This window comes from Myodes glareolus, chromosome 8, assembly GCF_982192425.1.
Source record: "Myodes glareolus chromosome 8, mMyoGla1.1, whole genome shotgun sequence".
NCBI lineage: Eukaryota > Metazoa > Chordata > Mammalia > Rodentia > Cricetidae > Myodes > Myodes glareolus.
This window is the reverse complement of record NC_142033.1, coordinates 109,584,594-109,727,490: the sequence shown is the minus strand read 5'-3', so window position 1 is coordinate 109,727,490 and position 142,897 is coordinate 109,584,594. Positions and strand designations below refer to the sequence as shown.

At 42.2% G+C, this 142,897-nt stretch overlaps 4 protein-coding genes and 1 long non-coding RNA gene across 12 annotated transcripts; 4 read left to right on the top strand and 1 right to left on the bottom strand.

Annotated features, from left to right (window-relative positions):
• Window positions 1–21,848: 21,848 nt before the first annotated feature.
• On the top strand, window positions 21,849–33,482 carry Kank3 (KN motif and ankyrin repeat domains 3). 5 transcript variants are annotated; one of them, XM_085692388.2, is made up of 13 exons: window positions 21,854–21,920; window positions 26,820–26,880; window positions 27,012–27,107; window positions 27,798–27,857; window positions 28,606–29,859; window positions 29,948–30,047; window positions 30,161–30,352; window positions 30,444–30,528; window positions 30,919–31,135; window positions 32,178–32,323; window positions 32,405–32,605; window positions 32,686–32,781; window positions 33,253–33,482. In XM_085692388.2, the coding sequence occupies exons 4-13, from the start codon at window positions 27,824–27,826 to the stop codon at window positions 33,280–33,282; spliced, it is 2,355 nt and encodes a 784-aa protein (XP_085548514.2). In that variant the 5' UTR covers window positions 21,854–21,920; window positions 26,820–26,880; window positions 27,012–27,107; window positions 27,798–27,823; the 3' UTR covers window positions 33,283–33,482. The 5 variants fall into 5 exon arrangements, with proteins under 5 accessions (XP_048286027.3, XP_085548515.2, XP_085548514.2 ...); XM_085692389.2 differs by lacking the exon at window positions 26,820–26,880 and having other exon boundaries at window positions 21,853–21,920; XM_085692390.2 differs by lacking the exons at window positions 21,854–21,920; window positions 26,820–26,880 and adding an exon at window positions 22,419–22,552.
• A 188-nt stretch (window positions 33,483–33,670) lies between these two features.
• Window positions 33,671–35,156, bottom strand: Rps28 (ribosomal protein S28). Its single transcript, XM_048430075.3, has 4 exons — window positions 35,012–35,156; window positions 34,873–34,920; window positions 33,835–33,976; window positions 33,671–33,745 (listed from the first exon to the last, which is right to left on the bottom strand). The coding sequence occupies exons 1-3, from the start codon at window positions 35,048–35,050 to the stop codon at window positions 33,854–33,856; spliced, it is 210 nt and encodes a 69-aa protein (XP_048286032.1). The 5' UTR covers window positions 35,051–35,156; the 3' UTR covers window positions 33,671–33,745; window positions 33,835–33,853.
• Ndufa7 (NADH:ubiquinone oxidoreductase subunit A7) lies at window positions 35,123–46,362 on the top strand. Its single transcript, XM_048430074.3, has 4 exons — window positions 35,123–35,258; window positions 36,398–36,447; window positions 40,362–40,511; window positions 46,151–46,362. Exons 1-4 carry the CDS (start codon window positions 35,208–35,210, stop codon window positions 46,239–46,241), a joined length of 342 nt encoding a protein of 113 aa, XP_048286031.3. The 5' UTR covers window positions 35,123–35,207; the 3' UTR covers window positions 46,242–46,362.
• Window positions 46,363–49,286: 2,924 nt separating this feature from the next.
• On the top strand, window positions 49,287–54,629 carry Cd320 (CD320 molecule). The gene is made up of 5 exons (XM_048430093.3): window positions 49,287–49,469; window positions 52,080–52,205; window positions 53,364–53,597; window positions 53,877–54,038; window positions 54,169–54,629. Exons 1-5 carry the CDS (start codon window positions 49,343–49,345, stop codon window positions 54,309–54,311), a joined length of 792 nt encoding a protein of 263 aa, XP_048286050.3. The 5' UTR covers window positions 49,287–49,342; the 3' UTR covers window positions 54,312–54,629.
• Window positions 54,630–58,079: 3,450 nt separating this feature from the next.
• LOC125397642 (uncharacterized) lies at window positions 58,080–137,114 on the top strand. Of its 4 annotated transcripts, none has more exons than XR_015738644.1 (4): window positions 58,080–58,309; window positions 120,376–120,559; window positions 121,038–121,163; window positions 130,362–137,114. It is a non-coding gene; the product is annotated as an uncharacterized LOC125397642 (long non-coding RNA). The 4 variants fall into 4 exon arrangements; XR_015738642.1 differs by having other exon boundaries at window positions 58,081–58,309; window positions 121,067–121,163; XR_015738643.1 differs by having other exon boundaries at window positions 58,081–58,309; window positions 134,420–137,114.
• The last annotated feature ends 5,783 nt before the right edge of the window (window positions 137,115–142,897 follow it).

Genomic DNA, 142,897 nt, shown 5'->3' with positions numbered 1-142,897 from the left:
GCCTGTAGCTTCAAACCCAGGGGATTGGATACCCAGTTCCGGCCTCTGAAGACACCTGCATGCCTGTACACATATCTATAATAAATGTAATTAATTTAGTTAAATTAATGTTAATTAACATGTAACTAAAAATAAATCTTAAAGCCGGACATGGTAACACATGCCTTTAATCCCACCACGTGGGAGGCAAAGGCAGGCAGAGGCAGGCAGATCTCTGTGAGGTCAAGTCTAGCCTAGTCTACATAGTGAGTTCTCAGAAAGCCAGAGTTACACGCCGAGTAACATTCTGTCTCAAAACAAACAGAAATCTTAAAACAAATTACAAATTCAAAACAATAAAATACTTACACATAGTCACACATGAAAAAATCCCTATATGTGTTTATGTTTCCCTACACACGTACATAGAGATAACTATATACATATGTATATATACATTACTAATATACTCATATATATGTACTGCACACATATTATATGGAAAGAGCTATATGTACAAAGAAATACACAACACAGGCTGTACAAGTACTCACAAAATACAAAGAGAAATGGATATGGCCTGGTGGTATGTGCTTTCACCCCTGTGCCCCCTCTCCCAGTCATACAGTTATGCCGTACAGGCGGCACACTTGTTCTAAAGCACTTGAAGGTATGTCACACAAAGAATGTCTGCCTTCTGCCCTTTGGCCTTTGCTGAGAACAGGACCGTTCTTAAGATGATTATCCTACGGTCAGCAGATGCAGGGAGCGTAACCCTGACCTAGTCCTGCTATCTAATCTACGGTCCATATTCCATTTCACCCATGGTCCAATCACGTCCTTGCCACTGTGAGTTTGCGCTGTGAGTTTTGTCCCCTGGGGAGCCCATCCTCCAAAGCACGAGTTCAGATGTTTGGTCATGCCCTTTGTGCCTCCATTGCCCTTTCAGGGTTGCCGGTTTTGGCAGATGCACACCAGTTATTTGGAGAACATCTGTTGCTGTACATATTTTTGATGGCTCTTCCCTTGCATGTTTCCGTGATTAATTTTTGGAAATGATACCACATCCTTCTCAGTGGCTGACATTAGGAGGTGTATGATGGCCCTTTGCTCCTATCGACACCATTAAAGATGAACCTTTTATTTTTTTCAATATAAAAGTTCCGTGTAAACCAGGCGGTGGTGGCGCACACCTTTAATCCCAGCACTCGGGAGGCAGAGGCAGGTGGATCTCTGTGAGTTCAAGACCAGCCTGGTCTACAAGAGTTAGTTCCAGGACAGGCTCCAAAAACTACAGAGAAACCCTGTCTTGAAACAACAACAACAAAACAACAACAACAACAACAACAAAAACCAAAAAACCCTCCAAAACCCCAACAACAACAAAAACGTAACTAGCCCACCATGGAAGGCTTCCTGGAGAAGAGACCCCCAAGACTGTTGTGTTCCTGAGCCATCAATGAAGGAACTGAGGGAAGCAGGCGAACCAGATGTTGTATAACTTTTAGCTGTGAATTGAAAAGTTTCCTCTTGAGGACTAGAGAGATGGATCGTTGGTTAAGAGCACTGACTGCTCTCCTAGAGGACCCAGGTTCAATTCCCAGCACCCACGTGGTAGTTCACAACTATCAGTAACTCCAGTTCTAGGGAACCTGACCCTGATACCCATGGCAAAACACCAATGCACATAAAACAAAAATAAATTAATGATAATAAAAAAGAATCCAATTGAAAACCAAATGAACTTTTTAAAAAGAGTTTCCTCCACTCCTGAAGTAAAATGAACCCTGAAGCTCAGGAAGTAAACAAAACTCACAAGTCTCAGGGAGCTCCCGAAATTTCTAAAATCTGTACGGCCCTGGACAAGATTCTTTGCAGAAGAGGCTGTACAACACTAGCAGTTGCTGGAGAGAGGAGTCGCCCTGAGCAGCAGAAGTGCCTGCAAGCTTTGTAGGGGCCTCTCAGCGTGTAGCCTTTGTGAACTGTCATTCACAGTAGGGCTTTCGGGTGTTGCAGCAGCCTTTGGATCACCCAGGCTCCGGTAAGCAGCCCAGTAACATCCACTAACTCAGATCTGCTGTGTACCAAAGGGTGTTCTTGAACTTCTCCCCCCCCTCGTCCGTCTCTAACGTGCTGGAATGACAGGCACGTAGCACCACTCTTGATTTAAGTGGAGCTAAGGGTGAAACGTGGAGCATGCTAGGCAAGCTTACTGCAAACTGACCTGTATCCCCAGTCTTAATCCATTTCAACCAAATCTCAGAGCAGCTCTGGTAAAGAGGAATACTTGCTTTTTTTTTTTTGTTTTTTTGTTTTTTTGTGGAGGACACAGAGAAACAACTACTGACACCACGTTCAAGAATTTAACCAGAGACCGGGAGGTGGTGGCGCACGCCTTTAATCCCAGCACTCGGGAGGCAGAGGCAGGCGGATCTCTGGGAGTTCGAGGCCAGCCTGGTTTGCAAGAGCTAGTTCCAGGACAGACTCCAAAGCCACAGAGAAACCCTGTCTTGAAAAACAAACAAACAAACAAACAAACAAAACTATCTCTTTCATTGGGCTGGAGAGGTGGCTCTCAGCGGTTAAGAGCACTGACTGCTCTTCCAGAGGACCCGGGTTCAATTCCCAGCACCCACATGGCAGCTTGCAATTGTCTGAAAATACAATTCCATGAGATCTGACACCTTCCCACCAATGCACATAAAATAAAATTAAATAAATCACACACACAAAAAACCTGTCTCTCAGAAGGGACCTTAAAAAAAATATTTTGGTTTGAAGATGTAGCTCAATTGGTAGCATGCTTGCCTGGCATGCACAAAGCCCTGGTTTTAATCCCCAGCATTTTATAAAGCCAGGCATGGTGGCATATTCCTGGAACCCAAGCAATCGGAGGGTAGAGACAGGACAAGCAGAAGTTCAGCTTACCCTTCACTACAGTGAGTTCAAGGACATTTCAGTCTTCGTGATACTGTCTTCAGAAAAGATTTCTTCTTGGAGCTGGAGAGCTGGGGCAGCAGTTAGGAGCTCTGGCTGCTTCCAGCTACTCAGATTTGGTGGGCAGGACTCACATGGCACTTCACAACCGTCTGGAACTCTAGTGCCAGGAGATCCAGCGCAGTCTGTGGTACACAGACATACATATAAAACAAATTAAAATTTAAAAAGATGCATTCATGATCACATTGAAGCTATTGCTTTATTTATTTCATGTGTATGGGTGGTTTAATTTGAATTTTTGAGATAAGATCTCACTATCTCGGGCTGGAGAGATGGCTCAGAGGTTAAGAGCACTGACTGCTCTTCCAAAGGTTCTGAGTTCAATTCCCAGCAACCACATGGTGGCTCACAACCATCTGTAATGAGGTCTGGTGCCCTCTTCTGGCCTTCAGGCATACACACAGACAGAATATTGTATACATAATAAATAAATAAATATTTTTAAAAAAGCAAGATCTCACTATCTCCCCATGTAGCCCTGGCTGACCTGAAACTTGCTAAGTAGCTCAGGCTGGCCTTGAATACACAGAGATTTGCCTGACTCTGCCTATAGAGTACTGGGAATAAAGCACACTTTATCATGTCTGTTTGGCATGGGCGTTTGCCTGCACACAAGTACGTGCACCATGTGCATGCTTTGTGATCATGCATCAAGAAGAAGGTGTCAGATCCCCTAGGACTGGAGTTAGAAATGGTTGTAAGCTGCTATGTAGCTGATGGCAATTGAACACTGGTCCTCTGGAAGAACAGTCATTGTCCTTAATCACAGAACCATCTATCCAGGACCCCCTCAAGGTTTTTTTGGTTTTTTGGTTTTTTGAGACAGGGTTTCTTTGTAGCTTTGGAGCCTGTCCTGGAACTAGCTCTTGTAGACCAGGCTGGCCTTGAACTCACAGAGATCTGCCTGCCTCTGCCTCTCAAGTGCTGGGATTAAAGGCGTGCGCCACCACCGTCCAGCCGAAGTATTTTTTATGTGTAAAGATTTTCATTTTACAGATAGGAAGAAAAATTTAAGAACAGCTTTATTGAAGCATAATATCTATGCCATAACCCGTGGGTATTTCTAGCTTAGATTTAATAAGTGTTGCTGCCCTGCACGCAGGCCTTCTGAAATCATTATCATAATTAAGGTAATAGATGAGCCTCACCCAAAAGTTTTTTTCTTGTTGCTTGGGAACCTGTTCTGCCACTATCTCCTCCCTCTCTGTACTTCAGATGATTGTCTGCTCTCTGCCTCTGTAGTTTGCACTTTCTACAATGTTCTAAAGATGAAATCAGAATATGTTCTGGCTTTGGCTTGCTTTTTTCACTCTGCATGATTATTCTGTGATTCATTCTTGTTGGGAGGTGTATCAGTATTTCACTTTTTAAAATTGCTGATACTGAAAATCAGTTTTGTTTTGTTTTTTGGGGACAGAGTTTCTCTGTGTAGCCCTAGCTGACCTGGGACTCCCTCCATAGACCAGGCTGGCCCCAAACTCAGAAGTTTGCCTGGAGTTAACTGTAACTGGATACAGGAAGGCAGTAAGTGCTCAGCAGGTGAAGCGGTTTGTCAGGTCTGTATCTCAGAGACAGTGGAGTCGGGGAGAGGGACTGAGGATGTGCTGCCAATATGTAATTCTAGCATTTAAAAGATTGGGGCTCAGCCGGGCGTGGTGGCACATGCCTTAGTCCCAGCACTTGGGAGGGAGTTCGAGGCCAGCCTGGTCTACAAGAGCGAGTTCCAGGACAGGCTCCATAGCTACAGAGAAACCCTGTCTCAGAAAACAACAACAACAACAACAAAAAAAACAATTGGGGCTTAAGCATTAAGAGTTCAAAGCCATCCTGAACTTCATGAGATTTTTGTCTCAGATTACTTTAAAAATGGGCTGGAGAGACGGCTAAGTGATCCCTAGCAGGTTTTGTTGAACTGCCAGCCCCCAAAATATGACACAGAGACTTATTGTTAATTATGAATGCTCATCTCTAGCTTAGGCTTATGTCTAACTAGCTGAGTACGCATGGAACACGTGTGTGTCATGGTACATGTGTGTGTCATGGTACACACGTGGAGGTCAATTTGCAGGAATTGGTTTTCCTCACCCAATAAGTGGGACCTGGACAATGAAGTCAGGCTTGGTGACAAGCGCCCTACACTCTGCCCTGGTTAGTGTTGTCAGCCTGGCACACTTGGGAAAGGAGACCCTCAGCTGAGGGATTGCCTAGATTGGGCTGCCTCGTTTGGGTTGTCTGGAGACATTTTCTTAATTGCTAATTGATGTGGAAGTGCCCAGTCCGCTAAGGGTGGGGCCCATCCCTAGGCAGGGCAGCATAATAGAGCCCCTGAATGGGGCTGGTGGCAGACACTTTTAATTCAAGCACTTAAAGGCAGAGGACGGTGGATCTCTGAGTTTGAGGTTAGCAAGAGCTACACAGAGAAACCCTATCTTGAAAAAAAAAAAAAAAGAAGGAAGGAAAAAAGCAAGCAGGTAAGCAACTGAGCAAGTGGGGGTGGCGAGAGGGGGGGAAGCAAGGCAGAAGCAGTGTTCCTCCATGGGATCTGCTTCAGTTCCTGCCATGGCTTGTTGAGAGGTTGTAACCTATAAGGCATATAAACCCTTTCCTATGTAAGTTACTTTTGGTAGTGCTTATCACAGCCACAAATACCAATCTAGTATGCCCTTTGAGCCATTTTGCTGGCCCACTCTTTTTGCTTGCTTGGGCTTGTTTTGTTTTGGAGACAGGTTTTCTCTGTGTAGCCCTGGCTGTCGGGGAACTCCCTTTGTGGACCAGGCTGGCCTTGAACTCACAGAGTGCTGAGATTAAAGGCACACCCCACCACCACCCCACTTTTTTTTTCTTTTGACACAGACTCTCAGTACGCATTCTAGACTAATCTCAAATTCCAGATCTTCCTGCCTCTGACTCCCAAATGCTGGAATCTCAAACAAGTCATTAACTTGTGTATATCCAATTATACCTATTCTACCTGTAGGGTAAATTCTTCAGACTGTCAGACTGGAATGCTGGGTCAAAGGAGACACATGTTTATGGCCCAGGAAGATGAGAGCAAGCCACTCTCCATAGGAAGTAGGCTATCATATGCCAACATTGTTTGATTGTTCATGTGTTTCCCCCTGCTATTGTCCACAAGTTATTTTATCAACTTTTGATCATTTGCCAATCTGATAGGTAGAAAATGACATCTCACACAGTTTTCAATTTCATCAAATGCAAATTATCTTTCCAAATACTTAATAGTCATTTCGTATGTCCTTCATACAGTTTTTTCCGTTTCCCCCCCCAAAAAGACAGAAGGGACTGGCAATGGCAATGTGGCTCAGGGGATAAAGGCTCTTGCCGCCCAGTTTGATCCTGTGACCCCCATCGTAGAAGGGAAGGACTGACTTCCACTCGTTCTCCCCTGGTGTCCACACGTGCACCACAGTGCTCTGGCTTGTTCTCTCTCTCAGGCTCACATGCACACACAAAATAAATACAATAATTTTTTAAGAAAGGTTTAATTCCCGGCTCTGGGGCACCCTGGACAGCACCCTGGACTCTAAACAACAAAAACATATTTCAAAACACTAAGTTGGAATACATAAATAATGCAAGAACTCAAGCAACTTCCCTTCGGGCAGTGGTGGCTCACGCCTTTAATCCCTGCACTTGGGAGTCAGAGGCAGGGGAATCTCTGTGAGTTTGAAGCCAGCCTGGTCTACAAGAGCTAGTTCCAGGACAGGCTCCAAAGCTACCAAAGCTACAGAGAAACCCTGTCTCAAAAACCAAAAGAAAAAAAAAAAGAAAGAAAAAAGAAAGAAAAAGAAAACAACCCCCCCAAAAAATCAGAAAACAGAAACCAAAAAAACTTCCCATTCTTTCTTTTAAAAGCATTTTTAATTTTGGTGTGTATCTGTATGTATCTCTGAGTGTCGGGAGTCCACAGGAGTCAGAGAGGTCATCAGATCACCGGTGCTGAGAACTGGGAACTCTGGTCCTCTGCATCGTGCCAAACGTTCTGAACTGTTTCTCTAGCCCAAAATAACATAATAACGTTTACACTTTTATTGTGTTTTATTTATTCATTGTGTGTGGAGGGCGGGCGCACACCCCACGGCATGTGTGTGGTAGTCAGAAGACAACCTGTAGCAATTCTCTCCTTTCACTATGTGGGTCCCTGGGTGAAAGCTAAGTGTTCAGGCCTGGTAGCAAGCATCTTCTCCCGCTGACCCATCTCACAGACCTCTACTTCAAACAAACAAACAAACAAACAAACAGGGTGTCTTATAATCCAGACTTGTCCCAGACTCACTGTTTAGCCAAGGGTGACTTTGGAGTTTTTTAATCCTCTCTGTGGGTTATTTCAGAAGTTCAGAAAATGTTTTTATGGAAGTGAAGCAAAGCTGCTGCCCGAGATTTTTAATGTGTTTCTCCTTGGAGGAAAACTTCCTGCCGGTGTTAGGCAGGTCAAAGGCTCTCGCGGTTGTAACCCAGGTTCTAGCGCCCTCTGCGGGCTCATCCATGAGCAGCCCTTGCAACACCAAGAGGAAGGACAGCTAGATGCCCGCTTCAGTCATAAGTGCCCAAGGTACTTGAACAATATACATGATTAACATGTCCAGAGACTCTGTCAAATAGTCAGGGGGTTATGTAAGTGATGAATGTTAAGTTTTCCCTCCCTTACTTTTTTTTTTCTTTTCAGACCATTTCATTGATTAATTAACAAACTGAGTATGCACGTGCGTACGGTGTGCGCGTGGCACAGTGCATGCGTAATCAGAGGACAACTTGTGGGAATCAGTTCTCACCTTCTGTTGTGTGGGTCCTGTGGATTGGACTTGGTCCTCAGGTTTGATGGTGATGTGTCTTTACCCACTGAGCCCTGTCACTGGCTCACATCTCGTCTAACTATTAATTCATCAGACATTTGTGGGTTACCTGCTCTGCATCACATTATGTTCTGAGCACTTGGGGAAAGATCTTTAATCACCACAACTACTGTTCAAGAAAGACGAGTTAGGAGAGGAGAAAACACAATCAAAGAAGATAAAGAACACACAGGATGGGGGGGGATATTAACCATTTTAAATAGAGTGGTCAGAAATGGTCTCTGTGAGAAGAGCAGGGAAGTAAGGAAGTGAAAGAGAAAGCCAAGTGGATTATTTGTGTAATAACATTCCAGAAAGAGGGAATTGCCAATGCAAAGGTCCTGAAGCAGACATGTATATGTAAGATCACTGAGTAAGCAGGAAAGAGACCCAGAGGAGTGAGTGGTAGAGAGGGAAAAAGTTACCGGGCCACATGTTTCAGTGGGTAAGGTGCTTGCCGCAAGCCTGTGGCCAGGGGCTCAATCCGTGGGCCCTGCACGGTGGAAGGGGAGAACTGACTTTGGAAGGCCCTCTGACCTTCATTTGTGTGCCCTAGCCCTTGAATCCACAAACACGCACAGACTTACACGCACTAAATTAATAAAGAAAATAAGTAAAACTTTTTAAACTATCTTTTTAAAATTTTATTTATTATGTATACGGTGTTTCGCCTTCATGCATGCCTGCAGGCCAGAAAAGGGCACCAGATTTCATTACAGATGGTTGTGAACCAACATGTGTTTGCTGGGAATCGAACTCAGGACCTCTGGAAGAGCAACCAGTGCTCTTCTGATCCAACTCAGCAGCCCAAGGACGTTTTTTTTTTAAAGAGTGGGGGTGGGGAGACAAAGCAGGAAGACAGCAGGGCAGATCCTCAAAAGTCTCTGGGAAAGGATTTGATCTTTCTGTTTGTTTTTTCAAACCAGGGTTTCTCTGTGTAGCTCTTACTCTCCTCAGATTTTGTAGACCAGGCTGCCCACAAACTCAGAGATCCACCTGCCTCTGCTTCCCCAGTACTGGGGTTAAAGGTGTGCGCCACCACACCCAGCTATGGGACACGACCTTTAATTCCTGTGTAAGTCCTGTATAGGACTCTAAGCAAAAAGCTAACAATACCCTGGCATTAAGGGCCTCCCTCTAGCTGGTCTGTGGGCTCACACATAGGACTGAAATGATGAGAGGAGATGAGGACTTCCTTAGCCCAGCCTGGACCAGGATGGAAAACACAATGGTGGTGAGACCTGGCTGGGTACTGGATATTTTGAAAATGAAGTATATACGATTTCTGTATTTATTGGAATATGAAGTTCGATAATGGTTAGGGCTCTAGCTCAGTTGGTAGTGTGCTTGCTTAGCATGCATAGAGTCCAGGGTTCCTTCTCCAGCACCAGATAACCAGATACACACACACATACACACACACACACACACACACACACACACACACACACAATCAAGATCATCTTTGGCTACGCAGTTCCAGGATGGTTTGGATTACATAAAACCTTGTCTCAAAAACAAACACTGGGGCTGGAGAGATGGCTCAGAGGTTAAGAGCACTGCCTGCTCTTCCAAAGGTCCTGAGTTCAATTCCCAGCAACCACATGGTGGCTCACAACCATCTGTAATGAGGTCTGGTGCCCTCTTCTGGCCTTCAGGCATACATGCAGACAGAATATTGTATACGTAATAAATAAATAAATATTAAAAAAAAAAAAACAAACACTGACCGGGTGGCGGTGGCACACGCCTTTAATCCCAGCACTCTGGAGGCAGAGGCAGGTGGATCTCTGTGAGTTCAAGGCTAATCTGGAATACAAAGTGACTTCCAGGACAGGCTCCAAAGCTACTCAGAGAAACCTTGTCTCAAGAAACCAAAGAACAAAGAAGCAAACAATCAAAACCCTGCGAAAACCACCATTTGAAATTTGAACAGCGAGGAGAAGGAAAGAGGAGACTTCAAGTGATCTTGTCTTGATGCTGACGGCCTGGATATCAAGGACAGGGTAGCCATTAATTGAGACATTGACCATTTTAATATTTTATTCATTTTGAGACAGGTCCTCTCTACGTAGCCCTGGAAATCCTAGACCAGGCTGGCTTTGAACGCAGAGAGCTCTCCCTGCCACTTCCTCCCGAGTGCTGGGACAAAGGCTTGTGCCACTATGACTGGCTGCCCTTTTTTTTTTTTTTAAATATCTATTTATTTATTATGTATACAATATTCTGTCTGCATGTATGCCTGAAGGCCAGAAGAGGGCACCAGACCTCATTACAGATGGTTGTGAGCCACCATGTGGTTGCTGGGAATTGAACTCAGGACCTTTGGAAGAGCAGGTAGTGCTCTTAACCTCTGAGCCATCTCACCAGCCCGACTGGCTGCCCTTTTAATATTTTAAATTAAATTGCAAAGCAACAGGCCCTCTGCCCCTTAAAACATTTTTTTTCTAGCTGGTTGTAGTGGCACACACCTTTAATCCTTGATCGCAGCACTTGGGAGGTAGAGGCAGGCGATCTCTGTCTACAGCTAGGACTCTGTGTTGAGAAGCTTTTTCTTATTTTTCTATTATATTGATTAAGTGTGTGTGTGGGGGGCACTTGCACACTATTGTAAGCATGAGGAAGTCAGAGGACACCTCTCTAGAGTCAGCTCCCTCCTTCCCCCATGTGGGTCCTGGAATTCTCCTCTGCTCTGTAGGCTTGTACAGTGAGTCTTTGTGTGCTTGCCTTCGCTCACTGAATCAGTGGCCTCCTGTTTTTCTTTTCTTTCTTTCTTTCTTTCTTTCTTTCTTTCTTTCTTCCTTCCTTCCTTCCTTCCTTCCTTTCTTTCTTTCTTTCTTTCTCTCTTTTCTTTTCTCTCCTCCCCCTCCCAAGACAGGGTTTCTCTGTAGCTTTGGAGCCTGTCCTGGAACTAGCTCTTGTAGACCAGGCTGGCCTCGAACTCACAGAGATCCGCCTGCCTCTGCCTCCCGAGTGCTGGTATTAAAGGTGTGCGCCACCACCACGCCCAGCCTTTTTTTCTTTTTGAGAAAAGATCCTTCTATAGCCCGGGATGACCTCACATTTCAGTATGTATCTGAGAGTAATATTGAACTGATCCTCTTTTGTTTTTAAATCACATTTTTAATGTGTCTGGAGAAATGGCTCAGCAATTAGGAGCACTGGCTATTCTTTCAGAAGACGTGTGTTCCATTCCCAGCACCCACAAGGTGACTCACAACCATCTGTAACTCCAGTCCCAGGGGATTCAACCCCGTTTCTCGGACTGCTTGGGCACTATGCACATACAAAGCACATGTATACATGCAGGGAAAATCCACTACATAAATTTTTTAATTACATATTTATTGATTTTGAGTGCGTGTGTGTACCTGTGTTTGTGCGTGGGGCTGTGCATGCCACAGTGCGTGTGTGGACATAAGTGAAGAACAACCTGAAGAAGTTGTCCTCTTCTCTGTTTGAGTCCTGGAGTTTGAACTCAGGTTTTTTCTCCTTGGTGAGGCATCTCACCTGCCTTCCTGCTTTTGGAGCCGAAGTTTTAATAAAGTTTGAAATGAAGGACTATTACCCCCTAGTGGTTATGTGGGGAAATAGCCCAACTCCGGTTTTTTTGTTTGTTTATTTCATATCCATATCTTTCCCAACCCAACCCCGTCAATCTTGTTATGTAACAGGCGAGACAATGACTTCTGATCCTCTGCCTCCACCACCCAAGTGCTGAGATGACACCCACATGTGTTTGAAAGCCCTAGACAATTCTTTGTAAGGTTTTTTTTTGTTTGTTGTTGTTGTATTATTATTTGTGATTAGGATCATGTGAGAAATCTTCACAAATACCACAGAAGTGTGGCTAGTTCTTGTGTTTCACTAGTGAGTGGTGATGTTTCCCTGCATGTGTGTGCACCATAAGCATGTACTGGTGTCCAAGAAGGCTGCAGAGGGCATCGGACCTCCTGGTCTGCCATGTGGGTGCTGGGCACTGGGCAGTGCTCTAACCAGCTCTCCAGCCCCGCTGGTCGCTTTCACAATAACCACCTTGTGAAAGGAGATTTCTGTTGCGATGGTAACTGATGTCAGTCTTAAGGGCTATGTAAGTGTTCCATTTCTTCTGGAATCTTCACCCACTTGCTTCACTGTGGGGTCTTTCCTGAATCAATTACTCAGAACTGGCTTTGTTGGTTGGTTGACTTATAGCTAGGTAGAATCTCTCACTCTAAAACCCCATGGCTGCGGGGAGGGAGGCTGGAGTGATGGCTCATTGGTTAAGAACACTGGCTGCTCTTCCAGAGGACCTAGGTTCAATTCCCAGCACCTACATGGCGGTTCATAAACTGCCTGTAACTCCAGTTTTAGGGTATGTGGCACCCTCACACAGACACGCATGCAGGCAAAACATAAGTGCACATGAAATAAAAATAAATAATTTGTATTTAAAAAAAAATCACGATAGTTTGGAGCTCATCATGTAGCCCAGGTTTGCTTCAAACTCATGACGAACCTCCACGAGTATTGGGATTCCGAGAATGAATGTCTGGCCAACACTATGTCTGACCAAGTGATTGCCTTTAATAGTTTGCTCAGCTCACGTCTTTCTTTCTTTCTTTCTTTCTTTCTTTCTTTCTTTCTTTCTTTCTTTCTTTCTTTCTTTCCTTCCTTCCTTCCTTCCTTCCTTCCTTCTTTTTTTCTTTCTTTTAGATAAGGTTTCTCTGTGTGACAGTCCTGGCTGTCCTGGAACTCACTTTGTAGACCAGGCTGGCCTCGAACTCACAGAGATCCTCCTGCCTCTGCCTCCCAAGTGCTAAGATTAAAAGGCTCACACTATCACCACCCAACTCATTTCCTTGTTTCTTTATTTTGTGTGTGTGTGCGTTTGCACAGGTGCAAATGTGCTGTGAGTGCGTGTGGTGATCAGAAGACAGCCCTGGATGTTGTTTCTCAGGTGTCATCTCTCTTTTTGACTCAGGGTCTTCCAGTGGCCTGAAACTTGCCAAGATGGCTGACCAGAGAGCCCCAGAGATCTCCCTGTGTCCCTTTTCCCAGTGCTGGGACTGCAACCAATTCCCACCACATCCATTTAGGAAAAAAGAGCTTTGAAGACTGGAACTCAGGTCCTGCTTCACGCTGAAACTCTTCTTCCACGTGGATTCCAGGGAGCAAACTCAAGTCCCCAGGCTTGGGAGCAAATGCACTCATCCTGAGTCATCTTGACCTTCCAGTCTTTTTCTCTTCAGCACTTACTTTTTTGTTTTGATTTGTTTGGTTTGGTTTTTTGTTTTGTTTTGTTTTGCTTTTTGTTTTGTTTTTCGAGACAAGGTTTCTCAGTAACTTTGGAGACTGTCCTGGAACTCGCTCTTGTAGACCAGGCTGGCCTTGAACTCAGAGAGATCTGCCTGCCTCTGCCTCCCGAGTGCTGAGATTAAAGGTGTGCATCACCACCACCCGGCTTCTCTTAAGCATTTACTATTAAACCTATAATAAAACTTCCATCTGAAGCCATCCTGCTGTATGTAAAATTTCATTCTTTGAATTCATGAGACAAGAACCTGGCTGCCACTCATTCAGTGGAAATTTTGTGTGACCCTGAAAGTCCATCACCCTGACTCCTGATTGAAAGCGCACATGGGGCTAGGAAGCTCCTTTCAAACTCGAGGACATCTTACTTTCCAAAATCATTAAGATACGAGAAACCCTTCTGTGCAATAACTGACCTTTGACCTTGTCAAAGCCAGGGAGGGTAGCTAGGGGGCATAGCTAGGGGGGCAGTGGGGATGTTCCTCCATCCCCATAGGTAAGAAAGGGGTAAATTCCAGAACTCTCTGGGGAAGGGAAACAGCTAAGTGTGAGCCACCTGCCTTTACCTAGGGACGGGAGGGGTGCAGGATGAACTAAAGGCTGAACTGGTGGCCATGTCCTTTGAAAGCTTCATCTGCGAGGCCTGGCAGTGGTGGCGCACGTCTTTAATCCCAGCACTTGGGAGGCAGAAGCAGGCGGATCTCTGTGAGTTCGAGTCCAATCTGGTCTATAAGAGCTAGTTCCAGGACAGGCACCAAAGCTACAGAGGAACCCTTTCTCGAAAAAACAAAAACAAAAACCAACAAACAAAAAAAAAAAAAAAAGAAAAAAAGAGAAAGAAGAAAAGAAAAAAAGAAAGCCCCATCTGCATCTGCAGCCCAGAGTCTGGGGGTGTTTATCTTGAGAGTCAGTCACAGCCCCTGTAGGCTGTTGCATTCCTGACATGGTAGAGGGTACTCCGGCATATATCTAGGAGGTCCTTGAAAGGGCAAAGGAGCCCAAGTGGCCTCCGAGAGCTTCCTGTGCACTCTGGAGTGGTCGAAGTTGGCTTCTCCTCCCCACCCCTGCCCTGCTTCTCGCTGGAGACTCTATTGTTGATCTGAGATAGCTTGGGACAGAAAAGGGTCACATTTTCTACCTGCTTCTTCAGTTCTTAAAGTTTTTAGACTTAATAATTTTATTCTGTATTTTTTCGTGCATGTATGTGTGGGCACCACATGCATGGTTGGTACTTGAAGAGGTCAAAAGAGGGTATGGGATCCTCTGGAACTAGAGTTACAGATGGTAATGAACTACCATGTGGGTGTTTGAAAGGGGAACCTGGTCCCTTACAAGAGCAGCAAGGGCTCTTAATTGTGGAGTCATCCTTTTGGTCCGCTCCTCCTCCTCCTCCTCCTCCTCCTCCTCCTCCTTCTTCTTCTTCTTCTTCTAGTTTTAAATAAGATTTATTCTCTCTCTCTCTCTCTCTCTCTCTCTCTCTCTCTCTTACTTTCTTTCTTCCTCTCCCCCCTCGCTTTGTGTGTGTGTTCACATGCGTGCATGTATGTGCATGTGGGAATGGGCATGTACTCAGCACATATATGGAGGTAAGAGAACAACCTATTATACAGCCAGTTCTTTCCTTTCACTGTGTGGGTTCTGGGGACCAAACTCAGGTCTTTCTACCCCCTGAGTCACCATCTTGTAGGCTTCTGCTCCCTCTCTCTCTCTCTCTCTCTCTCTCTCTCTCTCTCGGCCCCGTCTGTCTGTCTGTCCTGAAACTCTTACCCTTTCCCCTAAGACGTGTATTCCAGGCTGGCCTTGAACTCACTGTGTAGCCGAGGCTAACCTAGAACTCCTGATTCTCCTGCCTCCACTCTCCAACTGTTGGGATGAAAGGCATGTGCCGTCATACTAGGTTCTGGGGGGCGCTGAGGAGTAAAGCCAGGGCTCTGTGCACGTGAACCAGCACTGTACCAGTTGGGGTACATCCTTAGCTTCCCACTTTCACACAAAGTTCCTTGTTCATGTTCAGTTTCCCGATAATCAGCTCGACTGGGATCTTTCTCATTTTTACATAGTAGGGGATCAAACCCAGGACCTTATACATGACAGGCACATGCCATTCCAGCTAAACTATGTCTCTAGCCCATTTTTAAAATATTTTTCATAACTTTGTACCTAAATGCTCTACATCATTTCTACCTGCCCCTCCTAAACTCCTTTCAGACCCTCTCCCAAATTCATGGTGTTTTCTTTAATTATTGAAATGTATATAACTATGCACTCAGAATATATATATATATATTCTAATTTATAGATATATAAAACCTACTAAGTTTATTTAGCATTGTTTGTAAGTATATGTGTCCATGGCTGATTGCTTGGGATTGGACATCTTGTTTGGGAGCCCAACCCCTTGAGAAAATGGATTCCTCTCTTTCAGCATTCCTTGGCCGCTTCTAGCTCTTCATCTTGCAGTGGGGCCCCGCAGAATTTCCTCTGTCTATATTGGCATGTCAGCTGATGTCACTATGCTTGTCCTGTTCAGGCGGCCATCAGGCTGGAACTGACCTGGAAGGACTGGCTCACACAGAATCTGGAGGTAGCTGCTATAGAAGGTGGTAAGGCAGAGGAGCAACTGACTGTCCACTCATCTGTAAATGTCATGAAGACAACAATGACTGTACCGGCAGAGATATCTTGGTAAGTTTGAGGCCTGGCTGGGTCATATGAGACCCAATCACAGAACGAAGGAAACAGGTGGTGGGTGGGGGTGGAGGTGGGGGAGGAGATGGAGAGAGAGAATACATATGACAGCAAAAACAACACATGTACACATGCATACAAACAGACCGTTTAAGACAATGTGTGTTAAGTTTTACTTCTGTTGGATGGTGGTTTGAGACAAGGTCTCATGCTGTCCCAGGCTCGCCTCTAACTCCTTATGTTGCCGACGATGAATCCGATGCTGCCGTCCCAGCATCCAGCAGGTGGAGACAGAAGGGTCAGGAGCTTAAGGTCTGGGCTACAAGAGATCTTATCCCAGAAACAAAACAAGGGCAGGGTGGACAAGGCGACTTAGCAGGTTAAGGCACTAGCTTGATAGCTTGATTTTCTGAGATCAATTCCTGGAACCTACGTGCTAGAAAGAGAGAAGCAATTCCTACAAGTTGTCCTCTGACCTCCACAGGCATGCCTTGGCATGTGTGTCCTGCTTCTATTAAATAAGTGTAGAGACAAACAAATGAAACCCAATACCAATTCTAAACCTTAAAGAAACAAACAAAAATTAAACAGCAAAGCAATCAAAACCAAACATACACAAACTAAAACACCTTCAAATCACAGCACTGGCCACCTGGGGAGTGTGGGGTCCGCTGAGTTTGGGATAGCTTATCATTGAGGATGTGGCTGTAATGATAGTTGCTTTACAGCTAGGTTTCTTGGCCTGAGATGTGTATAGCAGCTTTCTTTCGGGCCACCAATCAGCTTCCAAATTACAACACAGAGGCTTCTTATTTTATTTTAGTTTTTTGGTTTTTCGAGACAGGGTTTCTCTATAGCTTTGGAGCCTGTCCTGGAACAATCTCTTGTAGACCAGGCTGGCCTCAAACTCAGAGATCCACCTGCCTCTGCTTCCTGAGTGCTGGGATTAAAGGAGTGCGCCACCACTGCCTGGAAACTTCTTATTTTTTTTAATTAAATTTTTTTCATTTATTTTACTTCTGACCACAGTTTCCCTTTCCTTCTCTCCCCTGTTCCTTCCCCCTCCTCCCCTTTGCCCCCCACCCCATTTCTGTTCAGAAAGGGGCAGGTCTCCCACGGGTGCCAAAAAGCATGGCATATCTAGTTGAGGTAGAACTAAGCTCCTGACATGGAGACTTCTTATTAATTATGAATGCCCGGCCTTATCTCATGCTTGTCCCACTAGTTCTTATAACTTAAATTAACCTGTTTCTCTTCGTCAATGTTTTGCACTTCTTACCCTTTCTTTCATTCTGTGCGTCCTACTTTGTGTCTGGCTGGCGGCTGCTGGCCCTAAACATCTCTCTCCCCATCCCTCATTCTCTTCTCATACCTTCACCCTCACCCTCTCGCCTAGATTCCTCCTCCTACTTATTCTTTCTGCCCACCAGTCCCAACTATCCCTCTACTGCCTAGCTGTTGGCTGTTCAGTTTTTTATTAGACCAATCAGGTATCTTAGGCAGGCAAGGTAAAACAGCAGAACAGCTTAGCATAATTAAAGAAATGTAGCATAAACTAATTTAACAGACCTCTACATAGCTAAAGTAATATTCCACAGCAGAAACAAATTTAACACATGTTTACATAGTTAAAGTAGCATTCCATAAAAATGGTGGCACATGTCTTTAATCCCAGCTCTTGGGAGGCAGAGGCAGGCAGGTAAGCTTGAGGCCAGCCTGGTCAATATAGCAAGTTCTAGGACAGCCAGGTATGCTATATTGTAAGATCCTGTTTCAAAACAATAATAAAAACAACAAAATATATAGCCATGCTTTTTCCATAACAGAAAACAGAAGCAAAGCTGTGGCTGGAGGGCAGAGCGACAGCAAGCGTCTTCCTTGCATCCTCCTCATCCTCAGTGTCTCTCATGAGCCAGGCACCGGCTGATTTGGCTAAGCTTGTTCCCAGGAATCCTCCTGTTTCTGCTCCCTAGTGTTTGGATTGTAAATGTGTCTCACCCAGTGCCTGGTGTGGAATCCAAATTCAGGTCCTTGTGCTTGCAGAACAAGCACTTTTTCAAGAGAACCATCTCCCAAGCCCCCACACTGTAGATTTCTTACAATCAGCATGGTTCCAGTTCTGGCTAGTTTATTCTTTGTTGTGGGAGAGCTGCCTTGTGCAATGTAGAATGTCTTTTCTGCACCTCTGGCTTCTATTCAAAAAATGGCCAAAATACACTGTGGTAGTTTGAATGAGAATGGTCCTCATAGGCCATTAGATCTGTGTGCTCAGTTTCCAGCTTGTGTACTGTCTTGGAAGGGTGCAGTGTGTGGCCTTATTGGAGGAGGTGTATCACTGTGGGAGGGGTGAGCTTTGAGGTTTCACAAGCCCTGATCAGTCCCAGTGTCTGTTTCTCTCTTCTTGCTGCCTGTGGATCAGAATAGAAAGCTCGCAGCTCCCATGCTTGCCTGTTTCCCACCATGACGATCATGGACTAACCATCTGAAACTGTAAGCAAGCCCCCAATTAAATACTTGTTTAAAATAACAAATGCCTTGGTCGTGTGCTGACTGAGGTTTCTGTCCTGCCCAGTTCCCACAGTCGTTAAGTCCCAAAGAAATCACACAGACGTCTACATTAATCATAAACTGATTGGCCCATTAGCTCAGGCTTTTTATTAACTTTTATAACTTACACTAGCCCATTATTCTTATCTGTGTTAGCCTCATGACTCAGTACCTTTTTCAGGACTGCAGAGGGAGCTTCTCTCTTTCCAGAATTCTCCTGTTCTCATTGACCCACCTCTACTTCCTGCCTGGCTACTGGCCAATCAGCGTTTATTTAAAACATAATTGACAGAATACAGACAATTGTCCCGCACCAGTCGTGGTGTCCCTTTATAACAACAGAACAGTGCCTAAGACATACACTTTTCCCCAAGTCACAACATTCAAAGCTACTTCTAGGCCCTCCCCAGCCTTAGGCAGGAGAATCATCACACATTCTCAGTCATCCTGTGCTACATAGTGAGACCAGGTCTCTAAAACAACCACAAAAAATGCTTCTTGGACTGGGCATTGGCTCATTGTGTTCTACCATTTGTGGGGCACAGGTAGAGCTTTAGACTCCCTTCCCCCTCAATTTATTTATTTATTATGTGTGCAATACTCTGTCTGCGTGTATGTCTGCAGGCCAGAAGAGGGCACTAGACCTCATTACAGATGGTTGTGAGCCACCATATGGTTGCCGGGAATTGAACTCAGGACCTTTGGAAGAGCAGGCAGGGCTCTTAACCTCTGAGCCATCTCTCCAGCCCCGGAAATAAAAGTCTTTAAATATTTCAAATTATGGGCTGGAGAGATGGCTCAGAGGTTAGGAGAACTGACTGCTGTTCCGGAGGTCCTGAGTTCAATTCCCAGCAACCACATGATGGCTCACACCCATCATGAGATCTGGTGCCCAGAACACTATATACATAAAATAAATAAATTAAAAAAAATTCAAAGTATTCCTAATTAATGGTATGGTTGAAAAGTTAAAATATCCTCCTTAGTTACACATCTGTCTTACTGATCTGGTTCTCTCTCTGTCTCTCTCATGCATCATTTCAATTTACAGTTAAACATTTTAGGTTTTGATTTTGGAGACTGAACCAGGCTTTGTACGTGTTAGACACATGCTCTACTTATTATGCAATAAAAATATTTTTACAACTCCAAAATTTCCATGGCAAACTCGGCATATTTCTTCAGCCAATCAACCAATGAAAACAGAGCAAGCATTTTATAAACGGAAAAAAAAATAGGGTTTGGGAATATAGCCAGGCATGGCGGCATGTGGTTGTAGCCTTAGGCTTGGGGTAAGAAATAGGGTGACAGAGACAGGTGGGCCTGAAGTCATTAGCCAGTCTGGATAGCCAAACTGGTGAGCTTCAGTGACAGACCCTATCTCAAAAACATAACATTGGAGAGCCCTCGAAGTTAAAGACCCGACACCATCCCCAGCTTCTACATGGACTATCACCTCCATTCACATATTCACACCACAAACATACAAAACCACACACACACACACACACACACACACACACACACACACACACACACTATTGTATATATTGTATGATATATTGTACGATCTGACTGTTATAGCTTCTGTAATTAAGAGACTGGGAAAGATCGAAGAATCATATAGCTCAGGCTGCCTTTGAACTGCTCCTCCTGTCTCCAACCTCCCCAGGGCTGGGACTGCACACTTGTACCGCCACAGACACAGCTGGCCCAGCTGGGTTAAATCTGTCAAACTGTAGTGACGCCTTGTTTCAAAAGCCGGGAGGTGGAAGCTGAAGAGTAGAAGCTAAAGGTCCTCTCTGAGAACATCAAAGTACAAAACAAGACAAAAATCTGGAAAAGTATAACACCACCACCAACAACAACAAAAAATGAAACCCAAGCCATTGTCCCAAACCTGGAGCAAACAACAACCCCATTCTCCCACCAGCTCACTTCTCGCTAACATACCCAGTTCAAAGTCCCTACAGGGAGCTTCATACTTCTTATCTCTGCCTGGCGCAGGCTCCTTTAAACGTCACTTGAAAGCTGCCTTCCAGCTTTCCACTAAATCCTAAATTCTCCACTCAAGGCAGATGAGGGCCTCGCATCTCACTTTCTCTTCCACAGAGTATCCATCACTCCTTCACATGAACCATCGTTGGAAAGGCACAGGAAAGCAGAGACCCTGCCACTAAGAGACTCATTAGCCTGGCGCACAATCAGTCAACGCTATGTTAACAGGAAACAATGTAGCTTTCACTTATAACATACTCCAAATGGGTTGGAGTTAAACGTACTTTTAAAAAGTTTTATTAATTTAGCTGGGCGGTGGTGGCGCACGCCTTTAATCCCAGCACTCGGGAGGAGGCAGAGGCAGGCAGATCTCTGGGAGTTCGAGGCCAGCCTGGTCTACAAGAGCTAGTTCCAGGACAGGCTGAAAAACCAAAAAAGAAAAAAAAAGTTTTATTAATTTACTGTGTGTATGAATGTGTGTGGATAGATGCATAACACAATGTGGAGGTCTGAAGACAACTTGTGGGAGCTGGTTCTCGCACCTTTACATGCTGAATCTCACTGGCCTTAAATATAATTAAATCTCTCTCTCTCTCTCTCTCTCTCTCTCTCTCTCTCTCTCTCTCACCTATCTATGTGTCAATCTATCAATCATGTATCTATAGGTATTTAATAAATGTCTGTTCTGCTGGGGTTGTGGCAGAGCACTTGTCTAGCATGTCTACATCTTGGGTTAAATACTCAGTACCACAGTAGGTAGGTAGGTAGGGGATGGATAGATAGATAGATGGATGGATGGATGGATGGATGGATGGATAGGATGGATGGATGGATGGATGGATGGATGGATAGATAGATAGATAGATAGATAGATAGATAGATAGATAGATAGATAGATAGATGGATGGATGGATGGATAGGATGGATAGATGGATGAATAGATAGATAGATGGATGGATGGATGGATGGATGGATGGATGGATGGATAGATGGATAGACGGATGGATAGATGGATAGATAGATAGATAGATAAATAGATAGATAAATAGATGGATAGATAGATAGTTACACATAGACTGAGCACCTGGAAGTAGTGAAAGTGGCACACTATGTGCAAAGATCCTGCGCGGGGGGGGGGGGGGGGGGGGGGGCAAGATCCAGGGTCTTAGGACTTCATATCCTTGTCGCATTTAAATTTGTCACATAAATTCCACAGAAATAGTTTGCTTAGATTTCTCCTGTAGACCCCAGTGTGCTGTGAATGAAACCCCACCTTAAGTCCTGGACCAGGCAGGATTCTGCTGTGGCTGAGGCAGCACCACCCCTCGCCACTACTCTGATCTTCGCTGATCACTACTGTAGACCCCGCCCCCTGGCGCGTTCCCACCTCCGCCCCCGCCCAGACGACCCACTCTGCCATACTATTGGGTGGTTCTGTCAAATTCGAGTTCTGGTTGGCTGAAGTGGCCATCAGTTAGGGGTGAAAAACCTTGATAACCCGGCCCGAGCTTCGAAGGGGCGGGCTCGGGTGCTGTGCGGGCGCGGCCGGGGCTGCGGATTCAGGTAAAGTCCAAACTTGCCGGGATCCCCATGGGGGTCCTAGCGGGGAAATTCAGGACACAAGTGTCCCAGGGGGGAGGGACGGGACGCGGCTCATTCAAACCCTTCTATGGGCTCTGTGCTCAGCGACGGGGTGGGCGCCCTGTCCTGTAATGGTGATTCTTCGGACACTGGGAGCCCCAGGTAGATTAAAGCCTAGCCCGGGAGGGGAGCGCTATATTGAGCAGATCGCTGCCACGTAGCCATCCAGGACCCAACGGGAGAGCTTGTGCTCACCGTAATCTCCCAGATGCCAAGGGACCCTTCGCCAGAGTTGGTTTGGGGACTTGGGACTGGCTCTTTCGGGATGTGCTTCTTGCAGGGGGGTGGAGGGGGCGGGTGATACGGAAACGGTGTTGGAGGGAGGCACGGATGGCCCCCCGGACCCATAGACAATAGTAGCGGATGGAACCGCCCAGCGGCTTTTCCTGTAGGAAACTGCCCTGTCTTTTTGAATCTGACCTGGTTGTGTTTGTTTGGGGAGGGGTGTGTGTGATAAACCAAGGATCCTTGTTCTACCATGCTCTACCCCCACCCCACGTCATGAATCTGAGAATCCCGCCAACATTAACGGGGTGCCATCATCAGAGCCTTAGGTAAGGAAGACATACCCTCTTCAGGACCTCGGGTGCGCACTGCGTGCTCTGTAGTCTCCCAACCTTCAGGTTTCCTGATAGAGCTCTGTATTCCGAAATAGCTCCAGGGGCGGGTGTGGGGGCGTGTGGCTTCAGCTCTGATGTCCTAATGAGGGGGTCTCAGGCAGGGGATCTGAATTTAGCTTTGACAACCAGGCAGTGTGGGAGAAAAGAGGGCAGCTACACGCCCCATTCCAGGAGGCATTGGCTTGTGGAGCAGTCTAGGTGGGGGCTTGCTCCACCACACTCGCTACTCCCCCAATCAAGGACCCATGCTGCGCTGACTGGTGCTTGCTGGGAGGTGAGCAGTAAGTGGCTCAGGTTCCCTGCCATTTCTGGGGAGGGGAAGGGAATCTTTCCAAAAGGGCCTATAATCGCAGTTACAGGAGAGGTCAAGGTAGGGGAATTGAAAGTTAGGTCCTGCCTGGGCGCTACAGAGTGAACTCAAGGCCTGCATGGGCAACTTAGTAAAGAGTCTTAGGGATCAGCGAGATGGATTGGCCAGTAATGGTGCTTGATGTCATCCCTAACATTCCTGAGTTGTATCCGTGGGATCTACTTGGTGGCAGGAGAGAAGTTCCTGAGTTGTATCCGTGGGATCTACTTGGTGGCAGGAGAGAAGTAACGCCACAGAATTGCCATCTAACCTCCACGCTCACTCCGTGACATTTTTGCACCCACCCACCTCCCACAAAAAATAAATAAAGTGTAATTAAAGAGAAAAGGACTGGTATTGTAGTTCAGTGGTAGAGAACTCACTTAGCATGCTTGAGCCTTAAATTTCATCCTCAGCATGGGAAGGAGGGATTGGGGGCCTGGGAGGGACAGAGAAAGGAAAAACAGGCATTCCTTTGGGTGTGGCCATGCATGCCTGAAATCCTGGCATGTGGGAGGCTGAAGCAGGAAACTTTGAAGTCGGAATGAATAGATAAATACAGGTCCCCAGCGTGGTGGTGGTGCGTGCCTGAAATCGCCAGTACTCCAGGAGCAGAGGCAGGAGAATTTCTGTTAGTTTGAGGCCATCCTGGTTTACATAGCAAGTTTCAGGTGAGCTAGCACTGTATAGTAAGATTCTGTCTTAAATAAATATATAAAATAAAATAAAATAAACAAAAAGCAAACAGGACAATATTCGACAGTGACAGGACAAGCTCTGTAAGTTCAGGGCCAGCCAAGTCCAAAACCCTAGCAACTACAGAACCCGCAAACTTCCAAAACAAGCAAACAAAACAACAAAATAAAATGGGTTGGTGAGATAACAGTTGCCTCTAAGTCTGAGTTCAGGCCTTGGTGCCCACATGGTCGAGAGCACCGACTCCCACAGCTGCTTTCCAGCCTTCATACGTGTGTTGAGGCATACATGTGCACCCCCCCCTCAAATGCAGTCAAGTGTAGTCGCTAATACAGGGATCTGAACAATTACATGGATTCAACCCTGCATGCCCATGCATGTTTTTTGGGATATAGCTTACAGCTTCACTGCTCTGCACCTCTGTTCCTCCATCTGTACAGTGGGGAGGGATTAGTGATAACATCGGGACCCGCTGGAGAAGGCGCAGGCTGATGTGCATAAACTACTTAGAAGCTGAGGGAAAAAAGAAAAGAAATGAGGCTGCGGTTCAGTTACTAGAGTGTTTGCTTAGCATGCATGAAGCCTTGTGTTCCATCTCCAGGACTGCTCAACCCAGGTGTGGTGAAGCACATTCTAGCACTCAGGAGGCAGAGGAAGGAGGGTCGAGTTCAGTCACCCTCAACAACATAGAAGTTGGAAGCCAGCCTGGGCTTCCGGAGACCCTGTCTTAAGAACCAAACCAAACCAAACCAGAACCAGTGGGGCTAGAGCAATGGTTGAGCAGTGAAGAGCTAGCACTGCTCTTGCGGTTTGATTGCTGCGTAGCATCTATGTAGCTCTCAGTTTGACTCCAGCTTCAGGGGATCTATAACTTTTGGCCCCCATGGACAAATACTCACACACGGACACACAGACAAACATTTTTAAAAGCCTTAAAAAAACACAAATTGCAAACAGTCAGCAATGATCCTATTGTTATTTACCACCCTACTAATAACCACCCAGCCTTCAGTGCAGCCTGGGCCTGGCTGTTCCTGCTGGCCTGGGTCTTAGAAATGACCTGCAGCTGTTTTTTTCTGTACTACAGCTTTAGATTTGGAAATGGCCAGGTCACTGGAGGAGGGGGCCGGCTGTACAGAATCACACTCCAGCTGTGTGAAAGGCAGTTCCAGACCCCTGAGCATTGCTCCAGGCTTTTTCCAAAAACCAGTTCTTCCCTGACAATTTCCTGAAAACAACGCCGTGAGAGGCACTGGCTGTCCTCCATGGTGACCTGCCAGCCTGCCCCTTGCAGCCGGTGTGAGGGGACAGGAAACAGCTGCTTGGGGTGAGGAGGAGGACTTCAGAGTCTCAGACTGGGGGGAGGATGGGGACAGGGGACTCAGAGAGCAAAAGGGGATGCTTGAAGTAGTGGGCAGGGGGATGTGTTAGGCATGCTGATGGCTGCTGAATAGCCATCCAGAATACTAGACGCTGAAAAGAGCGGCTGGATTCTTCGTTGGTTGGAGCAGAGGGGTGGTGAGCCAGTAGGTGGGTTGGGTCTGCCTGCTGGAAGGCTTCAAAGTCAGCATCTTGACTGGCACTACAACTAAGGGGTCCCCAGAAAGTGGACAGAGTCTAATCGTTTTTCCCCCCATAGGCAATGGACTTAATTGGTCTGCTAAATGTTTTCTTGCCTTTTTGTTTGTTTGCAAGGACAGGATTTCTTTGTGTGACCTTGGCTGTTCCGAAACTAGCTCTGTAGACCAGGATGGCCTTGAACTAAGAGAGATCTGCCTGGGCTGCTCTGTAAAACATGAACAATAATATATGTTGCAGAATTCTTTCGGGGCTAATCAGGGAGAGTATACAGTAGGCAGTCAATCTGAGCCACTTTCTGGCTCTGTGGAGGCTTTTCATAAGCATTCTCTGAAGTTCCATTATCCCATCATTCTGTGTGTGTGTGTGTGTGTGTGTGTGTGTGTGTGAGAGAGAGAGAGAGAGAGAGAGAGAGAGAGAGAGAGAGGCTTGAGCTCAGGTCCTTATGCACGCTAGACCAGTGCGTGTCTTGAAGCCACACCCCTATCCCTACCCTAAACTGGTTTTGTTTTTCGAGACTTTAGTTGTTCTGAAATTCACAGATATCCTCTTGCTCTGGCTTCTGAGTGTTGAGATTTTCTTTTCTTTCCTTCTTGTTGCTCCCTTCCTTAAAAATTTATCTTATGTCTAGGAGTGTTTGCCTGTATTTATGTATGTAGTTCATGTATGTGCTGATGCCTGATGAGGCGAGAAGAGGGCATTGCATTGACCGGAACTGGAGTTATAGGAAGTTGGGAGCTACCATGTGAGTGCTGGGAACCAAACTTGGGTCCCCTGGAAGAGTAACAATCACTCTGAACTCTTCAGCCCCTTTCTACCTTCCTTTATCCATTTTTTGGTTATATGTATAAGTACCTGAGTGTACATATGTGGACCATGAGTATATACATGTCCCAGTGGCCACTGTTGGATCCCCTGGAACTGGAACTACAGGTGCTGGGAACTCAACATGGGTCAGTTGCAAGAATAGCAAGTGCTCTGCACAGCTGAGCCATCTCTCCAACCCACTTTTCTGAGATAGAGTCTCATGTATTCCATTCTGGCTTCAAGTTCTCCGTAACTGAGGATGATCTGAACTCCTGATCCTTCCGTTTCTACCTCCTAAGTGCTCCGGTGACAGGCATGCATCACTAGCCAGTAGCCAGGGCTTCATGCATGCTAGACAAGCATTTTACCAAGTGAACTATATCTCACTCAGGATTCATTCATTCATTCATGTTTTTGGTGGTGCTGTGATCCAATTCATGTCCTTGTGCATGCTAGGCAAGTGCTATACCACGGAGCCAAATCCCTGCTTCTAGACCGTCACCTACTCACCTCCACTGTCACCTAAGAATCACACCTTCTGAACTCTCTGTCTTCTTAGGGGCTTGTGTTTCCATTATAAAGCCCCACAAGCCAAGAACGGAGCCTTGGAGCACTGTACTGGACACATTCCAGAGAGACAGGCCTTCCTCGGTTGCATCATTGAGCTATCAAGACTTAGACTTTCCATCCATCACTTATTGAAGGGGTTTGCAAGTAACCTTGCTTAAAGTTCCAATGGTTACAGTGGTTACATCTTATCATTTCTCTAAGAAAAATGTAAGAAATGAGTGTGTGTTACCGGGGACTGAACCTACTACCTGGAGAACGCCAGGTGAGCACTGGTCATTGAGCTGCATCCTTAGTTCTGTCTTCACTTTCTGAGACAACATCTGTCTAGGACATTGACTAAGTTAACCGTGTACTCGTTTTTATTTTTTATTTTTTTTTCCCCTTTAAACACAGGTCACACTATGTAGTTCTGGCTGTCCTGGAACTTACTTTGCAGACCAGGCTGGCCTCGAACTCACGAGATCCACCTGCCAAGTGCTGGGATTAAAGGTGTGCACCATTATGCTTGGTTTGTACTTGTGATCCTCTATTACCAGCTTTCTAAAGTGCTGAGATTTTAAGCCTGAAATACTTCCGTTTTTTTTTTTTTTTCGGGGTTTTTTTTTTCAAGATAAGGTTTCTCTGTAGCTTTGGTGCCTGTCCTGGAACTAGCTCTTGTAGACCAGGCTGGCCTCGAACTCACTGAGATCTGCCTGCTTCTGCCTCCTGAGTGCTGGGATCAAAGGCGTGCACCAACACCACCCGGCTAACTTCCGTTTTCTTACTTTTTTCTGCTTGATGTCTTTCTTGCTTCTGCCTTCCTAGATTTGCAACTTGGATGTTCCTCCTTTGTTCACTTCAAATTTCAGCTAAACATGGTGGCGCAGATTTGTCATCCCAGAACTTGGCTGAGGCAGGATTGTGATTCTGAGGCCAGCTTTAGCCGTATAGCAAGACCTTGTCTTAAAACAAAGCAGTAGAGCATTTGTGTAGCCAACACAAAGTCTTGGGTTCCATCAGTAGCATTAACATTTCCAAGGTTCTTGAAGGGAGGAGGAGAGAGCCTGGGAATGGGTGAGGTGGAAGAATGCTCTTGGGTCTGTTTGCTCAAAGTTTCAATGGTGTTATAGCTAACATCAGATTCAAACCAAGGGACAAGGCTGAATTTTCACCCTTACTTCTCTGGGGGACATTTTTCAGGCTGTCTGGTGGCTACTCCAGGAAACATGGCCAAGTTTGTCCTGAATCAGAACCTGCCTGGTGAGTGTACAGAATGATCCCAGATCCCCATTGGGTGCTTTTGTGTATATATGGACATAGTTATCAGTTCCCTCTTATTATTAACACTGTGGCCACAAGGCCCTTCCCAAAATCTTATTAGCCAATGTCATGACTTTATTTAAAACCCACTCATGACACGTCCCATAAATAATGCCCATCCCCATGGTGGTCTAGAGGACCCTCTGCTCCCTCCCTCTTTTCGCCATCCTGGAGTCACCTGACTTCCATCCGGCTGTCACTCTTCAGCACTCCCTCCCTTGAGTGTCTTCCATGGGCCATTTTTCTTCTTGGAATCTTCTGTCCTTGCAGCTGCTTCCTCCTTGTTATGAAGGGCTCAGTCCTCAGTCTTTTAAGTGCCTGTCACAGGAAATCTTTCCTGACATAAGCGCCAAAGTTGGCTCCTGCAGTGGTTCTGTATTTCATAGTGTATTGTCGTCTTGAAAGTCATTTGAAATGATTGTCTATTTACGGCTAACAAGAGGGCCCGGTTATTGTCTTCTTTACTATGGAATCCCAAGTTTATAAGTTTTGGCACCTAGTGGGTGCTCAATAGACATGACTGCATGCCTATCCGAGTGCAGATGTGCCTGCAAGCCTCGGGTGTACTCAATGGCAACTATACAGGTGCATCACAGGGGCAAGGGGGCAGGGAACACATTTGTTCACTCTCTTTGGGTGCTTTCCAGTTTGACCCCTCTTCCCTTTCCACGTCCTTGTTATTTCACAGACCTGGGCGGCTCTCGCCTGTACCCAGGCTCCACTGGGAGTGCTCGCAGCCCTAGCTCTCCCTACTCGGTGGAGACACCCTATGGCTTCCACCTGGACTTGGACTTCCTCAAGTATGTGGAAGAACTCGAGCGCGGTCCTGCCTCCCGCCGAGCTCCAGGCCCCCCGCACACACGCCGCCCGCAGGCCCCCCGAACTGGCCTTGCGGGGGCGCGGAGCCCAGGCGCCTGGACCTCTAGCGAATCCCTGGCCAGTGACGACGGCGGAGCGTCGGGCGCACTCTCTCCTGGGGCGTTCTCGGGGCTCCTGCTACCTCCGCTGTCGCCCCGCTCCTTCTCGCGCAATCCGCGCGTGGAGCACACGCTCCTGGAGACCAGCCGACGGCTGGAGCAGGCACAGGCACAGGCACGGGAGCACGCGCTCAGCCCGGCCCGTGCGGTCACGCGCAGCCCGCGTGGGTCGGGCCGTAGTAGCCCCGCCCCCAACCCCGCCCTTGCTTCACCCGGCCCGGCCCAGCTGCAGCTGGTGAGGGAGCAGATGGCCGTGGCCCTGCGGCGCCTGCGCGAGCTGGAGGACCAGGCACGCGCTCTGCCCGAGCTGCAGGAGCAGGTGCGCGCGCTGCGCGCCGAGAAGGCGCGGCTACTGGCCGGGCGCGAGCAGCCGGAGCAAGAAGCGGAGGCGCGCCCAGACAAGCTCTCCCAGCTGCGGCGCCTGACTGAACGTCTGGCCACCTCAGATCGCGGAGTCCGCTCCAGGGCCAGCCCCCGGGCTGACGATCCCGACGGGTTGGCTGCCAGGCGCAGCGAAGGCGCTCTGCAGGTCCTCGACCCGGTGTCTAGGACACCCGATGGGGAACCCCAGACTCGGGAGGCGGGCACCGAAGTCGTGCCCGAGACCCGAGAGGCGGATGCCCAGGCAGTACCTGAGACAGGGGAGGCTGGAGTGGAGGTGGTCCCTGACACTGTTGAGGTGGACACGTGGGTGACCGAGGAACTGCTGGGGCTACCTGAGGCTGCAGAGCGTGAGCTGGAGCTGCTCCACACCAGCTTGGAGCATCAGCGCGGGGTGAGCGAACTCTTGCGAGGTCGATTGAGGGAGCTGGAGGGGGCCTACGAGGCTGCAGTGGCCAGGCCTCAATCTCGAGAGGTGGCCACCCAGACCCAATTGGGTTGCACTGAGAAGACCACGCAGACCGAGCTCTCAGTGGAGAACCAGCCCAGACCAATGGCTGGAGACAAGGAGGTGGCCCCTGCTGGTGAGTTTCCTTTGACTCCTGGTTGAGCACTGAACTGCCAGGTCGCTGAAGTCAAACTCAGTGGTGCCCTTATGTGATTCCCTGCCAGGCATCCTCAAATCCATCATGAAGAAAAAAGACGGTACTCCAGGTGCCCAATCCAGTCAGGGACCCAAGAGTCTGCAGTTCGTTGGGGTCCTCAATGGAGAGTGAGCGCAAACCCTTTCCCAGGATAGCATTCACAGGGACACAGGCTCATCCCAGCTCTGCCCTTCTTGAATGAGTCAGCGGGCTCAGCAGATGCTTCTCATCCTGTTCCCAGGTATGAGAGCTCCTCCAGCGAGGATGCCAGTGACAGTGACAATGAAGATGGCGTTGCTGAACTCCCCAGGAGTAGCTCTTCTGGGTCAGGCGATGATAGTGGGGGATCTGACGCTGGAACTCCTGGCCCCGACAACGACCAAGACTCAGAACCTGAGGCACAGCTAGAGCCGAAGGCAGGGACAGAAGGGAGGTGAGCGTTCTTCAAGGGCCTGTATTGCAGAGACCCTCTCTTCTGGTCACCATAGCCCAGGATCCTGAGTCTAGACTGGCCTCCCTGGCAGGTGTGAACTGAGCCCGCGTTTGAGGGAGGCATGCATTGCTCTGAATCGACAGCTGATCAGGCCTCGTGGAGTTGCCAGGGATGGTGTGAGTGTGGGCCCTACCTCTCCTCCCTGACATGCTTCGTGAGAGTGCACGGTTTCCTAGAGCTCTCCGAAGAGATACTTGCCTTCTAGGACAGCTCTTACCTTTTCTTGGACTGTCCACCCACAGCCCTAAGTAAAGATCAAAGCTCTGGACCTATTCCACAAAACTTAAAGAGCAAGTGGGCACTCACTGCTACACTCACATAATCCTGTTTCCCCAGAATGTAATCTTTTTGAGTCTAGGAACCTCACTGACTGTATTTCCTTCTTGAAGAGGGTGTGGTCCAACCCTCTCTACTTAGAAAGTATGGGTTTTGCTTTGCTTGCCAAGATCACCACAGGGGTCTCACACACATCCTTCTCTGCCGCCCCCCCCCCCCCGCCCCGCCAGAACGCAGCACGCCTTGTGGCCCAGGAATGGTTTCGAGTGTCCAGCCAAAAGTGCTCTCAGGCTGAACCCGTGGCAGGGGTGCTTCGAGGGGTGAAGAGCCTGGGGCCTGAGCTGCTGGCTCATGTGGTGAACCTGGCTGATGGCAATGGAAACACAGCCCTGCATTACAGTGTATCTCACAGGAATTTGTCCATTTCCAGCCTGCTACTGGATACAGGTCAGGCAATTTGTGAAGAGGGCCAGGGTGGGTGAAGGCTAGTGTTGAGCCGCACAGGAAAATGCGGCTACATTGCTGTTCACGGGGCCAGAAGTCAACACTGGGTGTTTTCCGCTATGACTCCCTACTGTTTTCTGAAAAAACTTCCCATTGAACCTGGAGCTGTTTGTCCAGCCAATCCCACCTGTTTCCATCTCCCTAGCTTTGGGGGTTACAGACATGTGCCAGTGCTCAGCTTTATGAAGGTACTGGGGATAATTCCTTAGGTTAGAGCACATTTAGTGCTCTAACCCTCTGAACACCCAGACCTAAGTAAGGTCTTGTATGGCCCTTGGCTGGCTAAAAGACCTTTTACCTCACTTTATCTTCTTCAGCTGTCCCGAGTCAACTCCCCTACCCCCAACAATTGAAATGCTGAGATTTCAATTTGGCACCCCCTCCCTGGGTACACTGTATTCCTTAATCTCCAGGTCTGGCACTTCCTGAACTCACAAAAGGTCCACCTGTTTCTGCTAGGATTAAAGAAATGTGCCACCATGCCTGACTGCTTCCCGAGTTCTTGGGTCCCACTGTCTATTCTCACTGCTTAGGTTTCTGACTATAATAAAGCTATTCTCATCTTATTCCCCCACAGCAGCAAATACACCTGAAACTACTCTGGTTACCAGGCTGGTCTCAAACTCAGAGATCCACCTGCCTCTGCCTCCCCAGTGCTGGGATTAATGGTGTGTGCCACCACCCCTCAGCCAGGTTTTTGAGACAAGGCACAGTGTGTAGGGCTGGGACTATGTACCTCAGTCTTTGAGACTGCAGAGCTTTACCGGCTGCCAATCACACTGGCACATGTATGCAGCTGGCCAAGTGACTGGGGGGCTTAGTTTGGCTGGTAGTTTTGCCCAGCAGTCTCAGTGCTGGAGGTGGACGCCTAGGCTATATGAGATGCTCACCCAACATCTGTGATGCAGGGGACTCAACACTGCCCCATTCCCCAACCAATCAGCATTTGATGATGGGTGAAGTGACAGACCTCTCTACTTTGCAGGAGTCTGTGATGTCAATCATCAGAACAGAGCCGGCTATTCTGCACTCATGTTGGCTGCACTCACTTCTCTAGGGCAGGAGGAGGAAGACATGGCTGTGGTCAAGAGACTTTTTAGCATGGGTGATGTCAATGCCAAGGCTAGTCAGGTGCATGGAAAACTCCCACTCACAATGGTGGATAAAATGGTGTTACTTCCCACTTTCAAACCTCTTTTCCGTATTTTCCAGACTGGGCAGACAGCTCTCATGCTGGCTATCAGCCACGGCCATCAGGACATGGTAGCTGCCTTGCTGGAATGCGGGGCTGATGTCAACGTACAGGATGCTGATGGTGCCACAGCACTGATGTGTGCCAGCGAGTACGGACGCCTTGATACAGTTCAGTTGCTGTTGGCCCAGCCAGGCTGTGACCTAACCATCTTAGACAATGTGAGCCACCAGTAAGGGCCTAGAGTAGTGGTGTTGCATCCCACTGCAGACCAGGGACTTAATGTCATATTATTTCCCAGGAGGGGACAAGCGCCCTAGCCATTGCACTGGAGGCAGAACAGGATGAGGTGGCTGCACTGCTCCACGCTCACCTGACATCAAACCATGACGTTCAGGTGAGTGTGGCCCCCAAGAAACACAGATGCCAATGACATTCAGAAGCTTTTCCTAAGAACAAAGATGGAGAACCTCTGCCTGCATTATACCAGAAAGCTCCTACTATTTGATGTTTAATTAGTAAAACTGAGGTAAACACAACTTTAGGTTAGGATCACACACACACACGGGATAGCCTAGCTACCTGTTTTGGGAAAGGAGCCCTTTGCTGTACAGAGAAGGAGCTCAAGCGCCAAACCTGGAGGCTTGGCGACAACGAAGTGTGCCCGGGAGAACACACCCTATGGGTAGAGCATCGGACAGCAAGTGCTGGGTTATCCCTGGCATTTATATCTACTTACCTAGTTGGGCCCACCCCACTCTTACCCTGACGTAAAGTGGGAATGGGATGTTTCCTACTTTTACATCCTCTACCCCCCCTTTCCCCACGACTGAAACTCCTGTCTACAGACCCTCTTTCTTTGTTCTAGGGTCAGTCTCCCCCAGGCACACCCAGCTGAAGGATACAGTGACAAATGACCCAACCTCTTTTAAGCAGCTGCTACCCTATACCTGGACTGCAGGAGATACTTTCCTCTTATGTCTGAGCTTCTGAACCACAGGAGGGCACCTTGTGCAGATGCCTGAGTAATGATATAGCTCTCAACCCACTCACTTCATAAAACATCATTCCCAATAAAGCATTCCTACTGAACTTGTATTTCATGTGGTTGACAGAGTCTCCTGTCTGCAAGACACACCTATGGAAGGGGCTTTCAGAGTGCACAAAGAGCGGATGATCTGAAGACACTACCCTGAAAAACCATATTCAGAAAGATTCCAAGTTCTAGACCAGCCTAGGTACAAGAGGGGGAATAAACAAAAAACCCCTAAGTGGACAACCCAGACAAGAGTTAAAACAATACAAATGCTTTATTTAATAGTCGCAGGTCATCATGGGCCAAGTGGTGGATACTCAGGACCCTGTAAACAGACCCAAACATTAGACAGAGAACCTTTCCTGACACCTTCTAGCAAGTAGCAGTCATTCCCAAGGGTTGCCGTGTACCCACCAGCAGGAAAGCAGGAAGGTCAACGTAATCTCCGAGCCTCCCTTTCTGACTCCAATAGGGTGAGCACGTCTCCCTCTCGAACGGGACCTTTGACGTTTCGGATGATGGAGCGGCTGGTGTCATCCATAAATTCCACACGTACCTATGGACCCATTAGAAGAGTTAGGTGCTGCTACTTACTAGTGGGGTAGAAAGGTGATAAGGACCCAGAGGACGTGTAGAGCCAGAGCTTGGGATAGGCGAGATGGTTCAGCAGTCCCCAGCACCCACACAGCTGACTAATGGTCTATTTAACTCCAGATCCAGGGTAGTTTGACCCGCCCATCCCTGAATACTCGATCAAGTGGTACAGACACATAAAGTGGAAACACATCCCCCACTACCAAGAACCTGGGACAGTTGCTGAGTTAACACAGCCCCTCCCCACCTCCAGTGTTTAGGATTATGTCTTTGGGCCTGCCACTCAGACTATGTCAGGCTGGCCCAGAAATAGATACCTCAGCCTCTTCAGGAAGCTACGATGGGAATCCCGGATATAAATCAATCTTTTTTCCCCTAGGAGAGTAGTCAAGGCATCTCTAGCCCAGGACGGCCTCTCTACCATTTCTGGTTTATGTGGTGCAGGGGACCCAAGCCTTCCTTGCACGCTAGCCAAGTGCTCTACCAATCGTGCCCCAGCTTTTTGGGGGACTAGATCTCACCTATTCTGTAGCCTAAGCCTGCCTGGAACTCCTAGGGATCTTCCTGTCTTAATACCTCTGGAATTACTGGCATGGGTTATCGCTCGTTTTTAGTACGGGTGCAGTACTCAGTCTGTGGGTATTGCGTATGTTAAGCAAGTCTACTACTGAGACAATAGTTCCTGCTCACTCCATCTCTTTAAAAATAAAACCTTCAGAGACAGTCTCACTAGCGTGCCCAGGTTGGCTACTAAGCCCTATCCTCAATGATCCTAGAAGGTCTCCAAGTCCAGCAGTAAACTGAGTATTGAGGTGGGTTCCGACCCCAGGAAGTTGCCGGGTGTCCCCATGCGCTCACCTGCGTGCACTGTCCCTGCGAACCGGTCCTGCCCAGCACTTTGGTTACCTGCAGGAAATCAGAGCCAGTTAGACCGACAGACCTAGCTTTCTTCCGTCTCCTTTATCCAGGCTTCTAAACACCCGCAGTCACCTCTTACCCTAGCGAGCTTGATGGGCTGCACGCGACTCGTGTCCATGATGGCGGCGAGCAGGCGGAGAGAGGTCACGTGAACAGGGGAGCGATTTTATAACACGCTCTTGACCACGCCCCACTCCCGCTCTCGCGAGACCGCACGCGCTACCCAGCAGTCCTGGGGCAGTGTCGTCACCAGCGTCCTTCGGAGCGGAAAGAACATGGCGTCCGCTACTCGCACCATCCAGAAGCTGCGGAACTGGGCGTCTGGGGTGCGTGTTCCTGTCCGATTGGGGCCGGAAAGGATTTGGGTTCTGTGTTCCCCCGAGTCCTCTCCTGTTCCACATCTCCTTAGTTCTGTGGGGGGAGTCCGGGACTCAAGGTCCTGTTACTGGGATTCCCTTGTCCCCATACCTTGGCTCTAGATCGCCCGGCTTTAGCTTCCTGCTGCCCCTCCATTTCCGCCCGTTTCTCCCTGCCTCACTTGTCTCCCACGAACCACTCAGTCCCGGAGTTTTCTCGTCCCCGTATCATTGCTTTTGAATCTTGTGGCCGTAGCTTTTTCTTATTTTGAAAAGTCGAGGACGAGTTTATAGTTTCGGAAGAAAACGAAAAGGTCAGGGAAGCAGTAGATTTCGGCAGCTCCTGGGAGACAGGAGATTGGAGGTGGACAAAAGGCGGGGAGGTAGCTACGCCTTTTACGTTAGGGTCCAAGAAAGGAGGCATATTCCGCACTGCAGGTCAGCAAGCGACTATTTAGGTGTGTGGCTCTTCAGAGAAAGTGAGAATTCCCATAATGTTAGGGGGAACATGTTTACTATATTGACCCATATATAAAATAGATAAAAGGAGAAGGAAAAGGCTTTTTTTGTTGTTGTTTGTTTTTGTTGGGTTTCTTTTGAGACAGGGTTTCTCTAGCGTTGAAGCCTGTCCTGAAACTAGGTCTTGTCGAACAGGCTGACCTCGAACTCACAGATGCACCTAACTCTGCCTCCCGAGTGCTGGAATTAAAGGCGTGCGCCACCGCCTAGCAAGAAGGAGGCTTTTTCTTCCTTCCTTCCTTCCTTCCTTCCTTCCTTCCTTCCTTCCTTCCTTCCTTCCTTCCTTCTTTCTTTCTCTCTTTCTCTCTCTCGCTCTCTCTCTCTCTTTCTTTCAGACAGTGTTTCTCTGCAGTGCAGTTTTGGAGCCTTTCCTGGAACTAGCTCTTGTATACCAGGCTGGTCTCAAAAGGAGAAGGCATTTAAAGTATTATCTTGGAAAGATTCGGAAACTTAGCAGTAAAGTTCTGTAAGCCACTGCCCCAGCTTTCTTTTCATCTTCAGGGCCTGTATCCATACCCTGACTGGCCACCCCTGTTCACTACCCCAATCCTGGGCTTCCCAGCAGTCTGACTTCTCTCCTTTTCCCACAGCAAGACCTGCAGGCGAAGCTGCAGTTGCGCTACCAGGAGATCGCCAAGCGGTGAGCAGGCCCTGCTTGCTGCCAGCCTCACCCCCTCATCATGTCACCAAACCTAAATCTGAGGCTGGTCGTGGTGGTCCAACCTTAAACTCAGCACTCAGGAGACAGAGGCAGGCTGATTACTGTGAATTCAAGGCCTCCTAGATTTACTTGGTGAGTTCCAGGCCAGCCAGGGCTACATAGTGAGACCCTGTCTGGAAAACAAACAAGTGAAAAAACCTCAAATTTATTATTCTGAACTTTCCTTGGAGCATTGGGCAGAGATCCTTCTTGCCATGCTGTGGAAGCAGAAGTTTACTTCACTGGGTTGCCTTGAAAATAGTTAGGAGATAGATTACGTTATTTGTTGTTATCTTGGGCAGATTTGCAATCTTCATTGTGACCCTACACTTAAAGTGCTATATTCTCAAGCATTTGAGGAGAAAATGAGACCCGGGTAGGCTGTCATTGCTTTAAGTTACTTAGAGACCAGTCTTGGTTTTTGAACACATTTATATTGATGAGTCTTTGCGTGTCCTCAGACTTTGGGATGCCAGTGTAAACAAGAAAGTTCTTGGTTTGTGAGGCTGGTGGCACTCAGCCTGGTCTCAGAGTTGTCACGTAGCCCAGAGTGTGCCCTACACTCACGATCCTGCTTCTGTCTCAAGTGCGGGCGTTTCAGGCATGTACCACCACACCAGTGTGACGTGGGCTGGGGACAACTTCATGCATGCCAAACGCTTGACCAACTGGACTACCGCTTAAATTCCTTTCCTTGCCTTTTTTCCTTAAAAATAGTTTAGATTTATTTTTATATGTGTGTATGTATGTATGTGTGCTTAAGTGTTGTGCCTGCTTGAGTTTATGTGTATCATGTGTGCCTGGTACCTGTGGGGTTCAGAAGAAAGCAGGAGATCTTTTGGAACAGAGAGATGGTCGTGAGCTGCCTCGGGGAATCAAATCCTGGTTTTCTGCAAGAGCAGCGGTGCTCTACCCAATGAGCCATCTCAGTAGTCTCCTACCTTTATTTCTTATGGGGCTGTTGTCTGGGAGGGAGAAATATTGCAGGGAAGTAAATACAGGATACACAGTATTTTTTATTGATTAATTAATTTGTATTTTAATTGAGACAGGTCTTAGCCTGAGCTGGTCTCTAACTCTGATCTCCTGCCTGCCACATGCTGGGTTCACTGGGTTTGTGTGACTACGCCTGTCCAGAGGCAGGGTCTTACACTGTAGTCCTGGTTGGCTTGGAACACAGGCTCGGTGATGATGGTTCAGCAGGTACCAGGATTACAGGCCAGGAACTAACAGCGTCTCTAGGATAAGGGCGCCCTCTAGTGATTCATTTGGGTTTTGGCTTTAGACAACTGGTTCTTTTTACTTTGCTGTATACAGATGATGAAAGCTATCAGGCAAATTATAAATTTCACATATTGCTTGTCCTTTTAGAATTTTAAAATTGTCATTTTTTTTCTTTTAAAATTACTGCATTTATTTTGTGTGTAAGTCAGAGGAAAAGTGTGTGGTGTTTTTTTTTTGTTGTTGTTGTTGTTGTTGTTGTTGACAGGGTTTCTCTGCAGCTTTGGAGCCTGCCCTGGAGCTCGCTCTGTAGACCAGGCTGGCCTCGAATTTAGGTAGTCAGGCTTGGCCATTGCTTTATTTTTCTTTAAAATTTTTTTTTAAAGTATTATTTTGTGTGTGGGTGTTTTATGTGTATGTATGGCTGTGAACCACATGCATGCAATATCTTGGAAGCTAGAAGGCGTTGAGATCCCCTGGAACTGGAGTTGTGAACAGTTGTGAGCCACTGTGTGGGTGCTAGGAATTGAACCGTGGACTTCTACAAGGACAAGTGCTAACCACTGTGCATCTCTCCAACCCCCATTGTTCTCTTTAGAAGACAGGCATTAGGATGTAGCTTAGACTGTCCAGGAGCTGATTTGGCTAGGCTACTCTTGAGCTCTGGACCTTCCTCCTATTTTGGTCTTTTGAGTACTGAGATTACAGTGGTACATCCAATGTTCAGCTATATTTCTCATTTTATCTTACATTTTTTATTTTAATTTTAAGAATATTTTTGGCTGGACAGTGGTGACACACACCTTTAATTCCATCACTCAGGAGGCAGAGACAGGCAGATCTCCTGCGTTTGAGTTCAGCCTGGTCTACATAGTGAGTTCCAGGACAGCTAGGACTGTTACATAGAGAAACCCTGCCTTGAGAAACAAAAACAAAAAAATAGCAACAACAACAAAAAGTTTTGTTTTTGTGGCAGGGTTTCTATGTGTAGCCCTGGGTATCCTGGAACTTGCTTTGTAAACTAGTATGGTCTTGAAGTCAGAGATTTGCCTTACTCTGCCTCCCAAGTACTGGGATAATAGGCATACACTACCATGTCCGGCTAATCTTAGGAAATTTTTTAAAATTATTTTTTATTTTATGTGTATTGCCTGCATGTGTATACGATTTTGGATTTGTAGACAGTTGTGAGCTGCCATGTGGGTGCTGGGAATTGAACCCAGGACCTTTGGAAGAGCAGTCAGTGCTCTTAACCATTGAGCCATCTCTCCAACCCCTAATCTTAGGAAATTTTAAGCTAGATATAGTGATGTAGGCCTTTAATCCTAGGACTGAAGTGCAGATGAAGGTGGATCTCACAATTTGAGGCCAGCGGTCTTGGTCTACATAGAATTCCAGGACAGCCAGAGACTCTGTCTCAAACAAACAAACAAAAACAACAAAAACAACAATTTTTAAAAAGGTTTTATTTTATGTGTTGTTGTCCGGACATGTGTAAGGGGAAGTGCCTGTGTGCGTGCAGAGGCCAGGAGAAGGCACTGGGCTCCTGGGTTTGGAGTCACAGGCATTTGTGGGATGCTCTGCTTGTTATGTGTGTGCTGGGGTCTGCACTCTGTTCCTTATGATTGTATAGCAGTCTCCTCACCGCTGAGCCACTCTGTAGCCCTTGTATTTTGTATTTTTGAAACAGTCTCATGAAGCCCATGCTGACTTGGAACTCATGTTGTGTAGAATTACCTTTAACTGATTCTCTTGCTTCCAACTCTCAAGTACACTGACATGTTTCTTATTTAAAAAATAAAATGGCTTTCAAATTTTTAAGAGCTTAAAATTGCCAGGTAAAAATGCTGTTTGACAATATGGCCAAATAAATTAAACTCAAAGCTCTTTATGATCACCACTCTTGGTCCCAAGAAATTCCTCTCTTGTTTGAAGCTCTGTGATTCCTTTCAAGGCTTTAGCTTTCTTGTGAGCCCAGGGTTTAACCCAGGCCGGACTGAGCTTTGTCCCATGTAACCCTCCACCTCCCTCTGCGGGGAGTGTTGGCAGCAGACTACACAGTGGCAGGAAGTGCAGAGACTTGGACAGGTTCCCAGGGCAAGGTGTTCTTTGAGCAGTAAGCCTTTATCCCAGCAGGACTCTTCAAAGGGTTCCTGAGATAACAGGAAACTTACAAGGTCTATAACCTGGTCTTTGGGTATTGGGAGCTCAGGGAAGTCACTTCAATCGGGTATTCTGGGACTGTGGCTCAGTGTTATGAATTGTAATTGCTGGAAAGGGGGGTTACTCTCTTCTGATTTCCCGAGCACCTTTAGGTGGAGGAAAGGTCGCTACTAATCTTAGCTTTGTGTTGAGGTTAGGGGCATGTCTAGGACTCTGTCTTGGGAATGTCAGTAAGGGCCCTTTATAGAGACTTAGGGCTGGAGCACACTTCCTCAGCCTGGCTTAGAAGATTTTTCATATAGTTCCTGCCATTTGCTTTCTGGTCCCAGACCAAGCATATGATGTGATAGTGTACCAAGACATGCTTCTGGCCTGCAACCTTCTTTGTAGCTCCTGATTGATCTTGTAAATGAGCTATGGCAGTGAGAGCAACTGAAGGTTTGTTTCAATGCCAGCTTCTTTTTCCTCAGGACCCAGCCACCTCCTAAGCTCCCTGTGGGCCCCAGTCACAAGCTGTCTAACAATTACTACTGCACTCGTGATGGCCGGCGGGAAGTTGTGCCTCCCTCAGTCATCATGTCTTCACAGAAGGCTCTGGTGTCGGGCAAGACAGCTGAGAGGTAAGGACCCTCAACGTTCCCTTCTGCCACTACCCTTTCTTCCCCTGCCGGCGGAAAGGAGCTTTCCACAAACCCATTTTACACCTAGGTGTGGTCGGACAGGCCTGTGACCTCTGTATTCAGGAGACTGGCAAGAAAATCAGGAGTTCAGACCAGGGCTGAGAATACAGCTCACTTAGTAAGCTACTTGCCTTGTAAGTACTGAACCTGAGTTTGATCCCCAGAACTCACATTAAAATGTCAGACCTGGTAGTATGCATGTAATCCCAGTGTTGGGGAGGTGAAGACAGGAAGTTTACAAATTCCAGGTCAGTCTGGGTGTTATAGTTAGGGGCAGGTAAGATGTCTGAGTGAGTAAGATACTTGCTGCCAAACTTGATGACTTGAGATTGATCCTCAGGATCCGTGTGCTGGAAGCAGAAACTTGGTGCCTGCAAATTGTCTTCTGACTTGTACACATGTGCGCTGGCATGCCCCCAGCCCCAATAAATTAATCCAAAAATAATGATGATTAAAAAAACCTCAAAGGAACCCAAGAGAAAAAAAAACCCAACTATTTGGACCCTGTCTTCAGGTATCTTTTATTAAACGAGAATGACAGTGGTATTACATGAGGTTCATGGGAAGCCGTAGTCTGGAATGAGTTTCTGCGCTAGATCCAGCAGGCCAAGGCAGAACAGACATTTATGTGAAGCTTAGTTGTTTAACCAGCCTTCTGAGAAACCAGGTGAAAGATCACAGCCAGTTCCCTGGCAAACCAGTTTTAGCTGCCACGATAAAGAAGTCCCTTCTGGTTTAGCCTTTGTAAGGAAGGTGACTTGGAATGGACCAGTCTTTTTGTTTGGCTTCTGCTTCCTTTATCCCTTTCCTGTCTATGAAGCCAGCCTCTTCTGCTCTGTTTATCAATTTTTGTTTTGTTTTATAGAATGAGGCATGGGAGCTGACGATATTGCAGCATTTGAGAGTGCTTGTTGATCTTGAAGAGGACATAGGTAGAGTTCCCATAGCTCTACCTTTCCTTAGAAAGCTCATAGCTTTCCATAGCTTTCCATAGCAGCTCATAACTTTCCTTAACTCCGGTGTCAGGGTATCTGGTGCCCTGTTCTGGCTCTCCAGGTACCAACCATGCAAGTGGTACACATATATACACATACACATGTAGGAAAATTACCCATGCACGTAGATAGAGGCCGTGGACCACATCTTGCATCCCAGTGCTCAGCAGGCAGAGCTGGAGGACGGCTGCGAGCTGGAGGCCAGCCTGGGGTACGTTTGTGTTCTAGACCATCCAGGACTACATAGTAAGACCCTGTCTCAAACAAGCAAGCAAGCAAACAGACCAGCAGACCCAACAAAAAAAGGGCTGGAGACATGGTTTAGTAGTTAGGATTTTATAATACTCTTGCAGAGGAACAGATAGAGAGTTCTGTTCTCTGCAGCCGTGTAGATGGCTTACAACCTGTAACTCCAGTTTCAGGGGATTCAGTGCCCTCTACTGGATTCCATAAGTATATGTACTGACCTGCACCCCTCCCCACACTCCTAAAATGTTATTTTTTTAAAAAAGATGCTGAGCCCAGTTGCGGCGGTGCACGCCTTTAATCCCAGCACTCGAGAGGCAGAGGCAGGAGGCCAGCCTGGTCTACAGAGCTAGTTTCAGAACAGGCTCCAAAGCTACAGAGAAACCTGTCTGGAAAAACAAAAATGACAACAAAAAAAGGTGGTGAGGTAATGACTCAATTGGTAAAGTTCTTGCAGAACCTGGGTTTGATCCCCAGAATCGATGGGGAAAAAGACGATGATTATAAGATGTACATTTGTAATCTCAGCACTGTGGTGGCAGAAATAGGTAGACTCCTGGGTCTGCTGGCCATTGTGCCAAGGAGAGTTCCAGACCAAACAAGGGAAAGGTGGATGCTGCTTGAGGAATGACACTTGAGATTTTCCTCTGGTTTCCACATGCATGTGTGCGTGCCTGCGCGCGCCTGTGCACACACACACACACACACACACACACACACACATTGACACAGCCACACACAGAAACATGCACATACAAAATGAGATACTGATTCTGAGATCACAAAAGTTGATTAAAGATAGAATATGTGCATTATACCTTGTCTCTTGACCATAGCCTTTCCTTAATGAGCTGATGAATTAGATTTCATGCCTTACTTGATTCCTAATAACACTTGCAGAACTGAGAAATAATGCCAGCAAGGTCAACAGCCTAGTTCATACATACACTGTGAGGTCCTAGGGTACTCCCCAGCCTTTTCTCTTTATTTAAGATTTTTTTGCCTGTTGTGGTGGAGGCAGAGACAGACAGATCTCTTGAGTTTCAGGCCAGTCTGGTCTAGAGGGCAAATTCCAGAACAGCCAGGCCTGTACAGAAAAGCCCTGTCTCAAAATAAACAAAAATATTGAGATTACTTTATAAAAAAGCTATTTACTTTTATGTGTATGGATATTTTGTCTGCAAATAGGTCTTTGCATCACGTGCATGTCTGGCAACTTTAGAGGCCAAAAGAGGGGATCTGTTCCCCTGGAACTGGAATGGAATTACAGTCAGTTGTAAGCTGCCATGTGAATGGTGAAAACCAAACCCGGGTCTTCTGGAAGAACAGCCCATGCTTCAGCCTCAAGACTTATTTTTATTATTTTTAATTACATGTATGTAGTTCTGTGCATGTGAGTGCATATGCCCCAGAGACATCAGATCTCCCTGTAGAGTTTCAGGTTCTTATGAGCCACCTGTTATGTGTGTTGGGAACTGAACTTGAGTTCTCTCTGTAAGGATAGTAATCTGTATTACTGCTGAGCCATCTCTCCAGCCCTACATTAAAAAAAGAAAAAAAAAGTTTGCTGGTTATGGTGGTGCACACTTTTAATCCCAGTACTTGGGAAGCAGAGGCAGACAGAAATCTGTGAGTTCCAGGCCAGTCTGGTCTACAGAGCGAGTTCCAGGACAGACAGAGCCACACAGAGAAACCCTGTCTCAAAATCAAACAAAAAAGTTTACTTAGTGTGTGGTGCATGTATGTGTATGAGGGGGGAGAAGAGAGGAGACAGCAATAGAGCGAATGGGTGCATTCATTACAGAGTGTGTGGAAGGAAGTCAGAGCAGTTTTTGGGAGTTGGTTCTCCTTTTACTTTGTTTAGGCAAGGTTTTGTTGTTTCTCCTGCTTGCTGTGTGTGCTGTGCTGTGCACGGCTAGCTGACCCGTGAGCTGGCTCTGCCTCCCATCTCTCTGTAGGAGTGCTGGGGTTACAGATGCACACCACCATGTACATTTTTATGTGGGTCCTAGGGATCAGTTTGTCAGCCTTACACAGCAAGCCCTTTTACCCACTAAGCCATCTCCTCAGCTATCAGCCTCTTTTTTATTTTACTTTTTGAGACAGAGTTTCTTGTAGTCCAGGTTGCCTTTCTATTTACTATGTATCTGAGAACATGAAATCATAATTTCCCTACCTCCAACTCCTAAGTGCTAACAGGGCCATGCTTTCACTCTTGGTTTATATGATACTGGATAAACACTGTCGTTGTCCAGTCCACGAGGCTGGATGTCTCAACTGGTCTTCAGAATGGATCAGAATCCTGAAGTAGGCTCTAACACCAGATTTGCTAATGAGAGAGCAAGCAGGTGGAGAGAGAGCTTCCTTCTTCCTTATCCTTATATAAATTACCAGCCAAAGGTATGTTCCAGATTAAAGGTGAATTGTTCCATCTCCAAAGATCTGCATTAAAAGTTTATCTTCCCACCTCAAAGATCCAGGTTATAAGTGGGTCTTCTGTCTTCAAATGATTTAACTAAGAAAAATTCCTCACAGGTGTACCCAGTCATTTGGATTTTAGTTAATTCCAGATATAGTCAAGTTGATAAAAATTGCCATCATAGCATGAGTCTCCATGCCCAGCCTTGTGTTTATATTTTTAAGAGCTAGATAATAGTAATTATACATTGCTATTTTGCCTTGACTGTCCTTGAACTCTTGGACTCAAGAGATCTAGTTGCTTGCTTTAGACTCATTTTAAGTAACTGGTACTATAGGTTCATGCCACTTAAGCATTTCCCTCGCTCCGATATTTTTAGGTAGGTCTCTATGTAGCCCAGTCTGGTTTTAAGTATTAGGGCTGTCTGTTTACATTTCATACTCTGCTCCACGCTCAAGGACTGGCCTTGTGTCACTAGTACTGTGCCTCTGTGGTCAGAACAGTGGACAAGCATTCCGCAGTGAATGAACATGAGGACATGACTGCTCCTACGTATGGTTGAGGGGGAGGTTTTTATTGTCGATATGTAGATTCAGCCAGAGGCCTCTGGGAAGGTACAGAACTAGAGTAGACTGAGCCATGAGAGGAGAGAGAGAGGAGAAAAAAAGGGACCAGGAGAGGGAGGAGAACCCAGAGAGTGGAGCCAAAAGAGTGCTTGGCAGAAATTACGGAGTCATATAGGAAAGGAAAGGTGGGAGAAAGGAAGTGAAGCTCGGGCTGGAGAGGTTTAGGGTAGAGATGCTGAGAGGAGGCCAGGGAGCCTGGCTCCAACATGGGCTATGTTACTAGGAACCTCAGCTATTCATCCTATGTTTCTTTGGGACCTAACACACAGCCTTCTGCTCTTTAGTCTGTCCACACTGGGGTACAAGTAGGGAGGGAGATTTGAGGTATTCAAGACTGGGTTCTGGGCTGGCAGTCAGGGTAGGCTGACTGATGCTTCTTTACATGGCCCCTGCCAGCTCCCAGCTGGCATCTGAGGGATTTCATTGGGGGAGGGCAAGGTTGGGCATTCTTTGCGCTCTGGGCTCCATGTCCAGAAAGCTCAGTCGGTGTGTTAGTACCGGGGTGGGCGTGACCACCTTTACAAAGAGACTTACGGGGTAGAAAGAGCACAATCAGACAGTGCAGAGTGGAATACTCAGTTCTGTATGGGACTCAGGGAACTGTGCAGCAGGGAAGGCTGAAAGACTGAGAGCCAGTGGCCATGCAGGACACCAAAGAAACCGTGCTTAATAGACATAGCAGGGCTGACATACATATGACCTCACGGAGACTGGCAGCACGTGGCCTGCACAGGTTAAAACCAGAGGAGGTCCCAGGATGAGATGGGAAATGGACACAGCCTCCATTCTTAACCTAGAACTTGTCTCCAGTTGACAACTGCTTGCAAAGAAGAAATCAGTTTTCTCCAGTGGAGTCTCACTGGGTGTACAGACCACACTTACGGGTGGTCCCCATACACAGCCGGAGACGGCAGACACAGAACAAACTTAGTGGTATTTTTGGAGATTGTTTCAATACTTCGGGAATTTTTTTTTTTTGCTTATATATTATGGTTTTTGATTTTGTGTTTTATGTGTGTTTGTGTGTGTACCTGTGTACATGTGTTTTTCTTTTCCTTCCTTCCTTTCCTTCCTTTCATTGTTTTTCTTTATTTGCCAGCTTGTTTTATAAAGAGAAGGAAGGCATGATGGGGGAGGTGGAGAGAACCTGGGAGGAGATGAGAGAGGAAGCTGTTGTATATTGTATAGAAAAAATACATTTTCAATAAAAAAATTAAGAAAAAACCCAACAAATAAACAAAAAATATTCTTTGCAGACCCAGCTCTAACTGGAGTTTTGTTTTTTTCTTAAAGCCCAACTGTGGCAGCCACTGAGAAGAAGGCAGTGACACCCGCTCCTCCAATGAAGAGGTGGGAGCTGTCCAAGGACCAGCCATACCTGTGACACTGCCCAAGGCTACGTTGTCTGGTCCCCCAGGCCATCCGACTGCTTTTCCTCCTTGGATTTCCTCTGGAAAGAGTGTGACCTAATTTATAACAAATACATAGAGCTCACATTGTTTCCACTCTGCCTTTTCTTAGTGTTTATTGATTTGATCTGTTGTTACTGTCTGTGTAGGGTGTGTGAACACATGCCAGCAGCCTGTGTGGAGGTGGGAGGACAGCTTTGGGAATTGGTTTCTTTCTACTTTGTTGAGTCAGGGTTTTGTTTTTACCATGCTGTGTTCTTCAGGCTAGCTGGCCCCAGAGTTTCTGGGCAGTGCTGCTGTCTGTTGCTCCCACCCTGCTGTGGGAGCGGTGGGGTTACAGACTTGAGCTACTGCATGTCTTTTTTGGGTTCTGGGGGTGGAACTCAGGTGTCAGCCTTTTGAAGCTAGCACTTTTACCTGTGAGCCATCGTGCAGCCTACCTTTTTTAAGATGAGGTCTTAGTGGGTGTTATTGGTCTATGCCTATAATCTTTGTACTCAGTAAGCTAGTAGATGAATATCATTGTTGTCCTGTGGAATGACCCTGTAACTCTTAAGTAGGTCTGTAGATCCTGAAGATAGAGCTATGGAAATGTGTGAATAAAACACTTAATTGAGTGTGATGGTGCGTGAACCTAACCCCAGTACTTAGGAGGCTGAGGTAAGAGGATTGCCAGTTTGAGGCTAGCTTGGGTTATAGGTTGGGAACCTGTCTCAGACTGACAGACAGATAGTGTCACCACAAGAGAGGGGATGATAGAGTGTTGAAACTGGAGCCCTATGGCAGCTGAGAGCAAGGGGAGAGAGGTCACAGCCCTGACCAGGTGTCAGTGTAGCTGCAGGCTTCATTGTGGGTGTGGGAAAAGGACAAGCTAGATTCAGAAAGAAGATGAAAAGGGAGAGCGACAGTGGTCACAATGTCAGACCCCCCCCCCCCCCCCCCCCCCGCCCCTCTCTCTTTGTTTTTCAAGACAGTTTCCCTGCATTGCCCTGGAACTCATTAACTTTTTTTTTTTTTTTTTTTTTTTTTTTTTTTTTTTTTGAGACAGGGTCTCATGTAGCCCAAGCTGGCCTCAAGTTCTCTGTATTTGAGGATAGCCTTGGGACTTTAGAGCCTCCTGCCTCTGCCCCTTCAGTGCTAAGATTACTAGTGTGTGCCCTCACCCCTGGTTTATAGGATGCTGGGAAGGGAGGCAGGAGGTTGGTGTATGCTTGCCACATACTCTGTCACTGAGCTCCTTCTTTAGTCCCCACTTGGAACTTACCAAGTATCCCAGGTTGACTTTGAAGTTACTGATGTTCTGCCTTAGTCTTTGCTCTGAGGCTATAGGAGTTCCCGTATGGCCTCACCTCTTCATCTCTGTTTCTGCTGGTCCTTGAGTGGTTCTGGGAGGTTATCTTGGAGAGACTAAGCACTCTGTTAGGCTCATTGAGAACTGGCCGTGAACTCTAGGCAGTTTGCAAGTACATTGCGTTGTTCTGTGCAAATCCAGGATCTGCCCACAGCCCCAGATGCCTCACATGATGCTCCCCTCCTTTTCCTGGGCTGCCCTATTTATCTTCTTTGTATCCTACATCGGAACACCATTGCATATTATTTCCTCTTCCTGCAGAAATTGGTGAGACAGGGCACACCAAAAGCAGTTATTTATTTATTTTTTTTTTATTTTTGAGACAGGGTTTCTCTGTAGTTTTTGGTGCCTGTCCTGGAACTAGCTCTTGTAGACCAGGCTGGCCTCGAACTCACAGAGATCCGCCTGCCTCTGCCTCCCGAGTGCTGGGATTGAAGGCGTGCGCCACCACCGCCCAGCCCAAAAGCAATTATAACCTCTTATGTTATACAGTGGTGAGACAGGCTATCCATCTGCAAATAGAACCTTTGTGTGAAAGTCTGGACTTGAAGGCTACGTTGCCCACTGAGGGACAGAGACTTGTCCCCAGCCCTGCTGGGAGGTAGTGTCACAGATTCTGAAGGTAGAACTGTGGGAGACATAAAGTGAAGAAGAAAAAATTAAACTGCGTGTGGCTGTACAATACACATGGGACCCATGACTATTCCAGATACTTAGAAGGCCAAGGCAGGAGGCTCGCCAGTTTCAGGCCAGCCTGCATTATTCATTGAGAACCTATCAGACCAACAGAACACTACCACCACAGAAGCCATACTGGATAACAGACAATGCACCCGCTGTATGCAAGTGGGATGAGAAAACCCTCTATCCATCCCCTACTGCCCAAGGACGAGGATGGCAGAAAAGTGTCTCTTAAGTCTGAAAACTGGAGGTAATAATTGAGGTTGGGATGGAATGAATCCAAGTGGATGGGACAGCTCAGGGTGGAAGCCAGTAACTACGTTCATTGTTCATTCCATCATTCCTTTACTGCATGTGCCAGACATCAAGGGCACACCAGTCGGCAAGCCCACATTCTGAACTACCTGCAGCTGGCGTTCTAGTGGGTAATTAGACAATAAAGCGAAATAAAGTAAATTATAAAATCCAGAGGTGGCACCGAAGCAACTGGAGGAGGGCCCTGCTGGGGAGTGTCCACAGGGTGTGGCTGCCATGTTCATTAGGACCATTGGGCAGTTAAATTTGCAGTAGTTTGCGTGTGAAGTTTAGGTCAAAATTGATAAGTTCATTTACGACTCTGGAAATTCATTATTCCAAGTTGATGAGGTTATTCTTTTCTTAGTCCTGGGGATTAAACCTAGAGCCTACCGATTACTTAGGCAAGTGCTCTACCAGTCAACTATTCCCCGGTTTCTGACCTGCTTTGAGTGATTTTTATTCCAAGATAGGGTCTCCTTTAATTGCCTAGGTTGGCATTATTTTGTGATCCTCTTCCTTAGCCTGTAGAGTAGCTGGGAGTACAGATCCAGGTGTCCAAACCCATCAGACTGCTGCTGGGAAAAAGGAAGAACTTCTTGGTTACTTTGTATTGTGGTACTTACGGTTCCGGCGCGTAGGTGCCACGCCCCCCCCCCCCCCCCGCCTTTATGTGCGCGTGCGCAAGAGTCAGAGCTCATCCCTCAGACTGCGTGCGGCCGTTGCTGGAGCAGTACGGCTAGCGGTTGGATGGCGCGGGCTGGAGTGGGGCGGGCAGCGGCCCTGGGCCTGGCGCTGCGGCTACTGCTGGGTCTTGGACTAGGCCTAGAGGCCGTCCCGGCCCCGGCCCCGGCCCCGACCCAGGTCCAAGTCTCGGGTGAGTGACCCCAGTCCCTTCACCGCTTTCGCCCCGCCCCCGCGCGCTGGCATCGCCTCACTATTGGCTGTACCGCTCATCCGTCTCACACTCCTCCAGCACGCGGGATTGGATTTAGCGTGGGGAGAACCAGCCCTGATGTGTCTGCACAGGGGACCTCCACGTGGGTGTCTCCTGTCTTCTGCTATTCCGTGCCCAGCGTCCCCCTTCTCCCCTCTCTGACCCCATGTCACCTCCAAGTCGTCCTTCAGCCCGGCTTGGGCTGAAAGACTTAGGTTTCTGATTTTGTTTGACCTCTTACCACGCAGGGCTGGTCACCTGGCGCCTTCCTGCAGCAGGCATGCCTTCGTGAAGCGCTCGACCCTGAGCCTCAAGTTCTGTGGCTGTTCTTTGAGCATCCAGAGCTTCTGTTTCTCCTTCAATTTCTGCCTCAGAATAGAAGAAAGGGTCCTGGAGTGTATTTTATTGTGGTCCCCAAACGTGGTCAGGCAACTGGTCTGGGCTGGAACAGGATGTTCCGGCTATAGGACCCAGAAAAACAGGTCTTACTGTTTCAAGTGTAGTTTTCTTTAGGTTTTTATTATGTTGTTTTTTTTTTTTTTTGAGACAAAGTCCCACTTTGTAGCTCTGGCTGACCTGGAACTCACCATGTAGACCAGAGAGCCACTTGACTCTGCCTCCAGAGTGCTGGGATTAAAAGCAGGCATTGGCTGTCACTTTTGAGACAGGGTGTCACTGTGTAACAGAAGCTGGACTGCAGCCTGGGCCTCCTGCCTTAGTCTCTCCAGCACAAAGATTATAGGTGTGGGCCACTTCATCTGGCAGAGCTTTATGGGTCTATAAAGGACCACCCCTCCTCTCACTTTTGGCTGTTCTGTATCTCAAGCAGTCCTCTTGTCCCAGCTTCTCAAGAGCAGGGGTTACAGGTGAGCACCATTATGCCTGGCCTTAGTGTTCCCCTTTCACAGATGAGGAAACAGACTGGGAGGAAAAATCATGGATCATCCCGATTCTTGTCTGATAAATCGCCCACTCCAAGGAAACCCAGAAAGCCAGGGAGAGGAGGTCTGACCTGTCAGGACTGTGAGTTGTTAGGTATGGAGAGAATGCTATGCCTGAGGCAGGAAAGGAAGGTGGCCACCAGTGCTTGCCTCAGTTCTTGAGCCCCATGGTGTGTGGTGTGCGAGGGTAATCATATTTGACTGCAGGGAAAGGACGGGAGGGGTCTTGGAAGCCCCAGCCCTGTGTATGAGGTGGGAAGCTCTGAAAGGCCCCTTCTTCCTTTCTTCCTTTCTGCTGGTTCAAGTACCAGGTACCTTCACTGCCTGCCCCTCTAGATCAGCAAACAGCCCTAACCTCCTGTTCAGAGTCCAGGGAAGGCTTATAGTTCATCTCAACTCTTTGTGGACCCTCACATGACCTATTGTCCACACACTGTCAGGCGCTGGCCTGGGTAGGATCATGAGGCCATGTCTCTGACCTAGTCAACAGGAGGATGGATGTTAGTAGTTAGGGGCTTTTGTTATTTGTGGGAGGCAGAGCTTCCTGAGGTGCATGAGACACTGCCCAAGATGTGAACAGACACCTGAAGGCTTCAGGAGAATCACAGGTGTAGAGATGGAGGTCAGGAGCGGCTGGGATATAGCTCAGTGGTAGAATGTTTGCTGGCATGCAAAAAGGTCTTGATATTAATACAGAGTGGAAGAAGGGGACGAAAGAGCCGTTAGGCTGAGGCAGACACATGCAAAGGCCCCGTGATGAATTAGCCAAGTCTCTTAGATGAACTGAGGAGGAGGCCAGGATGGAGAGGGAGTGTGAAGAAGGAAGGGATTTAGATATGGTTGTGAGAGGGCCAGGGTGCCAGGGGTGCTGGGTGATAAGAGTGGGCCCTCGAGAGTACTCCGATGTTCTGTCCTAGTGAAGATCAGGTACTAGGGGTTCAGTTTAGCAGTGACATGTTTGGGTCACATAGTGTTTTAACCTGGGAAGAACTTAGGAGATGAGGCAACAGGACTTGGTGACTAGGCATGTTGTCTTGTTTTAAGGCAGGATCTTCCTGTGTGACCCTGGCTATCCTCGAACTCAGGATCCTCCTGTGTCCAAACTCCTGAGTGCTGAGATTACAGGCATACACTTCCATACCCGGCTCTTGAGCAGGTGTTCTACCCAGGGTCTCAGTCTCCCCTTTGCTAAGCAGGCGGGTTAGAACAGGTCCCACTGATCTGAATCCTGAGTCTCTTGTAGAGCATGTTGGGGAACGGCTCCTCTCTCACCTGTTTAAACATGAGTTTGGAGATCTCCTGTGTAGACTGGTCATTTGGAACCTAGCAAAGTCTCAAGGGTCAGTGAGACCAGGGTTTGAGTCCTGACTTGTCACCAGCTCTGTGTACTCATAGACGTTAGACAGACTGGAGGCTGCAGCACTGTCTACCTAGCAGCATGTGTGAACTTCCAGGGTCCAAACACCGTGTACACAGTGCTCTGCAGAGGTTGACTGCCAATATAATTTCTGAACTCTGGGACATGGCTTGTCTCCAGCTGACTGCAGCTCATATCCGTTCTCTCGGAGGGTGTTCGAGATTTGGAATCCCATTTATCTTCATCTCTCAGGCCCCAGAGCTGACTCGTGCCCGACAGACAACTTCCAGTGTATTACCAGTGGCTACTGTGTGCCCCTCACCTGGCGCTGCGATGGGGACCCAGACTGCTCTGATGGCAGTGATGAGGAGGAGTGTAGTAAGTGCCTTCCTTGGAAAGGGGTTTCAGAATGAAAGTTTGGGCTGGTGCCACTTATGGGGGTAGGGTTTATGAAACGGCTATGGTTATAGGACTGGGTGAATGGGACTGATCAAGCAGGGCAAAGTGGAGTCTACAGGTCTAGACTGTTGGGCTTTCCTTTAATCCCAGCACTCTGGAGGCAGAGGCAGGTAGATGTCTGTAAGTTTGAGGTCAGCTGTTGTTCAGAAAGTTCCAAGACAACCAGAGCTACTTAGTGAGACCTTGTCTGAAATTAAAAATGAAAACAACAACAACAACTATAAAAGAGCTGGGGTTTAAGGCGAGCGTGGAGGGAGATTGAGCAAAGAAGGGCGGAAACTGTAGGAAGACTAGATACTGCAAGGTGGGGTTGATGAGAGCAGCGGGTAGAGACTTTACATAGGGCACAGGATCAGCTGTTTATTTAGTGTGTGTCTGGCACATGTGTGTGCAGGTGTGTTTGCCAGTGTGTTGTGTGTGTGGAGGCCAGAGGTTGACATTGGGTGTCTTCCTCTGTTGCTCTCCATCTTACTCTTTGAGACCATCTTTTACTAAAATTGGGACTTCTAGTTTCAGCTGGACTGACTGGCTCGAGTACCCAGGATCCACCTGTCTCTGCCCTCTTTGCATTGTGATTAGGGATGGACCCTGATGGGTGCTGGGGTTAAACTTAGCCCACATGCTTATGCAGCGAGCATTTACCCCGAGTTATATACTCAGCCCTGGGGAAACGTTATTTTATTTTATATCTCCCTGGCTGGTCTGAAATTCTTTATGTAGACTAGGCTGGCATCAAACTCCTAAGAGATCCACCTGCTCTACCTCCTGAGCGCTGGGATTAAAGTGATGAGACACCACTCCCAGCTCAGTCAGCGTCTTTTAGAAGCTGAGATTTAGAATGAATTGTGCAACTGAAGTACTAGGCTTCCTTTGTTGTTGTTGTTGTGTGTGTAACAGGGTTTCTCTACATAGTCCTGATTGTCCTAGAATTCACTAGGTAGATTAGACTAGCCTTAGACTCAGAGACTCACCCTCCTCTGCCTCCTGTGTTCTGGGACTAAGGGTATGTGCCACCATGCCTGTTAAACTGGGCTTTCTTGCATGGATGTTTAGAACCTGATTGACTATATGTTTCAGGGATTGAGCCCTGTGCTCAGAAAGGGCAGTGCCAACCACTGGCTGCCCGTCCTTGCTCCTGTGATGACATTAGTGGTTGCCCTGCTGACTCTGACAAGAATCTTCTCAACTGCAGCCTCCAGCCCTGTCAGGAGGGCAAGCTGCGTTGCATTCTGGGTGATGTCTGTATCCCACACACATGGCGCTGTGATGGCCACCCAGACTGTCCTGACTCCAGTGATGAGCTCAGCTGTGGTATGTGCCCTGGGTCTCGGTGTATCTGTGTGGGTGGGGAGGGCTGGCAGTGACTGAAGGACATTTAGTGCCTTCGCCTGTGTGACTAGGCTGAGGATGTGCACACATGCATCCTCCCAGGACCTCATGCTTGTGGTGGAGGACAAGACATGAGGAGTAGTGCTTCCCTCCCAGCTCCACTCAGTCTTCTATCAGGATGAGTTCTAAGAGTTGGCACCCGGAACCCTTATGCACCCCACCGCTAAGCCTCTCAGCTGCTGATGCCTGGGCGTATTGCAGACACCAACACAGAAACTGTCAGGATCTCCCAGGAGGATAACACCACAGCTACCAGGACTCCTGTGACCCTGGAGAACGAGACCTCTCTCAGGAATGCAACAGTTGCCTCTGCTGGGGACCCTTCCCGAAACCCAAATGCCTATGGGGTTATTGCAGCTGCTGGTAAGATAGGCCTTCCCACGTGAGGAGCTTGGGATGATTGGAGGGGGCACACAGTAGACTGCCCACGGATTAGCGTTGATAGCTTCTTCCCTCCTTGCCCCACCTCTGACCATCTCTCTGTCCCCCACAGGGGTGTTGAGTGCCGTCCTGGTTTCTGCCACCCTCCTCATATTGTTACGACTCCGAGGTCAGGGTTACCTGTCCCCGCCAGGGCTGTTGGTGGCTGTGAAGGAGTCTCTGCTGCTGTCAGAAAGGAAAACCTCACTGATCTGAGGACACGTGGTCACCACCTGGCCCTGAGTGCAGTCAGACTGGGGGCAAAGCCACAGTGGAATACACAGACAGCTGCTGGCTTCTCGAGACCTGGGCTCTTTTGGCCACAGAGAACTTTGATTTTAAGCTCCTACAGACATGATTCTAGAGACTTGGGGTCCTCAGGTATTCCCGTTGTGTGTGGGTAGCTTGGATGGAGAATTGCCATAGCCAGGACTGAGGGCCGGCCCCAGGATGCTCCCAAGAAGTGGGGCCACCCTGGCTTAGACACTCCTGCTGCTCACATTGATGGGTGGTGATTAAAGTTTTTTCCTTCTATGCTTGCCTCTAGCCTCTTTTTCCCTTGGCCTGGGGTCTCTTCGGGATCTCCTTTTACTAAGAGGGGGCCTTCAGCCAAGAGAACATGGGGCTGTGTTCTAGACATGTCCTCTACTACCCTGCCTCCTGCGTAAGGTGGAGCTGGGTGTTGAGGAGAAGAAGAGGAGAGCCGAGGTATTCTCTCCTCATTGGGGATTCCTCTGTCATGGTTGCCTCTCCTGTGATGTGGAAGCTGGGCAATCCTGGTTTAAACTTGGCTATTCCCTGGTTTTGCATGACCACATCCGAGCACTTGGGAAGGGGAGGTAGGAGAATTAGATGTAAAATAGGCTTGATGGTCCATACCTGTAATCCTAGCTCTGGGGAGGTTAAGGTGTACAGGTGTGGAGTTCAAGGAATGTCTGGGCTACACAGGGAGGCTTTGTTTCCTCTCTTCCCCAGATTCCAGATGCTTGTGCATGAACAAACAGAAAAAAAGAAATGGAATTAACATGCAACCTGACTTCTGAATAACAAAGCATAACTCTTCTCAGACTCTTAGCTCTGACATTCCTAGTGAAATGGTGGGGACTGTTGGAGTCCACCCACTGGCAGAGGAGGTACCTCTCTGGTATATTTGGTGGCTCTTATTAACCTGAGGTCTCATGATGAGTAAGCAGGAGGACCTGAGTTCAGATCCCCAATACCTTTGTAGAAAGCTGGGTTTGCCTGTAATCTTACTGCTGAAGGTGGGTATGAAGCTAGGAGGATGCCAGAGACTTGCTGGCCAGACAGTTCACCCTGAGAGCTTGAGTTCAGTGAGAAACCCTGTTTGAAAGATAAGGGGAGGGGCTTGGGATCTGCCTCAGTGTTTAAAGCACTTGTTGCACAAGTGTGGAAACATAGTTTGGATCCCCAAATCATATAAATGATGGGTGAGTGTTGCCCTGTCTGTAATTTTAGCCTCAAGAGGCTGGGGCAGGATCCCCAGAGCAAGCAGGCTAGTAGATCCTGCCTCATTGAATATGATAGAAGAATTATCCAGGATGATTCCTGTCATCAACCTCAGATGTCCACATGCACACGCATGCATAAATGTGCATGTGTACTCCCCAGTGTGTGCCCACACACAGGCATACATGCACACTCCTCCATTCACAAACTCTTAAACCTCAGGCTTCAGTATACATGTGTATACATTTATACTTGCACATATGTGCCTGCACATACAACTATACTCACTGCCTCTGTCCCTCCGTCCCTCTCTCTCTGTCCCTCTTGAGTTACCACCCAGCCCAGCACAAGCATACAAATCTCAGTGAAAAGAACTCCTGGAGCTCTGGTGCCTGGGTGCAGAGGGAGGGAGTGGGAGTGAGTGTGAGTGGGAGTGTGCACCAGGAAGGCTGGAGGTAGGAAGGTGCAGAGGGAGGGAGTGTGCACCAGGAAGGCTGGAGGTAGGAAGGTGCAGAGGGAGGGAGTGTGAGTGTGCACCAGGAAGGCTGGAGGTAGGAAGGTGCAGAGGGAGGGAGTGCGAGTGTGCACCAGGAAGGCTGGAGGTAGGAAGGTGCAGAGGGAGGGAGTGCGAGTGTGCACCAGGAAGGCTGGAGGTAGGAAGGTGCAGAGGGAGTGCGAGTGTGCACCAGGAAGGCTGGAGGTAGGAAGGTGCAGAGGGAGGGAGTGTGAGTGTGCACCAGGAAGACTGGAGGTAGGAAGGTGCAGAGGGAGGGAGTGTGCACCAGGAAGGCTGGAGGTAGGAAGGTGCAGAGGGAGGGAGTGTGAGTGTGCACCAGGAAGGCTGAAGGTAGAAACTGCTCTGGTTCTGAGACTCTGCTCTCCTGGTCCTTTACAGGGGAAGGAGGAGGAAGCAGAGTCTAGATCTGGGTAGAGGGTTGGGACTGTGTGTTTGAAAGAGCAGATGATGCTTCAGCCAGGATGGGGTGCATTGACTGATGGTAGAGCCTCTTGGAGGGAGGTGGGGAGAGCTTTCTTTGGCCCTGTAGACTAACACTTGAGTCCCCCAGTTTTACCAACTGAGTGTTGCAGAGAGAGAGAGGGAGAGAGAGAGAGAGAAGGCCCTTTCTAGCTGGGAGAAAAGCAATTCTGTAAGTTCAGGTTTCAGGAAGGAATAATTTGAACTTCAGGCCAGCTTTGGACCACATAGTGAGATCCTATTATCACCCATCTGTCTGTCTATCTCTATCTGAAATTTAAAAAAAAAGATTATTTTTTACTTTTAGGCTAGTTAAGGGAGAAAGAATTTCTTTTTACCTTTAGCTATGCTCTGTACCTGTCAGCCACAGGTCACAGTTGGCCAGCATGGTGTCAGGGACCATGCAGGGCTATACAGTACCCTATTACCTGTGCAGACATCTGGGATCTCGAATTATCTAGAGTATCTGGGTTCTCATTGAAGCAAACCACCTGGTACTTGGTGGTTCCAAACAACCTGCTATGGTATTCATATATTTCATTTGAATAGAGTGTCACTGTGTAGTAGAGGCTAACCTTAAATTCCTGACCGATCTGGCTCACTTTCCCCAGTGTTAGGGTTACGACTGTGATCCATCACATCTGGTGTTCTGACTCACTGTGGTTTTGCAATATGTGATTGTTCCAGGTGATCTCAACTGCCATCCTCTGGGGCTAGGCTGGCTTTGTGTCCCCATGTGGGGATATCTTTTATCTGTATGTGAGAGTTGGGCCCCTTCATGTGCCTACTGAACTGAACTGTTAAGACCTTGTGTGTCAGAAGATGTAAAACAGAGGCTGTCCAGTTAGGATGTCTCACTTTGTCACAGGGTATCTTGTAATCCATGCTGGTCTTGAACACTGAACTATTGTTTATGCTTGCCTCCCTTTCCCCCGTGCTGGGATTATAGACATGTACTACCATTCCTTGATTTTTATTGCGGATGGAACCTAAGGCTTTGTGTATGCCAAGTATATGCATTGCTCATTCTTGTAATGCGGGTATTATAAATGGTGAGATTACAAGAGTGAGTTGAGGCAGAGGAATTACCTCAGGTTCCAATACAGATTACATTTTGTTTATGCAGACACTCTCCTAGAGCTACGTCTCTAGCCACATTTCCCCCCCTTTACTCTGACTGTTGTACTTAGGGGAAGGGGTGGCCCTACTTTGATACATGGGAAGGGTTTCTAGGCAACTGGAGTGCCATTCCCACCCCAGCCATAGACTTGGACATGGGGTGGGAACCTTCAGGGATGTTGTATAGACCATGCAGATGCTGATGTCTGTGTGGGCACTGCTTTGGGCATGTGGTCAGTGAAGGCTTAGTACACCTAAGTGGTGTCAGGGTAGCCAGGAAGTGCCAGGGCCTTGTGTGGGAAGATGGTGAGGCTGGGGGGGCGCAGGGAGGGCTGTTGAGTATCCTTGTCCAATCCTGACCACTTTTTCCTTCTCTCTGACAAAGAGGAAAGTTCACATAACTAAAAATTAACCACTAACTATCTCAAAGCTCACAGTCCAGTGGCCTTTGGCGTAGTCACAGTGTTGTGTGGTCTAGTTCTGAGAGACTTTCATCACCCCGAGGAAACCCCAATCCCATGGGACTTGGTGGTACATTCTCGTAGATCCCAGCAATGGGGAAGATGAGGCTGGAGAATCACAGCTATGAATTTAGCCTGGGGTTTATCTCATGTCTCCTCAACAACACAACAGCCGCCACCACCACCAAAGTGTAAGTTAAGAAATCCTGTACCGGCTTTTTGGGATCCTAGTCTGTTTGGATGCTCACCTTCCCTAGACCTGGAGGGAGGGGGGAAGGAACTTGAACTTCCCACAGGGCAGGAAAACCTGACTGCTCTTAGGACTGGAGAGGAAGGAGGAGAGGGAGTGGGGGGAGTGGTAGGGTATTGGGAGGAGGGGAGGAGGTGGAAATTTTTATAAATAAATAAATAAACAAGTAAATAAAAAAATGTTTCCAAACAAACAAACAAACAAAAAGAAATCCTGTACCCATTGGCAGTTTCTCCCCACTCCTCCCGTCCTCCCCCAAGCAGCAGCTAATCACGTTCTGTCTCCATGGATCTCCCTGATCTAGAGTTTTCACACAAATACGTGAGCCAGTTGCCCCACTTGCCCCAGGTGTTTCTCTACCTATGCCTTCCTTACGTTTATTTATTGTGCGCTTGGGTGTGTGTGAGTGTGTTTGCTTCATGCCATGCTGGCTGTGTGGAAGTCAAAGGACAGCTTGCAAGAGCTGGTTTTCCTTTTCCACTGCTTGGATCCTAAGAGTCAAGTTCAGGTTGCCAGGCTTGGAGGCCAGCTCCTTTCCCTGATGAAGCACATTTCTGGTTCTAATTTTTTTGAAAGGATTTCATGTCACAGGACAGCTTTGAATTGCTGTGGAGCTGAGGGCTCCTTAAACTCCTGATTCCTCTTGCTTCTGTCTCCTGAGTGCTGGGATTAAAGACATGCAGAACCACACCTGAAGTGATATTTTGCTTTTTGGCTTTTGCTTTCGATATAGTCACACACTGTATCTCCAAGTGGTTTGGATTCACTGTAATCTGTTCTTGGAAAGCCTGGAGTAGTCCCTTTTGCCTCAGCTTTCCAAGTTCTGGGAATATCAGAGTGAGGGGCTGCATGTGGCTGCATATTTGACATTTGTGTTTGGCCTTTTCTTGAACACAGTGTTTTCCCAGGTCATTGAGCTCCAGTGTGTGCCACTGCCTTGTTCTGTTTTATAGCTCAGCAATAGCCCATTGTGTGGGCTAGCCACCTCTTGTTTATTCATTTCCCAGTTGCTAGGCAGTGGGGCTATTTCCACTGGCTGTGTTCATCTTTACAGGTGGTAGAAGTTAAGCTGCGTAGACCACATAATATCTGAGCTGAGATCTATCATCTATATCTATATCTCTCTTTTTTGAGTATTATTCCATAGCCCGTGTGGACCTAGAATTCACTGTTTAGTCTATGCTGGCCTTGAACTCTCTCAATAGTCCTCCTTAACGCCTCAGTTCTGGGATTGTAGGCCTGTCACGGGGGTTAACTAATGTGTGTGTGCTGGATGTGTGTGCATGCAGGAATGGAGGCCAGAGGACAGCTTTGGGTGTGGTGCCATTCCTCAGATGTCCTCTCCCTTATATCTGAGATAGAGGCCTGAACTCAAGAGTCTGGGATGACAAGTGTGCTATCATGCCTGGCTTTTTTTACGTATGTTCTGAGGATGAAACTCAGGTCTGCAGGCTAATAAATACTTCAACTGAGTCGTCTTCCAGACATCTTTTAGAAACATTTATATGTATTCATGTTTTGTGTACGTGTTTGTCTGTGTACCGTATGTATGCTTGGTTCTCATGGAAGCCAGAAGGTGGCATCAGATCTCCTGGGGCTGGAGTTATAAATGGTTGTGTACTGCCACATGGGTGCTAGGAATTGAATCAAACATGGGTCTCTTCTGGAAGATCAGCTAGTGTTCTATCCCATTTTTTTTTGACTGAGTCTTTTGCTATAACCTTCACTGGCCTGGAACTTGTGATTCTCCTGCCTCAGCTTCCCAAGTGAAAGGATTTCAGGCATTTCCTATCACACTGGGGTTTGAATTTGAGTAATCCGCTCATTGACAATCTGGAAAACTGTACCCCTGTAAGGCTGGACAGAATGCTCAAAACCCACAATAAACATGGTTGGCCCACAGCCCTGTGTCTTAGGTAGAGGTCAGGTTGAGGCAGAATGTCCCTTTGACCTTGTTGCTGCAAAGTCTTCAGTAGAGTATAACCGTGAGCTCCTGATTCTCCAGTGCTGAGATTTCCGAGTGCACCTCCACACTTGGTTTATGTGGTGCTGGGGACAGGGCTCAGAACTTTGTGCATAACTGGCCAAATGCTTTTCTAGCATTTTGGTTAGTTTTAAAATTTTAAATTTTGGTTAGTTTTAAATTTTTAAAATTTTAATATTTTTTGGTTTAACAATTTAAATTAGCATAGTTTCATTTTGCCATTTCCAACAAAATGTGTTTGTTCCTGCTCAGCTCTCTCCTGTCGTCGCCCCGAGCCCTGTCTTGGCCGTCTGTCTACTGTCGCGCCACAGGCGGCCTCTGCCCTCCCTGATCTCCCATGCTTCCTTCTCCTGTTGGGATTTGTGTTCTAGTGCTGTAGCCTCTGTGCACACCGAGCCCCACTAGTGCACACATGGCCTCTGTGCACACCGAGCCCCACTAGTGCACACATGGCCTCTGTGCACACCGAGCCCCACTAATACACACATAGCCTCTGTGCACACCGAGCCCCACTAGTGCACACATAGCCTCTGTGCACACCGAGCCCCACTAGTGCACACATGGCCTCTGTGCACACCGAGCCCCACTAGTGCACACATGGCCTCTGTGCACACCGAGCCCCACTAGTGCACACATAGCCTCTGTGCACACCGAGCCCCACTAGTGCACACATGGAGAGGCTTGGTTCTGTGCCTGGCACAGGTGAATTTTGTTTTTCTGAGTTTGAGTTACTTTGCTTAATTTTGTCTGGAGTGATAGTGATTTTTCTGCACATTTCCCTATGTCCTTTTTCTTTACAGCTGAGTAAAATCTGTTGTGTGTTTCATGCTGCTGATTTATTCTTTATTATCTATTTATTTGCTTTTTGATGCAGGGTTTCACTTTATATCCCTCGTCCTGGAACTTGCTAGGTAGACCAAAGTGGCCTTGAACTCAGAGAGATCCTCGTCTTTCAGCCTCCGTAGTGCTAGGATTAAAGGCTTTTGCCTCCATGTTGCACCTTATTTTTATTGTCCTCTCCGTGGTTGATGGAATCCACGCCAGTTCCATTCCCTTGCAGCTGTGAATCCTGTCACTTTGTTAAGTTTCAAGCTTAGATTATGTTACAGTGTGTGAATTTCTGTTGAAATTCAGATGTGAGGTTGGAAGTTGAATCTTCATATATGTGTGCTGATGGCAGCCGTCTAGAAGAGAGGCAAGAATAGTTTTTCCTTGCCTAAGCAAGATGGTGGGAGCTGGAGGAGGGAGTTTAGTCTTGTGTGGATAGCAGGATAACCTTGAAACTGTGAATGATCTTGCTTTGTGTGAAATGTGAATTTAAGCTCAAAGTATAGATGTCCCACTGGAAGTCCAACTAGCATGACCCATAGTTGAGGAGAGAGTCACCTGTGGGCCATACCCATCACAACTTGGACTGTTGGTGGTGGCAGCTGCAGAGATTCTTTTCTGATGTCTTTTTGCTTGACTGTGCTGCCTATTCTGCCACAGGCAGGGGCGGGCAAATGAGGATGCTGCCAGTATTATCAGGAGAGAGTAGTGAGGGCTGTCCCCCAACTCCGTAGGAACACAGTGGAATGCAGCAGGAGGAAGCGAGACGGCACTCTTTACCCTTGACTGACTCCTCTAGGGGCCACTTTCCTTTGGGTCAGTCTGTCCACTTGGCCTATTTGACCATCCTCCTCCCCCTCAGCTTTAGGCATTTGTTGATTTAGCCCTTTTCCACCAGTTTCTGACAAGATTTTTCAGTTTTATGCTTCTTTTATTGAAGAGTAAAATGTAAGTTTTATGCAGTCATGTATCGTATAGGGACATTGTGTTCTTTTTTTCAATTAGCCAAAAATACTTTATTTTATATTTTATTTTTTAAAAACCTTTTTTATTTTACATAATGGCAATCCCAGTTTCTTCTCCCTCTCCTCCTCCAGCTCCCCCCACTTTCTCCCATCCCACCCCCATCCATTCCTCAAAGAGAATGATCCTTCACATGGAGATTCAACAAATTCTTCCACATCACTTAAGTACAAAAGTCCTCCTCCCATGTGTGTAGGCTGAGCTCATTCCCTCCACACCGAATGGGCCCCAGAAAGCCAGTTCACCACCAGCGGCTCCACAAATTTCCCAAGCCACGCAACTGTCACCCACATTCAGAGGTTTTAGGTCGATCCTATGCAGGTTCCCCAGCTGTCAGTCCAGAGTCAGTGAACACCCATTGATGTGGGTCAGCTGTTTTTATGGGTTTCCCCATCATGGTCTTGACCCCTTTGCTCATATTATCACTCCTCTCTTTCTTCTACTGGACTCCAAAAGCTTGGCCCAGTGCCGTGGATCTCTACATCTGCTTCTGTCAGTTGCTGGATGAAGGATCTAATTGTCATCTAATGATGACAATTAAGGTAGTCATCAACATGCTTACAGTGCAAGGCCAGGTCATGCACCCTTTCCACTATTGCATAGATTCTTAGCTGGAGTCATCTTTGTGAATTCCTGGGAACTTCCCTAGTGTCAGGTTTCTTACAAAGTCCATAATGGTGCCTTCTGTCAAGATACCTTTTCCCTTGGTCTCCCTCTCTGACCTTGCCCCATCTCAACTTTTCCCATCCCTCATGTTCTCCTCCCCTCCCCCTCGTCTTTTCTCCGCTCCCCTTCCACCTTCCCCCATGCTCCCAATTTATTCAGGACATCTTGTCTACTTCCCCTTCCCATGCAGATTAGACATCTTGAAATTTGTAGGCAAATCTAGAAAACATCATATTGGGTGTGGTAACCTCAGAAAGACAAATATCATATGTACTCACTCATAAGTGGCTTTTAGACATAAAGCAAAGAAAAACCTGCCTACAGCCCACAATCCCAGAGAACCTAGACAACAAAGAGGACCCTAAGAGAGACACACATGGAGCTAATCTACATGGGAAGTAGAAAAAGACAAGATCTCCTGAGTAAATTGTGAACGTGGGGACCATGGGAGAGGGTGAAAGGGTGATGCCGCAGGGCAATTGGTAATGAAAAGTCCCCAGACTATCTTAATACAAAATATACAGCTTTAATAAACAGAAGTAAGACTTACAACAGCTTACACCAGAATTCAAACGATCCATCCAGGCGCAGGAGCCAGGTGAAAGAGAGAGCTAGAAGCTCGCTTGCTAGGTTTATAAGCAGGCTTTAGCCTGAGGGCGGCACGCCTCCAAAACAGAATGTGATTGGCTGAACTCCCCTATCATCTCCCCCTTTTTTCTAAAATAAGACAGAACCAAACCAAATACAACTATATACAATAGAAGCAAATAATAAATATAAAGTTACAAACAACAAACAATGTTAAGCAAGAAACATATAACAAAAGTTCTGCTAAACATTCTATCTCAGGGAGTCTAAATAATGTAGATGGTAACTGCAACTATCTAATCTTCAACTCCATCAAAGATCTGAGAAGGGAAATAATTTTACTCAAGCAGCCCGGAAGTACAAGCGGGAAACTTACGAAATGTGCAACAAATGGAAGAGACAACTGAATACCTGGGCAATCACCCAAAGTCTCGTATGCAGTGTTGAGTTAACCAACTTTGACTAAGGCCTGATGTAACTGACATGCCATTTTTCAAAGGCAAGAAACCTTTTAGGACTCTCTCACCCTGTCTTGGCAAGATAAAGACAATTCTGCTTTTATCCATTTAGGATATTCTGTAGTTCTGTCAGTGGTTGAGGTATGGGCTTTTTCTTTGTTCAAAGGCCAGTTCTGCCAGGAAGAAGACAAGCTCCATGTGGAGTGTCTTTGGTGCTCAACGTTCTCTCGGGAGTAGAGCGGTGATGCCAGGAGCGATTGTGTCTCACAACTATAGAACTATGAGTTAGATTAAAGACCATTTTCCACAGCTCTTCAAAGAGGTTGAAGATTATACTATATATACTAAGTATGATCTCTATGCATCTAAATAACCTGATTAGCCTAAATATAAATATAATAAACATATATGACTATTTATTTCTATCTATCTAACTTGAAGACTAAGAGAATGAACAACTGTGCAATGAGTGAGGACAATGACCTCCAAATGTAAACAATGTACATAAATATCTTAATCAGAGGTAGGAATGTAAATATATGTATATATATATTAATACAAATAGAGGTAGAAGCATACATACAATATTCAATATATCAATGTACAAAAATCAACACCAATACAATTTTCTAAAAACAGTAACTCACAAATACCAATATATTATTATTCCAATCTATCCCCTCTTTTTTTTTTGATAAACACCTCTGAGCTTACAAAATACCTCCCCCATTCCCTCATCCCTATATCAACTATAAACAACCCCTAAATGGTGCTTCCAGCTCTCATGGGGGCGACGTTTCTCTTAGGGGGTCCTGTGAAAATAATTGATGGTAAAATTCCCATATAAACATTTGGTGTGAGAGAGTTGTAAATAGTCTCTGAATAAGTTGAGGAGGTCTGGCCAGAGTGTTGTCAAATATTGTGCATCATCCGGAACCATTTTGTGTAGCTGGTACCAAAAAACAGGTCTAAAAAATAGCGCTATCAACATTATGACGTCATAGTAACCAGGTGGAGTTGGTGTTGTGGGGCCCCATCTTCATCCTAGAAGCTTTAAAGATTACTGCAGGAAAATTTATTGTTTGTCATGGGAAAGTTAAACATTATCTACGAAGACATACACAGACATATATATATATATATATATATATATATATATATATATATATATATATATATATATAAATAAAGATAGAAACAGATGTGGGGAAAGACAAAGAAAATTTATCAATTATAGTTATTCTGTCCCGTATCTTGGCTCTTGACATGAGACAGAAACTCTGGGATATCTCTTATCAACAGGCTTGGAAATGAAGAGGGACTGAGCCATTGTCCAACTCCAAAACCAGCTGTACATATTTATAAATAAATGCACATTAGTACATATTAAAAAAATAGTAATACTTACCTAAACTATTTGGATTCATTATTGATCCTCTTTTGGTCGTAGGCGGTTTCTATATTCAATTATCCAGGGTCCCTTGGATCCTTTGAAAATGAGCCTTCTCCTGTGGAGACAAGAGAACCCTGCCCCCAACCTATATATTTCTCTTACCTTTGGTGTGATTATTATCCTTGTAAGTGAGTTATCATTTATCTCTTCCAAGAGGCTTCTCCTCTTCAAACCAAACCTTTATTAATTTTGATGGTATCCACAAGTTTTCCTCTCCTGTGGAAACAAGAGCAAAACCCCTTCCCCAATGCAGCACATCTCCTGGCTTCCACTGTGAGGTCAGCACATCCTTGAAATAAATTGGTTGATTTAATTCAGCAGACTTTTCCAATATCCAATGTCTTTCTGCAGCCGTTGTCCCCTTCTCATTAGCGTTGAGAAAATTCAAGGTTAATAAAGCATTATGTAACCTATTCCTGGGGGTATTTTCCACCCCTTTCTGTTTGTTCAACATATCTTTTATAGTTCGATTTGATCTTTCTATAACTGCTTGACCTGTAGGATTGAGTGGTATACCTGTAACATGCTTAATATTATAATAAGCAAAAAATCATGTCATTTTCCTAGAAACATAAGCTGGACCATTATCCGTCTTTATCTGTGTAGGTATACCCATGATGGCCATAACTTCTAATAAATGAGTGATTACTGAATCAGCTTTTTCTAAGCTTAAAGCAGTTGCCCATTGGAAACCTGAGTACATGTCAATGGTGTGATGTACATATTTTAATTTGCCAAATTCTGAAAAGTGAAACACATCCATCTGCCAAATTTCATTCCTTTTAATACCCTTTGGATTAGTCCCTGCAGGCAATGGTGTTTGGTTACAAAAAGAGCAAGTAGAGCATTTCTTTACAATCTCCTTAGCTTGTTGCCATGTAATAGAAAACTCTTTTTTCAAGCCTTTGCTATTGACATGATGTTTTTTATGAAATTCAGATGCCTGCAGCATACTACCAATTAATAATTGATCAATATCTGCATTACCTTGTGCTAGAGGACCTGGCAGACCCGTATGGGATAGGATGTGTGTTATATACATAGGGCAAAGCCTATTCCTAATCATGTCTTGTACCTGGATAAACAATGAGGTCAATTCTGTATAATCTGGTAAAAATTCAGCAGTTTCAATATGCAAGATAACTCTTTCTGCATATTGTGAGTCAGTAATTATATTAAGAGGTTCTTTAAAATCTCTAAGCACCATAAGAATGGCATATAATTCTACCTTCTGGACAGAATCATAAGGACTTTGTTCCACTTTACTCAATTCTTCTGATTTGTAACCTGCTTTCCCTGATTTATTAGCATCAGTATAAAATGTATGGGCTCCGGTTATTGGAGCATCACGGACAATTCGAGGAAGGATCCAAGAAGTTCTCTTTATAAAATTAAGTCTCTTGCTTTTTGCGTAATTGTTATTGATATCTCCCAAAAAATTAGCACAAGCTCTTTGCCATGGTTCATTGTCTTCCCACAACTTTTTTTTTTTTTTTACCTCATCAGCAGTGAAAGGCATTATAATTTCTGCTGGGTCTATACCTGCTAATTGACGAAGTCTCAATTTTCCTTTTATAATCAGTTCAGAGACTTTTTTCACATAAGTTTTTAAATTTTTACTTGGTTTGTGTGGCAAAAAGATCCATTCCAAGATAATATTGCCTCTTTGCGTCAAGATTCCTGTAGGAGAAATTCTGGAAGGCAATATAACGAGAATACAACTAAGCTTTGGATTTACCCTGTCCACATGAGCCTCCTGTAATTTTTCTTCAACCATTGTCAGTTCTTTTTCTGCTTCAGCTGTTAATTCTCTGGGACTGTTTAAGTCTTTATCACCATCCAAGGTTTTGTTTAAATGAATTATTAGATCAGGTGTTATCCCAACAGCCGGTCGTAGGCTGGAGATATCTCCTAATAATCTTTGAAAGTCATTAAGAGTTCATAACTGGTCTCTCCTGATTTGTGCCTTTTGTGTCTTAATTCTTTGTAAACCTATTTTATAACCTAAATAATTAACAGAATCTCCCCTCTGTATTTTTTCAGGAGCAATTTGCAATCCCCATTTAGGTAACACTATTTTTACTTCTTCAAACAGCCTTTCTAAGGTATCTTTGTTTTGATCAGAGATCAGGATATCCATATAATGGAATATTATGGACTTAGGAAATTGTTTGCGTATAATTTTTAATGGTTGGCTTACAAAATATTGGCACAGGGTGGGAGAGTTTAACATTCCCTGTGGGAGGACGGTCCACTGGTACCTCCTTGCAGGGTGAGAGTTATTATAAGTAGGCACTGTGAAGGCAAACTTTTCTCTATCTTTTTCTTGTAAAGGTATAGTGAAGAAGCAATCTTTCAGATCAATAACTATAAGAGGCCATCCCTTTGGTAACAGGGAGGGCAGAGGAATTCCAGATTGCAGAGGGCCCATTGGTTGAATAACCTTGTTGATAGCCCTAAGATCTGTCACCATTCTCCATCTACCAGATTTCTTCTTAACAACAAATACAGGAGAATTCCAAGGGCTGGTAGATTCTTCTATATGTCGAGCATCTAATTGCTCTTGTACCAGCTGTTCTAAAGCCTGTAACTTTTCCTCAGCTAAAGGCCACTGTTTAGTCCATATTAGTTTCTCAGTCAACCATTGTAGAGGCATGGCTGTTAGTACCTCTGAAGGGCCATCAATTATGTTGTGTTCTTGTATAGTTCTAATGGCCGGTTTCCGTCATCTGTAATATCTTGTAATATTTTCCTCAGGAATATAGGCTCTAGAAGCAGCAGGAATGTTAATTTGGGTATTTCATTGCTGCAATAGATCACGGCCCCATAAATTCACTGCAATATTGGCTACGTATGGCCTTAGTTTTCCTATTTGTCCGTCTGGACCTATATATACAATTGACCCATTTTGTGCTTTGTCTTACTCGAGATAGAGTTCCAATTCCTAGGAACTGAATATCTACCTCCTGAAGAGGCCAATGTGGATGCCAAGATTCTGGAGTAATGATACTTACATCCGCACCTGTGTCCAGTAAGCCAGTAATAAATTTGCCATTTACACACACTCTTAGCTTTGGTGTTTGTTCATTTATAGAAGTCTGCCAGAATATACATTTACTTTGTCCTCTTAGATTTCTTGATTCATTCACCACATTTAACTCATCCTTCAGGCCGTTATTGCTTTTAACAGCAGGCATGGGGCATTCTAATTTCCCTGAAGAGGCATGTTCTCTGCAGTGATCGGAAATGACTGGACCACATTTGCCATGGGGGCCTTCGAGAGGCCCCCTATTGAGTTTCCCGATGGCAACGGGTTGCCCTGTTTATCTCTTGTTGACCTACACTCATTCATCCAATGCCTGCCCTTTCCACATCTCCTACATAAACCTGAAGGCTGAGTCCTCCTATTCCTGTTATTCCTAGAAGAGGCATTATTCCTGGAATTCCATTGTCTGCAGTCCCTTTTCATGTGTCCCATTTTGCCACAATGAAAGCATTTTGTAATCTGATGTCTCCTTTTACCTTTGGAAATTGCTTCTTGCACCCATGTTTCATTGCCATAATCAAATGTATCAACATTCATTGTATGTAAAACCCATTCATCCAAAGGTGCTGATCTGATCTTTAAAGGCCCCAGGATCCTTTTGCATTCTACATTGGCATTCTCATAAGCCAAAGACTCAATTACTGTATTTCTTGCTTCTGGATCAGGTATCCCTATTTGTACAGCCTTAGTTAGTCTTTGTAAAAAGTCACTAAAGGGTTCTCTCTGACCCTGTTTTACCCTGATATATGATTCTACTCTCTGACCTGAGTCTTGAACCCTGTCCCAGGCCCTTAAAGCTGCTGTGGCTCATATGGATAAAATGTTTTCATCATAAAGAGCTTGTTCCTGAGGATCAGAGTAAAGTCCTTCACCTAGAATTTGATCTAGAGAAACCTCAATTCCTTTCGCTGATTCTTGTTGTAAAAGTCTGGCCTCTTGCTTGAATAGGCATTTGAAATGCCATAAAGGTCTGTTCTCAAGGACAGCTGACGTGAACTGGTTCCAATCTTGAGGGGTGGCCCTGCTGCTGAGAGCCCAGGATTTTAACATCTGTCTAACAAAGGATGAATGTAGTCCATAATTCACAATTGCTTGTTTAAATTCTTTCAGATCATTCATACGTATAGGCTCCCATGTATGTTCTTTAATGACCTTAGGGTTTTTGGAGCCAGTTATCTTTTCTGATGTTATTACTGGAAAGGCAGGTATAACTCTGTGTAAACTCAGAGTTTTCAGAGGTAAATGTTGCCTTTCTACCTTTTGCTCCTGTTCATCAGAATCTATGATTTCCTCAATCTTATTAAATCTGCTCACCATTGCCTTCTGTAAGTCCTGAATCTCCTGTCCAGTATTATGCTCCAGAGCCTTCATTAACGATTCTAAGGCATGGAGCTTGTCCGTCAGAGAAACCATTTCCTCCCTGGACACTATCGCCTTCATTGATAATTCTAAGGCGTGAAGCTTGTCCGTTAGAGATACCATATCCTCCTTGGACATAATCCTTATGGCATGTACTGTGCCTTCTTGTATGGAAATCCTGTCAATTAATCTATCATACCCTTTTGATAAAGTCCAATTTTCACATTCAATGGTTTTAATCCTCTCAGCTAATGTTTCAGCACTTACAGTCATGGACTTGAGGTTATGAGTCATTTTGGTTGTCCCCTCTTTGAGAACTCCAAACTCTGATCTAGTCTCCTCTTTGAAAACTCCAAACTCTTTTTTGAGGAGGTTGGTGTCAGTCTGAATTGTCCTTAAGGTTTTAATCTCTGCCCTCAGCATTGTATATTCAATCTGTAAGGACTGAATCATCCTTATAAAATATCCAAACACCAGAAAAGCGACAAGTCCCAGAAATAACCAAGTAAGAGGAATATCAGAAACCTCATGGAGGACATCCTCCATGGTGCAATTAAAAAGGCCATTGAACTTTTGGATAGTAATATTTTCTGACATGTTCAATCAAAAGAAATTGTATTTATTTATTTGTTTTCAACTGAAAAGAAAAATCTTACCTGTAATGACCCTTGCCTGCCAGTAAGCGGCGGGGGGCACACCTGAATCCATGTGGCAATGGTGCCGACCCGGAAAGCAAATTCTAAAATATATACTCTCAAATCCAGAGGTTAAATTCACAGATCAAGCACTGGGGGAAGACAGTGCCCAATGGGGGTAGCAAAAGCCAAGGAAGTTAGTTGCGCGGCCCCGCGAATGTGGTTAGGAGCTGGCTAGACCCCAGGTGCGGTGTGCTCTCAGGCCACTAGGTCTGCACCACGAGGGGGAAAAAGGTCCACGTTCGGGCGCCAGATGATGCCGCAGGGCGATTGGTAATGAAAAATCCCCAGACTTTCTTAATACAAAATATACAGCTTTAATAAACAGAAGTAAGACTTACAACAGCTTACACCAGAATTCAAACGATCCATCCAGGCGCAGGAGCCAGGCGAAAGAGAGAGCTAGCGAAGCTCGCTTGCTAGGTTTATAGGCAGGCTTTAGCCTGAGGGCGGCATGCCCCCAAAACAGAATGTGATTGGCTGAACTCCCTTATCAGAAGGGAAGGGGAGAGAAAGGGAGGGGAGAGAAGAAAAATATACAGCTCAATAAAAACAATTTAAAATAAGAATGGGCAGCAATATTTATTCTCAGGTGTGTCAAAATTTAAGTGATGTTTTTGCTTATTAAACATTAAGATAACAAATAGTAATGAAAAAGAGGAAAACTATGTGGCAAACAAATTTACTTGCTTTGAATTTCCGATATAACCAGCTTTTACAATGTAAGCTAATGCATGACTTTGATCCTATGTTATAGTGTATGAAAACAATATACATGTGTTTATTATGTCTGTTTTGATTTATAATTTGTTGAAAAGGGCAAAGGTGACCGTGTGGCACAAGTATCTATATGTTGGAAGCAAAAGGTTATAGGATAATACGTCTGTCTCTTTTGCTATGTTTCTTGTCTACATGCTCCAGGCCAGGTGAATAACAGTAAAGCTGCATGCCTGGTAAAACTGTTAAAGATGTCTGTAAATTATTCCTCTTTCCTTCTCCATGCGATGTTTTCTGGGCTGTTCAGTAAGTGCAGAGAAAACTCTTTGTTAGGACTGCAGGCAGAAACACAGCATCCAGACAGACAGCACTCGGGAAGACAGCATTCGGACTGACATAGAGTCATATTCATTAATAGATTAAAGGTAGGTCAGTAACTAAAAGGTACAGAGAGGTGGAAGACATAGACAGAGAAGTTGAGAATTCAAATGTCGGCTCAACTTTTATCAAAGTAACCCAAGAGCAAGTGCCTTATTTTCTTTTCTTAATATGGCACTGACACATTTTGGTGCCCCTGAGGCTGTCATTGCATCTAGCAGATGCTACTGTATATAAATTATGATGACAAAAATGTAGTGTGAAAGAGTAACGCTGCCCTCACTGTAGAGACACCATTTGGTCTAAGTTCGTGCTTCTTGTCCAGCAGGTCAGTGTCTGCCTAAGACTTTTTCTCCAGCGTGCTGGAACACTTTTGTTACTGTCAAAGCTTGACAGCAAGGCAGAAGATCCCTAACCACGTGTAGCTTGAATTTTCTTTGTCTTATACATGGGAGGTCTTCAGCAATAGAGTCTTACCTTCTACTTCTAGTAGAAACGAAGAGAAATGGCTTTGCCTGTATTGTTATAGGGACTTGTGTGATGTCCCTGATCAGCAACAATGGTAGATGTCCTATATCTGATCCTGAGAATTTCATTCAACAACCTGCAGTTTCTGATGGCAGCATTACCTAGCATTGCATGACAGCTCATCTGACAATTAAAATGTTATATTTATTAGTTACAAAGTTCTACATTTCTATATGGCTTTGTAGTATGTCCTTAGTTCTGGCCAAGCTTCTCCACTCCCTTTATTGTCTCAATTGATAGAACATGCATTAAGTTGCATGGATCTGTAGTCTCACCTACTTGGGAGGCTGAAGCTGGATTTTTTACTGGGAAATATATGGAGCAATGTCTCTAAAAAGGACACCAAGGAACAGGTTTGCCAGCTGTGACTTCTGAAAACTGCAGGCATAATGACGAGTATGTAAAGCTATGCCCATGGCTGCAGCAGTGGCAGTGTTGTGTAGCTGTGGCTACGTTCCAAATGGTTTAAGGCCCACTCCACAGGGGAAAGCCAATTTCTGGCACTAAAAATATGTCCAAAACTCCTAACTTGGGAAGCTCATAGGTCCCAGGAGTGAATCTACTACTCTTTGAAAATGGGCACAGTATCTGATTACTGCCTATGTTTCTCTCTCTTTACCTATAGATTAATACAACACTCAGACCTCAGAAGATGTGTTTCTTTATGTAGTAGATGGTGGTTATTGTTTAAAATCCCTGCCGGTATAAGCAAAACAAACAAGAGACTGAAGACTTTTTTAATTTTAAATTTTTATTTATTTTACATACCAACCACAGTTCCCTCCCTTTTCCTCCCATTTCCTCCACCTCCTCTCTAACTGCCCATACACTCCAGGGTCAGGCCTCCCCTGGAGAGTCAACAAAGCCTGGCATATCAAGTTGAGTCAGAACAGAACTCCTGCCTCCAGCATTAAGGCTGAGCAAGGCATGCTACCATGAGAAATGGGTTCTGAAAATCTAGCTCATGAGCTAGGAACAGATTATGGTCTGATCGCTAGGGGCCCCACAACTACACAACTGTCATCCACATGGAGAGGGCCTAGGTCAGTGCCATACAGGCTCCCTAGCTGTCTGTTTAGAGTCTGTGAGCTCCCCTGAGCTCAGGTGAGCTGTTGTGAGGGTTTCTCCATCATAATTTTGACTCACCTTGCTCATATAATCTCTCCTCCCTTCACCTGGAGTCCCTGAGGTCAGGCCAGTGCTTTGCTGTGAATCTCTGTGTCTGCTTCCATTAGTTACTGGATGAAGGTTCTATAATGCCATTTAGGGTAGTCAGTAATCTGATTATAGGAGAGTTTCTGTTGAGGCACCCTCTCTGCTATTGCTGGGAGTCTTAACTGGGGTCATCCTTGTGGATTCCTGGATGCTTCTGGCACCAGGTTTCTCTCTAACTCCATAATGCCCCCCTCTATCAAGATATCTCTTTCATTGCTCTCTCTCTTCATCCCTCCTCCAACTCAACCATTCCTGTTCCATCATATTCCCATCCCCCACCCCTCCCCTTTACTCCACACCCCCAGTTTACCAGGAGATCTCACCTGGTAATTCCTAATTCCTCTTCCCAGGGCAATGCATGCATCCCTCTTAGGGTCTTCTTTGTTGCCTAGCTTCTCAGGGGCTGTGGACTGTAGCATGGTTATCCTTTGCTTTACACCTAATATCCACTTATGAGTGAGTACATACCATGTTTGTGTTTCTAGGTCTGGGTTGCCTCACTCAGGATGAATTTTTTTTTAGTTCCACCCATTCATCTGCAAATTTCATGAGGTTATTGTTTTTTTACTGCTGAGTAATAACTTCATCGTGTAAATGTATCACATTTCTTTAACCATTCTTTGGTAGAGGGGCATCTAGGTTGTTTCTAGGTTCTGGCTATTACTAATAATGATATCAAGTTGCACAAATATCCCTTTGGCATGATTGAGCATCCTTTGGGTATATTCCTAAGACTGGTAATGACAGTTCTTGTGGTAGATTGCCTCCCAACTTTCTGAGAATCTGCAATACTGATTTTCAAAATGGCCGTGCAAGTTTGCACTCTCACCAGCAATGGAGGAGTGTTCCCCTTATACCACATCCTCTCCAACATAAACTGCCATCAGTGTTTTTGATCTTAGCCATTCTGACAGGTATAAGATTGTATCTCAGAGTCATTTTGATGACTAAGGATGCTGAACAATTCCTTAAATGTCTTTTGGCTGTTTAAGATTCTTCTGTTGACAATTAATTGCTTAGATCTGAATGCTATTTTTTAATTGGATTATCTAGATGATATGTGTTGATGTCTAGTTTTTTGCGTTTTCCTTTCTTTCTTTTTCTTTTCTTTTTTGGTTTTTTGAGACGGGGTTTCTCTGTGTAACAGTCCTAGCTGTCCTGGAACTAGCTCTTGTAGACCAGGCTGGCCTCAAGCTCATGGAGATCTGCCTGCCTCTGCCTCCCAAGTGCTGGGATTAAAGGCGTGCACCACCACTGCCTTGAGTTCTTTATATATTTTGGAGATCAGCCCTCTGTCAGAACTTGGTGAAGATATTTTCCTATGCTATAGGCTGCTGCTGTCTTACTGACAGTGAGTGTTCTTTGCCTTACAGAAGATTTTCAGTTTCAGGAGGTCCCATTTATAAGTTGTTGCTCTCAGTGTCTGTGCTACTAGTGTTATGGTAAGGAAGTGGTCTCCTGTGCAATCGTTCAAGGCTACTTCCCGCTTTCTCTTTTATCAGGTTCAGTGTAACTGGATTTGTGTTGAGGTCTTTGATCCACTTGTACTTGAGTTTTGCCCCTGGGGATAGATATAGATCTATTTGCACTCCTCTACATGTTGACATTCATTTATGACATTATGAAATGTCACCATTTGTTGAAGATGCTTTCTTTTTTCCATTGTACAATTTTGGCTTCCTTGTCAAAAATTAGGTGTTCATATGTGTGTGGAATAATATCAGGGTCTTTGGTTCGATTTCATTAATCAATGTGTCTGTTTTTATACCAATACCAAGTTGTCTGTATAACTCTAACTGTATAGTAGAGGTTGAAGTTAGGAATGGTGATGCCTCCAGATGTTCTTTTATTGTTTTAGCTATCCTGTTTTTATTTTCTTTTTCCATATGAAATTGAATATTGTTCTTTTGAGGTCTGTGAAGAATTGTGTTGGGATTTTGATGGGGACTGCATTGAATCTGTAGATTGCTTTTGGTAGGATTGTCATTTTTACTATGTTGATCCCATCCATGAGCATGGGAGATCTTTCCATTTTCTGGTATCTTCTTTAATTTCTTTCTTCAAAGACTTAAAGTTCTTGTCATACAGGCCTTTAGCTTATTTGGTTAGAGTTATCCCAAGATAATCTATATTATTTGTGGCTATTATAATGTATGATGTTTCTCTTATTTCTTTCTTAACCTTTCTTAACCTTTACCATTGGTATGAAACAGGTTAGTTGATTTTTTTATTGAGCTCTACATTTTCTCTGCTCCCCTCCCTGCCTCTCCCCTCCCCCTTCAAACCTCCCCCAAGGTCCCCATGCTCCCAATTTGCTCAGGAGATCTTGTTTTTTCCACTTTCTACTTCCCATGTAGATTAGATCTATGTAAGTCTCTCTTAGTGTCCTCATTGTTGTCTAAATTCTCTGGGATTTTGATTTGTAGACTGGTTTTCTTTGCTTTATATTTAAAAACCACCTATGAGTGAGTACATGTAATAATTGTCTTTGTCTGGGTTATCTCACTCAAAATAATGTTTTCTAGCTCCATCCATTTTCCTGAAAAATTCAAGATGTCATTAAGGAAAATTTGGTACATTTACACAATGGAGTACTGCACAGCAGAAACACTGTTTTGAATTAATCTTGTATCCTGCTACAACACTAAAGGTGTTTTCAGCTGTAGGAGCTCCCTGGTAGAATGTCTGGGGTCACGTATGTACACTATCATATTACCTGCAAATAAAAGTTTGAATTCTTCCTTTCCAATTTGTATCCCTTTGATCTCTCCTTTTGTTGTCTTATTGCTCTGACTAGCACTTTGCATACTATATAGAATATAGAGAGTGGACATCCTTGTCTTTTCCTGATTTTAGTGAAATCACTTTGAGTTTTTCTTCATTTAATTTGATGCTGACTGTCAGCTTGCTGTAAATTGCCTTTATTATGTTTAGGTATGTTCCTTGTATCCCTACTCTCTCTAAGATCTTTATCATGAAGTGGTGTTGGATTTTGTCAAAGGGTTTTTCAGCTTCTAATGGTCTTTTTTCTTTTCAGTTTGTTCATATGATGAATTACATTTACAGATTTTTGTATGTTGAACCATCCCTGCATCTCTGGGGTGAAGTCTACTTGATCATGGTAGATTTTTTTTGTTGTGTTCTTAGATTTGGTTTGTCAGTATTTTATTGAGTATTTTTGCATCAATGTTCATGAGAGAGATTGGTCTGCGATTCTTTCTTTGTTGCTTTTTTTTATGTGGTTTGGTTGTCAAAGTAACTGTAGCCTCCTAAAAATAGTTTGGCAATGTATCTGCTGTTTCTATTGTGTGGAATAATTTGATCAGTATTGTTATTAGCTCTTCTTTGAAATTCTGGTAGTATTCTGCACTGAAACCATCTGGCTCTGGGATGTTTTGGTTGGGAAACTTCTAGTGACTGCTGCTATTTCCTTAGGGGGTTATAGGTGTATTTAAATTGTTTAACTGGTCTTGATTTAATTTTGGTATGTGAAGTCTATCCAGAAAACTATCATTTTTTTAAATTTTACAGTTTTTTGGTTTTTGAAATATGACCTGATGATTCTCTGGATTTTTCTGAATTTTTCTCAATGTCTGTTTTCATATCTCTCTTTTCATTTCAGATTTTGTTAATTTGGATATTCTCTCTCTGCCTTTTGGTTAATTTGGATAAGGTGTTGTATATCTTGTTAATTTTCTCAAAGAACGAACTTCTTCTTTCATTGATTTTTTTGTATTGTTTGTTTATTTCCTGTCATGTATTCCTCCTAGGTGAGTTTGCTTTTTTTTTTTTTTTTTTTTTTTGGTCTAAACCTTTCAGATGTGAAAAGTAATCACTAGTGTGGGATTCCTTGAGAACCTCTATATCGTCCTTAGTGCTATGAACTTTCCTCTTCACACTGCTTTTATAGTATCCCACAAGCTTGAATATGTTGTGCATTCATTTTCATTGAATTCTTTATTTCTTTCTTGACCCAGTGGTGATTCAGTTGAGTGTTAATTCAGTTTCCACGAGTTTGTAGTCTGTCTGTAACTTGTGTTGTTGTTGTATTTTAACTTTAACTAACTTCCAACTTTTTTTGTATCTATTCAGATTTGCTTTGTGACCAAGTGTATGGTGAATTTTAGAGAAAGTTACATGAGGTGCTGAGAAAAAGATATATTCTTTTGTGTTTTGGTGGAATGTTCTAGAGATATCAGTTAAGTCCTTTGAGTCATAACATCTGTTAGTTCCTTATTTATCTGTTAATTTTCTCTCTGGTAGACCTATCCCTTGGTGACAGTGGAGTGTTGAAGTCTACCACTATTGATATGTAAGTTTTCATGTGTGATTTAAGCTTTAGTAACATTTCTTTTGCATATGTGCGTGCCCTTGTATTTGTGGCATAAATGTTCAGATTTGACTTGTCATCTTGATAGATTTTTTCCTGTGATGAATATGAACTGTCCATCTCCATCTCTTTTGACTAATTTTAGTTTGAAATCTATTTTGTTAGATATAAGGATAGCTACACTAGCTTTCTTCTTTGGTCCATTTGATTTGAAAATCTTTTCCCAACTCTTTACTCTGAGGTAGTCAGTCTTTAAAGTTGAGGTTTGTTTCTTATATACAGCACAAGGACAGCTCCTGTTTTTGTATCCATTCTGTTAGTTTGTGTTTTTTTCTAGACTTGAGATTATTGATAGTAAGAGATATTATTGATCAGTGATTGTTAGTTCCTACTATTTTTGGTTTTGTTGTTGGTGTTTCCCTTCTTTGGGTCTTCTTGGTGTGGGATTATCTATTGCCTGTGTTTTTGAGAGTATAACTAACTTCCTTGGGTTGGAGTTTTTCTTCTAGTACTTTGTATAGATAGGGCTGGATTTGTGGATAGGTATATTTAAACCTGGTTTGGTCATGGACTATTTGTTTTCTTTGTCTATGGTGATTGAAAACTTTGTTGAGTATAGTAGTCTGGGCTGGCATCCATGGTCTCTTTGGGTCTGCAGAATGTCTATCCAGGACCTTCTGACTTTCAGAGTTTCCATTGAGAAGTCAGGTGTAATTCTGATATGTTTGTATGTTACTTGGCCTTTTCCTTTGATGCTCTTAATATTCTTTCTTTATTCTGTATGTTTAGTGTTTTGATTATTATGTGTCCAAGTAAACTTTTTTTTGGTCTAGCAAATTTTTTGTACTTCATAGGTACAAGAAACTTTTTTCTTCTTTTTTTTGGTCCAGTCTATGTGGTGTTCTGTAATCTGCTTCTTGTATCTTCATAGGCATGTTCTTTAGTTTTGGAAAGTTTTCTTCTATGATTCTGTTGAATACGTTTTCTGACTTTTGAGCTGGACTTCTTCTCCTTCTTCTATCCCTATCATTCTTAGGTTTGATCTTTTCATGGTGTTCCAGATTTCCTGGATTTTTTATGGTATGATTTTGTGGAATTTAGAGTTTTCTCTGACTGATGAGTCTATTTCCTCTCTCATATCTTCAATGTCTGTGGCTCTTTCTTCCATTGCTTGCATTGTTGGTTATGCTTGCACTTGTAGTTCCTGTGTTTACCCAGAGTCGACAGTTCCAGAATTCCCTCAGTTTGTATTTTCTTTATTGCCTCTATTTCAGTTTTCAAGTCTTGAACTGTTTCCTTCACTTGTTTGGTTACATTTTCTCGGCTTTCTTGGCTGGATTTATTAATTCCTTCCATTTTTTATTTGTGTTTTCCTTGATTTACTTAAGGGAATTTTTCGTTTCCTCTTTAAGAGCCTATATCATCTTCATAAAGTTATTTTTATGCTTGTTTTCTTCTGCACCACCTGCATTGGGCTATTCAGGTCTTGCTATTATCAAACTACTAGGTTCTGTGGTGCCACATTGTTCTTTATGTTGTTGACTGTATTCCTTCACTGCCGTCTACCCATCTGGGTATGGGGTGCTTGTAGGTACAGGTGATGCCTTTGTTGGGTGGGTTTTTGTTCCTTTATTGTCTGCGTCCTTTGTTGTCTTTTGACCTGAATGGCTAGGGGTTCTGGTGATTGGCTGGTTGTCAGGTTGAGTAGAGTTGTCTCAGCTGAGGTTTGTGGGGGTTTGCATGCCTAGAACTAGCATGATCATCCTGTTGTTCTGGCTGGTATGGGCTTTACTTGTGCGTATGGGGTCTGTTCTTCAACTGGTATGGGTGGTGCTTGTGCCCATAGGGTCTACTGATGTTGCTGGAAAGTGCTGTTCATGGGGAGGGTCTTCTTGTGCCCATAGGGTCTGCTGATGTTGTTGGAAAGTGCTGTTCATGGGGAGGGTCTTCTTGTGCCCATAGGGTCTGCTGATGTTGCTGGAAAGTGCTGTTCATGGGGAGGGTCTTCTTGTGCCCATAGGGTCTGCTGATGTTGTTGGAAAGTGCTGTTCATGGGGAGGGTCTTCTTCCAATTGCTGCAGGTGCTGCTTGTGCCTCCACAAGACACTGGGAGCATGGGGGATGATTGGCCAGAGGTAGAATGATGGGTTGGGTCGGTTTAGGGGGCAGAGTGGGTTTTGTAGGTTACAGAGTCCAATAGGAGATTGTAGTGGTGGAGCAGCCTATCCACAGGACTCCTGCCTACTGATGGTCTGCTTGTGCTGAGGCAGGAGGGGAGGGGCATGGGAAGTGCCTCAGGGATTAGGGCCTAGGGACCAGGGTAGTCCAGCCAGAAGACCAGTCCCTCATCTCTTGCTTCAATTGGTGCACATGTTGCCTGTGCCTCTGGGGGCCTCTGATGCCATGGGGGATGGTTGGTCAGGCAGTGGATTAACAAATACAATCATGTAAAGGAGATTTTGACACAAATACAGGCAGTAAGGAGAATGACTGGCCTCGCAATAATAAGGACACTTGGTATAAGCACATAGAAGATCAGTATTGGGTCAGGGACAGTCGGTATGTGGGTAATAACACAGATGGCATTTCTCTCCGACATCTGCATTGACCAGAACCTTTGGTTGAAGATGTTTTCTATTCTTCCTTGTGTATTTAGGCCAAAATATCAAATTGCCCATAGTAGTATGGGCTTATATGTGGAGTCTCTGTGCTATTCCCTTGAGCAATGAATCTGTTGTTATTAGTATTTCATGCAGTTTCTCGTATATAGATCTGTAGTATAACCTGAAATCTGGTGAGTTAATATATCCAGCCCCCTTTTTAACATGACTTCATAATGTAACAACCAACTTTATTTGACTTGAATTTTCCAGATAATTGACTTTTCTATAAAGTTAGTGTACAACTATATAATTAAATTATCTTTTTCTGCTATAATAAATGCTAAATAAATTAAGAGATAAACTTGATAAACAATGGCATTTGTAGTATTGTCTGTCGTCTATATCAAGTGTGGTTAGTTGGAGTCAGTGACTTAATCCCTTGTGAAATTTTGTTGATGATTTCTGAAAAGAATCCCTGATTTCTTCCCCATGTGATTCTTACTGTTCAATAAAAGAAAGAGCAAAGCCCTTTGTTAGGAGCAGATGCAGACATGGGCAAGGACAGATTCACTAGACAGTCTTCAGGAAGGCACAGATTGAGGTTTATGTGACAGGAGAAGATGGAAGGCATGTGGAGAGTGAAGTAGACAGTTCATATTTGGGATTGCTCTTGGTCACATGACACCAAGTGAAAGTGATTTATGCCCTTACTAATCCTTAATGCACCAGTAAATTAGAGGTCAATCTGCATTTATTATTGATGTGACATATTTTGCTGCCTCATTGGATTAATCTCTAAGTCATTAAATAAATATAATAAAGAAATGGTATCGGGCTGGAGAGATGGCTCAGTGGTTAAGAGCATTGCCTGCTCTTCCAGAGGTCCTGAGTTCAATTCCCAGCAACCACATGGTGGCTCACAACCATCCATAATGGGGCCTGGTGCCCTCTTCTGGCTACAGGTATACATGCAGATAAAATATTGTATACATAATGAATAAATAAATATAAAAAATAAATTAAAAAAAAGAAACGGTAGTCAGGGTTTCCTGCCCTGTGGGAAGTTCAAGTTCCTTCCCCCTCTCTCCAGGTCCAGGAAGGTGAGTATCCAAACAGACTGGATCCCAAAAATCCAGTATATGCAGAGGAAAGAAGTCCCAGTGTCATTGTCAATGGCTTTTCAGAAAGACTCCTGTCCAGCCACATTCAGAGAATCGGGAGTGGGGGAAGTGGGAGGGTGTTGGGAGGAGGGGTGGAAATGGAAACTTTTATAATTTAATAAAATTACTTTCAAAAAAAAAAAAGAAATGGTATCTTCTTTGACAAGAGGTTGAAGATAAAATATGAGGCTGGGAAGGAGGGTGGATGCTATGAAATCTTCCTGCCAATATGACATGGATATTGAACACACACATGGATATATGATATAAACAATGTATGTATAAATGGGCAATTGTGAAAACAAGAAAGAAAAAAAAATCTGATAAAACTTGCTACTCCATGAATTGATCACCAGAAATAGATACAAATAAAAAAAATCTCTGTGCACCTTGCAAACATGTATAAATATTGTGGAAGACTCCTGAAAATGTTTCAAAAACCTCATTCTAAGTTACTTTGGCACAATTTTATTTACATGTCTTATTGGTGTGGGAAAATGGTCTGTATTCTGTCAACTATATTTAAAATAACACTGATTGGCCAGTAGCCAGGCAGGAAGTATAGGTGGGACACCCAGACAGGAAGTAGAGGTGGACCAATGAGAACAGAATTCTGGGAAGAAGGAAGTCCTAGGCTGCAGTCATGACCTAGTCACAGAAGTAAGATGTGACTGCCTCGCTGACTAAGGTACCGAGCCACGTGGCTAGCATAGACAAGAATAATGAACTAATATAAGTTATGAGAGTTAATAAGAAGCCTGAGCTAATGGGCCAGTCAGGTTATAACTAATGTAGACCTCTGTTTGATTTCTTTGGGACTTAATGATGCAGAAACGGGACAGAACAAAAACCTTAGACAACAGAACGGCATGCTAACATGGAGCTGACCACTTAAAAGCCTGAGAGAACTTGGAAAGTTATTCTAGATAGAAAAAAATAGAGTTAAGCACAGCTTCTACTTTTTCTTATTGATATTTATTGAGTTCTACATTTTTCTCTGCTCCCCTCCCTTTGTCTCCCCTCCCCCATTCAATCCTCCCACAAGGTCCCCATGCTTCCAATTTACTCAGGTGATTTGTCTTTTTCTACTTTCTACTTCCCATGTAGATTAGATCTATCTAAGTTTCTCTTAGTGTCTACATTGTTGTCTAAGTTCTCTGGAATTGTGGTTTGTAGGCTGTCTTTCTTTGATTTATGTTTAAAAACCACCAATGAGTGAGTCCATGTGATAATTGTCTTTCTGTGTCTGGGTTACCTCACTCAATATAATGTTTTCTAGCTCCATTCATTTTCCTGTAAAATTCAAGCTGTCGCTATTTTTTTCTGTTGTGTAGTACTCCACTGTGTAAACGTACCACATTTTTCTTATCCATTCTTCCATTGAGGGGCATTTAGGTTGTTTCCAGGTTCTGGCTATGACAAACAAAGCTGTTATGAACATAGTTGAACACATGTTCTTGTGGCACGAACGATTGAGCATCCTTTGGATATATACCCAAAAGTGGTATTGCTGGGTCTTGAGGAAGGTTGCTTCTGAATTTTCTGAGAAATCGTCACACTGACATCCAAAGGGGCTGTACCAGGTTACATTCCCACCAGCAATGGAGGAGTGTTCCCTTTTCCCCACAACCTCTCCAGCATAAGTTGTCATCAGTGTTTTTGATCTTGGCCATTCTTACAGGTGTAAGATGGAATCTCAGAGTTGTTTTGATTTGCATTTCTCTGATGACTAAGGATGTTGAACATTTTCTTTAGTGTCTTTCAACCATTTGAGATTCCTCTGTTGAGAGTTCTCTGTTTAGGTCTGTACTACTTTTTTTTTTAAACTGGATTATGTGATCCTTTGGTGTCAAATTTCTTGAGTTCTTTGTGTATTGTGGAGATCAGACCTCTGTCTTATGTGGGGTTAGTAAAGATCTTTTCCCATTCTGTAGGCTGTCGTTTTGTCTTGCTGACCGTGTCCTTTGCTTTACAGAAGCTTTTCAGTTTCAGGAGGTCCCATTTATTCATTGTTTCTCTCAGTGTCTGTGCTGCTGGGGTTATATTTAGGAAGTGGCTCCCTGTGCCAATGCGTTCAAGTGTATTTCCCACTTTCTCTTCTATAAGGTTCAGTGTAGCTGGCTTTATGTTTTATGAATCAAACATTTTCACTTGAGTTTTGTGCATGGTGATAGATATGGGTCTATTTTCATTCTTTGACATGTTGATATCCAGTTATGCCAGCACCACTTGTTAAATATGCTTTCTTTTTTCCATTTGATATTTTTTGCTTCTTTGTCAAAGATCAGGTGTTCGAAGATGTGTGGATTTATATCTTGGTCTTCTATTCAGTTCCATTGGTCCTCCTGTCTGTTCTTATGCCAATACCATGCTGTTTTCAGTACTGTGACTCTGTAGTAGAATTTGAAGTCAGGGATTGTGATGCCTCCAGAAGTTCTTTTATTGCACAGGATTGTTTTGGCTCTCCCGGTTTTTTGCTTTTCCACATGAAGTTGAGTACCATCCTTTCAAGGTATTTGAAGAATTTTGCTGGGATTTTGATGGGCTAAGCATGGCTTCTTGATAGCAGCAATTTCTCGGGTTTGCTCTGCTTGCTCGAGGCAAGTGCACCTCATTTAAGAGAGGCTTCCTGACTCAGCTTTAGCTGCAAAACCTTGCAGCTCTTTTAAGAGATCCTGCCTGGAAACACTCGAATGGTATTGTAGAAAAGCTGACTGCTCGCTTTTTGGTGGTGTCAAGGACCTTGAAACACCACTGAGTTGTGACAATAAACAAGGCTCCAGCTGGTAGCTCTGCCCTGAGGCTGGAATCTCAGAAATCTAAGGAATGGGCTGGATCCATCTCTCAAAGTCACTGCTTTAATCCTAGCCATATTGCTTAGCAAATTAAAGACTCATGTGGTCAGAAAAAGAGAGATGTATAGTAAAGAGAGATTCAAAGGCAAAGATAACCTCTAAATGGTTTACAGTGTGTTAAAAACTATATGCAGGCTTGGGAGAAAAAAAGAAAAAGGTTAAAGTCCTTAAAATAAGAAAGAGAGTAGTTGGGTGTGGTGGTACACACATTTAATGTCAACACTTGGGAGACAGAGGCAGACAGACCTCTGTGAGTTCAAGGTATGGTGGCACACACCTTAACCCCAGTACTTGGGAGGCAGAGGCAGGTGGATCTCTGTGAGTTCAAGGACAACCTGGTCTACAGAGTGCATTCCAGGACAAAAGTACACAGAGAAACCCTGTCTCAAAAAGCCAAAAATTAAAAATAAAAATGAAAGAAATGAGGTTAAAATAAAGCCACGTAAAGATGAAAAGTACACAGAGAATCTGGATACTGTATGCTACTTTATTCTCTTTTAATTGTTTGAGGAAGGATCAACAGCTGCCAAAGATATTTGTTTATAAGTGTTGCTGAATTAAACAAAGATAGGTATTTTGAAAATACCGAGTTCAAAATTGAAGTCAAAAGATATGTTACTTCAGAGAAGAGGTTTTGCTTTTGTTTCCACAGAAAATGAGAGGCTGTGGATTTATTCTGAATTAAGAAAAATCAGGTTTGATCAAGGAAGACCACCTAAAAAATCTCTGGTAGGAACAGATGGCCCAGATGTCAGAGTTCTACATCCAGAACAGATTCAAGACTGATGCTTGAGATGATCAAGACTCACAGGATACTCCAGTCAGGACTTGATCATAATTCTAAATTTTCTTTAGGTCTTCATAAGATTATCAGTGCCCCCAACAAGCAGGAAGTAGCCTGGAAAACTATACCCACCTTCCCCAAAAATGGACTATGGATACTTTTCTTTGCTTAGAATGTTGGTTACAAGTTGTTATGGTTAATGGTCAGGAGAAAAGCTAAACAAAGAATATTAGATTCAGAGTTTTTTTTTTTTTAAAAGAGAGGGAAGTGATGTGGGACAGTGGTCTATATCCTGTCAATTATATTTTAAAGTAATGCTGATTGGCCAGTAGCCAGGCAGGAAGTGTATGTGGGACATCCAAACAGAAACTAGAGGCGAGTCAATGAGAACAGGAGAATTCTGGGAAGAAGGAAGCCCTAGGCTGCAGAAGAAGTAATATGTGACTGCCTCGCTGAATAAAGTAATGAGCCACGTGGCTAACATAGACAAGAATAATGGGCTAATATAAGTTATGAAAGTTAACAAGAAGTCTGAGCTAATGGGTCAATCAGTTTATAAATAATGTAGACGTCTGTGTAATTTCTTTGGGACTTAACAATTGCAGGAACCGGGCAGGACAGAAACCTCAGTCAACATCTTCTCACCTTTCATTCTTAGCTCTTCTATATCAAAATTTTTAAGTAAAAAGATGTACATTAACTGGAGTATCAAAATAGGAATTATGGGAAGCTTGTTACCTACTTCACAGATACTTCAGAATATATAAGAACATTTCATAAGAATTTAATGCATGGATCTAGAAAACATACTGAGTGAGGTAACCCTGACCCTGAAAGACACTATCATATGAACTCATAAGGGCTTTTAGACATAAAACAAAGAAAACCAGCCTACAATTCACAATTTAGAGAACCTAGACAACAATGAGGACCCTAAGAGAGACATACATGGATCTAATATACGTGGGAAGTAGGAAAAGACAAAATCTCCTGAGTAAATTGGGAGCATGGGGACCATAGGGACCATGGGAGAGGGTTAAAGGGGAGGGGAGAGAAAAGGAGGTGAGCAGAGAAAAATGTATAGCTCAATAAAATCAATAAAACAGAAATAAATAGCAAAAAAGAATTTATCAAAACGTATTGTGATTATATACTACATGCTTCTAGAACAATGCCTAAGGTTGGAACCTACTGAAGTCATCTTTTTCATTAAAAGAAGTAAAAAATACATGCTTCACTCTAAATTTCAAAATCACAAATTATTGCAGGTTGTCACTGACACAAAATGATTCAGATGCACAAGGCAGTCAGAGCGATATTGTCAGCCCAATATCTCAGCCAGGCTGTCAATTAGGACCCTGGTGCCTTTGATAAAATGTTTTCACTTGTGCTTTATCCACAGGATACGTCTGATCATCTAAGTAGCGACCTCTATGTCTTAACGAACATTTCCAGTTAAAACACGGTGAGGATCATAATCAATCTTAAGGGTTTCTGATGGGCAGTGAGCCCAGCTTTGTTTCCCAGTTTCTGCTTTGCCTGGTTTGGGTGGAATAGCTAAGTACAGCCCAAACGTTCACTGCAGATCTTGAAAACAGAGCAGACAACCTGGACTCAGCAAGAAAGAAACTCAACATTTTCATCTCTATGTACAAGCTTAGATTCTTGAGTATCAATATAACAAAACCAGGAGGGAGTTCTCTCCTGCTCTCTGACGCTCTGCAGACTGTGAGTATTGCTGGTAGCAGGTGAATCACATTTTGTGAAAACCTTTTAAAGAAACTGCCCCCCCCCGAGATTCTAAGAGATAGTACAGCAAGCCACTGTCCCTCAGACAAATACTCATAAAAGAGCCACGAGAAGAGATGGCTGATTCTGTGGTTGTCTCGGTTTCTTCTGTAAAGGTTCTCTAATTGCATTGCATACCTTTACTTCTCTTTCTCATTGTTTTGCATAAGGTGTTTACTTCCAGTGGCCTTTGCTTGTCTCTTCTTCCCATGAGTGTCACGATTGAGTACAGAGTGAGGGCTTTCCTTCTTTCTGCTCTTCCTTCCCAGCTCGTTTTTATCAGGACATATTCTCATTTAACTGATGTTGTTCATCACTGAGGTTTCCATTGTGACAGATGAATACTGAAGCTTGCCAATGCCCAGTTCCTACAGAGACCAGCTCATGGCCTCATATCAAAAGGAAATGCTAACGTATTGCATGGATTCCATCTGAGAGATCTGTTGCTTTATTGACTTATGAAAGTGTACATTCAAATATATGGAATGCATTCCTAGCATAATACATATATTTTTGATTAAGTAGAATTATAAGTTGTATACTTTCCTGGATCCCAAACATTATATACTTAGAACATTTAGGAGTCTAGAATATGGCAGATATATGTATTTTACAGGTATGTTCACATTATGATTGGTTTCTTTCTGGGAAAGTCACTGTCACAGCAGTTTGGGCCATCTGTCATCACTTTACCTTAATGCATTGCTGCTCACTTCATCCACCTGCACTGATGCTCCATGGCAAGGCTACCACTCCAGAGATCACTATTTTCTCCTTTCTGTTCCCAGTTTTGTATAGAGTGCTGCATTCTCTAACCAGGCTGGACTGGAGATCAATGTAGCTGTTGGATTCTGTTATAAGAAATACTTATTTTGGAGTGTTGAATAAATGATGTGCATCAGCCATCTCATCCTATGCAGAAACTGAACTGTCCCCTGATTATTTTGCTTTGTTCCATTGCATTAGAGAACCAGGATCCCCCCCCCCCCGCAACCTTTACCCCAGAGTCTCAGTGGTTTATAGTGGAGATTCAGAAAAATAGGTGTTTTAAAATAGTGTTATGTTTATTATTTTTCCTTTTATTGAAAAGTTTTTTTCCTGTTATATTCTGATTACATTTTTCCTACCTCTACTACTCAGTTTCTTCCCACCTCCTTTCACATCCAAATTCACCTACTTGAAGTCTCTCATTAGAAATTAAACAGATTTCTAGGGGATAATGATAAAAGATAATATAATAATATGGTATAATAAATTTGATATGTATCACAAGGTAAGATATGATATCATAATATAATGAGATAAAACAAAAGCTAGCATTATAATAAAACAAAACAAAAGAGCAAAAATCAAAGAGTTCTGGAAAAGCCAAATTAAACAGATATAGACGCAGAGACTGTGTTGTTAGATAATCAGAAGTTCCTTTAAAAAACTTAACTGAAAACTATAATATATAAACAAATGACATATAGTGTAAAAAGAAGGAATAAGAAAATATAAATAAAGTAAAATAAACCATATGAAAATATGAGGAAAAACTAAAATAATGGTAAAGCCCTGACCTAACGTCATGAGACAAAGAATCATCAAAGACTGTTGAGTTGTTTATGTTGGCTGTCCCCTGAGAAGCGTTCAGCTTACCTTCAAGAGTAATTTGATTCCCCAGTGAGTCGCCCCAGAGAAAAGTAAATTTTTATTTACAAGTGGTTATCAGTTATGAAAATACTTCTTGATTTGGGATTGAGTTATGTGTCCACTTCTCCTTCAACTCTATGCCGCCATCTGGTGTAGACTTGTGGAAAATCTGTGCATTTTCCTCGTCTTTAAGTCCCCTAGGGATAAAAGCTTCTTCTTTGCTTTTATTATTACTATTATTGTTATTGTTGTTGTTGTTGGTTTATTATTATTATTGTTTGGTTTTTCAAGACAGGATTTCTCTGGGTAACAGCCCTAGCTGTCCTGGAACTAGCTCTTTTAGACCAGGCTGGCCTTGAACTCACAGAGGTCCGCCTGCCTCTGCCTCCCAAGTGCCGGGATTAAAGGTATGTGCCACCACTGCCTGGCTATTTTATTATTCGTTTTGCCTTGTTATACTCTATTCTTTGTGTCTTGTTCTTCTATTTCAATGTTTCTCTTTTTCTACTTTCCTGATGACTTCTTTCCCATCTGTCTTGGTTTCTTCCTTCTACACTTTTCCTTCTGCATCTTTCCTAATGTATTCTGTCTCTCATCTCTTATTTTTTTTCCTTACAGCTTATATACCTGAGCAGAATTTTTGAAGCAGTATAAAAGTTAGACCGTGATTGCATTTTGCTTTTTAAGTGAATGATTGCAATGAATACAAGTAAAAAAAAACCCAAAATATTTTATATCCCTTACATGAATAAATATTGTCCATATTACAGGTGAAAAACAAGACCGTTTATATAGGGAGTAGTTTTTATAATTGCTAGAAAAATGGGCTACTCTAAAATATGAAAAGTGAAACAAGTCTTTGTAAGTTTATAAATGCTTCAGTAATGTTGATTTAGAGAGCCTGGTTTTCTTGGTGTCCTCCATCCCCTCTGGCTCTCACACCCTTTTTGCCTACTATTCCAGTGTCCTTGGCCCCTGAGTGGAGGCATTTGATGGAGACATCATGTATTGTACTGAGTGTTGATTGTTTCCTCGCTCTCTACGTATTGTCTGCATGTGGTTCCTGTATTCGATCCCATCTGCTACAGGAGGAAGCTTCTCTGAGGATCATTGAGCAGTACTGTGATCTAGGCGTACAGTGTAATGCCATTAGGGGTCATTTTAGTGCTAGTTTTGTTGTTGTTTGGTTTTAGTATCGGTCCCTAGGATGTATAATCTCAGGAAATCGCTCACCCAAGCACTGTTACCTATGGGTTCCATCCTGTGGAGTGGGTCTTATTTCAAATCAGGTCCAAGCTGGTTACACCCACAAGTAAGTAAATTAATTAGTTAGTTAGTTTGCTTGTTTATTTATTTAACCATCATTGCATTGGCATCTTTTGGAAGTAGAGCATCATTTTAGATCGCAAGGTTTGTGGCAGGCTGTGTGTTTATGATCTCATTTGATAGTGTACAGAATACGTTCCTGTTGCAAAAATGTCAGCAGGTCATGGTGGGTGGTGGTGGGTAGGCGGCAGCTTCACTTCTTCTTTAATGGGTTGTGTGCATGTCATCTAGTTCTGTTGAGTAAGGTTATTTTTGCCATACTCTTCTCTATTATGGTTCAGAGGTAGCCTGAGCTGGTTGCTCCTTCCTTTGGAAGCTAGTATGGAGAAGTTTGGTTCCATGAAAGGTACTCCTCAGGGAAGAGGTCAGTTTCAGCACGGGGGACTCATTTTGTGCCTGGAATATATATTGTTTTCATCAATAGTGATTTTAATCCCATCTCTATGGGTCGGCCAAGTGAAACTGCAAAAACCTATAATGCGCTGGAATTCTCTTGGACAACTGTGACCAACAACTCAATATAGGGATTCTCATGCCTTCTTTTGGGTATTTGGTAGGTGGTGTTTGACTCTTGGAAGAAACATTGTCAGCACAAATGAGTATATATTTATACACAGACATACAGTATATTTTAGGTATATAGATATAGTTTAACTGATTATTATAAATTTTTCATTCATCCTTACCATTATTTTTACTCTTTTTTATCTTCAATATAATCTCCCTCTCCCTTCAGTATTACCACTCGCTAATTAGATTACTTTTACCCTGTTATTTCACTATCTCTGCTTCCTTACCCTCTCACCCTGGGAATGAAACCTTTTTACTTTCCTGCTTTCTTAAGTTACTCTGGAATGTTTACTTGCATTGAAGATTTGTACCTATAAACCCATAATAAGGGGGTACATAAAATGTCTCTCTTTCTCAGTCTGGGTGACCGTACTTAGTAAGATCTTATCTAGTTCCATCCATTTACCTGAAAAGTTTAAGATCTTATTTTCCTTTATGGATGAAAAATTTCTTATTATGTATATACCACAATTTTATTGGCCATTTTGTCAGTTGAAGAACATTTAGGTTGTTTCTGTTTTTTTTTTTTTGAGTAAAGTAGCAATGAACATAGCTAATCCAGTATCTGTGCATTAGGAGATGGAGTCCTTTTTGTATAGGCCAAGGAATTATATCGCTGGGACATATGGTACATTCATTGTTAGACTTTTGAGAATTTTCCACAGCTTTCCACATAATACTTTCACCAATTATCTATTCTGACTAGCAATGAGTTAGGGCTCCTTGTCCTTCATACCCCTCCATCAATTGTGGCCATAGGTGAACTCTCAAATTTATTTTGATTTGCAGTCCCTTATTGCCAGGCACAATGAACATACTGAGATACTTTTAGTTATTTTTCCTTCTTTTATGTACACTGTGTTCAGATCACAGGGTCCTTTTTTTGAATGACTCAGCTTTGTTTCGGTTTTTAAATTTTGAATATGAACCCTCAGTTAGGGGTATACCTGATAGAGATTTTCTTATATTCTGTGTGCTTCCTTTTTCTCTGATTGATTGTTTGCTTTAGCTGTTTATAAGCCTTTTTAAATTTTGTTTTTATTGGGTTATATATTTTTCTCCTCATCCCTCCCTTCCTCCCCTACCCCTTTTACTATCTCCCATGATCTCTAAACTCTCAATTTACTCAGGAGATCTTGTCTTTTCCTATTTCTCATGTAGGATTAGATCCATGTATGTCTCTCTTAGGGTTCTATTGTTGTCTATGTTCTCTGGGATTGTGAGTTGTAGGCTGATTTTTCTTTGCTTTATGTCTAAAAGCCACTTGTGAATGAGTACATACTATATTTGTCTTTCTGGATCTTGGTTACCTTGCTCAATATGATGTTTTCTAAATCCATCCATTTGCCCACAAATTTCAAGATTTCATTATTTTTTCCCGCTGTGTAGTACTCCATTGTGTAAATGTACCACATCTTCTTTAACCATTCTTCGATTGAGGGGCATTTAGGTTGTTTCGAGGTTCTGACTATGACAAACAATGCTGCTAATGAACATAGTTGAGCAATGTCCTTGTGGCACAATTGAGCATCCTGAGCATCCTTTGGATATATACCCAAAAGTGGTGCTGCTGAGTCTTGAGGAAAATTGTTTCCTAATTTTCTGAGAAATCGCCATACTGATTTCCAAAGCAGCTGTACCTGTTTGCACTCCCACCAGCAATGCAGAAGTGTTCCCTTTTCCCCACATCATCTCCAGCATAAGTTGTCATCAGTGTTTTTGATCTTGGCCATTTTTAGAGGTGTAAGATGGAATCTCAGAGTTGTTTTGATTTGCATTTCTCTGATGGCTAAGGATGTTGATCATTTCCTTAAGTGTCTTTCAGCCCTTTTAGATTTATTAATTGGATTATTTTGTATTTTGCTGTCTAGTTTCTTGAGTTATTTATATATTTTGGAGATCAGTCCTCTGCTCGACGTGGGGTTGGTGAAGATCTTTTTCCATTCTGTAGGCTGTCGTTTTGTCTTATTGACTGTGTCCTTTGCTTTACAGAAGCTTCTCAGTTTGAGGAAGTCCCATTTATTTATTTATTGTTGCTCTCAGTGTCTGCTCTACTCATTTATCATCTATGTAAGGAGGGCTACTGATTTTTTTGAGTTAATCTTATATCCTGCTACATTACTGAAGGTTTTTATGAGTTGTAGAAGTCCCTTGGTAGAATTTTTGAGATCACTTATATAAAATATCACATCATCAGCAAATAGTGAGAGTTTGACTTCTTCTTTTCTGATCTGTATCCCCTTGATCTCCTTTTGATGTCTTATTTATCTAGATAGAATCTCAAGTGCTATATTGAATAGATATGGAGAGAGTAGACAACCTTGTCTTGTTCCTGAATTCAGTGGGATTGCTTTGAGTTTTTCTCAATTTAATTTGATATTGACTGCGGTCTTGCTATATATTGCCTTTATTATGTTTATGTATGTTCCCTGCATCCCTGCTCTCTCCAGGACCTTTATCATGAAGGAATGTTGTATTTTGTTGAAGTCTTTTTCAGCATCTATTGAGGTGATCATGTGTTTTTTCCCAGTTTTTTATATGGTGGATTACATTGACAGATTTTTATATGGTGGATTATATTGACAGATTCAACCCCGGGATGAAGCCTACTTCATCATGGTGAATGATTTTTCTGATATGTCCTTGGATTTGGCTTGCCAGTATTTTATTGAGTATTTTTGCATCAATGTTTATGACTGACACTGGTTTGTAATTCTCTCTTTTAGTGTTGTCTTTGTATGGTTTGGGTATCAGGGCAATTGTAGTCTCATAAAAAGAGTTTGTCAATGTTCCTTATGTTTCTATTGTGTGGAATAATTTGAGGAGTATTGATATTAGTTCTTTTTTAAAAAATCCTGTAGAATTCTGAGCTGAAACCATCTGGTCCTGGGCTTTTTTTGGCTGGTAGACTTTTGATGACTGTTTCTATTTTATTTATTTATTTATTTATTTTAAATATGTCTATTTAATTTTTTTATTTTTTAAAATATGTCCATTTAATTTGCTTATTTGGTCTTGATTTAATTTTGGTAAGTGATATTTATCCAGGAAATTGTCCATTTCTTTTAAGTTTTTCAGTTTTGTGGGGTTCAGATTTTTAAAATATGACCTGATTATTCTCTGGATTTCCTCCATGTCTGTTGTTTTGTCCCCCTTTTCATTTCTGATTTTGTTAATTTGGGTATTCTCTCTCTGCCTTTTGGTTAGTTTGGATAAAGATTTCTCTATTTTGCTGATTTTCTCAAAGAACCAGCTCTTTGTCTCATTGACTCTTTGTATGGTTTTCTTTGTTTCTATTTTATTGATTTTAGCTCTCATTTTGATTATTTCCTGCTATATAGTCCTCTTGGGTGAGTTTGCTTCTTTTTGTTCTAGAGTATTCAGGTGTTCTCTTAACTCTCTAGTGTGGGATTTTTCAGCTTCTTTAAGTAGGCATTTAGTGCTATGAACTTTTCTCTGAACACTGCTTTCATCATGTCCCATAAATTTGGGATCGCTTATGTACACTATCATATCATCTGCAAATAACGAAAGTTTAACTTCATCCTTTCCAATTCGAATCCCCTTGATCCCCTTATGTTGTCTTATTGCTATTGCTAGAACTTCAAGCACTATATTGAAGAGGTATGGAGAGAGTGGACAGCCTTGTCGTGTTCCTGATTTTAGTGGAATGGCTTTGAGTTTCTCTCCGTTCAATTTGATGTTAGCTGTCGGCTTGCTGTAAATAGCTTTTATTATATTTAGGTATGATCCTCGTAAACCCAATCTCTCCAACACCCTTATCATAAAGGGGTGTTGAATTTTGTCAAATGCTTTTTCAGCATCCAATGAAATGATCATATGGTTTTTTCTTTCAGTTTATTTATATGATGGATTACATTGATAGATTTGCGTATGTTGAACCAACCCTGCATCTCTGGGATGAAGCCCACTTAATCATAATGGATAATTTTTCTAATGTGTTCTTGGTTTTGGTTTGCCAGTATTTTATTGAGAATTTTCGCGTTGATGTTCATGAGTGAGATTGGCCTGTAATTCTCTTTCTTGGTTGTGTCTTTGTGTGGTTTTGGTATTAGGGTAACTGTAGCTTCATAAAAGGAGTTTGGCAATGACTCTTCTGTTTCTATATTGTGGAATACGTTAAGGAGTATAGGTATTAGCTCTTCCTGGAAGTTCTGGTAGAATTCTGCATTGAAACCATCTGGTCCTGGACTTTTTTTGGTAGGGAGATTTTTGATAACAGCTTCTAATTCTTCACGATTGACAGGTCTATTTAGATTGTTCACCTGGTCTTGGTTCAACTTTGGTATATGGTACTTATCTAAAAAAAAATGTCCATTTCTTTTACATTTTCCAACTTTGTGGCATATAAATTTTTGTAGTAAGATCTAATGATTCTCTGAATTTCCTCTGTGTCTGTGGTTATGTCCCCCTTTTCATTTCTGATCTTATTAATTTGCATGTTCTCTCTCTGCCGTTTGATTAATTTGGATAGGGGTTTGTCAATCTTGTTGATTTTCTCCAAGAACCAGCTTTTTGATTCATTGATTCTTTGAATTGTTTTCTGTGTTTCTATTTTGTTGATTTCAGCCCTCAGTTTGATTATTTCCAGTCTTCTACTCCTCCTGGGTGAATCAGCTTCTTTTTTTTCTAGAGCTTTCAAGTGTGCTGTTAAGTCTCCAATGTGTGCTTTCTCCATTTTCTTTAATTGGGCACTTAGTGCTATGAACTTTCCTCTTAGCACTGCTTTCATAGTGTCCCATAGGTTTGAGTATGTTGTGTCTTTATTTTCATTAAATTCAAGGAAGACTTTAATTTCTTTCTTTATTTCTTCCTTGACCCAGGGGTGATTCAGTAGTTGACTGTTCAACTTCCATGAATTTGTTGGCTTCCTGGGGGTTGCACTGTTGTTGAATTCTAACTTTAATCTATGGTGGTCTGACAAGACACAGGTGGTTACTAATATTTTTTTGTATCTGCGGAAGTTTGCTTTGTTACCCAGTATGTGGTCGATTTTTGAGAAGGTTCCATGAGCTGCAGAGAAGAAGGTATATTCTTTCCTATTTGGGTGGAATGTTCTATAGATGTCTGTTAAGTCCGTTTGATTCAATACCTCCAATAATTCTCTTATTTCTCTGCTAGGTTTCTGTCTGATTGACCTGTCCATTGGTGAGAGAGGAGTGTTGAAGTCTCCTACTATTAGTGTCTGTGGTTTGATGACTGCCTTGAGTTCTAGAAGTGTTTCTTTTACATAAGTAGGAGGCTTTATATTAGGGGCATAGATATTCAGGATTGAGACTTCCTCCTGATGAATTGTTCCTGTTATGAGTATAAAATGTCCGTCTCCATCTCTTCTGATTGATTTTAGTCTGAAGTCAATTTTGTTAGATATTAGAATGGCCACACCTGCTTGTTTCTTAGGTCCATTTGCTTGGAAAACCTTTTCCCAGCCCTTTACTCTGAGTAGATGTCTGTCTTTGTGGTTGAGGTGTGTTTCTTGTAAACAGCAGAATGTTGGATCCTGTTTTCGTATCCAATCTCTTAGTCTGTGCCTTTTTATAGGTGAATTGAGTCCCTTAATATTAAGTGATATTAATGACCAGTGGTTGTTGACTCCGGTTATTATTATTTTTTGTTTGTTTGTTTAATAGAGTTTGTATGTGTCCCTTCTTTGAGTTAAGCTCGTGAAGGGTTGCTAGATGTCTGAGTTATTGTAGGCAGTGTTGGCAATGTTGGATTCCTTGGGTTGCGATTTTCCTTCTATTACTTTCTGTAAGGCTGGGTTTGTGGCTACGAATTGTTTAAATTTGTTCTTATCCTGGAATATTTTGTTTTCTCCATTGATAGTGAATGATAGCTTGGCTGGATATAGTAGTCTGGGTTTGCATCCATGGTCTCTTAGTTTCTGCAGTACCTCTACCCAGGACCTTCTGACTTTCATGGTTTCCATAGAGAAGTCCGGTGTAAGTCTGATAGGTTTACCTTTATAAGTTACTTGACCTTTTTCCTATGCAGCTCTTAATATTCTTTCTTTAATCTGTATGTTTTGTGTTTTGATTATTATATGGCGAGGGGATGTTTTTTTTTGATCAAGTCTATTCGGTGTTCTGTATGCTTCTTGAACCTTCATAGGAATATCATTCTTTAGGTTGGGAAAGTTTTCTTCTATAATTTTGTTGAATATATTTTCTGGGCCTTTCATCTGCAGTTCTTCTCCTTCTTCAATCCCTATTATTCTTAGATTTTGTTTTTTTATTGTGTCCCAGATTCCTTGAATGTTTTGTGATGAGAATTTGTTGGATTTGCTGTTTTCTTTGATCAGAGCATTTATTTTCTCTATGGTATCTTCAGACTCTGAGATTCGTTCTTCCATCTCTTGTATCCTATTGGTTATGCTTGATTCTGTAGTCTCTGTGCATTTGCCTAGATTTTCCATATCCAGCCGGCCCTCGTTTTGTGTTTTCTTCATTGCCTCCATTTCAGTTTTCAATTCTTGAACTGTTTCCATTACCTGTTTGATTGTTTTTCCTTGGTTTCCCAGTGTATCATTCACGGATTTACTCATTTCTTCGAACTTTTTGTTATACTTCTCATCCATTTCTTTACTCATTTCTTCAAACTTTTTGTTGTACTTCTCATCCAGTTCTTTAAGGGAATTATTCATATCCTGTTTAAGGGACTCTATTGCTTTCAATAATGACACTTTTTTCCACTTCTTCTGAATTAAGGTGTTCAAGTCCTTCTATTTAGGGTCGTTGGAATCTGGTGTTTTCATGTTGTTTTTTAGATTGTTGGAGGAGTTCTTGCCTTGGCGTCTGCCCATCTCTTCCTTCAACTGCTCTATATTGGATCTTCTGGTACCAGGTCAGGTTCCCTTGTTGGGTAGGGACTTCACTGCCAGAAGGTCTACCTTTCCTCAGGCAGTCTATTGAAACACAAGCACTCCCTCCTGCCGGGTTGCACTCACAGCCCTGGCCCAGCGCGCAAGGGAGCTGCTCTGTGGAGATCTTGTGGCCCCAGGGGGAAGGGGGGAAGAGAGGAAGGTGTACCTGGATGAAGGCTGGGATGGGATTCGGGAGAGCTCCGCAGGGTGGAGCCACCGCTGCAGGGCGACCAAAAAGTCGAGGGGGGCGGGGAAAGTCTGAATTCCTCCTAGCCGAAGCCCTTGGGCCAGGAGCAAACTCACCCCTCCTCCAATGGATGTCTGCTAGAAGTTCACTGTCTCTTGCTGGCCAGGAATGTGGCTGAGCTGATTCAGGGCCTGCCTGTCCTCAGGCAGGCTCTCAAAGCACAGGAACTGCCCCTGCCTGGCTGAGCCCACAACCCAGGCTCAGCGTGCAAGGGAGCAGCTCTGGGGAGATCTTGTGGCCCCAGGGGGAAGGGGGAAAGAGAGGAAGGTCTACACTTTATAGTTTTATCATTGATGCATATTTTATCAAAGGCTTTTACTTCGGCTGTTGAGATAATCCTGTGGTTTTTGTCTTTATGTTCATTCATGTGGTTTATTACACATATTGACTTGCATTTACTGAGCCATCCCTACTTTTCAGGAATAGCCCAGTTGATGACAAGGTATAGTTCTTCTTATGCATGTGTGCTACTTTGTTTGCAGGTATATTGTTGAGCACTCTGAGTTTATGTTCATCAGTGATACAGCCTGTAGTTTTAGGGTTTTAGTTTTAGAGTGGGAATGGCTTCCTAGAAGTCGTTTGGAAGAACACTTTCTGTTTCTGCTTCTTTAAATATTTCTAGAAAGATAGTCTGTAGATTTACTTTTAATGTCTGGTAGATTTCCTTTGTGCCTCCACCAGGTCTTGTTCCCCCTTTTTATCTGGATGCCTATTATTTTGTGTCTTCTCTTTTTTGTTAATTAGTTGGGGGAAGATTTGGTCAATACTGTTAGCCTTCTCTAAGAGCCAGCTCTAAGATTAGTTCCTTCTTTGCATTATTTTATCAGTTTGTATTTTGTTGATTGCTTTGATTTTTATTACTTCTTTCTGTCAACTGGAGTTGCATTTGGTTTGTTGTTTCTTGAAGTTTTTTAGTTACTTCCCTAAGTCATGCATTTGTGCTTTCTCTGGTATTTTAAAGTGGCACTCAGAGCTATAAAGTTCCCATGTAGTACAGCTTTCAATGTATTGAAGAGGTTTTATTGTTGGGTGTTCACTTTCCTTTCATCGCAGGATGATTTTTGTTTCTCTATGGATTATTTACTTAGTTGTTCATTCTTTTACCTCTCCATCACTCAGTAATGTGTTCAGTTTCCCTGAGTTTACACATTTTTAGTAGTTTTTTCCTGTCAATATAAGTATTATTTCATTGTGTTGTATATAATACATTGAGTTAATTAGTTCTTTTGAATTTATGAGACTTGTTTTTCCAAGATGGGGTGCATTTTTAGACAATCTTCCATAGGCTGCCAAGTAGATTTTCAATTCTTTGGGGTTTGTGTGAAATATCCTGTTGATATCTGTTAAGTATATTTGCTGTGTTATGTCAGTTAATCCTAGCACTCCTCTTACTTCTGTTCTGATGACCTGTTTATTGGAAGAAGCAGTGTATTGAAATCACCTACTATTTGTTCCTCGGTACTTATCTGTGCCTTTAAATCCAGAACTCCATTTAACAAAATGAATATTGGTACAACAGAGTTTGCTAAATATATGTTTAGATTAGTAACTTTAACTATTTGCTTAATTAGGGTGAAGTGTTATTTCCTTTGATTAGTTTTAGTTAGAAGACTAATTCATCAGATATTACAATAGTGATTTTTGCTTCCTTCCTGTTCTCATTTGAAAGGGTTACTTTATCCATCCCTATACTCTATAGTCATGGCTATCTTTTTTTGATATTTATTGAGCTCTACATTTTTCTCTGCTCCCTGCCCTGTCTTTCCCCTCCCCTCTCAGCCCTTGCCCAAGGTCCCCATGCTTCCAATTTACTCAGGAGATCTTGTTTTTTTTCTACTTTCTACTTCCCATGTAGATTAGATAATGTAAGTCTCTTTAGGTTTGTGGGCTGGCTTTCTTTGCTTTATGTTTAAAAACCACCTATGAGTAAGTATATGTGATAATTGTCTTTCTGTGTCTGGGTTACCTCACTCAATATAATGTTTTCTAGCTCCATTCATTTTCCTGCAAAATTCAAGATGTCGTTATTTTTTTTAAAATTTATTTATTTTTCCATTCAAAAATTTATGCCTCTTCCCCTCCTCCCTTCCCCTCCCTCCTTAAGAGGGATGTAGGCCCTCCCCTCTACATCCAGGCCTAGGAAGCTTTGCATCCAAATAGACTAGTGTCCCAAAACGCCAGTACATGCAGTAGAAACAAGTCCCAGTGCCTTTATCAATGGTTTCTCAATCAGCCCCCATTTTCAGCCACATTCAGAGAATCCAGTTTGATCACGTGCTCATTCAGTCCTGGTCCAGCTGGATTTGGTGAGCTCCCATTAGAACAGGCACACTGTCTCAGAGGGTGGACCAACCCCTCGTGGTCCAGACTTCCTTGCTCAACTTCTCCTTCCTTCTGCTCTTCAACTGGACCTTGGGAGCTCAGTCCGTTGCTCTAATGAGGGTCTCTGTCTCTATCTCCATCCATCACCAGATGAAGATTCTATGGTGATATTCGAGATATTCATCAGTGTGATGGTGGGGCAAGGTCAGTTCAGGCACCGTCTACTCTGCTGCCCTAACTGGACCTAGCTGGGGACATCCCTGTGAACACCTGGGATCGCCTCTAGAGCCAAGTCTCTTGCCAACCCTAAAATGGCTCCCTTAATGTGGATATCTTCTTCCCTGTTCCTATATCCGCCCTTCCTCCATCTCCACCCTCTCACTCCCCCAAGCTCTCTCCAGTCTTTCCCTTCTCCCTTCTATCTCCCCATCTCCACTTCCCCTAACCCCACTCCCACCACTACCCCCACCCTCATGCTCTCAACTTTTACACAGCAATCTTGTTTGCTTCCAATTTCCAGGAGAATCTATATATGCTTTCCTTTGGGTTCACCTTGTTATTTGGCTTCTCTAGGCTTGTGAACTATAGGCTTAATGTCCTTTGCTTATGGCTAGAGTCCACTAATGAGTGAGTACATACCATATTCATCTTTTTGGGTCTGGGTTTTCTCACTCAGGATAGTGTTTTCTATTTCCATCCATTTGCATGCAAAATTCAAAATGTTATTATTTTTTACCGCTGAGTAATACTCTAATGTGTATATATTAAACACTTTCTTTATCCATTCTTCCATTGAGGGGCATCTAGGTTGTTTCCAGGATCTGGCTATTACAAATAATGCTGCTATGAACATAGTTGAACAAATGCTTTTGTAGTATGATTGGGCATCTCTTGGGTATATTCCTAAGAGTGGTATTGCTGGATCCTGAGGTAAATTGATTCCCAATTTCCTGAGAAACAGCCACACTGATTTCCAAAGTGGTTGCACAAGTTTGCATTCCCACCAATAATGGATGAGTGTTCCCCTTACTCCACGTCGTCTCCAGCATAGGCTATCATTGGTGTTTTTGATTTTAGTCATTCTGATAGGTGTAAGATGGTATCTCAAAGTTGTTTTGATTTGCATTTCCCTGATTGCTAAGGAGGTTGAGCATGACCTTAAGTGTCTTTTGGCCATTTGATCTTTGTCTGATGATAATTCTCTTTTCAGTTCAGTACCCCATTTTTTAACTGGGTTAATTAGAATTTTCATGTCCAGTTTCTTGAGTTCTTTATATATTTTGGAGATCAGACCTTTGTCTGATGCGGGGTTGGTGAAGATCTTCTCCCATTCAAAAGGATGCCTTTTTGTCTTAATGACAGTGTCCTTTGCTTTACAGAAGCTTCTCAGTTTCAGGAGGTTCCATTTATTCACTGTTGCTCTTTTTTTTAATAATTTAAGGGTTTGTAATTTTTTTAATATTTATTTATTTATTATGTATACAGTATCTGTCTGCATGTATGCCTGCAGAGGGCACCAGGCCTCACTACAGATGGTTGTGAGCCACCATGTGGTTGCTGGGAATTGAACTCAGGACCTTTGGAAGAGCAGGCAATGCTCTTAACCGCTGAGCCATCTCTCCAGCCCTTCACTGTTGCTCTTTTTGTCTGTGCTCCTGGGGTTATACGTAGGAGGTGGTCTCTTGTGCTCATGTGTTGCAGTCTACTTTCCACTTTCTCTTCTATCAGGTTCAGTGTGGTTGGATTTATGTTGAGGTCTTTAATCCATTTGGACTTGAGTTTTGTGCATGGTGATAGATATGGATCTATTTTCATTCTTCTACAGGTTGACTTCTAGTTATGTCAGCACCATTTGTTGAATATGCTTTCTTTCTTCCATTGTATACTTTTAGCTCCTTTGTCGAAAATCAGGTGTTCATAGGTTTGTGGATTAATGTCCGGGTCTTCGATTCAATTCCATTGGTCAACGTCTCTGTTTTTATGCCAATACCAATCTGTTTTAATTACTGTTGCTCTGTAATAGAGTTTGAAGTCAGGGACAGTAATGCCTCCGGAAGTTCCTTTAATGTATAGGATTGTTTTGGCTATCCTGGCTTTTTTGTTTTTCCATATAAAGTTGATTATTGTTCTCTCAAGGTCTGTGAAAATTTTGTTGGGATTTTGATAGAAATTGCATTTAATTTATAGATTGCCTTTGGCAGAACTGCCATTTTTACTATGTTGATCCTACCTATCCAAGAGCATGGGAGATCCTTCCATTTTCTGGTGTCCTCCACAATTTCTTTCTTCAAAGCCTTAAAGTTCTTGTCAAATAGATCTTTCACTTCCTTGGTTAGTGTAATCCCAAGATACTTTATGTTATTTGTGGCTATTGTGAAAGGTGAAGTTTCTCTGATTTCCCTCTCTGCTTCTCTATCCTTTGTGTATAGGAGGGCTACTGATTTTTTTGAGTTGGTCTTATATCCTGCCATATCACTGAGGGCATTTATTAGCTGTAGGAGTTCTTTAGAAGAGTTTTTGGAATCACTGATGTACACAATTATATCATCTGCGAATAACGAAGTTTGACTTCTTCCTTTCCGATTTGAATCCCCTTGATCTCCTTATGTTGTCTTATTGCTATTGCTGGAACTTCAAGCACTATGTGAAGACATATGGTGAGAGTGGACAGCCTTGTCGTGTTCCTGATTTTAGTGGAATGCCTTTGAGTTTTTCTCCATTTAATTTGATATTAGCTATTGGTTTGCTGTATATTGCTTTTATTATATTTAGATATGATCCTTGCATCCCTAACCTCTCCAATACCTTTATCATAAAGGGGTATTGAATTTTGTCAAATGTTTTTTCAGCATCTAATGAAATGATCATATGATTTTTTTCTTTCAGTTTATTTATACGATGGATTATATTGATAGATTTTTGTATGTTGAACCAGCCCTACATCTCTGGGATAAAGCCTACATGATCGTAATGAATTATTTTTTTTGATGTGTTCTTGGATTCAGTTTGCCAGTATTTTATTGAGAATTTTTGCATCGATGTTCATGAGCGAGATTGGTCTGTAATTCTCTATCTTGGTTGAGTCTTTGTGTGGTTTTGGTGTCAGGGTAGCTATAGCTTCATAAAAAGAATTTGGCAATGACTCTTCTGTTTCTATTATGTGAAACACATTAAGGAATATATGTATCAGCTCTTGGAATTTCTGGTAAAATTCTGCATTAAAACATCTAGTCCTGTGCTTTTTTTGGTTGGGAGGTCTTTTTTAATGACAGCTTCTATTTCCTCATTACTTATATGTCTATTTAAATTGTTCACCTGGTCTTGATTTAATTTTGATGTATTTATCTAAAAACAAGTTCATTTCTTTTACATTTTCCAACTTTGTGGCATATAGGCCTTTGTAGTAAGACCTAATGATTCTCTGAATTTCCTCAGTGTCTGTTGTTATGTCCCCCTTTTCACTTCTGATCTTGTTAATTTGCATGCTCTCTCTCTTCCTTTTGATTAGTTTGGATAGGGGCTTGTCAATCTTGTTGATATTCTCAAAGAACCAGGTCTTTGTTTCTTTGATTGTTTGGATTGTTTTCTGTGTTTCTATTTTGTTGATTTCTGCCTTCAGTTTGATTATTTCCAGTCTTCTACTCCTCCTGGATAAATCTGCTTTTTTTTTCTAGAGCTTTCAGGTGTGCTGTTAAGTCTCTAATGTGAGCTTTCTCTGTTGTTTTTTTTTAATGTGGGCACTTAGTGCTCTGAACTTTCCTCTTAGCACTGCTTTCATAGTGTCCCATAGGTTTGGGTATGTTGTGTCTTTATTTTCATTGAATTCAAGGAAGACTTTAATTTCTTTCTTTATTTTTTCCTTGACCCAGGGGTGGTTTAGTAGTTGACTGTTCAGTTTCCATGATTTTGTAGGGTTCTGGGTGTAGAATTGTTTTTAAATTCTAACTTTATTCCATGGTGATCCGATAAGACACAGGTGGTTACTAATTTTTTTTTTATATCTGTGGAAGTTTGCTTTGTTACCAAGTATGTGATCAATTTTCAAGAAGGTTCCATGATATGCTGAGAAGAAGATATATTCTTTTCTGTTTTGGTGGAATGTTCTATAGATGTCTGTTAAGTCCGTTTGATTCATTACTTCTGTTAATTCTCTTATTTCTCTGTTAAGTTTCTGTCTGGTTGACCTGTCCATTGGTGAGAGAGGAGTGTTGAAGTCTCCTACTATTAGTGTGTGGGTTGTTGATGTGTGCTTTGAGTTCAAGTAATGTTTCTTTTACATATGTGGGTGCTTTTATATTAGGGGCATAGATATTCAGGATTGAGACTTCATCCTGGTGAATTGTTCCTGTTATGAGTATAAAGTGTCCATCTCCATCTCTTCTGATTGATTTTAGTTTGAAGTCAATTTTCTTAGATGTTAGTATAGCCACACCCGCTTGTTTCTTAGGTCCATTTGATTGAACAACCTTCCCTCAACCCTTTACTCTGAGTAAATGTCTGTCTTTATGGTTGAGGTGTGTTTCCTGTAAGCAGCAGAATATTGGATCCTGCTTTCACATCCATTCTCTTAACTTGTGCCTTTTTATAGGTGAATTGAGACCATTGATATTAAGTGATTTAATGATCAGTGGTTGTTAACTCTGGTTATTTTTTTTGGTAGTAGAGTTTGCGTGTTTTCCTTCTTTGGGTTGTGCTTGTGGAGGGTTGTTAGATGTCTAAGTTGTTGTAGGTGTTGTTGGGTTCTTTGGGTTGTGATTTTCCTTCTATTACTTTCTGTAAGGCTGGGTTTGTGGCTATATATTGTTTAAATTTGTTTTTATCCTGGGAATACCTTGTCTTTTCCGTTGATGGTGAATGAAAGCTTTGCTGGGTAGTAGTCTGTGCTTGCATTCATGGTCTCTTAGTTTATGCAGCACAGCTATCCAAGACCTTCTGGCTTTCATGGTTCTATAGAGAAGTTAGGTGTAATTCTGATAGGTTTCCCTTTATATGTTATTTGACCTTTTCCCCTTGCAGCTCTTAATATTTGTTCTTTATTCTGTATGTTTTGTGATTTGATTATTATATGACAAGGGGATGCTTTTTTTTGATCCAGTGTATTTGGTGTTCTTTATGCTTCTTGTACCTTCATAGGAATATCCTTCTTTAGGTTGGGTAAATTTCTTCTATAATATTGTTGAATATATTTTCTGGGCCTTTGAGCTGTAATTCTTCTCCTTCTTCTACCCCTATTATTCTTAGGTTTGGTCTTTTCACGGGGGTCCCAGATTTCCTGGATGTTTTGTGTTAAGAATTTGTTGGATTTGCTGTTTCCTCTATAGTATCTCCAGTGTCTGAGATTCTTTCTACTATCTCTTGTATTCTTTTGGTTATATTTGTCTCTGTAGTCCCTGTTTGTTTACCCAGATTTTCCATATCCAGTTGTCCCTCAGTTTGTGTTTTCTTCATTATCTCCATTTCAGTTTTCAAGTCTTGAACTGTTTCCATTACCTGTTTGATTGCTTTTTCTTGGTTTTCTAGGGTATCTTTGAGGGATTTATTCATTTCTTCTAACTTTTTGTTATTCTTCTCATCCATTTCTTTAAGGGAGTTTTTCACTTCCTGTGTAAGGGACTCTATCACTTTCATAATGTAGCATTTAAAGTCTATTTCTTCTATGTCTTCTGGATTAGAGTGTTCAAGTCTTCCTGTTGTATGTTTGCTGGATTCTGGTGTTATGTTGTTTTTCAGATTGGTGGAGGAATTCTTGTATTGGCGCCTGCCCATCTCTTCCTTCAAATGCTTTCCAATGGATCTTCTGGTACAGGATCTAGGCCGCTTGCTGGCCAGGGGCCTTGCAGACAAAAAGTCGTTATTTTTTTCTGCTGTGTAGTACTCCATTGTGTAAATGTACCAAATTTTCCTTATCCATTCCTCAGTCAAGGGGCATTTAGGTTGTTTCCAGGTTCTGGCTATAACAAACAAAGCTGCATGAACATAGTTGAGCACATGTCCTTGTGGCATGACTGAGCATCCTTTAGATACATACCCAAAAGTGGTAATACTGGGTCTTGAGGAAGGTTGTTTCCTAATTTTCTGAGAAATTGCCACACTGATATCCAAAGGGGTTGTACCAACTTGCATTCCCACCAGCAATGCAGGAGTGTTCTCTTTTCCCCACAACCTCTCCAGCATAAGTTGTCATCAGTGTTTTTGGTCTTGGCCATTCTTACAGGTGTAAGATGGAATCTCAGAGTTGTTTTGATTTGCATTTCTCTGATGACTAAGGATGTTGAACATTTCCTTAAGTTTCTTTCAGCCATTTTAGATTCCTCTGTTTAGAGTTCCCAGTTTAGGTCTGTACTCCATTTTTAAAATTGGCTTATGTGATCTTTTGGTGTCCATTTTCTTGAGTTCTTTGTATATTTTGGAGATCAGACCTATGTCTGATGGGTGAGTGAAGATCTTTTCCCATTCTGTAGGCTGTTGTTTTGTCTTGCTGACCATGTCCTTTGCTTTACAGAAGCTTTCCAGTTTCATGAGGTCCCATTTATTCATTGTTTCTCTCAGTGTCTGTGCTGCTGGGGTTATATTTAAGAAGTGGTCCCCTGTGCCAATGCATTCAAGTGTATTTCCCACTATCTCTTTTATAAGGGTCAGTGTGACTGGCTTTATGTTGAGATCTTTGATCCATTTGGACTTGAGTTTTGTGTATGGTGATAGATATGGATCTATTTTCATTCTTCTACATGTTGATATCCAGTTATGCCAGCACCAATTGTTAAATATACTTTCTTTTTTCCATTTGATATTTCTTGCTTTTTTTGTCAAATATCAGGTGTTCAAAGATGTGTGGATTGATATCCGGTCCTCTGTTCGGTTCCATTGGTCCTCTTGTCTGTTCTTATGCCAATACCAGGCTGTTTTCAGTACTGTGACTCTGTAGTAGAGTTTGAAGTCAGGGATTGTGATGCCTCCAGAAGTTCTCTTATTGTACAGGATTGTTTTGGCTATCCGGGGCTTTTTGTTTTTCCATATGAAGTTGAGTACCTTTCTTTCAAGGTCTTTGAAGAATTTTGCTGGGATTTTGATGGGTATTGTGTTGAATCTGTAGATTGCTTTTGGTGAGATTGCCATTTTTACTCTGTTAATTCTGCCTACCCTCGAGCAGGGGAGATCTTTCCACTTTCTGGTGTCTTCTTCAATTTTTTTCTTCAAAGATTTAAAGTTCTTGTCATACAAGTCTTCCACTTGTTTGGGTAGAGTTACTCTAAGATATTTTATGCTATTTGTGGCTATTTTGAAGGCTGTTGATGATCTGATTTCTTCTCTAGCCCTTTTATCATCTGTGTACAGGAGGGTTACTGATTTTTTTTAAGTTAATCTTGTATCCTGCTACATTGTTGAAAGTGTTTATGAGGTGTAGAAGTTCCTTGGTAGAATTTTTGGGATCACTTATGTAAATTATCATATCATCAGCAAACAGTGAGAGTTTGACTTCTTTTTTTTCCCAATTTGTGTCCCCTCATCTCTCTTTGTTGTCTTATTGCTCTAGCTAGGACTTCAAGAACTATATTGAATAGATATGGAGAGAGTGGACACACTTGCCTTGTTCCTGATTTCAGTGGAATTACTGGGAGTTTCTCTCCATTTAGTTTGATGTTGGCTGTTGACTTGCTGTATATTGCCTTAATTATGTTTAGGTATGTTTCTTGTATCCCTGCTCTCTCCAAGACCTTTATCATGAAGTTATGTTGTATTTTCTCAAAAGCTTTTTTGGCATCTAATGAGATGATCATGTGGTTTTTAATTTTCAGCTTGTTTATGTGGTGGATTACGTTGACAGATTTTCATATGTTGAATCATCACTGCATCTGTGGGATGAAGCCGACTTGATCATGGTGGATGATGGTTCTGATGTGTTCTTGGATTTGTTTTGCCAGTGTTTTTTTTTTTTTTTTTTTTTTTTTTTAGTATTCTTGCATCAATGTTCATGCGTGAGATTGGTCTTTAATTTTCTTTCTTAGTAGTGTCTTTCTCTGGTTTGGGTATCAGGGTAATTGTAGCCTCATGAAAAGAGTTTGGCAATGTTTCTTCTGTTTCTATTGTGTGGAATAATTTGAGATGTATTGGTATTATTTCTTCTTTGAAAGTCTTGTAAAATTTTGAACTGAAACCATCTGGTCCTGGGCTTTTTTTGGTTGGGAGACTTCTGTTCACTGTTTCTATTTCTTCAGCAGTTATACACCTGTCTAATGTGCTTATCTGGTCTTGATTTAATTTTGGTAAATGATATTTATCCAGAAAGTTGTCCATTTCCTTTAAGTTTTCCAATTTTGTGGAGTACAGGTTTTCAAAATATGACCTGATGATCTTCTTTATTTCCTCCGTGTCTGTTGTTATGTCCCCTTTTAGTTTCTGATTTTGTTAATTTGGATATTCTCTCTCTGCCTTTTGGTTAGTTTGGATAAGTTTTGTGTATTTTGTTGATTTTCTCGAAGAACCAACTCTTTGTCTCATTGATTCTTTGTATTGTTTTCTTTGTTTATATTTTGTTGATTTCAGCATTTCAGCTCTCAATTTGATTATTTCCTGCAGTCTAGTTCTCTTAGGTGAGTTTGCTTCTTTTTGTTCTAAAGTTTTTAAATATTCTGTTAATTCACTAGTGTGGGATTTTTTCCAGCTTCTTTATATGGGTGTTTAGTGCTATGAACTTGCTTCTTAACCCTGCTCTCATATTGTCCCATATATTCGGGTATGTTGTGTAGTCATTTTCATTAAATTATAAGAAGTCTTTAATTTCCCCCTTTATTTCTTCCTTGACCCATTGATGATTCAGTTGAGCATTGTTTAATTTCCATGTGTTTGTGGGTTTTCTGGAATTAGTATTGCTGTTGACTTCTAGTTTTAAAGCATGGTGATATGATAAGGTACATAGTATTATTCCATTTTTTTGTATTTGTTGGGGTTTGTTTTGTTACCGAGTATGTGGTCAATTTTGAGAAGGTTCCATGAGGTGCTGAGAAGAAGGTTTATTCTTTTCTGTTTGGATGGAATATTCTATAGATGTCTGTTAAGTTCATTTGTGTCATAATATCTGTTAGTTCTCTTATTTCTCTGTTCATTTTTTTGTCTGAATGACCTGTCCAGTGGTGAGTGGTGAGTGTTGAAGTCTCCCAATATTAGTGTGTGGGGTTTAATGTATGATTTAAGCTTTAGAAGTGTTTTTTTGATGTATGAGGGTGTCCTTGCATTTGGGACATAGATATTAAGTATTGAAGTTTCCTCTTGATGAAGTTTTCCTGTGACCAATATGAAATGATCTTTGTCTCTTTTGACTGATTTTAGCTTGAAGTCTGTTTTGTTAGATATTAAGATAGCTACACCCGCTTGTTTCTTAGGTCCATTTGATTGGTATATTTTCCCCAACCCTTTACTCTGAGATGATGTCTGTCTTTGAGGTTGAGATGCTTTCCTTCTATGCAGAAGAGGGATGGATTTTGTTTTTGCCCAATCTGTTAGCCTGTGCCTTTTTAGAGCTGAGTTGAGTCCATTTATATTCAGGGATATTAATGATGAGTGATTGCTATCTCCTGTTAACTTAGTTTTCATCGTTGGTGATGTTAATTTGTGCATTTTTTTCCTTCAGGATTTGCTATTATGAGATATTCAATTGTTGGTGTTTTTGTTGGTGTAGCCATCTTCCTTAGGTTGGAGTTTTCCTTCTATTATTTTGTGTAGGGCTGGGTTTGTGGCTAGATATTGGTGCAATCTAGATTTGTCATGGAATATCTTGTTTTACCCTTCTATGGTGATTGTCAATTTTGCTGGGTATGGTAGTCTAGGCTGGCATCCATGGTCTCTTAATGTCTGCATAATGCTTGACCACAACCTTCTGGATTTCATCATGTCCAGTGATAAGTCAGGTGTAATTCTGATAGGTCTACCTTTATATGTTACTTGACCTTTTTTCTTTGCAGCTCTTAATATTCTTTCTTTACTCTGTATGTTTAGTGTTTTGATTATTATGTGGTGAGAGGATATTTTTTGATCCAGTCTATTTGGTGTTCTGTAAGCTTCTTGTATCTTCATAGGCATATCTTTCTTTAGGTAGGGGAAGTTTTCTTCTATGACTTTGTTAAATACATATTCTGTGCCTTTGAGTTGAACTTCTTTTCTTTCTTCTATACCTATTATTCTAAGATTTGGCCATTTCATGGTGTTCCATATTTCATGGATATTTTGGGTTAAACTTTTGTTAGATTTAATGTTTTCTTTAACTGATGAGTCTATTTTCTCTATTGTATCTTCAGTGTTTGAGATTCTCTCTTCCATTTCTTGTATTCTGCTGTGTAGTGAGGAGCTGCGGGCAGGCCTGCTTTTCATCCCACCTGGCTCCCACACGGCTAGCTTAGCCCCGAAAATAACAACATACAAATTGTATTCATTTAAACACTGCCTGGCCCATTATCTCTAGAGAGTTAGTTACTGGCTAACTCTCACATCTTGGTTAACCCATTTCTAATAATCTGTGTAGCATCACGAGGTGGTGGCTTACCAAAAAAGATTCAGCATGTCTGACCTGGTGGCTGGTTCCATGGCATCTGCCTCATTGCTCTCTTCCCAGAATTCTGTTCTGTTTACTCTGCCTACCTAATTTTCTGTCCTATCAGAGGGCAAAGGCAGTCTCTTTATTAACCAATGAAAATAACAATAGATAGAAGACCCTTCCACATCATTTCCCCTTTTCTGTTTGAACAAAAAGGAAGGCTTTAACTTTAAAATAGTAAAATTACATATAACAAAACAGTAAGAATTACAGTTACAATATTTATATCTATTTTATCTTTATCATAATAATGGAAAACTATAACTATACCTAATCATTCTTCAACTCCAACAAAGACTCCAGAAGGATATAATATTATCTAAGTAAACAAGAAGTAAACAACTTCCAAAACTCTAGAAATGACAGAGACATCTCGCTACCTGTACAGTTACCCAAAGTTCCTCTGTACCGTTGGGGCATCCATCTTCAGCCATCAGGCCCATAGTTCCAGCAGACATTTCCATGAAGCAGGAACTTTTAAAGACAGTTCAGTCATTATCTGCAGTGTCCTGCAGAATGTCTCATAGACTCTTTCATAAATCAGGAACCCCGAAAGATTATCTCACCTTTAGGCAAGTTCAGCAGTCCTCTCTCTGTGGGTTCAGGAGGGCGTGGTCTATCATACCATATTGGGATAGAAGCAATCCACAGGGTCTCATCCTCTGTGAAAACAAAAGAAGAACCTCCTTTCCAAAGTATCATATCCTTAGATCCAAATTCAGAAGTCAAGGTATTTTCAACATATCTATCTTGGATTAGTTCAGCAGCATTTATAAACAAATATCTTTTAGCAGCTGTTGCTCCTTCCTCAGCATTCAAACAATTCAAAGAGAGCATAATAGCATACAGTATCAAGATTCTCTGTGTATTTTCCATCTTTACGCGGCTTTTTTTAACCTCTATTTCTTTTATTTTTATTTTTACTTTTTGAGACTGGTTCTCTGTATATCTTTGTCCTGGAATAACTCTGTAGACCAGGCTGTCCTTGAACTCACAGAGATCCCACTGTCTCTGACTCCCCAGTGCTAGGATTAAAGGTGTTTGCTATCACACCTTGAACTCACAGAGATCTGTCTCTGCCTCCCAGGCATTGGGATTAAAGGTGTGTACCACCACACCCTATTTCTCCCTTTCTTTCTTTTTTATTTTTAATGACTTTAACCTTTATCCTGCATATATTTTTAACACACTGTAAACTCTTTAGAGGTTTTCTTCATCTTTGAACCTCTCTTTACTATCTCTCTCTCTCTTTTTTGACTACATGAGTCTTTAAGGAAAGGACTAAAACTGTGGCTTTTACGGCTGGAATTAGCCCATTCCTTAGCTTTCCAGCCTCATGGCTGAGATACCAGCCAGAGCTGTGTTCACTGCCACAACTCTACAGTGTTTCAAGGTCCTTGCTAGCAAGCAAGCTGGAGCATTCTGCCCACAGACCACACTCAGTCGGACTGCCTGCCTGAAAGAGTCAGAGATTGCCCTGGCAGGACAGTCCAGAAAGCCGGCATTTTAAAACAGCACAGCTTTTTTCCTGCTACTGCTGAAAACTCGAAAAGCATGCGTTCAGCTTTTCATCAACACCGTTTAAGTGTTTCGTGGCAGGACCACTTAATGAGCTGCAAGGTTTTGCAGCTAAAGCTGAGTCAGGAAGCCTCTCTTAGATGAGAGCGCTTACTTGCCTCTAGCAAGCAGCACAGACCCGAGAAATTGCTGCCACCAAGAAAACATGCTTTACTCTATTCTTCCCCAAGCTTTCTCAAGCTTTCTGTGGATTCAGTTATCCACGTCTGGGCGCCATATGTAGTAAGGAGCTGCGGGCAGGCCTGCTTTTCATCCCACCCAGCTCCCGCACGGCTAGCTTAGCCCCGGAAATAACAACACACAAATTGTATTCATTTAAACACTGCCTGGCCCATTATCTCTAGAGATTTAGTTACTGGCTAACTCTCACATCTTGGTTAACCCATTTCTAATAATCTGTGTAGCATCACGAGGTGGTGGCTTACCAAAAAAGATTCAGCATGTCTGACCTGGTGACTGGTTCCATGGCATCTGCCTCATTGCTCTCTTCCCAGAATTCTGTTCTGTTTACTCCGCCTACCTAATTTTCTGTCCTATCAGAGGGCAAAGGCAGTCTCTTTATTAACCAATGAAAATAACAATAGATAGAAGACCCTTCCACATCACTGCTGTTCATGCTTATGTTTGTGGTTCCTTATCTTTTTCTCATGATTTCTGTTTCTATAATTCCTTCAGCTTGTGTTTTCTTTATTGTTTCTATTTCAATTTTCAAGTCCTGGATAGTTTTTTTTTTATATGTTTGATTTCCTTTTCTTGGTTTTCTTTAAGTGATTTGCTGGTTCCTTCCCATTTTTTGTTTGACTTTTCCTCAGTTTCTTTAAGGGAATTTCTCGTTTTATCTTTAAGAATTGCAAACATTCTCTTGAAGTTATTTTTAGGTCATTTTCTTCTGGTTCATCCATATTTGGTTGTTCAGCTCTTGTTGTTGTAGGGTCTTTAGGTTTTACTGGTGTTGTGTTGCTCTTTGTGGTGTAGTGTGTGATTTTACCTTTTCTACTCATCTTTTCCTCTAATAGGTGTGGTTGGGGCTGTCTGAGATTCTGTTGAATAATCTTCTAGGTGCCAGTGAATCCAAAGCTCAGATGGTTGTTCCTCATGGTACAGTCAGTGTCACAGTTCTAGTTACCCCTTTGGTTACTTTGTGTTTCTGGTGATATCTCAGTGCTCCTGTGCTTTGCTCTGCCCTTTGCAGTTTGCTGTCTCAGGCCTACTTTGGCCTAGGTTGCCAGCTTTGCTTTGCTTCTGTAAATCCTGGTCTGGATCCCCTCCTGCAGAAGTCCCTGGCTTGAAGTTGGACCTGTTCTGGTGGAGATTGCTAACTCTGGATCTGGTCACTGGCTCAGTCCTGATCTGCCAGTGTCCTGGGACTGGGTTGGTTCCCAGCTTCTGCTCCCGGTGGAGCTTGTTCACTCTCTGTCCTAGGTAGCTGGTTCTGGCCCACTCTGGTTCTGGTGGAGATAGCTGATTCTGAGTCAGGTCACTGGCTCAGTTTTGGTCTGCAGTGTCCTGGGACTGGGTTGACTTCTGAGACTGTATTTCCTCCTGGCTTCTGATCCTGGTAGAGTTTGTTTTCTCAGGCCCTCTCTATCTTAGGTAGCTCATTCAGATAATCTCTAATTTCTTGAGTTTTTTATGTATTTTGGAGATCAGTCCTCTATCTGAAGTGGGGTGAAGATCTTTCCCTATTCAGTAGGCTGCCTTTTTGTCTTACTGACTGTATCCTTTGCTTTACAGAAGCTTCTCAGTTTCAGGAGGTCCCATTTACTTATTGTTGCTCTTAGTGTCTGTGCTACTGGGGTTATATTTAGGAAGTGGTCTCCTGTGTCCATGTATTGAAGGCTACTTTCCACTTTCTCTTCTATCAGGTTCAGTGTGGTTGGATTCATATTGAGGTCTTTAATTCCTTTAGACTTGAGTTTTGTGCATAGTGATAGGTATGGACCTATTTCCATTCTTTTACAGGTTGACATCCAGTTATGGCAGCACCATTTGTTGAAGATGTTTTCTTTTTTCCATTGTATTATTTTAGATTTTGTCAAAAATCAGGTGTGCATAGGTGTGTATATTAATATCTGGGTCTTCAATTTGATTCCATTGGTCAACGTCTCTGTTTTTATGGCAATACCAAGCTGTTTTCATTACTTTAGCTCTGTAATAGAGCTTGATGTCAGGGATGGTAATGCCTCTGGCAGTTCCTTTATTGTGTAGAATTGTTTTGGCTATCCTGGGTTTTTTTGTTTTTCCAACCCTGACATTAAGCTCTATTGCAGAGCTACAATGATCAAAACAGCTTGGTATTGGCATGAAAATATCTGTGTCTTTTTATTAGAGAATTGAGGCCAGTGATATTAGAAGGTAATTTTTAAATATGTAAGTTAAATATAAGTTAATTGTTGCATCATGTTGTTTTTGGTGATCGTGTTTTTTCTTAATGGTAGTTAATAAAATAATTACAGCATAACTCTTCTCTTAACGGTATTCTCATTCCTAATTTTAGCCAGAAATATTCTTCCTATAATATATTGAAGTAGATTGATTCCCAATTTTCTTAGGAACCATCACTCTGATTTTCAAAGTGACTGTACCAGTTTGCACTTCCACCAGCAGTGGAGGAGTATTCCCCTTACTCTGCATCCTCTCCAATATAATCTATCTTTATTGTTTTTGATCTTAGTCATTCTGACTGGTTTAAGATGGTATTTCAGAGTCGTTTTGATTTGCAATTCCCTGATGGCTAAGAATGTTGAACAATTCCTTAAGTGTCTTTTGGCCATTTGCAATTCTTCTGTTCAGAATTCTGTTTAGATCTGTACCCCATTTTTTTTATTGGATTATTTGATAAGTTAATATCTAGTTTCTTGAGTTCTGTATATATTTTGGAGATTAGTTCTCTGTCTGATATGGAGTTAGTGAAGATCTTTTCCCATTCTGCTGTTCTGTCTTAGTGATTGTATTCTTTGCCTTATAGAAGCTTCTCAGTTTCAGGAGGTCTCATTTTATTAATTGTTGCTCTCAGTGTCTGTGCTATTGGTGTTATATTTAGGAAGTGGTCTCCTGTGCCAATGTGTTCAAGGCTACTTCCCAGTTTTTCTTCTATGAGGTTCAGTTTAACTGGATTTATGTTGAGGTCTTTGATCCATTTGGACTTTAATTTTGTACATGGTGATAGATATGGATTTATTTTCATTCTTCTGCATGTTGATTATCTGGTATGCCAGTACCATTAGACCCAACAATATCACTCTTGGGCATATACCCAAAGGACATTGGCTCAACTGTGTTCACAGCAGCATTATTAATAATAGCCAGAATCTGGAAACAACCTATGTGCCCCTCAACCGAAGAATGGATAAAGAAAACGTGGTACATTTACACAATGGAGTATTATTCAGCGGTAAAAAAACCAATGACATCTTGAAATTTACATGCAAAGGGTTGGAACTAGAGAAAACCATCCTGAATGAGGTAACTCTTACCCAGATAGACAAACATGGTATTTGCTCACTCATAAGCAGATATTAGACATAAAGCAAAGATTAACCAGCCTATAGGCCACGATCCCAGAGAAGCTAGGTTACAAGGAGAACCCTAAGAGAGACTAACATGGTTTCCACAGAAAAGGGCAAACAAATAAGATCTCGTAAAAAGATTGGGATTTTGAGGTTGGAGAAGGGAGGCTGGAAGGTGATGGGGAGGGGAGAAGAAGAGGGAAGAAGAGAACATGAGGGAACTAGATGCTCAAGATGGGGAAGGGCAGAGAGGGAGAGCAAGGAAAGAGATATCCTGATTTAGAGACCCATCAAAGGGCTAGCAAGAAACATGACACTAGGGAAATTCCAAGGAATCCACAAGGATGACCCCAGATAAGACTCGAAGCCACAGTGGAGAGGATGCTTAAACTGGCCTTGCCCTGTAATCAGATTGATGACTACCTTAATTGTCATCATAGAACCTTTATCTAGCAACTGATGGAAGCAGATACAGAGATCTATAGTGAAGTGCTGGGCAGAGCTTCCAGAGACCAGTCTAAGAGAGGGAGGAGCAATACTAAGAGCATGCAGGTGAAACCCACAGAAACAGCTGACCTGAGCTAGAGAGAGCTCGCTGACTTTGAACTGATATGGGGGAATCCTGCATAGGCCCAAACTAGGCCCATTGAATATGGGGGGCACTTGTGAGGCTCGGCAGTCGGTGGGACCACTGACAGTGGGACAAGGATTTGTCCTTAGTGTTTGAACAGGCATCTAGGAGCACATTCTCTTTGGAGGGATACCTCGCTCAGCCTAGATATGGGGGGAGAGCCTCGGTCTTACCTCGAAGTGAAGTGTCAGACTTGGTTGATTTGCCATGGGAAGCCTTACCCTTTTCTAAGGAGTGGATGGTGGGTGGTGGAGGGGAAGGGCTAGGCAGGAGGAGGAAAGGGAGGGGGAACAGGGATAGCTATGTAAAATGAGAAAAGATTGTAATAAAAATTCTTAATAAAATAAAAAACTAGTGTATTAAGATTTTGAATGTTGTAAATAATTTGCTTTAGGATGTTTCTGTCATGGAGGTAATTTTTTTTTGTTCTTCCATTCTGGAACTCATATTAGTCTATGTTATCAATCCTTGTTTTTTAGGGCCTTAATGCATTTCTCCAGAGTCTTCTGCCTTTCCAAAGCTTCCAATAAGAAGTGAGCTATTATTCGGATAGGTTTTCCTTTATATATTTTTTTGTGTTTTTTTCTTGCAGCTTTCTGCAAACTTTCCTTGTTTTATATATTTAGTGTTTCATCTGTGGTATGCCATAGAGATTTTCTGTCCCTGATTTCCCTGGTATGTTCTGTGTGCCTCATGCATCTGTGTGGATGTTTATTTCCTTAGTTTGTAGGAAGTTTTCTTCTACAATCTTGTTAAAGAGCTTGTCTGTGCATTGACTTTGGGTTCTTCTAACTCACTTAGGCCTATAATTTGATGGTTTTAATATTTTCATGCTGTCCCACATTTCTTGTTTATTTTTTTCTGTTTTTCGATAGTTCTTCCTTTTTTGTTTTAGGTCCTCGCCTTAAACTTTTCTTGATTCATAATACTAGTAAGGTTTTTCTTTTAGTCTTCTCACTGTATTATTGGATTGTTTCATTCTATCTTTATTTCAGTTATCATTTTCTTCAGTGTTCCTATCACTTTGTTAAATCCCTTCTCAGGTTATGGGTTGTTTTTGTTATTTCCATCCACCTTATTATTTTGTTTTTTTGGGGGGGGCATCACTCAGACTACAGAAGTTCATCTATTTAAGATTTTCTCTTTCATTTCTTTGAGCTATTCCTTTGTGTTTTTATTTTCTGTCTTGAATTATTTTGTGAACTTCATGGTTGTTCATTAAATTCTGTTTCCTGTGTCTTATCAAAGTAATTGTCACTGGCAAACTTTTATGAGGTTAATCAGTTTCGGAGGGAGATATAGACTTGATTTTTCACCATGTCTGAATTCTCGCAAAGGGTTCTGAGATTGTGGTGGGGAAAGTCAAGCAGAATCAATTAGCTAGACTCTTGACAAAGAGGTGGAAGATTTTCCTTGGCAGTTAGGTTAAATGTGGTATCAAGGAGGCAAATCTTTTAAAAAACAATATGATGTGGGATTCCCCTCTGTATGCTGTAAATACCATTGGTTAATGAAGAAGCTTGTTTGGGCCTAATACTGCGCAGAATAGGGTAAGGCAGGAATGCCAGAAAGTTAGGGGAAGAGAGAGTAGGTAGAGTTAAAGAGAAGCTGTGTAGCTGCCACAGGAGACAGATGCCAGATGCTGGGTGGAACCTCACCAGTAGGCCACAGCCCCATGGTGACACACAGATTAATAGAAATGGGTCAATTTAAGATAGAAGAGCTAGCTAGCAATACGCTAGAGTTATTGGCCAAGCAGTGTTTTAATTAATAGTTTCTCTGTGGTTATTTTAGGTCTGGGTGTCCATGAACGAACGAGCAGCCTCCATCTACAACAATCCTTCTGTTTAGTCTTTGAAATTTTTATACATTTATATAATGTATTTCCATCTTATCTATAGCACTTCCTCTCATGAACTGACCCTATGATCATCCAATTAATTTGCCTTCCTCCTTAAAGTCTAATTTTTTTGTTTTTATTGTTATTATAACCAATGGACTAGTGAATCTAGGCAGTATAGTTTATAGGCAAATTTGTATAGAGGTATTCACTGTAACATTGGTGAGTCGGTATTGGATACATTTCCCCCAAAAGTGTCTTTCATTCTCCTAGTGGATAATCAACATTCAGTAGCTTCTTACCCAGGAGAGGAACTTAAAGAGTATCCTCCTCACCCACATAGAAATCTGATATTGGCTTGATCTGATGTAGTCTTGTATGGGTGGCCACCCCCGCAGCTAATCACTTGTGTGTCCAGGAGACAGAATTTCACAGTTATCTTTGTAACGTTGTTTTATTTAATTTTCCATTTGTTTTCATTTACTTAGATTTTAAATACATAATTTCTGTTTTTGATAATTTCAGACATACACAATTTATTGTGAGCCTATTAACCTCCTTATTAAAAATTATTTTATTTATTATTAAAAATTATTATTAATTTATTTATTAAATAATAAAAATTTATTATTAAAAATTATTTATTATTAAAAATAAAACCTTTTTATTTTCTTTCAAATCCAGTTGATTCTTTTACCCAAATAGTACCTCCAATATGTTCATGTCTTTTTTGTGTTACCTACTGAAATTTGTAAGATTTACTGAATGAACATGGTTAAGGTATTATTTACTGTACCCTCTCCAATTTACTACATTAAAGAAAAATGACTTCTCAAAAAAAATGTGAGGACTTCTAATTCCCTCTTCTTTCCAGAAGGGGGCGCTGAAGAACTTCATTTTCTACAGGTATTTTCAGGCTACACATATTTGTTTTAAGGTCATGTTTGTATTGACTGTCTTATATACTGAGCCTGGAATTTACAATTAGCTCTCCCAATCCTCTGGCTCTTATAAACTTTCTGATACCTCTCTTGCAAGGTTCTATGCATATTGGAGGCGCTTAAGATGTCACTTGGGACTGAGTTTTCCAAAACCACTTACTTTGCCACCTACTTTTTTTTTTTTTAACATACTGTAAGTGTAGATTATAGAACAACCATAAACACTGAATAGATTCTTTAACAATGTCAAATTTGTTTTTGAAAATTTGAATTGATAAAGTAACAGGGAGAGTAGTGTATGCCTTAAAAGTGGTTTATGATATCAGAGTGGAAGGTCATTTGTTTGATGCCAGAAACCAAAGCTATGGGCAGCTACTGCTGAAATGAGAGCAGAGGATGGGAAAGAGGGGCAGAAGAGATAGTATTGAAATGAGTGGGAAAGTTCAGGCTTTAAAGAGTAAGACTAGACAACACAGTGCATCGCAAAACACAGAAAAGCCATAAAACCTACATATTCAATATAGCAGCATAAAAAGTAAAAGAAAATAATTAAGGTATGTGTGTATGCTAGAGAATATGTTATAGAATTATAGCGAGGCATAGAGAATATGGAAAGTACAATAAATAAAGTATTATACTGTCAATCAGGGCATACTATTGGTGGGCTGTTTTTACTTCCTTCTTCCCTTGTGATGATTCACTTAGAAAAGTGTCCTGAAGATTGAGTTATAGTCTGTAGCTTCAGATATAATCTAGAAAACCAGACTTGTAGGAATGTAGTCTGCTGAACAGTTTAATATTTCTTTTGTTGTTGTTGTTGATTTCTTGGTATAATTGTGCTGAGTAAAGTAGTGTAGATCAGTTCTCATATTCTTTGTTTTCATGTCAACTTCAGATTTACGTGGTATGCATCATCTACTCAATCTACTGCCTGCACTATGCCTTATCTGTTAGCCCACAGTGGACCCAGCATTGAGTCAGGCCTCAGAAGCCAGTCTGCTTCCTGCTCCCTGCAGCTGTGGAGCCATTGTGAGGGCACAGGACTCAGTCCTCTCCTCGTCTCTTCTGTGGCTATCAGTAGAGCCATGTGCAGACAGAATCTCTGCTTCTTTCTTGGATATGGCAGTCCTGGCTCTTGCTCTATATCCTGATCTGGGCAATGTATTCAACTACGGTTGCATGAATACATGTCACATCTCTGCAGCCAACTGTTCCGCCAGCAACAATTTGTGGAGAGGAGAACCTTGACCGGTGATTCACATGGAGTTTGCCTAGAACAACACATGAAGATGATTTGCCTTTCATCCACACATCCCATTACAACCAGTGAATCTAACACCTATGCTGGTCTCACATCACTTGACCTATCATATTCCAGGATAAACTATTGTCAGCATAGACTGTAATTTATACTATCACGTTTAAAATGATGCTTACTTAAGAACATTTTATTTTCTGCACTTATTCTTGTTTCCTTAGGTGAAATAAAGAACTTTGCACCTGGGTCCCCGATAAAACAGCTCTCTTTCGTGACAGGGCATACTGACATTTGAGAATGTGGCCATAGACTGCTCTTGGGAGGAATGGGAATGCCTGAGCTCTGTACAGAGGGCTTTGTCCAGAGATGTCATGTTGGAGAACTAAGGCAACCTGGTCTCTGTGGGTGAGAGTATTTTTATCTCATGATTCCATATTTATTATAGTTATTCCATTCAATTATGTTTTATAGTTGCATCTAAATTATTTTCTTGACATCTACATGAAAATTTAATAAAATGTACATTTCATCATGTACACCATAACACTTTAAGGAACATTATCTTGATATTATATTTACCTTTGCTGATGCTAGCAATCACCCTCAAATCTTTTATAATATGTTTTACTTTTCAGATTATTATACTTCATAGGTTATATTTTGATCTATATCTTAATGATTCACAACATACTTGAATTTAGATTCAGTAGTAATTTAAAAAGGAATTCAAGGTATATAATAGTTACTATTATATTTTTTGAATATTTTAAAATATCAACAGATGACATTTTAGAAATTTGGAAATTTGGAAACTTAAATTCCTTCTTATTTAATCAGTACAGTGGTGTATTAGAAACTAATATACTTCCATTATTATTCCCAGAAAGGTCATGTGTCTCTTCTAATAAACAGGCCTTGCAGTGTCAAAACCAGAACTAATCAGTTCTCTTCAACAAAACAAAAGAGTCCTGGAATGTGAACAAAAGAGTGACAGAAGACAACGAGAAAGGTGAGTTAGAAAAAACCACTGGCATATGAATAAGACCGAAGGCAAGTTAGAATTCAGACCTGCAGTGGGGTTTGTGGAAATCTTCACTTGAGATGATCTAAAATAAACTATTGATTTTTGTAATGTCTTCAAATATGCTATTGATGTGGGAGTCCCCTCTGTATTCTCTGATACCATTGGTGAATAAAGAAACTGCCTTGGCCTGTTGATAGGCAGAGTAGAGCTAAGCAGGGAAAACTAAACTGAATGCTGGGAGAAAGGAGGCGGAGTTAGTGAGAAGCCATGTAACCCTGCTGGAGGCAGATGCCAGAATTTTACCCGGTAAGCCACAGTCTGTGGCAATACATAGATTAATGGAGATGGGTTAATTTAAGATGTGAGTTAGCCAGAAATATGCTTAAGTTATTGGTCAAACAGTATTACAAATAATACAGTCACTGTGTGATTATTTCGGGGCTGAGCAGTCAGGAACAAACAAATGGCCTCTTACAACGTGCCATAAGGAGGATTGCAGATGATTCATTGCCATATTTTTGAATGCTGTTGATCCCTTAATTTTATTATCTTGAAACAAAAACTCACATTCAAGTAATATTTTGGCCGTATGTGATAGACAATTTCTCTTTATCTAATTTCACTTAGGCAGAGGCTGCTCGTTCATTTGGCCCGGACCCAAAATAACCACACAGAAACTATATTAATTGTAATACTGTTTGGCTTAAGCGTATTTCTAGCTAGCTTTTACATTTTAAATTAACCATTTTCTATTATTTTATATTTTCGTGGTTTACCAGCAAGTTTCCGGCATATCTATTTCCTGCAGCAGCTACATGGCTTCTCTCTGACTCCACCTACTTTCTCCTCCTCTACATGCTTGAAATTCCTACCTTGCCCTATTCTGCGCTGCAATAGGCCCCAAGGCAGCTTCTTTATTAACCAATGGTGTTCACAGCATACAGAGGGGAGTCCCACACCAATTTCATGTTTTTTTTTATGCTTCCATATCTATATTACATGGGTTTTATTGTTGTGTAATATTGAATGAAAGCAGGAAAGAGAAAATTTATAGGTCTACTCATTTTTGAAGACTATCTTACCACTTTCTTTACCTTTAGATTTCATAGCAACTTAAATGTAATTTATTTATTTATACAAACATACATTAGATTTTGTGTGTGTGTGTGTGTGTGTAGAAAATGCCATTTTTTTGTCAGTATCTATTAACTCTGGCCCTTACCATATTTCTTCATATTTCTTTTGTTGATTTTATGTAAGTAACACTTTTTTCATTTATTTTGCATACTGACTCCAGTTTCTGCTTCCTCATCTTCTCTGCAAGTTTGCATTCCCACCAGCAATGGAGGAATGTTCTCCTTACTCCTCATCCTCGCCAACATAAGCTGTCATCAGGGTTTTTGATCTTTACTATTCTGACAGGTATAGGATGGTATCTCAGAGTTGTTTTGGTTTGTATTTTCCTAATGGTTAGGATGTTGAACATTTCCTTAAGTGCCTTTCAGCCATTTGAGATACCTCTGTTGAGAATTCTCTGTTTAGATCCGTACCCCCATTTTTAAATTGGATTATTTGGTATTTTGATGTCTAGTTTCTTGAATTCTTTGTATATGTTGGAGATCAACCCTCTGTCTGATGTGGGGTTGGTGAAGATCTTCTCCCATTCAGTAGACTGCCGTTTTGTCTTGTTCACTGTGTCTTTTGCTTTGCAAAAGCTTCTCAGTTTCAGGAGGTCCCATTTATTAATTGTTGATCTCAGTGTCTGTGCTGCTGGTGTTTTATGGAAGTGGTCTCCTGTGCTAATACATTCAAGGCTACTTCCCACTTTCTTTTCTATGAGGTTCAGTGTGGCTGGATTTAGGTTGAGGTTTGTGATCCATTTGGACTTGAGTTTTAGTCCATATTTACTATGTTGATCCTACCTATCCAGAAGCATGGGAGATCTTTCCAATTTCTGATATCTTCTTTTATTTATTTCTTCAAAGATTTAAAGCACTTGTCATACAGGTCTTTCTCTTGTTTGGGTAGAGTTACCCCAAGATATTTTAGGTTGTTTGTGACTATTATGAAGGGTGATGTTTTTCTGATTTCTTTCTCAACCCATTCATTGTTGTATATAGGAGGGCTACTGATTTTTTTGAGTTGATCTTGCATCCTGCCACATTATTGAAGATGTTTATAAGCTGCTGGAGTTCTCTGGTAGAGTTTTTTGGGTCACTTATGTATACTATCATAATCTGTAAATAGCGAAAGTTTGACTTCTTCCTTTCCAATTTTTATCCCCCTGATCTCCTTTTGTTGTCTTATTGCTCTAGCTAGAACTTTGAGTAGAGTATTGAATAGATATGGAGACAGTGGACAGCTTTGTCTTTTTCCTGATTTCGGTGGAATCACTTTCTCCATTTAATTTGATGTTAATTGCTGATTTGTTGTAAATTGCCTTTATTATGTTTAGTTATGTTACTTGTCTTCCTGATCTCTCCAAGATCTTTATCATGAAGGAGATTTAGATTTTGTCAAAGACTTTTTATGTCTAATGTGATGATCATGTGGTTTCTTTCTTTCAGTTTTTTATATGCTGGGTTACATTGAGAGATTTTTGTATCATGGACCATCCCTTCATTTCTGGTTTGAAGCCTACTTACCATGGTGGATGAAATTTTTGAAGTTTCTTGGATTCGGTTTGACAGTATTTTATTCAACATTTTTACATTAATGTTCATGAGGTAGATTGGTCTCTATCTTTTTTGTTTCATCTTTCTGTAGTTTGGTTATGAGGGTAGCTGTAGCCTCATAAAAGGAATTTGGCAATGATCCTTCTATTTTGTTGTGTGGACCAATTTGCAGAGTCATGGTATTAGCTCTTTTGGTAATATTTGTGCTGAAGCAATCTGGACCTAGGACTTTTTTTTTTTTTTGATTGGGAGACTTTTAATGATTTCTTCTATTTCCTTAGGTGTTATTGGTCTATTTAAATTGTTTATCTGGTCTTGATTTAGTTTTGGTAGCTATCTGGTATCTACCAAGAAAATTGTCAATTTCTTTTAAATTTTCCAATTTTGTAGAGTACAGCCTTTTGTAGTATGACGTGAAAATTCTTTGGATTTCCTCAGTGTCTGTTGTTATGTGCTATCTCTTATTTCTGATTTTGTTAATTTGGATATTCTATCTCTGTCTTTTGAGTTGTTTGGATAAAGGTTTGTCTATCATGTTGATTTTGTCAAAGAAACAACTCTTTGTTTCATTGAGTTTTGTGTTCTCTTTTTTCTATTTTATTGATTTCATCCCTCTGCTTGATTAATTCATGTCATCTACTCTTTCTGGCTGCATTTGCTCTTTTTTGTCTTAGAGTTCTCTGGTGTGCTGTTAAGGCATTAGTGTGAGATTTCTCCAGCTTCTTTATGTATACACTTAGTGTGATGAACTTTCCTCTTAGTATTGCTTTTGTACTGTCCTGTAACTTTAGGTATGTTGTACATTCATTTTCCTTGAATTCTAGGAAGTCTTTAATTTTTTTCTTTCTTCCTTGGCACAGTGGTGATTTGTTTGGGCATTATTCAGTTTCCATGAGTTTGCAGGCTTCCTGCAGTTTGTGTTGTTGTTGAGTTTTAACATTAAGCCATGATGATCTAGTTCGATACAGGGGTTTATTTCAATGTTTTGTATCTCTTGAGATTTGCTTTGTGATTGAGTATGTAGTCAATTTTAGAGCAGATTCATGAGCTTCATTTGGGTGGAATGTTCTATAGATATCTGTTAAGTCCATTTGAACCATAACATATGTTAATTTCCTTATTTTTTTGTTAATTTTGTCTGACAGACCTGTTCATTAGTGAGAGTGTAAGTCTCCCGTTATTAGTGTATGGGGTTTGATGTCCAATTTAATCTTTAGTAAAGTTTATTTTACACATGTGGGTTCTCTTGTATTTAGGACATAAATGTTCAGTATTGAGACTTCATCTTGATGGATTTTCCCTGTGGTGAATATGAAATGCCCTTCTCTATTTCTATTCATTAATTTTAGTTTGAAGTCTATTTTGTTTGATATTAGAATAGCTACACCAGCTTACTTCTTAGGTCCATTTTATTTGGAAGTCTTTTTACAAACCTTTATACTGAGGTAATGTCTGTTTTTGAAGTTGAGTTATGTTTCTTGTATGCAGCAGAGTTATTGGTCCTATTTTCTTTTCCATTCTGTTAGCCTGTGTCTTTTTATATGTGAATTGAATCCACTGATATAAAGGGATATTAGTGATTGTTAATTCCTGCTTTGTTTGGGGGATACTGTGTATATATGTGTGTTTCCCGTTTTTGGGAATTACTGGTGTGAGATTATCTATTTTCTGTGTTTCTGTGGGTGCAGTTAACTTCCTTGGCTTGGAGTTTTCCAACTAGTATCTTTTGTAGGACTGGAATTGTGGATAGAGATTATTTAAATCTGTTTTTCTCATGGAATATCTTGTTTTCTTCATCTATGCTGATTGAAAATTTTGCTGGGTACAATAGTGTGGGCTGGCATCTTTGGTCTCTTCTTGTCCGCATAATATCTGTTATAGCTTTCAGAGTCTCCACTTAGAAGTTGGGTGTTATTATTTTTTGTTTTTTGAGACAGGGTTTCTCTGTGCAACAGTCCTGGTTGTTCTAGAACTCACTTGGTAGACAAGAATGGCCTTGAACTCACTGAGATCAGCCTGCCTCTGCCTCTCACCAGCAGAGGTGTTATTATTATGGCTCTACCTTTCTTTGTTACTTGGCCTTTTTCCTTTGTAGGTCTTAATAGTCTATCTTTGTTCTGTATGTTTAGTATTTTGATTCTTTTGTGGCAAAGGGACTTCTTTTTTTAACTCCACTCTATTTGATGTTCTGTAAGCTTCATGTACTTTGAAAGGCATGCTCTTCTTTAGTTTAGGAATGTTTTCGTCTATGATTTTGTTATATATGCATTTTCTGTTTATTGGAGCTGGTATTTTTTTCTCCTTCTTCTACCCCCATTATTCTTAGGATTGGTCTTTTTATTGTGACCTAGATTCTGGATGTTTTGTTTTATCACTTTGTTGACTTAAACATTTTCTTTGACCAATGAATCTATTTCCTGTATTGTATTGTCAATGCCTGAGATTTTCTCTCCCATTTCTTGCATTCTGTTGGGTATATTTACATCTGTCATTCCTGTTCATTTTCCCAGATTTTCCTTTTCCATAATTCCCTTGTTTGCATTTTTTATTGCCTCTATTTCAATTTTCAAGTCTTGAATTGTTTCCTTCAACTATTTGTTTTTTTCTTGACTTTCTTTAAGAAATTTAGTGATTTCTTCTAATTTTTTGTTTTTTCTTCCTCAATTTCTTTTTTTATTATTTTATTACTAAATAAATACCAATCCAAATTCCCACACCCTCCCCTCCTCCCACTCCTCACACCCTGCCACCCCTACATACTAAGTGAGGACAAGGCACCCTGCCCTGTGGCAAATCGAGGTCCTTCCTACTGTATCTAGGTTGAGCAAGGTATACATCCAAAGAGAATAGGATCACAAAAAACCAGTACATGCAGTAGAGACAAATCCCAATGCTGCTGTCAGGAGCCCCTCAGTCTGCCCCAACTGTCAACCACATTCAGAGGTACTAGTTTGATCCTATGCTCATTCATTCCCAGTCCAGTTGGAGTTGGTGAGCTCCCATTAGCTCAGGCAAACTGTCTCAGTGGGTGAACCTCTTATGGTCTTGACATCCTTGCTCATATTCTCGCTCCTTTCACTCTTCACCTGGACATTGGGAGCTCAGTCCAGTGCTCTGATATGGTTCTCTGCCTCTGTTTCCATCTGTTGTTAAATGAAGGTTCTGTGGTGATATTTAAGATAATCATCAGTCTGAATACAGGGAAAGGCCAGTTCAGACACCCTCTCCTCTATTGCTTAGGGCCTTAGCTGGGGTCATCCTTGTGAATTCCTGGGAATTTTTCTAGGGCCAGGTTTCTTGCTAATCCCATAATGGTTCCCTCAGCCAAGATATCTCTTTCCTTACTCACATATCTGTCCTTCCTCTAGCTCAACTATCTATTCCCTCAAGTTCTCCTCAACCCTCCCCTTCTTCCCTTCCTTCTACTTCCACCCCCATGCTCCCAATTTTGTCAGGTGATCTTGTCTTTTTCCAATTCCCAGGTGGGTCTATATATATATTTTTCTTTGGGTTCACCTTATTACTTAGCTTCTCTAGGATTATGAACTATAGGCTCCAGGGAATTTTTCATTTCTTCTTTAAGTATCTCTATCACCTTCACATAGTTATTTTTAAGGTCATTTTCTTTTGCTTCATCTGTGTTGGGATATCCAGGTCGTGCTGTTGTAGAACCACTAGGATCTGGTGATGCAATATTATTCATGTTGTTGGGTGTATTCTTACCCTACTTTCTACCCATCTTGGTTTGGGTAATTCTAGGTGCAGGTGTTGATTCTTCCTCGAAACTGTGCAGGTGGTGCCTGTGCCTCTGGACACTAATGCCGTGAGGGAGTGGTTGATTGGGGGAGGATGATGGGTTCTGTGGGTTTGTGGGGCAGAGTGGGACTTGTAGATTACAGGGCCCATTGGGTGGTGGGGGTGGTGAAGCTCTGCCACAGGAGTCTTACCTGCTGTCTGCCTAGTAGAGTTGTGATGGTTGAATGTGGAGCACAGGATGGGCCTCAGGGCCTAGGGCATAGAGACCTGGGCTATCCAGCTGGGAGACCAGCCAGTCCCCTCTTCCTCCAATCGGTACAGGTAATCACTTTTTTATTTTCTAAGAAGAGACAGAAAGGGGATGGAGTCTGACAGGAAGCAAAGTGGGGAGGATTCAAGAGGAGTTAAAACTGAAAAGCTGTAATCAGAATATGTTGTATAAAAAAATCTATTTCAGTAACAAAAAGTTGTGAAACATTCTCTTTCTGATGAGATGATGAGTCCTCAGAACTTCTTTGAAGTCTGAAATTTTGGAAAACCTTTCTTGTTTGTTAAGTGTATGATTATTTGTAGTGATTTCTTATGTTCACATCCTTTTTTCTTATTAATATTTCATGTTTTTATTAGCACTACTAAATTATTCATTTTGTTGGTTTATATGAAAAGCGGTGTCTGTTTTGAAAGTACAGTTTCACGATGAGAGTATATTTTCTTAATTATTGGATTATAGACTTATTTTACTTATTTTTCTATTGCTGTGGTTAAACACCACTGTAAAAGCAATTTGTTGAAGAAAGATTCATGATGGTGAGTCAGAGGTAATAATTGGCAGTGGGTTGCAGAAACAAAGAGAGCTCACATCTAGAAGCCCATAATGAAGCAGAGAGCTTACTGGGTACAGTAGGAAGATTTTCAAATCTCAAAGTCAGTCCCGAGATATATTCTTCTTCCAGTAACTGTATATCTATTAATCCTATACATAAAACTCCATCAGCTTCAGGCCACGTATTTAGAAGTCTGAGTATATTGAGCCATCTTATTCAAACTCCCACAGTCTTATTTACTATTCTGATTTTTTTTCTATTTTTGAGACAGGGTTTCTCTGTGCAGCCCTAGCTGTCCTAAAACTTGCTGTGTAGACGTTCTTGGCCTTGAACTCAAAGCATTTTGCCTGCCTCTGCCTCTCAAGTGTGGGGATTAAAGGTGTGTGCTACAACCTCTATACCTATTCTGAAAAAAAAATTGTTTAAAAATTCTACCATAACATAATTAATGGCAATCTTTTTATTGATGCTATTTAATAAGTCATGAATCATATATCTAAAAGAAGACGTTTTTAAGAATAAAAGATCTGAAGTTTGTTTTTTGTTTTTGTTTTTTTTTTGGTTTTTCAAGACAGGGTTTCTCTGTGGCTTTGGAGCCTGTCCTGGAACTAGCTCTGTAGACCAGGGTGGCCTTGAACTCACAGAGATCCGCCTGCCTCTGCCTCCCAAGTGCTGGGATTAAAGGTGTGCGCCACCATCACCCGGCCTGACGTTTTTTAATATGTTTCCTTACATATGTGTCTACATATTTGTAAAATTTTATGTCTTGCGTTCTGAAAAATTTTGACCTAAGTAGGCTCATTCAGATAATTATTTATTTTCCTTCCCTCCATGTCTGAGTTCCCATAATACTTAACCCATAATTTCACAGAAGAACATACAAAATTCTACCCAGAAAGTGGTATCAGGATTATTTGGAAGTATTGACCTGGAGACTTGCATTTAAGGATGTTCCAGGAAGGTGCGGATGAGAACAAAAGCAAGGCTAATGTTATGATAGAAACAATCTGTGCTCACCAGCATCCTAGGTAGTCCTGAAAAAACAGTTCAAGAGCCTCTGTCTTTTCTTAACAGAAGTCATGCTAGGCCTCTTTGTCAACAGCAGATTCTTCAGTAGTAAACTATTTACATAAAATTTTGAAACACATTTGCATTATTCACAGAAATTTGAAAAATCCGTGAAGTGACACACAGAGCAATATAATCAGTTCTTCAAATATTTTTCATGTACCATGGGATTAAACCATACTTTTAATAGATTTTGAGAAAAAGAGACCTACAAGTAAAGAAAAATTTTCTGTGTAATCAGAATGACCTATATTCTACTTGATGGTGACCTGATTTCCTCAACAATTAATTGACTTTTATGACAAGTAATTCAATTTTGATCCACATAAGAAGGCTTGTCTCAATCAAATGAGGTTGAAAATTTATCACAGTCTTTTTTTGTTATGAAAAGCCTTACAATATAATGATATTATTAAAGCCACTGCTGGGAGCTGTGAAGAATAGATACCAGAACCCTTTTCTTGTAGGGCCAACTTCCCAAGACAAGGACTCGGTATGTCTTTATACAGGACTTAAAACCTACTAATTCACAGAATAAAACAGTTTTTGCAGAGGACCATTTCAATTACAATAACTGTAAAGAGACTTTTGATTATAACAAACACTTTTTTAGGCACCAGCCTGGTCAGACCAAAGAGAAGCTTTATAAAAGCTATCAACATGGCTGAGCATTTGATGAATGCTCAAACTGTTTAGTTTAGAAGAGCTATTGCTAAAAACATTTCCTACAGACAGAGTCAAGAATGTGATACCCTACTATCTGTGTTCAAATCTTATTCAAAATCATTCAAGGAACATGGAAGAGAGGCCCCAGACTTGCAAAACCTATAGTAAATCTTTTCCCTCTTGTTTAAATCTAGGTTGTCTAAAATTCCATGTTGGAGAGAAATCATGTAAATATAACTTATGTAAAAAACACTTCAGGAGACCTTCACACCTCACCAGTCATAGGAGACTGCATTCTGAAGAGGCACCGTTAACCCGTAAGGAATGTGGGCAGCGCTGCAGTGAATGTTCACACCTCACTAAGAATAATAGGACTGACCCCAGAGAGGAGGCATACAGATTCAGCAAGAGTGCCAAGGCCTTTAAAGAGCTCTCACTTCATAGAACATACCATGAAATCCGTCCTTTGATAAACCCCACCAGGTATGAGAAGTGTAAAATAAATCTCAGGAGCACCTCAAATCTCACCATACATCCAATTCTGTCTACAGTAAGGAAATCCTACACAAGTGAGGAATGTGGAAAATGGCGCCAGAACTACCCAAACTCTAGCAGACACCAGAGAATTCATACATGAGAAAAATCTTACAAATGTAAAGACCGTTGCAAGTCTTTTGCCTATCACTCATCTCATAAAAGGTCACTACAGAATCCATACTGGTGAGAAACCTTACAGATTTGAAGAATGTGACAAAATCCTTTGCCTATAATTTGACACTTCAAACTCACCACAGAATCTATTCAGAAGGGAAACCTTAGAAATATGAAGCATGTGGAAATTTCTTTCCCAGGACTCAAATCTTCAGGCTCACCACAGAATCCATTCTTGTGATAAACCTTACAGATGTAAAGAATGTGGCAAGTTCTTTACTCATTTCTCAAGTCTTCACTCTCATTACATAATTCATACTCATGACAAACCTTACAAATGTCAAGAATGTTAGAAATCCTTTACCAGAACCTCTAATATTAGAAGCCACCAGAGAATTCATATAATGGAAAAGCTTTGTAAATGTCCTTAGAATATCTCACATTAACTCACTGTGTAAGAAAGACTTCATCCAGGGACGTGGTTCTATTATATTTTCAAAGACTTCAATTAATTTCAAAGCTTAGTCAATACTAGGGAAGCCTCTTTAAGAAGTTCTACACTTGCTGGGTGCTGGTGGTGCACACCTTTAGTCTCAGCACTCGGGAGGCAGAGCAGGCAGATCTCTGTGAGTTCGAGGCCAGCCTGGTCTACAAGAGCTAGTTCCAGGACAGGCTCCAAAGCCACAGCGAGACCCTGTCTTGAAAAACCAAAAAAAAAAAAAAAAAGAAAGAAAGAAGAAAGAATCTCTACACTTGGTATATATTTAGAATTATTCTATACAGATAGGGACTTTATAATCATAAAATATTTGTAGGAAAGTGAGCTATTTATGAAACAGATGCAGAGATATTCTTTCAAACTCTAAGTATTACTAATAAGGAAAGTTTTCCACCTGACATAATTTAAGCAATAATATTTTCTGACCTTATGTGTCAGGATACTGTTTTAAAGAACCATCCAAAGTAAAAATATTGAAGATTCTAGTGCACTTTTTAAGTGTAGTGTGATGCTGTTGTTTGTTTCATATGATGTTTACACAATGTTCAATATAAATATTAACACCCTGATATTATTTGAGATAGCACATATATTGCAGTTTGTTTTTAACTTCAACTACATTCCTTCTGTTTCTAAAAAAATATTAATTTTTATAGTCAATTTTTACATCTTTTATTTTTGTGGTGTCTATTCTTTACTGGGAGAGCATCATTAATGTCAGTTGTTTGATCAACAATAATGCCAGGAGAACTAAATGGTACACAAGTTTTAATCATCTTGGTTTAAATCAGTATGAGGTAGATTATAAAACCAATGTGCATGCCATATTAGTCAAAGAAAAGCCTACGAGGCCACAGCCTTATTCAAAGAACTGTAAACAAAGATTGGGAAGGCAGTTTTCCCCAGAAAAGAATATCAAGTGGATGGCCTTAAAACAAATATGCAAGAAACATTGTATGAATTTAGCCAGGTTTATTTAGGAATATTTATGTATATTCATGTATATATCCATGAGATAATAATTAGCAGAAAAGAAATGTGACCAGAGACCATACCTTTGAAGAACAGAATTTGGAGGTATATAGAGTTTGGAGGGAGGAAAGTTAAGATAGAAATGTTGTAATTTGGAGAGATCAAAAAAGTCCTTGCTCTACCAGATAACACTAGGAGAACCATAAAGTTTAAAGAGGTAGGGTTTTCTTTTCTTTTATTTCTTTTCTTCTTTTTATTGACTTTATTGAACTATATATTTTTCTCTGCTCCCCTCCCTTCCTTTCTCCTCCTCTTCTACCCTCTCCCATGATCCCCATGCTCCCAATTTACTCAGGAGATCTTGTCTTTTTCTACTTCTTATGTAGATTAGATTCATGTATGTCTTTCTTAGGGTCCTCTTTGTTGTCTAGGTTCTCTGGGATTGTAAATTGTTGGCTGGTTTTTCTTTGCTTTATATCTAAAAGTAACTTATGAGTAAGTGCACATGATGTTTGTCTTTCTGGGTCTTGGTTACCTCACTCTATGATGTTTTCTAGATCTATTCATTTGCTTGCAAATTTCAAGATGTCATTATTTTTTTCTGCTGTATAGTATTCCATTGTGTAAATGTACCACATTTTTCTTATCTATTCTTTGGCTGAGGGGCATTTAGGTTGTTTCCAGGTTCTGGCTATGACAAACAAAGCTGCTATGAATATAGTTGAGCACATGTCCTTGTGGTATGATTGAGCATCTTTGGGTATATACCCAAAAGTGGTATTGCTAGATGTGGAGGTAGGTTGTTTCCTAATTTTCTGAAAATCACCACACTAACATCCAAAGGGGCTGTACCAGCTTGCACTCCCACACTTTTACTTTTTTTCATCTGCTTATGCCTGTGCATTTGCCTTTTCTTCTCTTCATAGGCATGAATGGAAAAGAGCCATTTCTTATAAGATTTTCCAAATAGGACACAGTTTGTCTGAAGTTGTCTGTGCCCCAAACTGATTCACATTAGATCAGATTCCCAATCCTAAATCCCATAAAATTATGGGACATATATTAATGCAAACCAGACCTTAAAGAGGAGAAACACATTTTACTTTTTGAGATGAGTTATAAGTTTAGCCTGATGGAAGTGGGGGTTACTGATTTCTAAGCACATAAAGAGAGAATATTCATGTAAGTAGCATGTGAGCATAACTCTAAATGGGTCACAGTGTGGGATAGATGTATGTGGGCTTGGGAAAGAGAAGAAAAAGAGTATAGAGAGTTGGAAAAGAAATAAATCATTAAAAAGTCTTTAATAAAACAGAGTACAGTCATAGATTAAAAGGAGTAATAAGCCACACAAAGTTGGACTATACACAGAGAGTCTGGATTATGTATATTATTGTGATTATTGTGTTTTCTTTGAATTTTTTGACTGTGGAGGGGTACAGAGAGACATTTTATTGTATGGACTGCTAAGCTAAACCAGCATATATATTATAAAGGTATCATGACTTCCAAATTTGGGTCTAAGAATATATTGTTTTGGAAAAGAGGTTCTTCTTTTGTTTCCACAGAGGGTGAGAACCTGTGGATTGCTTCCAGACTGGTTAGGTTTGATAGACCACATTCCCCTGAAAGGTCACTGTGAACACCCCCCAAAAATTACTTCACCCAACTGCTGACTGAGATGAACCTTGTACACAGGATACACCATGAAAAACCTGATTAACAGCACCCCCAAACAGCAGAAAGCAGTTTGGACTAAACTATGCCTATATTCCCAAATATTGTCTATAACTGTTTGTTTACATTTGAAGGGGGATATACTGCAGAGATTTGCATTGGTATGGATCTTGGTTTATTGATACCAATTTAAAGTCAATTTTATTTTATGTATACTTCTGTTCTTGATTAAGGTATTGTGATTGTGTATCTCATTTTAAAAAATGTAATGTATATTTAAGAACTATAGATTAATAGATAATCATCCATAGTAGTCAAGCTTGTAGTCATGTTAGTTAGATTTCCAAGATGTATAGAGATATATTTCAGTTAGATAGGTATTCTTCAAATCTTTCAGAGACCTTTAGATTATGGCATTTAAAATGTTTAAAAACTTAAGACTTTTCATGACAGGGAGACACATCTGCTCCTGGTAGCACCAAGCTACTTCAAGAAAATAATGGACATTGAACAGGCTCCTTATGGAGTTGATTGACCATTTGGCAAGAAACTGTTCTTACCTAGACTGCTTGATAAATTGGACATGCAAGACTCTCAGAGAAATGACTGCTAAACTTGCCTAAAAGTGAGATGAACCTTCAGGGATCCTGTTTTATGAAAGAGTCTGCTAGAATTCTGCAGGACAGAGAAAAATATGACAAACAAACTGCCAGTAAAGACAGAACTGTCTTTGAAATTTCCTGCTTCATGGCAGAGTCTACTGGACACTATGGGCCTGTGGGCTGAAAATGGATGCCCAACGGTACAGAAGAACTTTGGGTGACTGTTCAGGTAGCGAGATGTTTTTGTCAATTCTAGAATTTTGGAAGTTGCTTGCAATGCACTTCCTGTTTACTTAAGTAATATTATACCCTTCTGGAATCTTTGATGGAGTTGAAGAATAGATATAGTTTTCCTTAGTTATGATAAAAGATAAAGTAGATATAAATAAATATCGTAACTGTAATTCTTGTTTGATACCTGTTTTGTTATATGTGATTTTACTATATTAAAGTTAAAACCTTCCTTTTTATTTAAACAGAAAAGGGGGGTGATGTGGGACTCCCCTCTGTCTGCTGTGATTGCCATTAATGAATAAAGAAACTACTTTGGATCATAGCAATTCAGAACTTATGTAGGCAGAGAAAGCTAGGCTCAATGCTGGGAGAAAGAAGGGCAGAGTCAGAGAAAAGCTATGGAACCGCTGCCAGAGTCAGACATACTGAAATTTTGCTGATAGTAAGCCACTGCTACGTGGCGATACACAGATTAATAGAGATGGGTTAAATTAATATGTAAGAGTAGCCAATAGGAAGCGAAAGCTAATGGGCCAAGAAGTGCTTTAATTAATACAGTTTCTGTGTGATTATTTTGGGTCTAAGCTCCCTGGGTGACTGGGATCCAACAAGCAGCTCTCTCCCACTACAGAAACTGGGAAGAAGCAAATCACAATCCCAGAGAACCTATACAACAATGAGGACCCTAAGAGAGATTTGCATAGATCTAATCTACATGGGGAGTAGAAAACAAGATCTCCTGAGTAAACTGGGATCATGGAGACCTTGGAAGAGGGTTGAAGGCAAGGGGGGAGACAGTGAGGGGAGCAGAGAAAAATGTAGAGCTCAATAAAAATCAATAAAAAAAGAATCTGGGTTCACAAGAGATGGGTTCACAAGACATGGAACAAGTTAGATGTACAGAAACAAGTGAGAGATTTAAAAAGCCACATGGTAGAATGTAGATTAACAGAAACAGATTGCTTCAGTATAAGAGCGAAGGGAGAGTAAGCTTCAGCTAAAGGATGGGATTTCATAATTATTAATAAGCCTCAGTGTAATTATTGTGAGATTCTGGTCCAAAGAAAATATGACTACAACATCCTAACCTATTATATAAATAGGAAAAAAGTTAAAGCTGATCTGTTAATTTCCTTAGACATGGAAAGTTAATTTGTTTATTCCTTTCTTCATCTCTAAAAAGCCATCACTCAACATCAATGGGCTCTGCTTCTTTGACAAAAAGACATTTTTGTGTTACAATTTTAACCCTTTTAATTTAAAATTGATACAGATTTTACATGATATATAATACAGCCATCATGAAAAAGAGAGCTCATAATTTAAGATTGTCAGAAATCAACAAAAACCACATGAAAGGGTAATTATGGCTGCTTCTTCTGAAGAACTGATAATGTTGTATCTGCTTGGTATTAATGCTTCAAAAGATGATTGCTTCTTCTCCAGAACACATTTTTCTTTTGAATAATTATTTTAGTTAAAAATCACAGTTTATGCCTTTTAGTACATTTTATAAATAAATAGATATATCTGTATATACAAACACAAACATTTAAATTAGTGAAATATTGGAAAGATATTTTATCCCTATGAACATACTAAATACAAATTAAAAATGACATTTTTACAGATTCAATGCGGTGCTTTTGCCAAATCTTCTAACTGAAACAACTCTTGTCTTTATTCCTTCACCTGTGCAGGCCAAAGATGAATCATAACACAATTTCTTAAATATTAATAGTCCTTAAGAATAAAAAACATTATTACACTATCTCAACTAATTTTATTATAAAAACAAGGAGAAAAGCTCCACCCATGACTATGAAGAGATATGATATTAAAAATAAAAATTACATAAAGAAAATAATTTTATTAAAATTTTATATTTAAAGTTTAAGATCCACATGTATTTAAAATGGATAGCTAAAAGACTTTTTTAAGATATGAAAGTCCAAGTAAGTTTTTAGGATATTTAAAGGATTATATAAAGCATGTAGGCTATATAAAGGATAAGACATAAGAATAATATACATGATATTAATGTTTATGAGGCCTAAGATAAAAGAATTACAAAAAGTGTTTAAACATATGTCACAGAAAGACTTATTTACAAATAACTGGTTGTTAAAATATTATATAGAAGTCATAAGTATCAACTTGAGGTAAATCATCTTCTGAATGTTTCTAATCTTTTCTTTAAGTATAATGGGGTATCACCCACTATTCATGTTTGTTTGTCATTTGGTCATTATGGATGTGTGCCTTTCATCTCAGTGACACATAGATTTAATAAAATTGTGATTCAGGAGTAATCTGATGTACAGTTTTTCAAATATGATCAGTTCACTTATTATTTGAGTTTCCCAGTCTCTAATCACCCACATGTTACCTTGAAAGATGTAGTGATATTTTATTTTTTTTAAATAAATGAAGCTTGCCTGAAGATAAGACTGCAAAATAGCTAAATACTGGCTCTTACCTCTACTTTAGTCTGAAATGGCAATCCTGCCTCCAGGAATCTCAGAATGAGACTGTGTCTGAGAGCTGTCTCCTCCTGTCTTATATTTCTCTCTAGGGCTGGGATTAAAGGTATGAACCACTACCTCCTAGTTTCTGTGGCAAATTAGTGTAGCTACTGGGATTAAAGGTGTGTATGCCTGGTCTGTAAGGCTGACCAGTGGGGCTGTTTTACTCTCTGAGCTTCAGGCAAGCTTTATTTATTAAAATATAAACGAAATATTATTACATTTCCCCTTTTTGTCTAAAATAAAAAGAAGGCTATAACTAATATAGGAAAACTATATATAATGATTACAATGATTATATACAATTTATACAGGCAGTAAATACATCAACAATGTCTAGTCCATTTGCATTTGTCAAATTCAGAGAAAATACTCCATACCTGTCCTATCTTGGTGAGTCCAAAGTTTTATACCTAATTTACTTTCTATCATAACTTATTTTCTGTGTCAGATAAACAAGGAGAACTATAACTATTTAGTTTTCAACTCCCTCAGAGATCAAAGAAGGAAATACTATAACTGAGTAAGCAGGAAGTATGAGCAAGCAACTTCCAAAACATGTAAGAAATTACAGAAACAGCTGGCTCTCTGGACAGTCATGAAAAGCTCTTCTGCAACACTAGGCATCTATCTTTGGCCTACAGGCCTAGTATATCTGACGACTTTTCTGTGAAGCAGTATATTCTGAGAGGCTGTCCCTCCTTGTCTTAACAATAATTGCCAGCAACTTTCTTTTGGGTCTTGTTTGTCTAATTAGGACAACATACTGTCAGTAGTCAAAGTAAGGACATTTTCTTTTTATTTATTTATTTATTAATTAAAAATTTCCACCTCTTCCCATCCTCCCATTTCCCTCCCACTCCTCCCCCTTCCCTCCCTCTCCAGTCCCAAGAGAAGTCAGGGTTCCCTGCCCTATGGGAAGTCCAAGGCCCTCCCCCCTCCATCCAGGTCTAGGAAGGTGAGCATTCAAATAGACTAGGCTCCCACAAAGCCAGGACATGCAGTAGAACCAAACCCAGTGCCATTGTCCTTGGCTTCTCAGTCAGCCCTCATTGTCAGCAACATTCAGAGAGTCTGGTTTGATCACATGCTCGTTCAGTCCCAGTCCAGCTGGCCTTGGTGAGCTCCCTTTAGATCAGTCCCACAGACTCAGTGGGTAGACACACCCCACGCCATCCTGACTTCCTTGCTCATGCTCTCCCTCCTTCTGCTCTTCATCTGGGCCTTGGGAGCTCAGTCCAGAACTCCAATGTGGGACTCTTTCTCCATCTCCATTCATCACCAGATGAAGGTTCTATGGTGATATGCAAGATATTCATCAGTGTGGCTGTGGGAGAAGGCCAGTTCAGGCACCCTCTCCTCTGCTGCCCAAGGACCTATCTGGGGACATCTCCTTGGACACCTAGGAACCCCTCTAGAGCCAAGTCTCTTGCAAACCCTAAAATGGCTCCTTTAATTAAGATATCTTCTTCCCTGCTTCCATATCCACCCGTCCTTCCTCAATCTCAACCATCCCATTTCCCCAAGCTCTCAACAGTCCTCCCCTTCTCCCTTCTTTCTCCCCATCTTCCCTTACTCCCACCACACCCCCATGCTCCCAACTTTTGCTTGGCAATCTTGTTTACTTTCAATATCCAGGAGGATAACTATATGTTTTTCTTTGGGCTCACCTTCTTATTTAGCTTCTCTAGGAGCACTAATTATAGGCTCAATGTCCTTTATTTATAGCTAGAATCCACTTATGAGTGAGTACATACCATATTCCTCTTTTTGGGTCTGGGTTATCTCACTTAGTAAAGTGTTTTCTATTTCCACCCATTTGCATGCAAAATTCAAGATGTCATTGTTTTTTTACCACTGAGTAAAACTCTGAAGTGTATATATGCCACACCTTCTTTATCCATTCTTCTATTGAGGGACACCTAGGTTGTTTCCAGGTTCTGGCTACTACAAATAGTGCTGCTATGAACATAGTTGAAGAATGCTTTTGTAGTGTGATAGGGCATCTCTTGGGTATATTCCCAAGAATGGAAATGCTGGATCCTGAGGTAGGTTGACTCCCGGTTTCCTGAGAAACCGCCACACTGATTTCCAAAGTGGTTGTGCAATTTTGCAATCCCACTAACAATGGATGAGTGTTCCCCATACTCCACATCCTCTCCAGCATAGGCTATCATTGATGTTTTTGATTTTAGCTATTCTGACAGGTGTAAGATGGTATCTCAAAGTTGTTTTGATTTGCATTTCCCTGATGGCTAAGGAGGTTGAGCATGACCTTAAGTGTCTTTTGGCCATTTGAACTTCTTCTGTTGAGAATTCTCTATTCAATCAGTACCCCATTTTTTAATTGGGTTAATTAGAGTTTTAGTGTTTAGTTTCTTGAGTTCTTTATATATTTTGGGGATCAGACCTTTGTCTGATGCGGGGTTAGTGAAGATCTTCTCCCATTCAGTAGGTTGCCTTTTTGTCTTAATGACAGTGTCCTTTGCATTACAGAAGCTTCTCAGTTTCAGGAGGTCCCATTTATTCATTATTGCTCTTATTGTCTGTGCTACTGGGGTTCTATGTAGGAAGTGGTCTCCTGTGCCCATGTGTTTCAGACTACTTCCCACTCTCTCTTCTATCAGGTTCAGTGTGGTCAGATTAATATTGAGGTCTTTAATCCATTTGGACTTGAGTTTTGTACATGGTGATAGATATGGATCTATTTTCATTTTTATACAGGTTGACATTCAGTTATGCCAGCATCATTTGTTGAAGATGCTTTCTTTCTTCCATTGTATAATTTTAGCTTCTTTGTCAAAAATCAAGTGTTCATAGGTTTGTGGGTTAATATCCAGGACTTCGATTCGATTCCATTGGTTGACTGCCACTGACCAGCTCAGGGGAGCCACTCAGATCGTGGGAGAATCAGGGCGAAGGCTTAGAAGATTTCAGGAATCAGCGAAGGAAATGACAGACGGACACATTCAATGTGGTTGAATATGCTGCTGCAACTTTACTTCAGTTAGTGTAAGGCTTTTATATTTTTTACAAACAAAGAACTTGGCAAAGGCATACATCATCAGATCATAAAAAAAAAGAACAGCATAAAGCAGTTTACAAAGAGAATCTTTGAAAATGCTTTGACTTGGGTACAAGGACTTTTGCTCTCTCATATTTTGTTAAATAAACTCTTTTTCTTGCCTTCAGAGAGGCCATTGCCCTTGAGCTAGGCTATCTTTATCAGCCTGTACCAGGTGGCTGGCTGATTTGAACTAAGTGACCTTGTGCTCAGAATATCCTGGGTGGGAAAGAAGAAGGCCACTATCTTCCTGGGAAAATCTTTCTGCTAGGAAATTTTAAAGGCATGATCTCAAAACTTGTCTGAAACTCATCTCATACCATTAATCTCAACTCTCTTCCCTCCCCGACTCTCAGGGTCAGATGTTGTTATCAGCCTAGGTTCTTTCTGGCCATAAGGAAGGCTGCATAGGCCTCCTGTTAAACTGCACGTATCCCCCAGGCAAATGCCTAGTGGGGGTTGCTGCAGCTGTTTTCCTACAGAAGGGTTCTAAGGTTTCTCCTGATAAGAACAACTCCTTTTGCTCCACATCATTAAGGAATTATTTTAATGATGACCCCCCAATTCCCAGAACTGGCTACTTCTTTTAAGGCTTTAATGAATGGTGGGGCAGAGCTCAAAATGTCCTCAGCAGTCTTGTTTGTATCCGTAACTGCCTGGAATAGTCTGATCTGTTGGCAATATGCAAGAATCACAGAAAGACAAGAAAAAGACAGACATATCGGTGCCAAAGGCAGAGAGGTCGAGTCAGGGCAGGTAGCAACTTCAGGTGGCATCATAACCACAGCTGATTGCCAAGGAACAGCCTGGGGCAACAACTCCAGGGAGCACAGACCCCAATCCTATGGCAACAGTCTGTCCAGTCAGCATTTCTGCTACACTGGCGTGACAGCCGTGCATGTAGCAGTTGACATCTCTGTTTTTGTGCCAATACCAAGCTGTTTTCATTACTGTAGCTCTGTAATAGAGTTTGAAGTAAAGGATGGTAATGCCTCCAGAAGTACTTCTATTGTATAGGATTTTTTTTTTTGCTATCCTGGGTTTTTTGTTTTGCCATATAAAGTTGATTATTGTTCTCTCAAGAACAGAAAACGCTTTACTGAGTGAGGTAACCGAGACCCAAAAATAGGAATATGGTATGTACTAACCATATTATAAGTGGATTCTAGCCATAATTAAAGGACATTGAGCCTATAATTTGTGATCCTAGAGAAGCTTAATAAGAAGGTGAACCCAAAGAAAATCATATAGTTATCCTCCTGGATATTGGAAGTAGACAAGATTGCCAGGCAAAACTTGGGTACACAGAGGTGGGGGGGTGGATGTAAGGGGAGATGGGTAGAGAGAAGGGAGAAGGGGAAGATTTGGGAGAGGTTGGGGGAATGGCATGGGTGGGATGGAGTAATGGTGGATATGGGAGCAGGGAAGTAAATATCTTAATTAAGTCAGCCATTTTAGGGTTTGCAAGAGACTTGATTCTAGAGGGGTTCCCAGGTCCAAGGAGAGATCCCCAGATTGTTCCCTGGGCAACAGAGGAGAGGGTGCCTGAACTGGTCTTGTCCCATAGCCACACTGATGAATATCTTGCATACCACCATAGAACCTTCATCTGGCGATGGATGGAGATAGAGATACAGACCCACATTGGAGCACTGGACTGAGTTCCCAAGGTCCAAATGAGGAGCAGAAGGAGGGAGAACGTGAGCAAGGAAGTCAGGACCACGTAGGGTGTGTCCATCTACTGAGACGGTGGGACTGACCTAATGGGAGCTCACCAAGGTCACCTAGACTGGGAGTAATGGAGCATGTGATCAAACTGGACACTCTGAATGTGGTTGGCAATGAAGGCTGACTGAGAAGCCTAGGACAATGGCATTGGGTTTTGATTCTCCTGCATGGAATGACCTTGTGGGAGCCTGGTTTGTTTGTATGCTTACCTTAAAGACCTGGATGGAGGCAGGAGGACCTTGGACTTCCCATGGGGCAGGAAACCCTGACTGTTCTTAAGACTAGAGAGGGAGTGGGGTGAGGAGGGGGAGGGAAGAGGGAGGTGAGGAGGAGGTGGAAATTTCTAATAAATAAATAAATAGACAAATTTAAAAAATGAAGTGCTGGAAAGGAGAAACAAAAAATGGAGGAACTCAATAAATCCCTTAAAGAAAACCAAGAAAAAAAAACAATCAAATAGGTGAAAGTAATGGTTCACAACATAAAAATTGAAGTACACACAATAAAGAAAACACAAACTGAAGGACGTCTGGAAATGGAAAATCTGGGTAAATGAGGAGGAGCTCCAGATGCAAGCATAACCAACAGAAAGATTTGAAAATCATGAAAAGTCCCAACCTAAAATTTTGGTGATTGAAGATGGAGAATTCCAGCTCAAAGGCACAGAAAATATATTCAATAAAATCATAGAAAAAAACTTTCCAGCCTAAAGAAGGACATGTCTATGGTATTGCAAGAAGCTTATAGGACATCAAATAGACTGGACTAAAAAACAATT

Excerpts from the sequence above, each read along its gene's own strand:
- Kank3 (XM_048430070.3), top strand. The coding sequence starts at position 27,824 with ATGGCCAAGTTTGTCCTGAATCAGAACCTGCCTG. Across the intron at positions 30,353-30,443 it reads AAGGCAGGGACAGAAGGGAG|GTGTGAACTGAGCCCGCGTT; the intron begins GTGAGCGTTCTT and ends CCTCCCTGGCAG. Across the intron at positions 30,529-30,918 it reads GTGGAGTTGCCAGGGATGGT|AACGCAGCACGCCTTGTGGC; the intron begins GTGAGTGTGGGC and ends CCGCCCCGCCAG.
- Rps28 (XM_048430075.3), bottom strand. The coding sequence starts at position 35,050 with ATGGACACGAGTCGCGTGCAGCCCATCAAGCTCGCTAGG. Across the intron at positions 34,921-35,011 it reads AGCCCATCAAGCTCGCTAGG|GTAACCAAAGTGCTGGGCAG; the intron begins GTAAGAGGTGAC and ends GATTTCCTGCAG. Across the intron at positions 33,977-34,872 it reads CGCAGGGACAGTGCACGCAG|GTACGTGTGGAATTTATGGA; the intron begins GTGAGCGCATGG and ends ATGGGTCCATAG.
- Ndufa7 (XM_048430074.3), top strand. The coding sequence starts at position 35,208 with ATGGCGTCCGCTACTCGCACCATCCAGAAGCTGCGGAACTGGGCGTCT. Across the intron at positions 35,259-36,397 it reads TGCGGAACTGGGCGTCTGGG|CAAGACCTGCAGGCGAAGCT; the intron begins GTGCGTGTTCCT and ends CTTTTCCCACAG. Across the intron at positions 36,448-40,361 it reads TACCAGGAGATCGCCAAGCG|GACCCAGCCACCTCCTAAGC; the intron begins GTGAGCAGGCCC and ends CTTTTTCCTCAG.
- Cd320 (XM_048430093.3), top strand. The coding sequence starts at position 49,343 with ATGGCGCGGGCTGGAGTGGGGCGGGCAGCGGCCCTGGGCCTGGCGCTG. Across the intron at positions 49,470-52,079 it reads GACCCAGGTCCAAGTCTCGG|GCCCCAGAGCTGACTCGTGC; the intron begins GTGAGTGACCCC and ends TTCATCTCTCAG. Across the intron at positions 53,598-53,876 it reads CAGTGATGAGCTCAGCTGTG|ACACCAACACAGAAACTGTC; the intron begins GTATGTGCCCTG and ends GGCGTATTGCAG.